Source organism: Muntiacus reevesi, chromosome 1 (assembly GCF_963930625.1).
Source record: "Muntiacus reevesi chromosome 1, mMunRee1.1, whole genome shotgun sequence".
Lineage (NCBI taxonomy): Eukaryota > Metazoa > Chordata > Mammalia > Artiodactyla > Cervidae > Muntiacus > Muntiacus reevesi.
In genome coordinates, this window is record NC_089249.1 from 193,728,990 (window position 1) to 193,865,253 (window position 136,264).

Sequence of the window (136,264 nt, forward strand, 5' to 3'; positions counted from 1 at the left end):
TATGAAGAAAGCTGAGGGCTGAAGAATTGATGCTTTTGAACTGTGGTGTTGGAGAAGACTCTGAGAGTCCCTTGGACTGCAAGGAGATCCAACCAGTCCATCCTAAAGGAAATCAGTCCTGAATATTCATTGGAAGGACTGATGCTGAAGCTGAAACTCCAATACTCTGGCCACTTATGGGGAAGAACTGACTCATTTGAAAAGACCCTGATGCTGGGAAAGATTGAAGGCGGGAGAAGGGGATGACAGAGGATGAGATGGTTGGATGGCATCACTGACTCGATGGACATAAGTTTGAGTAAGCTCCGGGAGTTGGTGATGGACAAGAAAGCCTGGGTGCTGCAGTCCGTGGGGTCACAAAGAGTTGGACATGACTGAGTGACTGAACTGAATTGAACTGAACTGAGTAGATGGAGGAGCCGAGCTCTATTCTGATCAACATCCACACGTCATGAAATTTTGCTTTCCACCCTGGGGCTGTTATGAGGAACTGTGATGTGAGAGTGAACTCGTCGTGGGGAAAAAGGAGGAAGTCTGTGGTCCTGACCAGGAAGTTTGAGGCGGGCTTCTCAGAGGTGGCTCATAAGGAAGCAGACAACTTGCAGCTATCTGTCCTCCCAGTGCACGAATGGTCTTTTGAATTTTATTTATCTATTTATTTACTTATTCATTCTTTTGTTTGTGCTGGGTCTTTGTTGAGGCGAGTGGGCTTCTCTTACTGTGGAGCATGGGCTCTAAAGTTCACAAGCTCAGTAGTTTCAAGGGCTTAGTTGCCCTGAGGTATGTGGGATGTTAGTTCCCTGAGCGAAGATCGAACCTGTGTCCCCTGCATTGGAAGGCAGATTCTTAACCACTGTACCACTAGAGAAGTCCCGTGAATGGTCTTTTTTTTTTTTTAGTTTTTTTGTTTGTTTGTTTAGTTTTGGCCATGTGGGTCTTTAGTACTTTCAGGCTTTCTCTAGTTGCAGCAAGGTGGGCGGGGACACTTCTGTAGTGATGCACGGGCTTCTCACTGTGGTGGCTTCTCTTGTTGCAGAGCAGGGGCTTTAGAGCATGAGTTCAGTATTTGTGCTGCACCGGCTAGTTGCCCCAAGGCATGTGGAGTCTTCCTGGACCGGGGATTAAACCTGTGTCCCCTGCATTGGAAGGTGGATTCTTAATCACTGGACCACCACAGCAGTCCCCATTGGTCTTACTGAAATGTCACTCCCACCCTTTGCAGGATGCATTACCATGCCTTTCTGCAGCTGAGGCCATCAAGCTATCAGGGGACATGGCTTGCTCGAGGTCACAGCTGGGGTCTGTTGCCCTTTGGCCCCATCCCCTCAGCACTTGCTGGTCCCTGCACGTCACAGCCGCACACCACAGCTCCATTTTGGGCTCACCCCTGGACACGTCAGAAGGACTGGGGAACCACAGTGAGATACCACTTCCCACTCTGGTGGCACTGACAGTGAAGAATCTCTCTGCAATGCAGGAGACCTGGGTTCAGTCCCTGCATTATGAAGATCCCCTAGGGAAGGGAATGGCTACCCACTCCAGTATTCTTGCCTGGAGAATTCCATGGACTGAGGAGCCTGGGGGGCTACAGTCCTTTGGGTCACATAGTTGGACACGACTGAGCCACTAATAGGACTTCCATAGTGGCTCAGATGGTAAAGTGTCTGTCTACCATGCAGGAGACCTGGGTTTGATCCCTGGGTCAGGAAGATTCCCTGGAGAAGGAAACAGCAACCCACTCCAGTATTCTTGCCTGGAAAATCCCATGGATGGAGGAGCTGGTCCATGGGGTCGCAAAGATTCGGGCACGACTGAGCCACTAATACACATCCATTATGATGACGATCACCATAAACCTAAAACAAAATATATGTTGGCAAAGATGCGGAGAAATTGGGACCCTGGAATCTTTGTTTGTTGCCGGTGGGAATGTAAAATGGTACAGCTGCCCGGGAAAACAGTCTCACAGTTCCTCAAAACGTTCATCACGGAATTCCCATGTGACTCAACATTTCCACTCCCAGGTAGACACTCAGAAGAAATGAAAAGATGTTCATACAAACACTTGTACAGGAATGCTGATAGCACCATGATTCAGAATAGCCAAAAGGTGGAAACTACCAAAGTCTATCCATGAATGAAAGACAAAACCTGATTTGGCCTTACAATGGAATGTTACTTAGACTAGGGCCTGAACAGTATGGAAGTTCCTCAGAAAATTAAAAATAGAACTATCCAAAACATTATAAGTCAACTCTATTTCAATAAAATAGAACTAATGTGTGCTCCAGCCATTCCACTCCTGGATATTTATCTGAAGGAAACAAAGCTGTTCTTTTGAAAAGATAGCTGAGAATTCCCTGGTAATCCAGTGTTTGGGACTTGGCACCTTCATTTCGGGGGCCGGGTTCAATCCCAGGTTAGGAAACTGAGTTCTTGCAAACTTGCAGCTTTAAAAAAAAAAAGGAAAGAAAGAAAGAGGACTTCCCTGGTGGTCCAGTGGTTAAGAATCCACTGTCCAATGAAGGAGTTGCAGGTTTGATCCCTGGTCAGGGAATTTGCCACAGAGCAATTAAGCCCAAGTGTGGCAACTACTAAGCCTGCTCGCTAATACAAAGAGCCTGGGAGTCAAGAAAGTAAAAAGATGTCTGGACCTTGTGTTCCTAGCCCTGTTACAACCTGGGGGTGAAATCCTCTAGTACCTTTCATAAAAGCAGTGGGAAAGGATTCCTGGGTTGGAAGAACAGTATGTATGGAATGCTGAGAATAAGTGAAATTTATTCATTCAACCAATACTATTGACCATCTGCCTCTAATGACTGAACAGTGATTCAGGTGCTGAGGCTGAGAGGTTCCCTGGCCTTCTGGCACTCACGCAAATGGAGGTGATATAATCAAGTCAGTCAAAAGAATTTCAACCAGTGAATGAGTTTCACCATGAAATTAAAAGACGCTTACTCCTTGGAAGAAAAGTTATGACCAACCTAGATAGCATATTAAAAAGCAGAGACATTACTTTGCCAACAAAGGTCCATTTGGTCAAGGCTATGGTTTTTCCAGTGGTCATGTATGGATGTGAGAGTTGGACTGTGAAGAAAGCTGAGCACCGAAAAATTGATGCTTTTGAACTGTGGTGTTGGAGAAGACTCTTGAGAGTCCCTTGGACTGCAAGGAGATCCAACCAGTCCATCCTAAAGGAGATCAGTCCTGGGTGTTCATTGGAAGGACTGATGCTGAAGCTGAAACTCCAATACTTTGGCCACCTCATGCGAAGAGTTGACTCATTGGAAAAGACCCTGATGCTGGGAGGGATTGGGGGCAGGAGGAGAAGGGGACGACAGAGGATGAGATGGCTAGATGGCATCACTGACTCGATGGGCATGAGTTTGGGTAAACTCTGGGAGTTGGTGATGGACAGGGAGGTCTGGTGTGCTGTGATTCATGGGGTCACAAAGAGTCAGACATGACTGAGCGACTGAAAGAAAGAAGAAAAAGAAAATGAAATCACTAGAGCAAGTGACAGGGAATGATTAGGGTGTGGCCCAGGATGGAAGGGGCCAGCAAGTAAGGGTGTACTGGGAAAGTTTTTTTTATTTTAAATGTTTATGTATGTATGTATTTATTTATGGCTGCGCTGGGTCTTCATTACTGCATGGGCTTTTTTCTAGTTGTGCAAAGCCAGCTTCTCATTGAAGTGGCTCCTCTTGTGGAGCAGAGGCTCTAGGTGCGAAGCCTTCAGTAGTTGCAGCACTCGGGTTCAGTAGTTGTGGGGCATGGGCTTAAATGCTCTGAGGCATGTGGGCTCTTCTGCATCAGGGAAGGAACCATTGTCCTCCGCATTGACAGGCAGATTCTGATCCACTGCACTACTAGGCAAATCCTCAGGAAAGCTTGATAAGAGGAGGCTGAGGCCACAAGAAAAGGTTGGCCCCATCAGGGATGAGAGGAAGGGCATTCCAGGTCAAGGGAACTGCAAGGTGGTCACACCAGAGCAGAGGCTGAGTTCCAAGCAGGCAAAGTGCCCTGGAGTGGGGTTTGGGTACTTCTGCCCTGGTGCACAGCCCCTGGTCTGCAGTGGGAGCGTTCCTACCTTCCTGAGACTGCCTGACACCCTGGAGGAAGCCTGCCCTTCCTGGTGACTGTGGAAAGGGGATGGGGGAGCATCTGCTCCCCTTTCTTTCAAGAAAGCACAAAGAGCGTGTAGACTGGGGGCACAAATTTTTCTGCCAAACTATCCCCCATTATCATCCCATTTTCCATCTCAGGAAATGGCCCTCCACCCCCTTAGGACATCAGAGCAGGACCAAGGAGCTAACCTTGACTCCAGCATGCATCAAGTGCAAGGTCCCTGCTGCCAAAATGAATGCCAGATTGAACCACATCTCTGGTCCTCACTGCCCACTCTAGGCACCATCACTGCTCCCAGTTTCCTAATTCCACCCAGTCCTCCACCCACCCCACCTCTGACTGTAGCTCCTGCTGTCTCAAGAGGGAACCTGTAAACTCCCAAGTCAGGGGTGTCTCCCCTTTGCTCAGAACCCTCCATGGATCTCAGTTCACTCAGAGGAAAAGCCAAAGTTCTCCCCAGCCCTTGCTCTACACCATCCCCTCCATGCCTTCCTCTCCCCTAACTCCCTCCCTTCCTCACTGCACTCCAGCCACACCAGCCTCCTGGCTGTTCTTTAAGGCAGTTCCTACCTCAGGGCCTTTGCACATCCAGTGAGCTCTGCCTGGTACACTCCTTCCCTGATATTGTTAGGACTCCCTCCTCACCTCCCTCCGTTTCTTGATCAGTGTCACCTTCTCAGTCTTTCCCACGTTACTCTATTTATTGCTTTAGGAATCCTGACATTTCCTATTCCCTTCCCTGCTTTATTTTTCTCTTAGAACTGAGCACAAGCTACATCTCCCTATATATATGTATTTTAATGTTTATGTATTTATTTAGCTGTGTCGAGTCTTAGTTGCCACTTGGGTGACCCTCCATCTTCTGCGTCCACTTGGGGAATCTTTAGTTGTGGCATTAGAACTCAGTTATGCCATGTGGGATCTAGTTCCCTGACCAGGGATGGAACCCGGGTCCCAGCATTTGGACAGCAGAATCTTAGCTAATGGACCACCTTTACATATTGAATTTTGTTTCTGTTGCTCCTACTATTAATAAATGATCTCTGCATGATAGCAGGAAATTTGGTCTATTCTGTTCATTACTGTGTCCCCAGCACCTGGTTCACAGTAGGCTCTTTTAAAAAAAAAAAAAAATTTACTTGTTTATTTTTGGCTGTCCTGGATCTTCCCTGCTTCTTGTTGTTGTTCAGTTCCTCAGCCATGTTCTACTTTCTGAGACTGCATGGACTGCAGCACTCCAGGCTTCCCTGTCCTTCACCATCTCCCAGAACTTGCTCAAACTCATGTCCATTGAGATGGTGATGCCATCCAACCATCTCATCCTCTGTTGAACCCTTCTCGTTCTGCCTTCAATCTTTCCCAGCATCAGGGTCTTTTCCAATGAGTTGGCTCTTTGAATCAGGTGCCAAACTTCAGCTTCAGCATCAGTCCTTCCAATGAATATTCAAGACTGATTTCCTTTAGGATTGACTGGTTTGATCTCCTTGCGGCCCAAGGGAGTCTAAAGAACCCAAGGGAGTCTAAAGAGTCTTCTCCAGCACCACAGTTCAAAGGCATCAATTCTCTGACACTCAGCATTTCTTATTATCCAGCTCTCACATCCATACATGACTACTGGAAAAACCATAGCTTTGACTATACCAACCTTTGTAGGCAAAGTAATGTCTCTGCTTTTTAGTAAGCTGTCTAGGTTTGTCATGGCTTTTCTTCCAAGGAGCAAGCATCTCTTAATTTCATGGGTACAGTCACAGTCCACAGTGATTTTGGAGCCCAAGAAAATAAAGCCTGTCACTGTTTCCATCATTTCCCCATCTATTTGCCATGAAGTGATGGGACCAGATGCCATGATCTTCATTTTTTGAATATTGAGTTCTAAGCCAACTTTTTCACTCTCCTCTTTCACCTTCATCACCTTCATCAGTTCCTCTTTGCTTTCTGACATAAAGGTGGTGTCATCTGCATATCTGAGGTTATTGCTATTTCTCCCTGCTATCTTGATTCCAGCTTGTGCTTCATCCAGTCAGGCATTTCGCATGATGTACTCTGCATATCAAAGTTAAATAAGTAGGGTGGCAATATACATCCTTGACAGACTCCTTTCCCAATTTGGAACCAGTCAGTTGTTCCACCTCTGGTTCTAACTGTTGCTTCTTGACCAGCACACAGGTTTCGCAGGAGGCAGGTAAGGTGGTCTGGAATTCCCTTCTCTTGAAGAATTTTCCACGGTTTGTGATGAGCTACACAGACAAAGGCTTTATAAAGCCCTTAGCGCAGTGTAAACGCACAGTCAAGGCCAGGTCAGCTCAGGGACGGGCCCCCTGGGGCCGGGAGTAGTCCTGTCGTTTGTTTTATGGCCTCTGCCGCTAGGCAGATTTCAATTCGGAAATTCCGCTGCTGAGCGCCCAGCGAGGGGGGACAAAGCAGGATCCGGCCAGGCACACTCTCAATCCGGAAAAGCCGGGTCCGGATTCGGGTTCGGGTTCGGGAGGGGAAAGCGCGAGGTTTTGCCAGTGCACCGCCCCCTCCGCCCCCTCGGCCCGCGGTATAAAAGGACCCTTGACGCCCTGGCGCCAGTCTTGGCCGCGCTCCTTGGCACCAGCCCGCTCCTCCGCCTGCGACGGCTCCAGGCGCCGCCGGTGCCGCGCGGCTTGCGCTCCTGGCTGTGCTCTGGACTCTGCTGCCGGGTGAGTTAGGGGCGGGGGCTGCCGTCGAGTCTGGATGCGGGGTGCGTCCTGAAGCCGTGGGAGGGCCAGCCCGCGACCGGCTGGGAATAAAGCCATTCGTACTCAGGTCGCTGTTTCTGGAAAGTTGGGGTTAGATTGAAAGTCAACAGCCGTGGGTTCCCATCCAGACCCTTCATGGCCCGACTGTGAGCTCTCGGACCGCGGATTGCCCCTTCCGAGGATCTGCAGATTTCCCGCTGTAAAGTGGAGAAGTTAGTAGCTGCCGCCTCTCAGCGGTTGGGTCCTGGCCCAGGAGGTGGTCTGCCTGTGAGGAGGGCCACCCCAAGCTTAGGTAGACTGGGGTCCCCACCCCAACACTCCGCCATGCACATTCTGTTCCTCACCCAGTGCCCCCGGGGGAAGCCCTGGACTCTGCTCACGGGGATTCCAGGGCTGACTTGCCCAGGGAGCAGAGGTTGAGAAGTGGGATGCCCCAGCCGCCCTTCCGCATGCTCAGTCAGGAGGGGGGGAGAAGGAGGACAGCTGGTCTCAGATGGTGGTCACCGTCAGAAAGTAAGAGACTGAAACATCCACACCAGCTCAACAAAGAGTTCTAATCGGGATTCCAATCTGGATTCTACCCCTTTCTAGCTGAGTAACCTCCCCTTTTGCATGGGGCTCTTGTCCATGGAATTGCCAGGCAAGAATATTGGAGCAGGTTGCCATTGCCTATTCCAAGGGATCTTCCTGACCCCGGGATCCAACCCACGTCTCCTGCTTTGGAAGGTGGATTCTTTACCATCTGAGCCAGCAGGGAAGCCCCAGCCTCCTTTCAGGTCTCACCATTTCCCTCTGAAATGGGAAGGATCCCAGAAACACCCTTGGAGAACTCAGAGAGCTGCTGTTTCCACACACCTCCATTCTAGATGGAGTAGACCCAAAGCTGAAGACAGAGATCATTTTGAGGGGGACCCAGGGTGGATGGTGGCAGAGGTAGGATGGGTGGGCTCACACAGATATTTTTTCAGTTTGAAAGCACCATGATCTGGGGGAGCTTATCAGAACAGACCCCCTCCTTCTTTCCTGCAGCCACTGGCTACCTGCCCTGTGACTGTATTCACTCACTACAGATAGGGGAAAGTGAGGGCCAGAGAGGGGAAACCACTTGTCCAAGGGAGTGGGGACCAGCCTGATTGGAACTTCTTCACTCTTGACCTCTTGGGAGGGAAACAAACACTGACTTCACGCCTCTCTTTTGCTAACATCCTCTATGGCCACTCAAGGTCCTCAGAATGAAGACCACATCCCTGGCATGGCTTGACACTGCTTACTTGATCCTCCTGACTTCATTTTTCCCCAACTTATCTCCTTACTCTGCTCCAGCCACCCTGCCTCAGGACCTCAGCACTTGCTTTTCCTGGAGGTCATTTCCCTTTTCTCTGGAATGGCCCGCCCCTGCTTTGCATCCTGATCTCTGCTCACACATTCCCTGGTCACCAAGGCACTTTCTGTTCTCCCATCCTGTTTCATCTTTCCCAAAGCCCTTGTCAGCATCAGTTGTTAATTATGTTGTTTACTCATGACTTATTCTGTCTCCCACACTGAAGGCAGAGTTTTGGCTTCTTCAGTGCTGTGTTCCCAGCATGGGCTGGATGCAGTAATATTGATGAGCCCCAGCTGTCATGCCTGACCCCTCCCCCTGCTTTTGATTCCAGGGCCTGGAGGCGCCAGAACATCAATACATCCTTCAAAAGCCATCATACCCCGTGGAGGCTCCCTGAGGGTGAACTGCAGTATCTCCTGTGACCAAAAGGCAACGTTTGGCCTAGAGACTGAATTAACCAAGAAGGTGGTGAGCCATGGGAACAATTGGAAGGTTTTTGAACTGAGTGATGTGCAAGAAGACATCAACCTGTTGTGCTACTCAAACTGCCGCAACGAACAGACAGTAGCTTCGATGAACCTTACCGTATACTGAGTGGCTGGGTCCAGGGCCTGGGCTAGGCAGACTGGGTGGGGGAGGCGGGCAGGGGAGTCCCAGCAGGTTGGAAAGCCTTTGTAACTTGGTGAGTGGAGGCAGGGTCTCATTGAGGGGCAGGAGGCCCATTTTGGAAAGTCTGATGTCATCTGGACTCCCTCCTTGAACTTCCTTGGGGTGCCCTTCGAATATGGACAGGGATTCAGAACGTTCCAGAATGCTGTCTCTCTAGGCCTCTTTAATAAGGTGAGATGGTCCTAGATCTGACTCTTTTTTAAAAAAAAACACTGCCGTGTGTTTCCTGGTAGTATAGAGGCACTGATGTTGCCTGGGTTCAGTACCCGGGTACCCAGTCAGGGGCCCTACAAGCCTTGAGACCAAGATATAGATAAATAAGTAAAAGATGTGAGTTAAAATTAGCCCTGAGATTTTTTTTTCAAACATTGTCAACAATCCAAAAAACTGGTAACAACTGGTCTGACAAGAGTGTGGGGAAGCAGACAGTCTGTGGACATTGCTGACAGAGTGGGGATACCAAGAGTCACAACTTCTGGTGGAGAAGCAGACATCAGTCCTCAAAATGTCACATGTGTGGGTCCTTTGACATAGAAATCCCACTTCTAGAAATTGGGCCTATAGGCATTCCCACTCATGAGGGAACTGAAGCAGGTAGGGGGTTGTTCACTGTGGCTTGATCTGGAAGGGAAATAGTTTGCAAGTCACTCAAATGTAGGGAACTGGGAAGACTTCCCTGGTGGTCCAGTGCTTAAGACTTCACCTTCTGGTGCAGGGGGTGTGGGTTTGATGTCTGGTCCGGAACTGGGATGCCACATGCCACACAGCCAAAAAACCAAAACATAAAACAGAGACAATATTGTAACATATTCAATAAGAGCTTAAAAATGGTCCAAATTTTTAAAAAATCTTTTAAAAAAAATATAGGGGGTTGAGGAGAGAAACAATGGTTCAGTCATCCCATGGAATAGTATTCAACTGTGTAAAAGAATGAGACAGAAAATTTGAGGTATTGTTAAGTTCAAAAGAAGTAACGTCTGCCCAGAATGACTGTCAAGGTACCACAGTGTTAGGGAGACATGGAGGCGGGGAGAGAGAGGTTGTGTTTCTGCGTTAAAGAGCTCTGGACAGAAACACAGCAAAAGTATCTGGCTGTGACAAGAGAAACTGGGGCGGGAGAGGGGGACTCCAAGAGAGGGCAGAGGATGCATTTTCTCCATGTGCCTTTTATTTCCTTTGGACGTTTGAAGTGTGACAGTGAGTTAGCATGACATAAGCGATAAATAGATACACGAAATTCAAACCAAGAGAAAATGAAAAAGGAAGAAAGAGGGATTTCCCTGGTGATCCAGTGGTTATGAACCTGCCTTGCAGTGGAAGGAATGCAAGTTCAATCCCTAGTGGGGGAACCAAGACACGCCTGTGAGCAACTAAGTCCATGTGATGGAGTGATCCTCATGTCGGGGGGTGAGGGGGAACATATGGCTTCCTGATTGATTTTCACTTGACCCCCTTGGAAAGGTCTAATGATGCAGAGGCCTGAGGGACATTCACCTTCACAGTGCCTGAGTAAAAGAAGCTTTGGGGCAAACAGTGGCCTTTATTTCTGGTTTCGGGAATGTTTGAACAGCTGCTGACCAAGTGAGCAAAGTCCCCAAACAATCTCAGTGGCCTCTGAAAACCCCCCTGGAAACCTCCTTGTAGGACCCTCTGCATCTCAGCCTGAGATTGAAATCACTACCCTCCAGGTCTGAGTCCCGGTTCTGCTAAATTTCTCCCTCTTCGGGTGCCAGACTTTGCCTTAGTGTTCACCTCTGTGAAATGGATCACACAGTTTCACCCACTAGCAAAGGATCACCTAGGAGAGACTGTAGCTTGGTCCTACCCCACTGCCAGTATTTAGATGAAGAAGCATCTCTGGGTGACTGAAATTTCTCTAGAAAGAGTTATAATTTTTGCAGGAGAGACCCCTAACCGGAAGCACGCACAGGAGTTGGTAAAGACAAGCATGCTAGACAGAAGGAACAGGGCTTCCCTGGTGGTTCAGTGGTAAAGAATCTGCCTGTCAGTGCAGGAGACACAAGTTCAATCCCTGATCCGAGAAGATCCCACATGGTGCAGAGCAACTAAGCCCGTGGGCCACAACACTGAAGCCTGCTAGCCTTAGAGCCCAGAATCCCCATCAGAGAAGCCACCCCAATAACAAGCCTGCACAACACAACTAGGGCGTACCCCCGTTCACCTCAATAATAGAAAAGCTCACACGGCAAGAAGACTCAGCAGAGCCAAAAATAAAAGAATAATTTTATTTTAAAGGGTAGGCAGAAGGAACAGCCTGGCCAAAAGTTTGGAGTGGGGAAACAAGCTGACATGGGATTGGGGAGGTTAGAGGGACTGAATATCAATGGATTGATGTCACTGGAGCTGAGTTTGGCAGGACTTCGAATACCACACTGAGAAACTGGGACCTCCTTCCGGTGATAGGGAGCCAATGGAGAGTGTGTGAGCAGGCAGGCATCTAGAGCAGAAGGCTGACCTTACAGGAAGCCAGGGAGCAGCTAGCTGTGGACCCAATCCAGGTCACACATGTCATGGGCGGTGGTGTGTACAAGAAGGGAGTAGCAGGAACTTCCTGTGGCCCAGTGGCTAAGACTCCATACTCCCAGGGGGCCAGGTTCCATCCCTGATCAGGGAACTAGACCCTACATGCTACAATTAAAAGATCCTGTGTGAGCAATGAAGACCCAGCACAGCCATATAAATAAATTAAAAAAAATTTTTTTTTCAAGAATGTAGTTCTCACCTTGGAAAAGGAAATGTCAACCCACTCCAGGATTCTTACCTGGAAAATCCCATGGACAGAGGAGCCTGGTGGGCTACAGTCCATGGGGTCGTAAAGAATCAGACACGACTGAGCATGCACACACATTCCTCACCTTAAAAAGTAACGTCATTCCAGTTTACAGTCAACCTCTTAACTTCTGAAGTGGATTAATAATAGTCCGAAAAAAAAACATTATGAGCCTTCCCTGGTGGTACAGCAGTTAAGAATCTGCCTTCCAATGCAGAAGTTCCCGTCCCTGGCTGGTAAACTATGATTTCACATGCCAAAGGGCAACTAAGTCCAAGCACCACATCTACTGAGCACTCTGGATCCCGCCCACCATAACTAGAGAGAAGCATGGTTTGCCACAGGGAAGAGCCTTCTTGCTTCAAGGAAAGATCTGGCATGCTGCAGTGAGATCCCGCACACATAAGGTAATAAATATTTAAAAGTAAATTAATAGTGATAATAACAAGAGCCCTACTCTCATTAGACCCAGATTATAGCTTAGAAAACTCAGGCTTCCTCTTCCTAACCCCAAGGGCAGGGATTATTAGGGTGGCAAGTCACTCCCTCACTGGCCAAAGCAAAGAAGCAGAAAAGCTAGCAATCAACTCCAGCCTCCTGACATTTTAAGATCACTGCTCTTTTTTTTTTTTTTTTTTTTGATGCTGGCAACCTGGGGAGAAGGTGAACTCAGGTCTGAAAACCAACATTGCTGCTATTCAAGTGACACTTCAGGGCCTCTTGAGAAGGGACTAGAAGCGGGCGGCCTCAAGACCCCTCCCTGGGAAGTCCGGGGAGTGTCTCAGTGCTAAGCCACAGTTCACTGGGGCTCTGTTGGCAATTTCCACTGGCAGGAAGATCCAGGCTGGAGTTCTATTACCTCATGCAGAATGGAGACCCCGGACTTTGGATTACCCCACCCACAGATGGTGGCTTCAGGGGAAACTCAGGGCATCATTTTGAGTGACTGTTCTGATATGTTTGAACATTTCAGGGGATCACACAGTTCATTCAGGAACCCTTTAAAGGAAACTCCTGAAAGGCCTCGAATCAGTATGGGTGGCTCTATTTCATTCTTTCTAGAAACACAGAACACCTCCTGGGTGCCAACCGTACATCTGGGGACAAAACAGACAAACATCCCTGCCCTCCTGGGCTGATATCCCGTGGTGGGAAGAGTAGAGAAACCAATGAACTCAGTCGATGATCTTGTATGTCAGAGGTGAGAGTTGCCGTGGAGAAAAATAAGGCCACAAAGAGAAGGAAGAACTTCCTCTTTTTATTTTACAGCAGAGTCTAGAGACTGGGCAGTTTAAGTGTAATGTATTGCTGGGACTCCTGGCAATAGACTTTGAACTTCCTTTCCATTTGTCAGTCTCAGATCCTGCAGTGAATAAAGAATTGTTTTGCCTCCTTCACAACCACTTGGGGAGGTCTCACCAGGTTATCCTGAAGCTCTTAACATTCCGATCTGGCTTAGGTGGTTTGGGGAGTGTTCTGGGGAGAAAATGGTGAAGTTCCTGGAACAGGTGTGTCCAGGGCCCCAACACACCCGCTGTGAGCAGGCAGCCAGCCTGTCCTGTTCACACAACACCCCTTCCCCCTGCAGGGATTCCGGAGCGCATGGAGCTGGCTCCCCTGCCCCTCTGGCAGCCTGTGGGTGAAGAACTCAACCTAAGCTGCCTCGTGTATGGCGGGGCCCCCCGGGACCACCTCTCCATGGTGCTGCTCTGAGGGGAGGAGGAGCTGGTCCGGCAGCCAGTGGGAAAGGGGGAGCCCGCCGAGGTCATGTTCACGGTGCAGCCAAGAAGAGAGGACCATGGCATCAATTTCTCTTGCCGCTGGGAACTGGACCTGTGGTCGCAAGGGCTGAAACTCTTCCAGAACACCTCGGCCCCCAGGAAGCTCCAGACCTATGGTGAGGCACTGGGGAGCCAGCAGAGAAGATGGGGTGAGGGGGGCAGAGAAGATGGGGTGAGGGGGATTTCTTGCTTGGGATGCGGGGTCCCTGGGAAGGAGAGGCCCCTGGCCATGGGGCTGCTGAGAAAGTGGCGACCTTGATTGCAAAGGCTTCTGGGAAGAGCATCTTCTTGGCCACTGGGGTGGAATGTTTTGGGTGGGGTGCCTGCACTGCAGGATGATCTGAGAAGGCTGTGACCCAGGGCAAGTGGTATGTGTGTCCTGAGAAAAGAGTGACTCAGCCAGTTTCCCTGGAAAAGGGCGTTCCAGGCTGGGGGGATGGAAATGGCCCATGAGGGGGTTTTAGGATGTCTGTCTGTCTCCTCTCTGTCTACACCGGCTCTGTCTCGCCAGTCCTGCCATTGACCGACCCACACCTTGAGGCCCCCCGGATTGTGGAAGTAGGCTCACGGTGGCCGGTGAAGTGCACGCTGGATGGACTATTCCCAGCCTCGGACGCTGAGGTCCACCTGGTGCTGGGGGACCAGAGGTTGGAAACCAGCATCACGTACCATGATTACTCCGTCTTGGCTGAGGCCTGGATCGAGGGAAACGAGGAGGAAGAGGGCACCACGTCCTTAAAGTGTTCAGTGAGTCTGGGAAACGAGATCCGGAAGACGGGAGAGAGCGTGATCATCAACAGTAAGTAGAAACCCAAGTGAGCCTTCCGAGGGAGGGTCGGGATAACGCTGGGGCGGGGTTAACGCCAGGGGCGGGGCCCACTGTGTGTGTGCCCGGCCTCCAGGCGTCCCGGCTGTCTCCCAGACGCTGAGCCCACCCGAGATCTCAGAATGGCCTATGGCGACCGTGGAGTGCGAGGCCCGTGCTGCAACTGTGGTGACGCTGAACGGAGACCCGGCTGGGCCTCTGGGCCCGAGGGCCCAGTTGCAGCTCAACGCCAGTGCCATGGACAGTGGGCGCAGTTCCTCCTGCTCTGCTGAACTGGAGGTGGCTGGGCTGGTGGTCCAGAAACACCAGACCCTGGAGCTCCGTGTCCTGTGTGAGTGAGGCCGCTGGACAATGACCCCTAAGCTCCAAGACCCTAAGAGCTCCTGCCCTCCAAGCACCCCCCCAACCCTGGTGAGGCCCTTACTCAAATTCCCACCTAAGTCTTCTTACACATAGACCCAGAAGGTGAGTGGTGTCCAGATCCCTGATCTACCCAATTTCCCCCACTCCCCATTTGCTGTGTTTCTTCAGAAGGCCCCCGACTAGACCAGCGGGTTTGCCTGGGAAACTGGTCGTGGCAGGAAGGCTCGGAGCAGACCCTGAAGTGTGAGGCCCGGGGGAACCCAATCCCCAAGCTGAACTGTAGCCGGAAAGGGGACAGGGCTTCGCTGCCCATCGGGGACCTGAGGCCCATCAAGCGGGAGGTGGCGGGCACCTACCTGTGTCGGGCCACCAGCGCTCGTGGTGAAGTCATCCGTGAAGTGGTCGTGAACGTGCTCTGTGAGTACTGGAGTTTGGGGCCGGGAAAGGACTCAGAGCTTCCACTGCAGGCACAAGGGGTTCAATCCCTGGTCGGGGTGCTGAGATCCCAGATGCTGTATGGTCAGGCAAAAAAAAAAAAAAAGCCAGGCTGTTTGCCTTGCAGTTTCCCAGTTTGATATTGGCTTATGGCATCCCCTTATGTCATTTAACATGTTCCTTTGTCACCAGTCAAATTCAAGAAACGAAAGCTATTAATTCGTTCTAGGTGGTGCTGGAGACACTCACCAGGAGGACAGGATTCTGCGTTTCTCTTTCCATATTTAAGGACTACAACTGATCAAGAGGTTCACATGCCATCCACCTAATCCTACCTTTGTAAACTCTCTGACTGTTCCCTAATGATTTGATCCTCAAGGGACGGTTGCTTGGACCTGTCATTTCATTAGCCATCTTCAAAGGGTTTCTAATCCATCTCTCCATCGTCACACTCTCTACATCTTTCTCATGTATCTACGAAGCACACGTACTTCCTCAAATTCAGACATCCGACATCTACTGCCTTTCCCTAAGCCTCCTGTCCGAGAATAGTTAAATCTGTCATGAATGGCAAATGGAGGTGGGTAGGTGTGATTCATTGTCAGCAGCATTTGTGATGTTTGTTTTAAGAGTGCATATTCTAAAGATAAAAACAAAAACAAACAGATTTGAATCTCAACTCCAACACTTAACACTCCAAGTAGACTTTCACAAATCTGACAAGTCTCCGCGGGTTTCATCGTCTGTAAAATGGTATGTTCATAATCTCAACCTCGAATGCAAAATGGCCCTGCCACTTTGGAAAACAGTTTAGCAGTTTCTCAGAAAAGCAAACCTAAACTTACTATGTGGCCTGGAAATTTGACTCCAGGTATCTACCCAAGAGAAATGAATGGATATGTCCACCCAGAGACTTGTCTGTGCATATGTACAGCAGCGTTTTTCATAATACTCCTAAAGTGAAAACAACTCATCAGCTGATGAGTTGGCTCCATCAGCTAATGGACGGATCAACACAATTTGGTTCATCCATATGATGGAGTATAACTCAGCAAGAAAAAGGAACAAAATGCTGACACATATTAACATGATGGAATTCAAAATAATTATGCTTACTTAGTGAAAGAAGTCAGACACAAAATAATATAAATTGTATGACCAATTCTATTAACAGTCCATAAGAGACAGATCTATAGAGACAGAAAGTAGATTGGTGATTGCCTAGGGTTGAAGGCAAGAATGGGGATTAATTGGAACCAAACATGAGGATTCTTGGAGTGATGTAAGTATTTCAAAAGTGGATAGTGATGCAATCGCACTACTCGGCAAGTTTACTAAGGAAACATTGATTTCTGTTCTTAAAATGGGTGAAAATTTTGTGGCCTCTAAATTTTGCTTTAGTAAGCTTATTTAAAAAAAGAATTCAAACCTCTAAATACATATTGAACACTCTATTTTGTTTCTACCCTCAGAGATCTTACATGGTAGTAAGGGAGACAAGCCATAAAAGCAAATATATAATACAATGTTAGGAAGTAATTTCCATTATTGAAAACAGTGTGGAGGGTCTTCATGGGATTAAATGTAAAACTACCATATGATCCAGCAATCTCACTTCTAGGTATATATCCAAAGGAAATGAAATCACTCTTAAAGAAATATCTGCACCCCCATGTTCTTTGCAGCATTACTCATAGTAGCCAAGATATGGAAAAAACCTCAGCATTTGTCAATGGATGGTTGAATAAAGCAGAAGTGCTACAGGGCCTTCCCTGGTAGTTCAGTGGTTGGGAGTCCATGCTTCCACTGCAAGGGGCGTGGGTTTGATCCCTGGTCAGGGAAGTAAGATGCCACATGCCACTCAGTGCAGCCAAAAAGAAAGAAGAAAGGAATCATCAGACACATACATATACACACAGGAAATATTATTCAGCCATCAAGAAGGAAATCCTACCATTTGCAACACCATGGAGGACATGCCTGGAGGACATCATACTAAATGACATAAGCCAAACATGGAAACATAAATACCATGTTTCATTTACATGTGAAATTAAAAAAAAACACACAGAAGCAGAGGGTAGAAGGGCGGTTGCCTGGGGTTGGGGGCAAATTTGATTGAAGGATTTAAGCTTTCAGTTGTTAGGTGAATAAGTTCTGAAGATTTAATGTACAGCGTGGTGATTATAGCAATAATACTGCATCGTGTAGGTGGATGGTAGTATTCTCACTCTACATACAAAAAATGCTAGCTAAGGACATCCTTGGTGGTTCAGTGGTTGAAACTCTGCGCTTCCAATGCAGGGGGTGCAGGTTCAGTTGCTGGTTGAAGAACTAAGATCCCTCAGTCTGTGTGGTATGGCCAAAAAATGAAAAAGAGAACCAAGTGAGGTGATGAATGCATTAGCTTGATGGTGGTAGTCATTTTACAGTGGGTGTATTATATATATCAAATCATCATGGTGTACACCTTAAATATTTTGTGGCCTCTTTGTCAATTACATCTTAATAGAGCTGGGGAAAATGCTTTTTTAAATTTCCAAGTGGAGAGGTTGTGAAATACAGCTCCCTGGGCTCTACCAGGACCTGCAGAATTTGCCTCCACGGCCCAGGACTCTGCATTTTCACCCTGGCCCCCTCCTGATGTACCCCCCCCCATGACTTATTGTTTTCAAAAGGCTGGTTTGGGGCTGCTTTTAGGCTCTAAGATATTCTAAGACATTGCCCAGAGGAAGTATGACCAGGACAAGACCATTGCTTTGTCACTTTCATGGGGCTGAATCCGTCTTTCTCTTCCCAGGTGATTGCACAGCCCCAGGGGACTTTTGGCAATGTCTGAGACATTTTTGTCCTTCCCCCTGGGGTGGGGCTGCTGCTGGCATCTAGAATCTAAATAGAGGTCAAGAATGTCCCTAATCCCCCAAGTTGTTATTTTTTTTAATAGTCACAACACAGAGTACAAGATAATGTGGTAGCTTCTTTATAGTCAGCCAAAACTGCCGTCTGGTGTGTGGGCCCGGCCATGTGACCACAGTGGCCCATTGACTGAACAGCCCCTCCCTGAAAACATCTCTGGAATGCCTCTCGGGACTGGCTTCAGAGCTCACAACACACTCTTCAAAAGTCCTCCTTAGACATAAATTGTGATCCTTAAAGCATCGTTATTTGACCGAGAGAAAAAGCAAAATCTGACAGTCCAGTGGTTTGAATCCCATGTTTCCAGTGCTGAGGGTGCAGGTTTGATCCCTGGTTGGAGAACTAAGATCTCACATACTTGCTTGCATAGCTGAGTTACTTTGCTGTGCATCTGAAACTGACACATCATTGTAAATCTACTATATTTCCATTAGGAATAATAATACATTTTTTTAATAATGCACTTTTTGATTAAAAAAAAAGTAAAACAATTTGGAGCAAGTAATTAGAAGGGATACAGAGGCTGAGTGGGAAATGCCGAGCTAAACCCAAACCATTTCCAGCCTCTCCCTCTGCCTCTCATCAGTCTCACAGGGAACCAAGGCCCCAAGAAAGACAATTCTATTGCTCTAACAGCTCCCAGCCTAGTCATAGAGATGCTTAATACGGTTCAGCTGTTCATAGCACGGCTGAAAACAGGAAACAGTGTGAAGAAAGAGGTCAGAACTTGCTGCTCCACGCGGCAATTCCTTGACCAGATCAAGGATGAAAAAGACATCAGAAAAAGTGATCCCTGACTTTCCCGGTGGTCCAGTGGTTAAGAATCTGTCTGCCAATGCAGGGGACACAGGTTCAGTCCCTAATCTGGGACAGTTCCACATGTGGCTGGGAAACTAAGCCTGTGACCCACATCTACTGAGCTTGCGGGGCCCAAGCTCCACAGCGAGAGCAGCCACCACAAGGAAGGAAGCCTGCGAACCACAACTAGAGACTAGCCCCTGCTTGCTGCAACTAGAGAAAAACCCCGAGCAGGAATGAAGACCCAAGTAGTCAAAAATAAAGAAATAAATAATTTTCAAAAGGGTTCGGTGTCAGGTATGTGCTAATAATCAGGGCATAATGTGTGAATTCGTTTCCTAGGCTGCCTTAGCAAAGTAGCACAGAGGAGGGCTTCAACAATAGAACTGGGATTTCCATCCCAGTCCAGTGGTTAAGACTGATTGCTTCTACTGCAGGGGGCATGAGTTGGATCCCTGGTGGGGTAAGTTCCACCTGCCACATGGTAAAGTCAGAAAGAAGAAGAAGAAGAAGAAGAAAAAAACTAATAATGTAAAATAAATGTAATAACCTGATTTTTAAAAAACAAATAATAGAACTGTACCATCTTACAGTTCTGGAAGTCAGAAGTCCATGATCAAGATGTCAGCAGGAGACTTCCCTGATGGTCCAGTGGTTAAGAATCTGCCTGCCAATGCAGCAGACATAGGTTCGATCCCTCCTGTGGGAAGATTCCACATGCCATGGAGCAACTGGGCCTGTGTGCCCCAGTTAAACCTGAACACCTAGATCTTGTGCTCTGCAACAAGAGAAGCCACCGCAATGAGAAGCCCATGCACCGCAACTAGAGAGCAGCCGTTGATCTCCGAAACTAGAGAAAGCCTCCACAAAGCAAGGAAGACCCAGCTTAGTAAATAAATAAACACTATTAAGAAAAAAAGATGTCAGCAGGGTTGGAACGTTCCTGGTGTCCAGTGGTTAGGACTCTGTGCTTCCATTTGCTGGAGACATGGGTTCAAGGCCTGGACAAGGAACTAAGATCCTTGCATGCCTGGTGGCCCAGCCAAGAAAAAAATACGTATCGACAGGGCTGATTCCTGTGGAGGCTGTGAGGCAGGCTCTGTCCTATCCCTGTCCTCTATCTTCAGGCAGTTTGTTGGTGTTCTTTGCACTTCTTTGCATATCCAATGGGCTTCACTGGTGGTTCAGACAGTAAAGAATCCACCTGCAATGCAAGAGACCTGGGTTCCATCCTTGGGTTGTGAAGATCCCCTGGAGAAGAGAATGGCTACCCACTCCAGTATTCTTAGCTGAACAAGCCCATGGACATAGGAGACTGGCAGGCTACAGTCCATGGGGTCACAGAGTCAGACATGACCGAGCGACGAACACTCTGCACTTCTTTATTTGGTTGATCACCATGATCTGTGTCCTCATCTTCAAATAACGTAGTCCCTGTGTGTGGGTGTGTGTGTTCAAATTTCCCCTTTTTATAAGAGCACCAGTCATGTTGAGTTGGGCCCATCCAAATGATCTTTTCTGAACTTGAGGATCTGCAAAAACCCTGTTTCTAAATAAGATCACAATCTGAGGGTCAGTACTTTTCCCCCTCTCCCTGGGAACAGAAGTAGTTGAACCCATGACAGGATGGAGCGAGACTGGCCATGAGGATTGTGGAAGTAGGCACATGTGGCTTTATCACATGTCCTCTTCACTGCTGCCTATTTTGAAATTCTCTGCAATTAAAATGTTTTTTTAAAAGAGAGATGGGTGAAGAGATTTCTTCAGGAGAGCTGTTGCTGCATGCAAATCCCTATCACACTGGCACTTCCCTGGTGGTCCAGTGGTTGGGAGTCCATACTTTCACTGGTCCTTGGGATTCGATCCCTCCTCAAGGAACTAAGATCCCACATGCCTTGCAGTGAAGCCAAAAAACAAAAACAAAAAAACGCTATCATACACTTTTAGGACATAGGTTAACCCAGAGCCCAGAGAGAAAGAAGACTTCATAGATTTTGAAATATATCCTGAAGACAGAACACGCAAGACTGAGGCTGACTTTGGCTTAAGAAAGCTCAAGTGAGGTAATGGGGCTGGGATCCAGAGGGCAAGAGGAAGCGGGCTGTGGTGTAGAGTGAAGGTGTCTACTTATTGGTGGTCGGTGTGGAAGCCCACTGGGCTTCCCTGATAGCTCAGATGGTCAAGAATCCGCCTGCAATGCAGAAGACTTGGGTTTGATCCCTGGGTGGGGAAGATCCCCTGGTGAAGGGAATGGATACCCACTCCAGTATTCTTGCCTGAAGAATCCTATGGCCAGAGGAGCCTGGCAGGCTTCAGTCCATGGGGTCACAAAGAGTCAGACAAGACTGAGTGACTAACACACACACACACACCCACACACATACACACCTGGACACCCACTAGGAGAGATGAGAGGGTAGATTGACCCCAAGGGCTGAGAAAAGAGCCACAGCCCATTCCAAAGTTGCCTTCATCTCACACGTCCTTGGTGATCAGGTGGCTAAGACTCTGCTCTCTCAAGGGAGGTGTGTGGGTTCAAAACCTGGTCAGGGAACTAGATCCCACATGCCCCACCAGGCTCCTCTGTCCATGGGATTCTTCAGGCAAACTACTCTGGAGTGGGTTGCTATACCCTCCTCTAGGGGATCTTCCCAACCCAGGGATCAAACCCCAGGCTCTTATGTCTCCTGCATTGATAGGCGAGTTCTTTGCCACTAGCGCCACCTGGGAAGGCCCGGAGGACACAAATAATAATAATAATAAATTTAAGAAAAAAGATGCCTCCATCTAGCAACAACATACCCAGGAAAGAAGAAACCTCAAAATGCTGCTCAGAACACAGGCACACTGCTGGGGAACCTAAGGAAGGGGAAGCTGCCAGCCTAGGAGGAACTGCCCTGCGATGCCTCCTTACACCTCGGTAGGAGAGACCCAAAGGCTGGTGAGAGGAGGCAAGGGGGACAGACACAGGGTCAACAGATGGGGGAGCAGGCCCTTCTGCTCTAGCAGGGCCTCTGGCCGGGAGAAGCCTGACCCGGGCTCCCATCCAACACCAAGTTCAGAGAATTGAACGCGAAGCTGATGTGGACCTGAGTCCCGGGCAGGGTTCACAGCCAGTGGCAGGGCAGAGTCTGCCACAGAATAAACTTTCAGTGAGCTATGGTTTCTCCAGCGGTCATGTGTGGATGTGAGAGCTGGACTATGAAGAAAGCTGAGGGCTGAAGAATTGATGCTTTTGAACTGTGGTGTTGGAAAGACTCTTTAGAGTCCCTTGGACTGCAAGGAGATGTAACCAGTCCATCCTAAAGGAAATCAGTCCTGAATATTCATTGGAAGGACTGATGCTGAAGCTGAACCTCCAATACTCTGGCCACCTGCTGCGAAGTGTCATTGGAAAAGACCCTGATGCTGGGAAAGATCGAAGGCAGGAGGAGAAGGGGACGACAGAGGATGAGATGGTTGGATGGCATCACCCACTCAATGGACATGACTTTGAGTAAGCTCCAGGAGTTCATGATGGACAGGGAAGACTGGCAGGCTGCAGTCCATGGGGTCGCAAAGAGTTGGACATGACTGAGGGACTGAACTGAACTGAGTGGATGGAGGAGCCAAGTTCTGTTCTGATCAACGTCCACACACCACGCAGTTTTGCTTTCCACCCTGGGGCTGTTACGAGGAACTGTGATGCGAGAGTGGACTCATCTGTGGGGAAAAAGGAGGAAGTCTGTGGTCCTGACCAGGAAGTTTGAGGTGGGATTCTCAGACTCCAGTCGTAAGGAAACAGACAACTTGCAACTACTGCTATCAGTTCTCCCAGTACATGAATGGTCTTTTGAATTTTATTTATCTGTTTATTTACTTATTCATTCTTTTGTTTGTGCTGGGTCTTTGTTGGGGCAAGTGGGCTTCTCTTATTGTGGAGCATGGGCTCTAAAGTTCACAAGCTCAGTAGTTTCAAGGGCTTAGTTGCCCTGAGGCATGTGGGATGTTAGTTCCCTGAGCAAAGATTGAACCTGTGTCCCCTGCATTGGAAGGCAGATTCTTAACCACTGTACCACTAGGGAAGTCCCGTGAATGATGTTGGGTTTTTTTTTTTTTTTTTTTTTTTTAGTTTTTATTTATATATTTTTGATTGCGTCGGTCTTTATTTGCAGGGTTTCTCTAGTTGCAAGTGGGGAGGGGATACTATTCTGTAGTTGTGGCATGAGGGCTTCTCATTGCAGTGGCTTCTCTTGTTGCAGAGCAGGGGTTCTAGAGCGTGGGCTCAGAATTTGTGTGCACCAGCTTAGCTGCCCTGAGTCATGTGGAGTCTTCCTGGACCAGGGATTAAACCTGATGGATTCTTAACCACTGGATGACCAGGGACGTCCCTAAGGTCTTACTGAAATCTCACTCCAACCCTCTGCAGATGCATTACCATCCCTTTCTACAGCTGAGGCCATCAAGGTATCACCAGGGGAAGTGGCTTCTCAAGGTCACAGTGCATGTCTGTTGCCCTTTGGCCCCATCCCCTCAGCACTTGCTGGTCCCTGCACATCACAGCCGCACATCACAGCTCTGTCTTGGGTTCACCACTGGACATGTCAGAAGGACTGGGGAACCACAGTGAGATACTACTTTCCACTCTGGTGGCTCTGACAGTAAAGAATCTGCCTGCAGTAGAGGAGACCCAGGTTCACTCCCTGCATTAGGAAGATCTCCTAAAGGAATGGCTACCCACTCCAGTATACTTCTCTGAAGAACCCCTTGGACTGAGGAGCCTGGCAGGCTACAGTCGATTGGGTTGCAAAGAGTCGAACAGGACTGGGCCACTAATACACACCCATTAGGATGACAATCACCATAATAATTAAACAAAATATATGTTGGCAAAGATGCGGACAAATTGGAACCCTGGAATCTTTGTTTGTTGCCGGTGGGAATGTAAAATGGTACAGCTGCCCGGGAAAACAGTCTCACAGTTCCTCAAAACGTTCATCACGGAATTACCATGTGACTCAACATTTCCACTCCCAGGTAGACACTCAGAAGAAATGAAAAGATGTTCACACAAACACTTGTACAGGAATACTGATAGCCCCATGATTCAGAATAGCCAAAAGGTGGAAACTACCAAAGTCTATCCATGAATGAAAGACAAAACCTGATTTGGCCTTACAATGGAATGTTACTCAGACTAGGGCCTGAAAAGTATGGAAGTTCCTCAGAAAATTAACAATAGAACTATCCAAAACATTATAAGTCAACTCTATTTCAATAAAATAGAACTAATGTGTGCTCTAGCCATTCCACTCCTGGATATTTATCTGAAGGAAATAAAGCTGTTCTTTTGAAAAGATAGCTGAGAATTCTCTGGTGATCCAGTGTTTGGGACTTGGCACCTTCATTTCAGGGGCCGGGTTCAATCCCAGGTTAGGAAACTGAGTTCTTGCAAACTTGCAGCTTTAAAAAAAAAAGGAAAGAAAGAAAGAAGACTTCCCTGGTGGTCCAGTGGTTAAGAATCCACTGTCCAATGAAGGAGTTGCAGGTTTGACCCCTGGTCAGGGAACTTGCCACAGAGCAATTAAGCCCGTGTGTGGCAACTACTAAGCCTGCTCGCTAAAACAAAGAGCCTGGGAGTCAAGAAAGTAAAAAGATGTCTGGACCTTGTGTTCCTAGCCCTGTTACAACCTGGGGGTGAAATCCTCTAGTACCTTTCATAAAAGCAGTGGGAAAGGAATCCTGGGTTGGAAGAACAGCATGTACAGAATGATGAGAATAAATGAAGTTCATTCATTCAACCAATACTATTGACCATCTGCCTCTAATGACTGGACACTGATTCAGGTGCTGAGGCTGAGAGGTTCCCTGGCCTGGTACTCATGCAAATGGAGGTGATATAATCAAGTCAGTCAAAAGAATTTCAACCAGTGAATGAGTTTCAGTAATGAAACCATTAGAGCAAGTGACGGAATGATTAGGCTGTGGCCCAGGATGGAAGGGGCCAGAGGAGCACTGGGGAAAGGTGTGGTTTTTTTTTTTTTTTTTAATTACCCTGATTCCGGGAAAGATTGAAGTCAGGAGGAGAAGGGGAAGACAAAGGATGAGATGGTTGGATGGCATCACCGACTCGATGGACATGAGTTTGAGCAAACTCTGGGAGTTGGTGATGGACAGGGAAGCGTAGCATGCTGCAGTCCACGAAGTTGCAAAGAGCTGGACATGACTGAGCGACTGAACTGAATGTATTTATTTATTTATTTATGGTTGCACTGGGTCTTCATTACTGCTTGGACATTTTTCTAGTTGCAGATAGCTGGCTTCTCATTGCAGTGGCTCCTCTTGTTGTGGAGCACAGGTTCTAGGTGTGAGGGCTTCAGTAGCTGCTGCACTTTGGGCTCAGGTGCATGGGCTTAAATGCTTCGAGGCATGTGGGATCTTCCTGGACCAGGGAAGGAACCATTGTCTCCTGCATTGACAGGCAGATTCTGATCCACTGTACCACCAGGGAAGTCCTCAGGAAAGCTTGTAAGTGGGCTCTGAGGCCCCCAAGAAAGGGCTGGCTCCATCAGGGATGAGAGGAAGCGAATTCCAGTTGAAGGTAACAGCAAGGTAGTCACACCTGAGCTCAGGATGAGTTCCGAGCAGGCATAGCTCCCTGGAGTGGGGTTTGGGTACTTCTGCCCTGGTGCACAGCCTCTGGTCTGCACTGGAGCCATTCCGCCTTCCTGAGACTGCCTGGCACCCTGGAGGAAGCCCTGCCCTTCCTGGTGGCTTTGGAAAGGGGATGGGGGAGCATCTGCTTCCCTTTCTTTCAAGAAAGAACAAAGGGAGTGCAGACAGAGAGTGCAAGTGTCTTCTGCCAAACTGTCCCTCATTATCACCCCATCCTTATCTCAGGAAATGGCCCTCCACCCCTTCAGGACTTCAGAGCAGGACCAAGGAGCTGACCTTGACTCTGCTCTGCCCTCAAGTCCCAAAAGTGCAATGTGCCCTGCTGCCAAAATGAATGCCAAATTGGACCACATCTCCAGTCTCCATGGCCCACTCCAGGCTCCCAGTTTCCTGATTCCACCCTGTCCTGCACCCCCCCCCCCCCCGCCCCGCCAACGGGCTACTGTAGCTCCTGCTGTCTCAGCCAAGTCAGGGGTGTCTCCCCTCTGCTCAGAACCCTCCATGGCTCCCACTTCACTCAGAGGAAAAGTCAAAGTTCTCCCCAGCCCATGCTCTACTCATTCCCTCCCTGCCCGCCTCTCCCCCAATTCCCTCCCTCCCTGCCCTTCAGCAACAGCAGCCTCCTGGCTTCTCCTTAAGTCAATTCCAACCTCAGGGCCTTTGCACATCCAGTGCACATCCAGTGCACTTTGCACATTCCTTCCCTGATATAATCAGGACTCACTCCTCACCTCCCTCTATTCCTGGCTCAATATCGCCTTCTCAGTCTTTCCCTCGATACTCTATTTAAGAACCCTCACATTTCCTAGTCCCTTCCCTGCTTTATTTTTTTCTTAGCACTGAGCACAAGCTATGTCTCCATATGTTTTATTTTTTAAACATTTATGCACTTATTTATCTGTGTTGAGTCTTAGTTATTGCTTGGGTGATCCTCCATCTTCTGCTTCCACTTGGGGAATCTTTAGTTTTGCTCCTTGCGGAGCACAGGCTCTAGGGCGCTTGGACTTCTGTAGTTGTAGGACAGGGACTCAGTTGTGGCTCCCAGGCTCTAGATCACAGCCTCAATAGTCGTGGCGCATGGGCTTAGTTGCTCCAAGGCATGTGGGATCTTCTCAAATCAGAGATCTAACCCGTGTCCCCTCCATTGGCAGGCGAATTTCTTATCACTGAGCTACCAGGAAGTCCACACTCTAGTCTGTCAACACTGTTTAAGCCACTGTGGAGCTAGAGAAGGAAGAACCACGGTTTACGTTTTAAAACCGCCGTAAAACTTGGGCCGCGCGGGGGAGCTCTCCGCCCACGCACTAGGGGCTGGGTCCAAAATAAACGGTGATCTGAACTTGCTAAAAACCCGCCGGAAAGTGACCCCAGCGGAGGATTTTCCCAGACCTTCCCAGGGACGTCCCCGGCCCCGACTCGGCACTTTTTCCCAGGCCTTTTGGGGCGGGAATTCAGCACCCTCCACCCTTAAGAAGAAAGATCCCCGTGGAAATTCCTTAGGAACAATCTGGGCTGAGCGAGGAACGCTTTTCTGGCTGGGCAGTGACTCGCAGCCCCTTCCCCGGGGGACGGGTTCGAGCGTCCCTGAGTGATCCTCCCTTCCCCTTCTGCCGCGCGACCTTCTTGGCCCTTCTCTGGTCTCCATGGCGACGCGGCGCGCGCCCCACAACAGGAAGCCTAAGGCGGCGGGGCTCCGCGCTTGGAGACTCCAGGATCCCTAGCCTGGAAGGGGCGGTTGCCGAGTCTGTGGACCACCCGCGCAGGCGTGGCCTGAAGCTGGAGGCACTGGCGTGCGAGCGCTTAAGTGCGCAGCGCGGGACCTCCCAGCATCCCGCGCCCCCTCCCTCCAAATGCAAGTAGAACAAGCCCGGGCGAACACCCGCACAGATTTACTGCTGGCGCCTGGGGTTGGAGTTTCAGAAGCTGCGCGCAGAGGGCGGGGGTTTGAGCGCCCCCTCTCCTCCCCCATTCCGGGGCCTGGGAGCTGCCTCAGTTTCCCTGCAGAGGGCAAGGGTTCGAGCGCCCCCGCTCCCCACCCAGGTCAAGGTCTTTGTCCTCAGTTTCCCGGTGGAGCCTGGGAACAGCAACTCGCTGCGTCAGGACCACGAGGCTTCCTTCTTTTTTTCCCTAAAAGCTGTAAAGACGCCCCCGTGGCCGAGGTCCAGACTGAAAGGGGAAGCGATGAGTGGGGGAGTAGGAGCGCCCATCCGTGGGGGATGCAGCGCCCCGGATGTGATGCGCCTTGAGTCTTCCCCTCCAGGGTTCACAGGCGTCTGGAAGTGCCTGGGCCAGCTGCGGTCGCTTCTCGAGAAATCTCGGTGTCATCTGGGCGGGTACTTGCCCCTCAGAGCAGGGGCACCCGTGATCGAGAGCGCCCCAGGACGATCCTGGGACCCCACCGAAGCGAGGGACGGTCCACTCGATTAGAGACCTGCTTGCGCGGAGTTAGACTTGAGTTCGAATGCCCTCGAAGCTGGAAGCCTCAGTCTACCCCTCCGTTGAAGGGACACGATAACAGTCTCTACTGTCCAGGGTGGTTGGCAGGATCCAGTAAAGCGCTTAGCGCAGTGTACACGCAAAATCAAGGTTAGCCTGGCCCGGGGACAGGAACCCTAGATCCGGGAGCCGTCCCCGGGTTATTTTTTGGTTGCCGCCGCCAGGCAGTCCTCACGACTTGAATTCGGAAATTCCGGTGCTGAGCGGCCAGTGAGGGGGGACAACCCGACTCTGGCCAGGCACCCTCTCAACCCGGAAATGCCAGGGCCCTTGTTCCGGAGGGGAAAGCATGAGGTTTCCGGGAAGCACCGCCCCCTCGGCCCCCCTCGGCCTGCCCATGGTTATAAAAGGACCCGCGAAGCCCTGGGCGCCAGTCTTAGCCGCGAGTCTCCGCCGCAACTTGTCCGCCCCGCCTCTGCCTGCGATGGCTCCCGGCGCCGCCCCTGCCGCGCAGCTTGCGTTCCTGGCCCTGCTCGGGACTCTGCTCCCAGGTGAGTCAGGGTTTGAGGGCTGCCGTCGAGTCAGCTTTCCGAGATGCGCCCTGAAGCCGTGGGAGGACCGGCTCCCGACCGGCTGGGAATAAGGCCATTCCGTACTCAGGTCGCTGTTTCTGGGAAATTGGGGTTAGAGGACCGATTGAAAGTCAACAGCCGTGGGTTCCCATCCAGACCCTTCATGGCCCGACTGTGTGCTCTGGGACCGCGGATTGTCCCTTCCGAGGATCTGCAGGTTTTCCATGTAAAATGGAAACATTAACAGTGGCCAGTTCGTAATGATTGTGTCCTGGCCCCAGGAGGTGGTCTGACAGTGTAGACACACGCCCCAACCTTAGGTGGACTGGACACCCCCCCACCCCGCCATGCACATTCTGTTCCTCACCCTGTGCCCCTGGGGGAAGTCCGGGACTCTGCTCAGGGGAATTCCAGGGCTGACTTGCCCAGGGAGCAGAGGTTGAGAAGTGGGATGCCCCAGCAGCCCTTCCTCACCTCCAGCGAGGAGGAAGGGGAGAAGAGGAACTGTGCTGTGTGTGTGCTAAGTTGCTTCAGTTGTGTCCAACTCTTTGCCACCCCATGGACTGTAGCCCGCCAGGCTCTTCTGTCCATGGAATTCTCCAGGCAAGAATACTGAATCCCCAAGCCAGTCTCCTGAGTTGGGAGACTGGAACCCGTGTCTCCTTGGGCTTCTGCATTGCAGGCAGATTCTTTACTGTTGAGCTACCGGGGAAGCCCAGGAGAATCAGGACAGCTGGTCTCAAATGGTGGTCACTCGAAAAATAGGAGTGTGAAAAACCCACACCGTGGTTACCAGCTCAATGAAGAGTTCTAACCCAGGCTCTAATCTGGAGTCTACCCCTTTCTAGCTGAGTAACCTCCCTTCGTGTGTGGGGCTCACCAGGCTCCTCTGTCCATGGGATTTCCGGGCAAGAATACTGGAGTGGGTTGCCATTTTCTCCTCCAGGGGATCTTCCCAACCCAGGGATCGAACCTGGATCTCTTGCATTGGCAGGCAGATTCTTTACCACTGTGCCACCTGGGAAGCCCCAGCATCCCTTCCAATCTCAAAATTCCCTTCTGAAATGGGAAGGGTTCCAGAATCACCCTTGGAGAATTCAAAGAGCTGCTGTTTCCCTCCATCCCAGATGGAGTAGATCCAAAGTTGAAAGCAGAAATCTTTTTTTTTTTTTTTTTTTTTGGGGGGGGGTGGGTAGCACAGATGGGCTCAGAGAGACATTTTTTCAGCTTTGAAAGTGCCATGGGCTGAGGGAGCTCATCAGAACAGACCTCCTCTTTCTTATCTGCATCCATTGCCTGCCTGCCCTGTACTAGGAGTTACTTGTGTCAGGAAGGTGTGGTGACTGTATTTGCCCACTTTACAGATAGAGGAAAGTGAGGCCCAGAGAGGGGAAACCACTTGTCCAAGGGAGTGGGGACCAGCCTGATTGGAGCCCCTTCACCTCTGAAGGGCTGGCTCCCTCCCCTTGATCTCTTGGGATTGAAACATACACTGACTTCATGCCCCTCTTTTGCTAAAATCCTCCTTGGCTGCTCAGAAGGTCCTCAGAATAAAGACCACATCCCTGGCATGGCTTGACACTGCCTGCATGATCCTCTTGACCCTGTTTCCCCCCGACCTATCCCCTTACTCCACTCCAGCCACCCTGCCTCAGGACCTCTGCACTTGCTTTTCCTGGAGGTCCTTTCCCTTTTCTCTGGAATGGCCCTCCCCTGCTCTGCATCCTGATCTCTGCTCACATATTCCCCAGTCACCAAGGCACTGTCTGTTCTCTCATCCAATTTTGTTTTTGCCAAAACCCTTGTCAGCATCAGTTGTTAATTATGTTGTTTGCTCATGAATTTTTCTGTCTCCCACAATGAAGGCAGAGTTTTGTCTTGTTCAATGCTGTGTTCCCAGCACAGGCTGGATGCAGTAATATTGATGAGCCCCAGCTGTCATGCCTGACCACCCGCCCTTGTGATTCCAGGGCCTGGAGGCGCCAGAACATCAATACATCCTTCAAAAGCCATCATACCCCGTGGGGGATCCCTGAAGGTGAACTGCAGTATCTCCTGTGACCAAAAGGCAACGTTTGGCCTAGAGACTGAATTAACCAAGAAGGTGGTGAGCCATGGGAACAATTGGAAGGTTTTTGAACTGAGTGATGTGCAAGAAGACATCAACCTGTTGTGCTACTCAAACTGCCGCAACGAACAGACAATAGCTACGATGAACCTCACCGTATACTGTGAGTGGCTGGGTCCAGGGCCTGGGCTAGGCAGACTGGGGGCGGGTGGTGGACAGGGAAGTCCCAGCAGGTTGGAACAACCTTTGTGACTTGGTGGGTGAAGTCAGGGTCTCACTGAAGAGCAGGGGTCTGTCTTCGGAAAGTCTCATTGTTGTCTGGTTGTCTGGAACCCTTCCTTGAACTTCCTTGGGCGTGCCTTGGGAGTATGGTCAGAGAATCAGAACATTCAAGAATGCTGGCTCTCTAGGCCTCTTTAAACAGATGAGAAGGTCATAGATCTGACTCTTTAGAAAAAGATGCTGGGGGTTTCCTGGCAGTGGTTAGAATTCCAGGCTTTCACTACCTTGGACTGGGTTCAATCCCTGAGATCTATAATCCTGCAAGCCTCACAGCTTGACCAAAGGGAAAAAAAAAGATGAGAATGAAAATTAGCCCTGAGATGACACCTTTCCCTTATTGGCAACAATCCAGAGAATTGATAACAGCTGTGCTGGCAAGAGTGTGGGGAAGCAGGTAGTCCTGGGACATTGCTGACAGTGTGGGGGTGCAAAAAGCACAACTTCCAGTCGGGGAGGGGGTACCAGTCTTCAAAAATGTCACATAAGGGGGTCCTTTAATAGAGAAAACCCACTCCTGGGAATTGGGCCTATAGATGTTCCTACCCATGAGGGAACTGAAAGGGGGTGGGGTTAATTACTGTGGCTTGATCTGGAAGGGCCAAAGTTTGCAAGCCACTCAAATGTAGGGAACTGGGGAAAGAAAGCAGTTCAATCGTGGAATAGTATGCAACTGTATAAAAGAATGAGACCGCTCTCCCCAACCCCTGGCAATCACTAGTCTGCTTTCTGTCTCTGTGTTTTCCTATTCTGGACATTTTCTTTACATAGATCATGGAGTGTGTGGACCAGTGTATCTGGATTCTTTCACTTATCAAACTGTTTGAGGTTTATCCATGTTGCAGCATGTATTAGTACTTAATTCCTTTTATGGCTAAATAATATTTTATGGTATAAATGTAGAACATTTTATCTACACATCAGTTGATGGCCATTTGGCTTGTTTCCATCTTTTTAGGTGGGGTAGTGGTCACTCTAACGGAGAGAGAGTGCTGGTGGTTGATGGGGGCATTTAGGGGACTTCTGCAGTGACTAAAAAATTCTCCTATCTTGAGTAGTATTTACAAGAGTCATAATCTTAAAGCAGTTATATTAACCTGCACATTTACTTTTTTTATGGTTTTCTGCTTCTTAGTATAACAATTAAAAATGTTTTTTAAAAAAGAATAAGATGAAAACTCCCAGGTGTACTGTCAAGTTCCAAAGAAGTAAGGTCCTATCCAGAATCAGTAGTACTGTACCACAGTGTTAGAGAGCCACAGGGGCTAGGTGAGGAAGACTGTTTCTGCATTAAAGAGCCCTGAAAGGAAACACAGTAAATGACAATAATAGCTGGCTGTGAGCAGAGAAGCTGGAGGGGCTCTGGGAGAGGGCAGGGGGTCTAGTTTTCTCTGTGTACCTTTTGTTTCCTTTGAGCATTTTGAAGTGTGACAGTGAGTTAACATGAATATAAGCGATAAATCAGTTCAGTTCAGTTCAGTCTCTCAGTCATGTCCAACTCTTTGCAACCCCATGGACTACAGCACTCTAGGCTTCCCTGTCCATTACCAATTCCTGGAGCTTGCTCAAACTCATAACCATCGAGTCGGTGATGCCTTCCAACCATCTCATCCTCTGTCTTCCCCTTCTCCTTCTGCCTTCAATCTTTCCCAGCATCAGGGTCTTTTCCAGTGAGTCAGTTCTTCAAATCAGGTGGCCAAAGTATTGGAGTTTCAGCTTCAGCATCAGTCCTTCCAGTTAATATTCAGGACTGATTTCCTTTAGGATTACTGGTTTGATCTCCTGGCAGTCTAGGGGACTGTCAAGAGCCTTCTCCAGTACCACAGCTCAAAAGCATCAATTCTTCAGTGCTCAGCTTTCTTTATGGTACAACTCTCAAGTACACACATGATTACTGGAAAAATGAATCCGCCTCTAATGCAGGAGACCTGGGTTCAATCCCTGGGTTGGGAAGAGCCCCTGGAGAAGGGAAAGGCTACCCACTCCAGTATTCTGGCCTGGAGAATTCCATGGATACTATATTATTCATTTGGGCTTCCCTGATAGCTCAGTTGTTAAAGAAATAGAGACATGAATTTCAGATGAAAACAGAAGAAAATAAAAAAGGAGGAAAGAAAGAGGACTGGCCTACTGGCCTTGGGATTAGACAGCCTTGGGTTCTAGTTCCAGCACGTGTGTGTGTGTGTGTGTGTGTGTGTGTTCAGTTGTGTCCAACTCTTTGTGTCCCCATGGACTGTAGCCTGCCAGGCTTCTCTGTTCATGGGATTCTGTAGGCAAGAATACTGGAGTGGTTGATGCTTCCTATTCTAGGGGATCTTCCTGACCAGGGTTTGAACAAGCATCCACTGTCTCCTACATTGGCAGGTGGATTCTTTACCACTGAGCCACCTGGGAAACCCCAAGTCACAGTAGGGTCCTCACTAACTGGGTGACCCCAATGTGGGGGAGCAAGGGGGGAACCCATGGCTCCTGGCTGATTTTCACTTGAAACCTCCTTCGAAGGATTTAATGATGCAGTGAGGCCTGAAGGACATTCTGCCTTCATAGTACCTGTGTCAAAGAAGCTTTGGGGTAAATATCAGGTTTGTTTCTGGTTTGGAGGATTTTGAGCAGGGACTAGCCAAGTGAGGGAAGTCCCCAAACATTCCCAGTGGCCTCTGAAACCACACCCCCACCCAGAAACCTCCTCGCAGGACTGTCTGCCTCTCAGCCTGAGCATTGGGAGCCCCTCCCTCCAGGTTTGAGTCCTGGCACTACTACATTTCTCCTTCTTTGGGTTCCAGACTTTACCTTAGTTTTCACCTCCGTGAAATGGAACAGATGGGCGTACCCAGTAGCAAGGCGTCACCTAGGAGACACTGTAGCTTGATCTTGCCCCACCACCAGTGGAAAGATAAGGGAGCATCTCTGGGTGGCTGAGCTTTCTCTAGAAGGAGTTGTAATTCCTGCAGGAGAAGCCATAGCTGGACTTCGTAGGACGTGTAGGAGTTGGTAAAGACAGGCATTCTAGTCAGAAGGAGCAAACTGGGCAAAGGTTTGGAGTGGGGAAACAAACAGCCTGGGATTGGGGAAACCAGAGGGATTGACTGTCAGAAGATGAGTGTCACTGGAGCTGAGTTTAGCAGGACCTTGAATGCCAGGCTGTGAAGCTGAGATTTCCCCTTTGAGTAATAGGGAGCCATGGAGGATGTGTAAGCAGGCCAGGGATCAAGAGCAGAGGCCTGAACTTAGAGGAAGCCAGAGAGCAGCTGGCTGTGGACCCAATCCAGGTCACACATCTCATGGGCAGTGGCACATACAAGAAGGGAGTGGTCGACAAACATTTGAAGGGTGGAGTAATCAGGACTTAGTTTGGGACTAAAGATGGGGAGTCAAGGAGAGATACCGGTGGAACAGACCTCCTACCCCAGTCTGGCTTTCAGGGCAGGGAGCTAGGCTTGCAGATCTGAGTCCCATTTGGGGACTGTGGTTTGAGGAGGCCTTCGGCTCTGCAAGCAAGGGTTTGCAACAGATGGTCAGAAGTAAGGGTTGAATGTCTGGGGGTTTTCTCACCCCCTCTTTTTTAACAGCTTTTAATGTACAATGCAATGAGCTTTGGTGTATTTATAGAGGTGTACAACCACAATCTACTTTAAGAATGTATCTGTCATACCCCTCACCTTAAAATTAACCTCCTGCCCATTTAGTCACTCTTGCAACTTCTGAAGTGGATTAATAATAGTCGTAAAAAAAAAAATATTACTCCTACCTTCATTAGCCCCAACTTACAGCTTAGAAAACTGAGGCTTGGTTTCTATAGCCACAAGGGCTGGGACTGTTCAGTGGCAAAGTCACTCCCCCATAACCCATAGCAAAGAAGCAGAAAAGCTAGGAATCAACTCTAGGCTCCTAACATGTTAAGATCTCTGCTTTTTTTTTTTTTTTTTTTTTGGTTGGAAAAGGAAAGTTTGCTTTGTTCAGGAGGTTGGCAACCTGGGGGGAAGGTGAACTCATGTCCCAAAACCAATTCCCAACATCACTGCTGTTTAAGTGACATTTCAGGGCCTCTTGAGAAGGGACTAGGAGTAGGAAGCCTCAAGACCCCTCCTTGGGGAGTCTAGGGTGGAGCAGGGGGGGTCTCAATGCCAAGCCACAGCTCATGCTGGCAATTTCCACTGGCAGGAAGATCCAGGCTTGGAATTCTTACCTCATGCAGAATGGAGACCCTGGCCTGTGAATACCCTGCCCACAGATGGTGGTTTCAGGGGATACTTGGGTTTGTTTGTTTGTTTTTTTGAGCATCTGTGGGTTGTTCTTACATTTTTGACATTTCAGGGGATTGGACAGTTTATTTGGGAACCTTCAAAAGCAGGCTTCCGAAAGGCCTCGAATAGGTGTGGGTAGTCCAACCTCATCCTTTCTACAAACACAGAGCACCTCCTGTGTGCCAACAGTACAACAGGGAACAATACAAAGATTCCTGCCCTCCTGGACCAACATTCCATGTCAGGAATAATAGAGAAACCAATGAACTCAGTCAATGATCTTGTATCTCAGAAGTGAGAGATGCTATGCAGAAAAATATAGCCAAAGAGAGAAAGAAGAAGTTGTTTTTTTTTTTTTTTTACAGCAAAGTCTAGAGACTGGGCAGCTTAAATGTACTGTATTTATTTGCTGGGACTCCTGGCAATAGACTTTGAACTTCCTTTCCCACTTGTGACTCTCAGATGCTGCAGTGAATAAAGAATTGTTTTGCCTCCTTCACAACCACTTGGGGAGGTCTCACCAGGTTATCCTGAAGCTCTTAACATTCCGATCTGGTTTAGGTGGTTTGGGGAGTGTTCTGGGGAGAAAATGGTGAAGTTCCTGGAGCAGGTGTGTCCAGGGCCCCAACACACCCGCTGTGAGCAGGCAGCCAGCCTGTCCTGTTCACACAACACCCCTTCCCCCTGCAGGGATCCCGGAGCGCGTGGAGCTGGCTCCCCTGCCCCTCTGGCAGCCTGTGGGTGAAGAACTCATCCTGAGCTGCCTGGTGTATGGCGGGGCCCCCCGGGACCACCTCTCCGTGGTGCTGCTCCGAGGGGAGGAGGAGCTGGTCCGGCAGCCAGTGGGAAAGGGGGAGCCCGCTGAGGTCATGTTCACGGTGCAGCCAAGAAGAGAGGACCATGGCACCAATTTCTCTTGCCGCTGGGAACTGGACCTGCGGTCGCAAGGGCTGGAACTCTTCCAGAACACCTCGGTCCCCAGGAGGCTCCAGACCTATGGTGAGGCACTGGGGAGCCAGCAGAGAAGATGGGATGAGGGGGATTTTTTGCTTGGGATGCGGGGTCCCTGGGAAGGAGAGGCCCCTGGCCATGGGGCTGCTGAGAAAGTGGCGACCTTGATTGCAAAGGCTTCTGGGAAGAGCATCTTCTTGGCCACTGGGGTGGAATGTTCTAGGCTGGGTGCCTGCACTGTAGAATGATCTGATAAGGCTGTGACCCAGGGCAAGTGGTATGTGTGTCCTGAGAAAAGAGTGACTCGGCCAGTTTCCCTGGAAGAGGGTGTTCCAGGCTGGTGGGATGGAAATGACCCATGAGAGGGTTTTAGGATGTCTGTCTCCCCCTCTCTGTTTACACCGGCTCTGTCTCGCCAGTCCTGCCATCGACCGACCCACACCTTGAGGCCCCCCGGATTGTGGAAGTAGGCTCACGGTGGCCGGTGAAGTGCACGCTGGATGGACTATTCCCAGCCTCGGACGCTGAGGTCCACCTGGTGCTGGGGGACCAGAAACTGGAATCCAATATCATGTACAATGGTGACTCTGTCTTGGCCGAGGCCTGGCTGGAGGAAAATGAGGAGGGCACCCATTCCTTGAAGTGTTCAGTGAATCTGGGAGAGAAGGATCGGAGAACGCGCAGCAACGTGACCATCTACAGTAAGTAGAAGCCCAGGTGAGCCTTCTGAGGGGGTGGGGCTAACGCCAGGGGCGGGGCTCACTGTGTCCCACCTCCAGGCTTCCCGGTCCCCACCCTGACCCTGAGCCCGCCTGAGGTCTCAGAGTGGACTACTGTGGCTGTGGAATGCGTGACCCGGGACGGAGCTGCGGTGACGCTGAACGGAGTCTCAGCTGAGCCTCCGGGTCCGAGGGCCCAGTTGAAGCTGAACGTCAGTGCCGACGACCACGGGAGCAACTTCTCCTGCTCTGCTGCCCTGAAGATAGCTGGGCAGGTGGTCCACAAAAACCAGACCCGGGAGCTCCACGTCCTGTGTGAGTGAGGCCGCTGGACAATGACCCCTAAGTTCCAAGCCCCAACCACCAAGACCCTATGAGCTCCTGCCCTCCAAGGCCTACCCTCACCCCCACTAACCACGCCCCCCCCCATCTTGCTGTGTTTCTTCAGACGGCCCCCGACTAGACCAGCGGGATTGCCTGGGAAATTGGACGTGGCAGGAAGGCTCGGAGCAGACCTTGAAATGCGAGGCCCGGGGGAACCCAATCCCCAAACTGAACTGTAGCCGGAAAGGGGACGGGGCTTCACTCCCCATCGGGGACCTGAGGCCTGTCAAGCGGGAGGTGGCGGGCACCTACCTGTGTCGGGCCACTAGCACTCGTGGTGGAGTCACCCGTGAAGTGGTCCTGAATGTGCTCCGTGAGTTCGAGTTCTGGGATGGGCAGGGCAGGGGCCATTTGGCCAGCTCAACACTCACTGCTGTCTTGTGTCCTCCCCACAGATGGCCAGAATATCCTGGACATTGTCATTCCAGTGGTAGCTGTGGTCCTCATCTTGGGTGCTCTGGGCACTGCTGGTTACATCTACAACTACCAGCGGAAGATCCAGATATACGAGCTGCAAAAGGCCCGGAAGGCCCAAGAAGAGGCTGCGTTGAAACTGCATGCACAATCCACACCACCCTGAACACACTCCAGGACGAGACCTCTTCAGCTCCCCAAGCTGCATCAACCAATGGTGGACATATGCTGTTAAGCTACACCCACCTTTCCTGGATGCCAGAGGACCAAATAGAGGACTCAGTCAGGACAAACAGCATCTGGGGTCATGGCCTCTGCACAGTTATGACCCCCAGACCTCATACCTGACCTGGAGCCACAGGAGTGAGACAAAAGAAGGGGCCAAGACTCAGGGTATGACTGAGGGATGTCACAGTCTGACTTGACCGGAGGCTGTGTGATGGAGACCCTTACCTCCAGCATGGGGACACTCAACTGGGAAACATTGAAACTCACCCCCTGCTGCTTGTGCTGAGGCCCTACAGTCCTAAGAGAGACGTGGCCCTGCTCAGACACACGCAGCACTGAAACACAAATTCCCACACTTCCTCTGATCAGAAACCAGCTCTGGCATTACTGTCCACAGACTGTTCCCAAATCTTGATGATGACATATTTATTCACTGTTTTTTCTACTAGCTATTTATTGAGTGCCTTCTATGGGGGCTAGAATTTGTAAACAAGAACATTGATTCCAGCCCTCAGGGAGCTCTCGGTTGAATCTCATTCAGGGTCATCAGATACAGTTATTCTGGCTGTGCACTGCACACGAGTGCCTGGCAAAAAGATTAAGTGGGGCTAGGATTTCCCACTCCATTGGCCAAGCTGCTTTCCCCCAGAAAGGGATTAGTAATGATGATAGGGTATTGCTGGTCACATGCCCAGAGATGACCCACTGAGCCCTTATACCCCAGAACTAGCACTGACCTCTGTTAAGACACCTCTCCAGCCATATGCATCTCTGCTAATGCTCACAATGACACTTGGTGGTTGTTTAGTCACTAAGTCGTGTCCAACTCTTGCGACCCATGGACTGTAGCCTTCCAGGCTCCTCTGTCCATGGGATTCTGACACTTGGTGGCAGGCCTACATGTCGGTGCTCACTCCTTGATAGCTACACCACAGGGTCGCGTGAAACTCTGCCCAACCCCTGTGTGCCCCTGCCTTGCCCTTCCTGTTTCCATCTCAGTGGGACCACACAGCTCCAAATTCCTGCAGCGATGAGGGTCCTGCAGGCAGTGGGGAGGAGAGGCCTGGGAGTAGCCCCTCCCAGCGTGGGAAGCCTCTCCCTTGTGCTAATAAAGCTGTTTCATCCTCCCAGCCTTGTGTGAGTTGAGAGGAGGTGTCATGTCCAGCTGGAGCCCTTTCTACCAATTTTCCCACTTCCTGTTCCAAGAAAAGGTTGCCGAGTTCAAGGCCCAGCCCTCAGGCTCTAATCCAAATATGAGGCTTATTAGGGCCTTTGGAGATTAGTGAAAAAGAAAAAATCCCTCTCCAGAAAAAAACATGACGTTTGTTTGGTTTGGAATGGCGTCGAGAGTCCATTTTTTAAGCTGCGGGAGTGGGGTGTATCCTGCAAGGCTCCTGGGCCCCTCAGTCCCTGTCTCTCACCCCCCTTTCCCCACTCCCCCCACCGGGTGGGGCCGAGGAGGCGGTGCTAGGAGCCTCCTTATCTCCAGAGCCAGCCGTGGGTCCCTGGCGCCAAGCCCTTCAGTCCGGGCTTTTTGCCATGGGGTCTCTGCTCCTCGTCTTGCTACTGCTTTTGCTGTCGCCCTCCTACCCGCGAGACGGGAGCGCGCGGAGGCGTCGGGGTGCGCGGACGCAAAGCCCGGGGGGCCGCTCTCACCCACCGTTCTGGGTGAGCGTAAGCCCCGACTTCAAGGCAGTGCCGCTGGGGGGCTCACTGTGGCTCAACTGCAGCAGCAGCTGCCCCCTCCCGGAGGGTTTCAGCCTCCGCACCGAGCTGCGGCGGGGTGAGACGCTCAGTGGGCCCCGCTGGGTAGCCTACCAGCTGCTGGATGTGAGGGCCTGGAGTTCCGATGTGCACTGCTTCGTCACCTGCGCGGGAGAAACGCGGGGGACCACCGCCAGGATTACAGCCTACAGTGAGGGACAGGGCTCAAGCCGGTCTGGGGTGAGGGGAGGAGGACGGAGTGGGGGTAGTGGACAGTCGCGCTAGAAGGAGCCCTCCGACCTTGCCCAGCGGCCCCCTCTTGCTTTAGAACAGCCAAGCAGCGTGATCCTGGAGCCTCCGGTCTTAACGGGCAGTGACTACACTCTGCGCTGCCACGTGACGCACGTCTTCCCCGTGCGCTTCTTCGTGGTGACTCTGAGGCGCGGTGGCCGAGTCATCTACTCCGAGAGCCTGGAGCGCTTCACCGGCCTGGATCTGGCCAACGTGACGCTGACTTACCTGTTACCCTCCCGGCCCGGTGACTCTGGGCAGCCCGTTACCTGCCACACCCGCCTCAATCTCGACGGCCTGGTGGTCCTCAGTAGCTCGTCACCCGTGACGCTGCCAGTCCCCGGTGAGGCACCCTTATAATCCTGGGAGGAATGGGGAGGTGTTATGACCCCAAGACGGGGCGCGGGCCAAGCTAGAGCATGTCCATGGGGGTCGTTACACCTCCAAGCGCTGTTTCTAATTCTCCCCTCCTATTCCCAGCTTGGAGTCCTGCGTCCAAAGCCTTGGCCTCTACCTCCATCGCAGGCTGTGTGGGGATCTTTCTTGTCGTGGGGGCCCTCTGTCTGCGAAAGTACCTATCGATGCAGCCTCCAACATAGAGGCATTGGTCCATGCAGGCTGAACTGGAGGAAAAATGAATCTGGGACAATTGGTGGAACCTTGCCTGGATCAATAAAGACTTTCTCAGCAGCTCTGCCCCTGGGCATAAAGTTCCCGCACTAGGGCACCTCCTATGACTGAAGTGGTCTTCTTTTTTGGCCTAGCCTCTTTCATTTTTCTCCAAGTTCCTTGTCTCCCTGAGGGTCCTTGAGGTTTCCTCACTCTGGTCTCCCATACCGGAGCCCCAATCCCTCTGCATTGCCAGCTTGTGTAGTAAAAACCTCTCTCCTGGTCATTATCAGTGAGGAGCAGAAAGGCAAAACATGGGCCCTAGGGGGCTTCAGGATCTGAGAAGGCGGCTTCCTGGTGTGGCTTCTTTTGATTGGCTCCAGCGCTGCCACACAGCAACTCTGATTGGATGCTAAGTTTCCTACCCCGCCCCCTTTAGACCTTGCACTTTACTGGAGGGCAGGGGCGGGGCAAGAAGTAATCCCCGGAGTTCACCGTTAGCTCTAGGAGGGAGGGCACAGGTGGGCGGGGTCATATGTATATTTTGAGGGACTTGGATCTGCAAAAAAGATACCCGGGCGGTGACTGAGGGAAAGGAGCAACCATATGGTGTGTGTGTGGAGGGGGCGGGTGTGTGTCATAGACTCGCAGCCTGGAAATATCCTGATAGTCACCCGGCCAGGTGGGCACATGGAGAGCGTCCAAATCTGGGGCCCAGAGGCAGGGTCAAAAGTATCACAGTTGGCCTCTTGGTCTCGGGTGGACACAGAATCCAGGCCTGCAGCGGATGCCTGGCAAGGCCCGTGTGGTCCAGGACCCCGCCCGCCGCGCAAAAAGCGGATGGGGACGCTCTTAGGCGGCCCAAGCTCACACACGCCGCGCAGACACGTGCCTGCTGCACGCTGGGTAAATACAGACCCAGAGCCGAGCCGACCCTAATTTAGACGCCCGAGAACGCAGCGCGCACGCACACGTGTTCCCAACTCGCTGTCACTTTCGTCCCCGCCCCTTCTGTCGCGTGCGGGGGCGGAGCCAGAGAAAGACTAGAGGCGTGGCTGTAACTCTCAGCTCCCAGGGGTTAAAGGGGGAAGGATCAGTGAGCGAGGCATCTCGAAATTTCTCCTAGAACCTTCCCACCTCCAGCTTCCGCTTCTCAGATCTCTCCTAGCCCCCAGCTCAATCCCCGCCTCAAGGGGCTCTGGTGGGAGGGATTAAATATGGAGATGGAGTTCGGAGTCCAGCTCATTATGGAATCTAAGCAAGTGGTGGGTGGGGGTTTGCGAAGGACAACCCTGCATCCCCCACAACCTTCGCGTCGCTGCCGGGGATGACGCGGGAGGGCGCAGCCGCCCCCAGAAGGCTCCGGGCGATGGGGCCGGCCTCCATGTAGACCCCGGGGGTCGCTAGCTCCTGCCAGCACGCCTTCACCAAGGCCGGTAGCCTGGTGCAAGCTCGCCTTCCCGCCCCCTACCGCCGCCACTGCTGCCGCCCCCTCCTTGGAAACCAAGTTACCAACGTTAAACCAATCCCCGAGCGCAACTCAGCCTCCTCCACACCCCACCCGCCGCGCAGCGCCGTCCTCTAGCCCAGCTCAGCGCTCGCGGTCCCCTCGCCTCCTGCGCTTCCCCCGCGGCGGCGATGCCAGGGCCTTCGCCAGGGCTGCACCGGGCGCTGCTCTGCCTCTGGGCTGCCCTGGGCCTGGGGCTCCTCGGCCTCTCAGGTAAGCCGAATCTGGCTGAGGGTGGACAGGGTGGGGGCGGAGTTCCCGGACCCGAGAAGCGGCCACAAGCCCCTCCCCTCTCCGCCCTCGCCTCGCTCCCACGCTTTTGCTCCCACCTTGAGCCCCGGGGCCTTCTTCTTTAACCCTCTTCCCCTCAACACACACTGAAGACCCAGCTTCCTGACTTCTCGCTCGCTCAGGTCTCTACCCTACCTTCTTCGAGATCCTGGGTGCTCTTTTGCATCCATCCTTGAGCTCTGGAGCCCCCACGTCTCCCTTGACCCCTCACGGGGTACCTCCTTATATTCTACTATGCACCAGAGTCCCTACGGCATCTTCCCTACTCGAAATCAACGAAGACCCGATCTCACAAACTGACGTGACTCAAAGGCGCTGTTTCCGCTCCCCTTGGAGCCCTGGCAACCGAGTCCGTCGGCTGTCGGCTGTTCCCGCGGTTCTTTTCTTGAGCCCAGCCCCAAACCTCTTCCCATACTCTTCACCTCTTCACCGGGGTTTGGAATCCTCGCTTACCCTTGCTTGACTCAGTCTCATCTCTCTTTCGACACCTCCTCCACTTCAACCACAGTCTCCCCCTCTCTTGGGGAGAACAGTGAGAACCAGGTGGTTTCCCTTCCTCCGCCCGGGGTCCCCTCCTCCCACCATTGCTGTGTGCATTGGAGACCCCATATTTCCCCTCATCTCTCCCCTCCCCATATGCTTCCCCATCACTCTGCTGGCACCTTGGACAGCAGGACTCTTCGCTGCCGTGTACCAGAGACACCCTTGAGGTTTGGGTCGCGGGAGCGCGCTTGTAAACCCGAGACCTCGGCAGGATTTGGAACTCCCGGCTGTGGCCTCTGCTCATTCTCTGGGAATCCCTGACTCGGGCAGAGGGGCAGGTAGATCCCAGGGAGGCGGCTCCCAGGCTAAGCTTGCGTTTCTCCGAGCAGCCGTCACTCAGGAACCTTTCTGGGCGGACCTGCAGCCCCGAGTGGCGCTCGTGGAACGCGGGGGATCGCTGTGGTTGAACTGCAGCACCAACTGCCCGCGGCCCGAGCGCGGTGGCCTGGAGACCTCGCTGCGCCGGAATGGGACCCAGAGGGGTCTGCGCTGGCTGGCGCGGCAGCTGGTGGACATTCGCGAGCCGGAGACCCAGCCGGTCTGCTTCTTCCGCTGCGCGCGGCGCACACTGCAGGCGCGTGGGCTCATTCGCACTTTTCGTGAGTTCTCAGCGGCCACGCTCTTACTCCACTACTTTCCCTCCCTTCCAGGTCCCGCTCCCTGGGTCACGGGGTCCTCTCCTCCAGACCCCACCCTCTGAATCCGCACCCCCTCCCCCCTCTTGGTCCCCGGGGTTCCAAGCCAAGTCCTTCTGAGCCTGGCATTTCCAACAGCCTTGGTTCCTCCTTGTAGAACGGCCAGATCGTGTGGAGTTGGTGCCGCTGCCTGCCTGGCAGCCAGTGGGCGAGAACTTCACCCTGAGCTGTAGGGTCCCCGGTGCTGGGCCTCGTGGGAGTCTCATATTGACCCTGTTGCGGGGAACCCAGGAGCTGATCCGCCGCAGCTTCGCGGGGGAGCCACCCCGAGCGCGGGGCGCCGTGCTCACAGCCACGGTCCTGGCGCGCAGGGAGGACCATGGGGCCAATTTCTCGTGCCGTGCGGAGCTGGACCTTCGGCCGCATGGCCTGGGGCTGTTTGAAAACACCTCAGACCCCAGAGAGCTCCGAACCTTCAGTGAGTAGCTAGGAGGAGAAGGGGCCCAAGAGGGGTCGGGCTGGTGTTTAAGAATTTTGAAGGTAGAGAAATCAGAATTCTGATTCTTGCTCCAGCACTCACCAGCTGAAAGTTATTTTCCTCTCTGCCTTGAGGATAATTCCATACTATAGTACATGTGAAGCACTTAGAACATATTGAGCGTTCGGTACAAAAGTTCAAGCTCTGTTCTTCTACCACCAGCCCTGCCTCCGGAACCCCCTCGCCTCACTGCCCCCCGGCTCTTGGAAGTGGGTTCAGAAGGACCCGTGAGCTGCGTCATTGATGGGCTGTTTCCAGTCTCGGAGGCTGGCGTCTACCTGGCGCTGGGGGACCAGAGGCTGAGCCCCGATGTCACCCTCGAAGGAGACGCTCTCGTGGCCACTACCACAGCCACAGCTAGCGCAGAGCAGGAGGGCGCCAGGCAACTGGTCTGCAACGTGACCCTGGGGGGCGAGAGCCGAGAGACCCGGGAGAACGTGACTGTCTACAGTAAGAGTGGGACCTCGGGGGTGGAGCCAAAGGAAGGCGAAGGCGGGGCCAATAGTGGGTGGGGCCGTGGTATCCGAATAGGCGTGGCCCGAGAGTCCCGAAGGGGCGGGGCAGATGTTGGACCTGCTGGATAGTAGCTAGAGAGGTGGAGTCTGAGCTGCCCCAACGGCAAGATCTCAGACCCGAAGAGGATACCTAGATAAGTGGCCTGACCTCCTCGAGGGGGCGGGGCAAGAAGGGAGAGAAGCCTGAACTGCCTACCTGTGGGGTGGGCGTGCCCACAGGGGTCTGGGGCGTGGCGTTTGAGCTGAGTCTTGGAAAGATGGGCGTTCCTGAACCTGCACTGTACGCTCAGTTCGGCTGCAGGGGGTAAGTTTCGGGTTACTGAGTTGCAGCCTTGAGCGGTGGGAGGGGCGTGGTCAGTGGTCTCCCGGCCAATGCCCCCCGCCCCAGGTTTCCCGGAGCCCCTCCTGACCCTGAGCGAGCCCAACGCCCCCGAGGGGACGATGGTGACAGTAACCTGCGCAGCGGAGACCCAAGCCCTAGTCACACTAGACGGAATTCCAGCCGCGGCCCCGGGACAGCCTGTCCAGCTCCAGCTAAACGCCACCGAGAACGACGACAGGCGTGGCTTCTTCTGCGATGCCACCCTCGAAGTTGACGGGGAGACCCTGAGTAAGAACGAGAGCGTAGAGCTGCGCGTCCTATGTGAGTTGGCCTTTAACCTCTCGCCTCCCTCCTCATCATCTCAAGGGCCTGCCTGATCTCTGGCCGTGTCGTGGAAGTGGAGGCTTTTCTCACGTCTAGGCTCCTGTATATATATGCCCCTGCCCTCAGACGCCCCCCGTCTGGACGATTCGGACTGTCCCAGGAGCTGGACGTGGCCGGAGGGACCAGAGCAGACGCTGCGCTGCGAGGCCCGCGGAAACCCACAGCCCTCGGTGCACTGCGCGAGGCCCGACGGCGGGGCGGTGCTGGCCCTGGGCTTGCTGGGTCCGGTCACTCGTGCGCTCGCTGGCACTTACCGCTGCACTGCGACCAACGACCAAGGCCAGGCAGTCAAGGACGTGACCTTGACGGTGGAGTGTGAGTGGGGATGCACGGGGCGCGCCTCTGTCTGGTTCTCAGGTCCTAGGGGTGGCCTGAGTACAGAGGAGGGTGGAAACAGGGTCTGAGGTGTGCTTTTGGGCAGGATTTTGAGAAGGTGGTGAGCGGGATTATGGGAAGATCTTAAGAGAAGGATGGAGAGGAGGAGGTGGGCGTGTCCACGGGGACCTGGGGCGTGGCGTTTGAGCCGAGTCTTGGAAAGGTGGGTGCTCCAAACCAGCTAACAATTTTTAGGTCAAAGTCTGGGGAGGGTCCTGTGAGCACTGTGTAGGAATCAGGAGAAAAAAAAAAAAAAAAGCACACTTCGGGGCTCAGGAAGCCCTAAAACTGATCAGTGCCAAACTCCTTTGCTTCGGTGGCCAGTCCCTGTTCAGAGTGTAGCCTGCCTGCCTAGGATGGGAAAAAAGGGTCCAGGGACTCTAGACTGTCCACTAAACCCAAACTCAACAATACTCCCCTCTCTAGATGCACCAGCGCTGGACAGCGTGGGCTGCCCTGAACGCATTACCTGGCTGGAAGGAACAGAGGTCTCCCTAAGTTGTGTGGCTCATGGAGTCCCACCACCCAATGTGAGCTGTGTGCGCTTTGGGGGAGCCGAGGTCATCGAGGGCCTAATGCGTGTGGCCCGGGAGCACGCGGGCACCTACCGCTGCGAAGCCACTAATGCTCGAGGGTCGGCAGCTAAAAATGTGGCTGTGACAGTGGAATGTGAGTGGGGACAACACGGTTCAAGATTGGGCATGTCAGAATAACCTTGAATAACTGACTTCCAGTTGCTCTGCTCCCCAGATGGCCCCAGGTTTGAGGAGGTGAGCTGCCCCAGCAATTGGACATGGGTAGAAGGATCTGGGCGACTTTTTTCCTGTGAGGTGGCTGGGAAGCCACAGCCAAGCGTGGAGTGTGTTGGCTCCGGAGGCACCAGTGATGGGGTGCTGCTGCCGCTAGCACCCCCAGACCCTGGTTCCAGAGCCCCCCGCATCCCTAGTGAACTGGCACCTGGTACCTACATCTGCAATGCCACCAATCGGCACGGTTCCATGGTCAAGATGGTCACCGTGAGCGCGGAGTGTGAGCGAGGCCCAGGCGGGCGGAGGGTAGGGGGCGCTCCGGGTCTCGGCCCCTCCCTGACCCACTCCCCCCCCCCCCCCCCCCCCCGCAACCCCGTGGCTGTTTTGCAGCGCCACCGCAAATGGATGAATCTACCTGCCCAAGTCACCAGTCTTGGCTGGAAGGCGCGGAGGCTGCTGCGCTGGCCTGCTCTGCCCGGGGTCGCCCCTCCCCTCAAGTGAGCTGCTCCCGGGAAGGCGCGCCCTGGCCGCGGCGGCTGCGCGTGTCCCGAGAGGATGCGGGCACGTACCGCTGCTTGGCCACCAACGCGCACGGCACGGACGCCCGGATCATCACCGTGGGCGTGGAATGTGAGTGGGGCAGCACCAGATAGAGGAGGTGGGATTGCCCAGGGTTGTTCGAGGACACCTCTCCTAGTCCCATTCCCAGGGACAAGGAATCCCAGCCTTAACATGGGGGTGAAGGAAAACTCTAGGGAACAAGATCCGGCTCCCCTCAATTTCTGGGTCTGAAAGGCACTGGCCTGGGTCCCCACCTCCTTCAACTCAGTGAAGCAGGGCTCAATTTAATCCCAACAGGCCAGTGGTACGGGGAGGGGACTTGGATGGAAGGCAGAATCCTTGCCTGTTCATTTCAGGAGGGGCGGTCTCAAAGAGGGGCACTTGGTCAGCAGCTGGCCCCCTTCCCGCTCCTGTCCCCTGTAGATCGCCCAGTGGTGGCCGAGCTGGCTGCTTCACCTCCAGGAGGCGTGCGGCCAGGCGGGAACTTCACGTTGACCTGTCGAGCGGAGGCTTGGCCCCCAGCCCAGATCAGCTGGCGCGCACCCCCGGGGGCGCTCAACATCGGCCTGTCGAGCAATAATAGCACGCTGAGTGTGGCGGGCGCCATGGGCAGCCACGGTGGCGAGTACGAGTGCGCAGCCACCAACGCGCATGGGCGCCACACGCGACGCATCACAGTGCGAGTGGCTGGTAAGTGGCAATGGGAGGAGGCGGGGTGAGGGATCCGAAGGCGGCTGTGACCTGGGCCTTGGTATTATTGATCCCACCCCTGCCTCCCTCTCAACCTCCACAGATGAGACTGATGTGAACCAGCGTAGAAATTAGGGGCGCCCTGATGGGTAGGGCTTTGATGGAGGGTTCGAGGTGGCAAGTGGAGGGACAGGGAACTGACTGGAGTCAAAGTAAGGGAACCTTCGAGGATGTGACTGTTATGAGGAGGGACTTTATATTAACTTTTGAGGGGTGAAGATTGATACAATTCACCCTCCACTGTGTCTCTGTGGAGAAGGGGGTTGAAGAGGGACCGAGAGAAGAGGATCAGGGTGAGGCCCCTAAGATCCCCACTCTCATTTCGTGTATCTCTAGTTGGGGTTGGGGTCTTTTTTTCTTTTAACTTTTTTTTTTTTTTTTTTTTTTTTTTTTTTTTACCACGTGAGATCTTAGTTCCCTGACCAGGGATGGAAACTGCGCCCCCTGCAGTTAAAACGCGGAGTCTCAACCGCTGGGGAAATCCCTAGGGGCTGGGGTCTTTCTGGGGAGCAGGAATGACCAGGTCACCCTCCCCGTCGTTTTGAGGGTGAGGAGAGTTGGTTGACTTGGTATCCCTGGGGTTAGGGGCTTATATCCTCCCTGTGATGGGGTGGTGTGTAAAATGGGTCAAGGGCATCACCCGAGTTGGTGGTGGCCTTACTCGGGTCACTCTTTTCCTCCAAAGCTGAGTTCCCTGATGCTCCCTGCCAGGCGCATGAGGACTGACTGCATGCCTGTGGGGAGGGGACGGAAGTGGCCCGGTCTTGGCGTGTGGACCGAGCCCGGAGTTCGTCATCCTCTTTGAGCGTCTCCACTCCACAGGTCCGTGGCTCTGGGTCGCTGTGGGCGGCGCGGCCGGGGGCGCGGCACTCCTGGCCGCGGGGGCCGGCCTGGCTTTCTACGTGCAGTCCACCGCCTGCAAGAAGGGCGAGTATAATGTGCAGGAGGCCGAGAGCTCAGGCGAGGCCGTGTGTCTCAACGGCGCGGGAGCCGGCGCCGGCAGGGACGCAGGCGCTGAAGGTGGAACAGAGGCTGCGGGTACCTCGGAGGTGCCGGCAGGGGGCGAGGTCTTCGCCATCCAGCTGACGTCAGCGTGAGCCCGCAGCCATCTCCCCGCGGGCCGGGGGACGCCCCCCAGACTCACACGGGGGCTGATTTATTGTTCTATTTATTTATTTATGTATTCAATTCCAGGGGCGTCATCCCGCATTTTCTACCCCCTCTCCCAATAAAATTTTTATAAAGGACTTCGGCTCCTTCTGCTTCAGTCTGCGATGGGGAAGCAATCCAGGGTTCGAATCCCAGCCCTGCCGGTTACTGATTCAAAAAAACCTTTTGGCTTTTGAGGACCTACTACATGTCAGGCATGGTCCAAGCCACCTTTTCACGACCAGACCTGGAATTTGCTCTTCATGCCCTGTTTCCTGCCCTCCCTGGACCCTTGGGCCAGGGTGGGGACCTTGCTCCTTCCTCCCTTTCAGCCGCTTATCTCTTCCGCCCAGCGCTGCCTTCTAATCCGGCTGATGTTTGGGGGTGGGAGTCACATGAGCTTTCCCCCAGTCCCGGTTCCAAGCAGAGCTGAGCCTGCCTTCCTTGGATGCGTGGAGGCCCTTCCCAGGGGTCTAGGCATCGCCCGCCCCGAGGCCCTGAAGGGATGGGTAAACAAGGCTGTGTCTATGAGTGTCAGCCTCTGGGATGTCCCTCCTATTACAAGAGTCCACCCCTGCTCCACCCTCAAGGCTTCCTCCATCCTGTGCCATCCATAATGGAGTTTACCCCTAACCTGTCTTTCAGTATTTTATTTTTTACTTATTGGCTGCACTTGCAACAGGTGGGATCTTAGCTCCCCGACCAGAGATCAAACCCACACCCTCTGCATTGGAAGGCAGAGTCTTAAGCACTGGACCACTGGGATGTCCCCCAACATGCCTTTCATTGACCTAGCCATCATAATTCAGAAGAGACACAGAGGGTATCAGCCGCATGCCCCATGCCCCACAGCACACCACCAGCCATCCCCCTCACCCTCCGCAGCAGAAGGAGAGAACAGCTGTGCCTCCGCCGCCCCCAGTTTCCTCCTCCCTCAAAGGCAGGAACGCAGAGCTGCCAGAAGGAAGCAGGCCTGGACAGCTCCAGCTCCACAGGCTGGCCCCTCCACCCCAACATTTCAGGAGAAAAGGTGAGAGCAGGAAACGGGGGCACCAGAGGCCAAGCCAGTGCAGGGTGCCAGGTACAGAAGGCATCAAGGCCGAAGTGAGCTGCAATCCCTGCTGTTCCCCCACCCCCATTCACCTCTCTCTGCCCTCACCCGAGTCCTCAAGGTTTCTGGAGTCCCACAAAGTCCTCCCTGCCACAGGGCTTTTGCTCGTGCCATTGCCTCTGCCTCACATGTCCTCACCTCAAATAGTCCCTATAGCTGGTTCCTTACCATCAAGTCTCTACACACAAAGGTCACCTGCTCAGACAGGCCTTCCCTGAGAACATGATATCATCCCCAACTCCTCACCTCCTTATGTACTTTATTTTCTTATTCTTTCTTTCTTTCTTTATGGCTGGGCTGGGTCTTGGTTGCTTTGCCCCGGCTTTCTCCAGTTGTGGCGAGCATGGCTACTCTTTGTTGTTGTGTGTGACCTTATTTCGGGGTCTTTCCTTGTGACTCAGTGGTAAAGAATCTGCCTGCAATGCAGGAGCCACAGGAGACACGGGTTCGATCCCTGGGTCTGGTAGATCCCCTCAAGGAGGGCGTGGCAACCCACTTCAGTATTCTTTACCTGGAGAATCCCGTGGACAGAGGCATCTGTCAGGCTATACAGTCCATGGGGTCACAAAGAGTCAGAGACGATTGAAGCGACTTAGCATGCACTCACCTTCCTGTTGCTGAGCACAGGGCAGGCTTCTGTTGCTGCGACTCCTGGACTCTAAAGCACAGGCTCAGTAGTTGTGGCCCATGGGCTTAGTTACTCCACAGCGCGTGAGATCTTCCCAGATCAGGGATTGAACCTGTTTCTCCTTCATTGGCAGGTGAGAATCCTTTACTCCTGAGCCACCAGGGAAGCCCTCTTTTTCTAATTCTTTTTTTTGTTTTTTAATTTGGCTGCGCCAGATCGTAGTTGCAGCATGTGGGATCTAGTTTCCTGATTAAGGATCGAACTCAGGCCCCCTGCATTGGAAGTGCAGAGCCTTAATCACTGGACCACCAGGGAAGTTCCACTTTTTTCTCTGTAGCATGATCACTACTTGACATCCTATTATTCCTCACTGAATATTTGCTTACTATCATTCTAGAATATTGGCTTTGCTAGAGCAGGGATCCTTGTTCTATTCCCAATTGAGTGCCCCATGGGGGCCTGGCAAACAATACTTGCTCAATAAACATTGACTTAGTGGATACCAACAGCCAGGGGTTTGGAGACACACAATCTGAGACCCTTGTGTGCTGTATCTATCCCTCAAGAGTTTCTCCATGCTGGGCACTGGTGGTGGGGTGGGGAACTCATGGTCAAGAACACAGAGGTGGTGCACTTGGGCCTCTGAAGTCATGGTCCAGTAGGGGAGATGAATGTGAATGAAACAACCCTGGACCAGTACCGAAGTGAAACACTTAATTAAAATTTTTAATTATTTTTGGCCATACCACGTGGCTTGGGGGATCTTTGTTCCCCAACCAGGGATTGAACCTGTACCCCCTGCAGTGAAAGCACAGAGTCCTAATCACTGGACTGCCAGGGAAGTCCTGAGATGTGAAAGTCCTGAACGTCTTAGAATCTCCACAGGTTCTAAGAGGAAACGAGTTCTAAGAGGCTGAACGAGAGCCTGATGTGGGGTGGGAGGGCTTTCCCTTTCAGGCTGGATGGTCAAGGAAGGCTTCTCAGAAGATGTGGTGTCCCGGCAGAGCACACTCCCCCCCACCCCGCAAAGAATAAGGTAGCAGCTACAGGAGAAGTTGCGGGAGGGAGTTCTGAGCCGAGGAAGGGCAGGATGGGATGAGCCAGGGATCTGAGGGCTGAGGAATCTGACCCCAGGCCGTCTCCACAGGCTCAGTCAGGAGAGACAAAGGGGGTCTCAGAGGGGCTTCTCTTCCCTCTGAGGCCAAACAGGCCTCACTCACACCCCCGACAGCAGGGACCATCCCGCCCATCCTTGACACTCCCCTCCCCCCATCCCTCCCTCCTTTCTTCCCTCCCTCCTCCTGAGTAGTGGTGGCCTGTATGTCCTAGCAACAGGGGCAGCGCTCAATGCCTCTCCCATGTGGCTTCTGGCTTCAGGTTGCGGACACCCGTTGGTGGGGTCAGAGAGAACATGAAAGGGGAAGGAGGCAGAAGGGGGCATTCTGCAGGCGGGGGGGAGGTGCCAGATGAAGGGCCCGCTTGTGTCCACGTGCCATCTGTGTGTCTTTCATGTGTGTCCTGTGTCTTATCAACACACATGTTCTCTCGGGAGACAAGTGTTGCTCTGTCCTGTGTGTGGTCTGTGTCTGATGATTGACAGCACGCCTGTGTCTCCTGATGTATCTCCTGTGTGTTTTGATGTACCTTTCAGCTTGTGTGTCTGTCTTGGGTCTTTAAAAAAAAATTTTTTTTTAAAGTTTTGGTTGCAATGCATACCATGCAGGATCTTAGTTCCCTGGCCAGGGACTGAACCCTTGCCTCCTGCATGGGAGCACAGAGCTTTAACCACTGGACTGCCAGGGAAGTCCTTGTGTCCGTCTTTCTGAATGTGCTGCCTCTGTGTGTGCTGGCAGTTGCCCTCTATGGGATGTTGTAAAACAAAGGTGACTAATTGATGGGGTAGGAGGCTGGTAGCTGTTTAGATGACTGTGTGTGTCCCTTGGAAAACCCCGTGAAAAAACCCCTCCCCCACATTCCTGGGCCGGGGGAGAGGCAGGTGAGGGCGCGCAAGGTGGGATCCCAAAGTTAGAGTGCCCCTTCTGAACAGATCTATTCTTTATTGTCACTTCTATTAACAATATGAGTGTCAAGTGTTGACAGCACTTCCTGAGGGGGGTGCTTAGCCAAGCCTGACTGAAGCAGGAGCCAGAAAGGGGGCTAGTGACCCCCTGAACCAGGAGCTCTGGGGCCTTGAGGCCTGGGTCTTCCATCTGAGGTCTCTGCACGGACCCCTGAAGACTCAGGCTTTTTCTCCTAGGAGGAATTCAGCCTATTTTCCCCCTGGAGAAGCTGAGGCAGGACAGGCTTGGCTGGGTGAGGAAGGGCTTACCCTTCCTGAGCTGAGGCTGGGTGGGGGCCCAGGGACACCCCACATCTGCCACATAGCTTCTTGGGCTGCACATTTTTCCTGGGCACCAGCCAGCAGCTGGAGCAGCGGGTGCCATATTTCTTGTACCTGGGATGGGGGTGCAAGAAACAGACATTCAGCAGGCAGGGGGAGCCCAGAAACTGCCACGAGGGAGGCACATTCCCAGAGGTGGGTGTTTTCCCAACGCCCCATGCTGGCTAAGCGCGGACTCAAGTGAGGACCCCACCCCCAATCCCTCCGTCCTTTTGAGGACCTGATACCACAAGCGTTGCAGAGAGGGGTACCATCTTCAGCATCTCTCCATAGAGGGGTCCTCTCAGTCCTACAGGAAGCACAGCGGCGGGGTGCTGAAAGGGCAGAAGTCAAAGGGAGGGGGGGTCAGAGGCCAAGAGCCTGAGCTCAGGAGACCTGTGTGGGATGGGCCTTTTGTGCATGTGTGGGTGAGAGGGGGCTCTCTGTGAAGGCGACCCCCCCCAACTCCCAGCCAGCCCCAGATCTAAGACAGAGGGAACGCCAGGAAGGGAGACAGATGGCAAAGCTCAGCAGAGGAGGAAGCCGGGGGTGGGGGTGACTCAGCTTGAGTGGATGGGGGATGCTGGGACTCCTCCTGGATGGGTCTAAATAGGGAAGCAGGATAGGGAGAAAGATAAGGAAGAAAAGAAAATGCTGCCCCCTGCACCCTTCCCCAGTATTTATAGCACTTAAGTCTCCAGGACTCACCCAGGACCTCACTGCCCCCTGGGTTGGCCTCTGGGCCTCTGACAGGGCCTGGAGCAGGAGGCTCTGGAGAACGGCTGCTGCAGGCCAGGCTGGGGAGTAGAGAGGGCATTAGCACAGACGGTTTGGATCCTGCCCCAGACAGCCCCCAATTAAGATTTTTAAGTGATATTTATTTATTTAGTTTTAGGCCACACCATGGCTTGTGGGATCTTAGTCCCCCAACCAGGATAGAACCCACGCCTTCAGCAGTGAAAGTGCGGAGTCTTAGCCACAGGACTGCCAAGGAATTCCCCCAAATGAAGATTTACTATCAAGGCATCTGGTACTGCTCCCCCCACCCCCGGGACCAAGGGGGCATCTGATGTCTGAAAGGCCTGGCCTTGCCCCTCATGAGTAATCATAATCATTTGAGGAGACAGTAAGCCTATGGCCAGCTTTGCCAGGTTGAAAACTCAATTCTCCCGTGTCCTTGCTGTGTGACAAGGGATCTCATCCTCTGTGCCTCAGTTTCTGCATCTGTAAAGTGGGCTTCACAAGGCCTCAGCGAGTCCATACACACCAAGTGCTGTTGCCTCCATGGCTGGTGTCAAGTCTGACAAACAGTAGCTATTATCATTGCAGGAAAAACAAACAGAAGAAGCAGCCTCCCGGTATAGTGAGGCCATTTCACTAGGAGAAGACTCAGGCTCAGTCCTGGATTTGATTGACTCATAGCAGAAAGGACAGGAACTGGCATCAGCCTGAGGTTTTGCTCAGAGATGAGGCTGTTTGGACTTCCCTGGCAGTCCAGTGGTTAAGACTCTGTGCATCCAATGCAGGGGCGAGTGTTCCACCCCTGGTCAGGGAACTAAGATCCCAAATCCCACAGGCCAAAAAAAATTTTTTTTTAATATAAATAAATAATACAAGAAGAAAGGCGGTTACAGAGACGAGGCCATTTGTAATGCAAGGCTGGGGTGGTGGTGTGCCACCTGGAAGCACCTCCCCACCCCCCAACACTATTATTATTGTTCAGTTGCTGATTCGTCTCCAACTCTTCTTGACCCCATGGACTGTAGCCTGCCAGGCTCCTCTATCCATGAAATTTCCCAGGAGAAATACAGGAAATACAAGAATACAGGAGCAGGTTGCTATTTCCTTCTCCAGGGAATCTTCCCCACACAGGGATCAAACCCGCATCTCCTGCATTGGCAGGCGGATTCTTTACCACTGAGCCACCAGGGAAGGCCTATTATTATTACTTGCATAAAGGGTGCCCTTGACCAGGCCAGCTCCTACCTGTAACTGGGTATAATCTGTAGGCTGGAATCCGGCTTTATCTGAAACTTCAGGGTCACCCCCTCGAAGAGAGGGTCCACTTTTTCGGCGCCCCGCTGGGGGTTTGATTGCTTCCGGGGCCTCCTCTGTGGTTGGGCTGGAGAACTCGGGGGAGCCCGTGGGGGCCCCAAGTTGGGGCTCTGCTGGTTGACTGGGGTCAGCATGTTCTTGGCATCCTTGGCTAGAGGTAGGGGTCCCGGGGTCTCCAGGGCCTTCGGCTCCCAGTAGGGCCCTAGGGCCTGGGCGTCCCCGGGGGTCTGGGCTAGCTCCTCTGCTGTCTCTTGGAGGAAGGGTAGGGCGGTGACCGAGTCTTGGTGTGCAGGCCAGAAGGACCTGGGGACAATGGCCAATTTAGTCACCCCCTTCCGTGGGCGGCAACTACAGGGGTCTCAAAGACATGGAGCAAGAACTGCACAGTCTCTGACCCCCATATGACCCCCAATATCCCTGGGGATCAGGATCTCGTCCTTGCAAATACCAGTAACTAACATTTTGACCCCTGAGTAACCCCAGGAACCAGAGATCACGACCCATTGACCACTGGGCCAGGTGGGGGGAAGGGCTGCTCGTGAACGCACCTGCCACTGGGTCTGAGGCATCCTGGGGTCCTTGGTGTCTGCTGGATCGGGGGTTCCGGGGGCGGCTCGGAGTTCAGATAGGGCGGCGCTAGCAGCTCTCGCAGCATGGCGAAGTCCGGGGCTGGCTCAGCCTCCATTGCCTCCTAGCCCAGCCCCCCTTCCCAAATCTCGCCTGGCCCCGCCCACACTGGGCCCACTTGATGAGCCCCACCTGCGTGGGGGGGTCTGCTTCTGGTCGAGGGTGCAAGAGGCTCCACCTGGGGGAGCGGGGGCAGGGCCAATAGGATTGGGCGCCTCTAGCGGGCGATGTTGGCCACGGGCTTTCAAGACTCCACCCTCAGGCCCTCCTGGGTCCCTCGTTCCCTTCCGACTCTGCTCAGACTATCTGATTACCCCTTGTAGTCAAGGGCGGTCTGGGCCCTCCAAATCCTTCCGCGACGGCGGGGCGGGGCCTTGCCAGGCTGATCGTGTGGCTCGCGGCACCTCGCCTTCAGACCTCTCTGCCTCAGTTTCCCGCTGGCCCGTCACCGCTGTGGTAGGGGAAAGCTGGGGAGGTCTGGAAGATGCAGCTGTAGACCCCAGAGCCTGCACCCCACCCCCACCAGCCTCAAGGACGCTCAAGATGCCAGGTTATCTGTGAGACAGTTTTATTATCGCTCCAATTAGATTCCACCCCTATCCACACCGTCATTCTCAGGAGCTTGGTTGAGGCGGCCCCAATGGGGGACCTGGCCCCACCAGAGCTGGGACATGGTATCTCTCTGAAGCCAGGGTTTTGACTTTCTGGGTGCTTCCGCCATCTCGGATCTGTCCGCACTCTGGGCTGGGCTGGCATCTTGGCTATGTTCTTCCAGTCCTGGCCCTGGGGCCGTCAGTGCCTGGGACCGTCCAGCTACCCGTGTCAGTGGGGCTTGGGAACGTGGCCATCCACATAGAAGTTTCTGGTGATCTTGGGCAGGGTGAATTCGGCCCCTTCCAGTTCAGGCGTCAGCACGATCTGGCAGCCCAGCCGGGAGTTCTCTTGGAGGAGGGGGGCCATATCCAGCATGTCGTCCTCCCTGGGGTAAAGGGCGGTAGCAGTTGTTAATGGGTCCAGGGGTAGGGGCCAGAAGGGAAGCTCTCCCACCAGCAGCTCGAGGGGAGAGAAAAGCTGGGGCTGCCCTCTGCTATGGCCTGGGCGGATCCCAGAATGCCAAGGCTCAGCAACCAAGCCTTGCAGCTCAGAGCTGGGAGGGGGCCACCCTGCTCACCTCTCATCAGGAGGAGGCAGAAGGTCCAGGTGGTCCTCACTCACATACACGTGGCAGGTGGAGCACGCCAAGGAAGCTTCACAGGCCCCTGGGGGCGGCAAGTGAGGGACCGTTGGTGAGGGACCATGCTTGGGCAAGCGCCATTCAGAGAAGGACTTAAAAAAAAAAAATCCCTTTGTTTCTTATTTTTTGGGGGGTGGGGTGGGGTGGGGAGCCACACCCTGAGGCTTGTGGGATCTTAGTTCCCGACCAGCGATCAAACCCAGGTCTATGGCAATGAAAACAACTGGCCCACTGAAGAATCCCCCGAATCTCTTGCTTCGCCACGTGACTCTCATTTCTCCCTCTAGGCCTGCACACCCACTGTGTGCATCCTCCACCCTGTCACTGACTTGGCTGACTGTTGCTCATCTGCACACAGGTTTTGCAAACGGACTTCAGGGTTTCCCCCAAACTCTCCAGCAGGCTGACGATCAGGCTGGTACCTGGCACCATTAATGAGCGTGGGCTGGACTTCAGTGTATCTGAGAGGGGACAGGCCAGACAGGTTCCCTGTAGCCTGTGAACCCTTGCTGTGACCCTGCCACTTTGCTGGGCTGCCCTGATGCTCCTGAAGGAGGGACCAACTCACTCAGCATCTAGTGCTGCAGCAGGAGAAGGGGTCAGGAAATAAAGGGGTGAAAGGTACAGAGTTGAGGGTTTCCTGCTTGCCCCTAGACACATTCCCAAGCTTCTGATTGAGCACTGAGCACTGTGCTTCTGAATAATGTCCTCTTCCAAAGGGTTTTCATAGCTAGAAATCCAAACTCCTCACCTCAGTCCTTGAGATTCTCCCACCTACTTCAGCCACCCTGGCCCCTTCGCTCAATTCCTCTGTGCCAAGCTCACCCCCTACCACAGGACCTTTGCACTTGGCGTACTCTTGATCTGGAATGCTCTTCTCTGCAGTCTTTCTAGAGCGAGGTCCTTTTTGTCTTTGGGCACTATTCAGTTGCCCTCCAAGTTCCCATCTCCTATTTCTTGTCCTTCCCCCAACTCTTGTTATCTCTAAAAATTTCTGGACAGCATTTATCACAATCTGAAGTTACCACCATCATTTCTGGGTTTCCCTGTTCTCTGTCAACCTGCCTCTTCTCTCTGCATTCAGCACTGAGCTTGGGAGGTTGTAGATGCCTCGAGAGATACTTGTTCTAGGTAAACAGCACAGAATTCTCCTCTCTCTTCCAGACAGGTTGGACCATGAGGGTGGAGCTGCAAGGCAGCTTTCTGACCCAGCAGACCCTTCCCTGTGGGCTGCAGTGACTAAGCTGCCCACTGCCGGGAGCCGTTGTGAGAGATCCCACCCATGACGAGGTCATGAAGAAAATACCGGGCAGGCAAGGCCGTCCAGTATCCCACCATGACGAGGTCATGAGGAAAAAATCTAACACGCAAGGCCGTTCAGGATATAAGGGACCCTCCAGGTTGGCCTCGGCCTCTACCCCACCCTGTATCCTCCCCCCTTTTCTGCTGTTGTTGTTGTTTGCCCTGCTGCAGATTCTTGTGTTGCCTGCCGAGAGTTCTCCTGCTCCTCTTTCACTGAATAAAGACCAACTTAAAATCCTAATTAATAAATCTCCTAGACGCTAGTACCCTATGAAGGGGCCAGGGATGAAAGAAATGCTTCAATTCAAATCCTTTTGCTGGCATTCTGGCTTGTTTGATAAATGTGTGCTCTCATTGCAAAAAATGCTCATGATTGTTCTAAACATCCTAAGCACAGTACGCTAACAAGAGAAACTATTAAGCATAGGTCCCTCCATGGGGTGAGAAAAGCTACACAAATAAAATAGCCACAAATGTGCCTAATAGAAAATAGTTTAGAGAGAGATTAGCTGGTGACTTCTTGCAGGTAATTAACTTTTAGACTAAGAGCCTGTTTTGTGCCATATCTGCTGTTTTTGCAATCCTTTGCATTTCTGTTCTATAAAAATGTAATCCTATCTAGTTCCCATGGAGATGACACCTAATAGAAAAAAAATAGATTAATCACAAAAAAGACAGGGTCGGCTACTGAAATTGCTTAAAGTTACGCCAGGTGCAAGCCACAAATTGTCAACAGGCCTGAAGGCCAAAAGATATTATACAGAGATTAACCATAAAAAAGGCCCTAATAGGCACAGAGCCCTTTGGGGGGTGAGGAAACCCTATTAGAGAACACAAAAAATAATTGTTTTAAAAGTGGTTATTAGATCAACATTTGATTGATGTTAATGTGCTGAGGTTGTGTAGTGGAAACTCTTGTTAATATAGTTGGAGATCTAGAAAAATAAGAGTTTAGCCCTAGTGTAAAAACAATAAAATAATTGCTAATTTTAACCAGGAGTGCTAAACAGGGGCTGCCTCACCAGAGCCGCAGAGTCTTTGTGTGCTAAACTTTTTAGATAAATTTAGCTGAGAACTTCTGCAAAAAGACTGAGTTTTATGTTAACAGGATTGTATTTCTATTCTGTTGCAACATGCTGTATCATGAGAACTGCCACTTTTCTGTTTTCTGCTAAGCTCAAGGCCAGATGATAATGTACAAAAATATCTATGGGAAAAGACTCTCATAAACAAAAATATACAGAGAACACCTGGTTTTGTGAAGGACAAGCTAATGTAATGTTAAACTAAGTCTGTGTGCTTATCTCCCCCTTAGAAATGTACCAACTTAGGGCATAAAGGCGATGGTGAAAAATAAAGCAACTGCCAGACTCTGCTGCACACTCTGGTCTGGTCTCTTTCTCTCTCTCTCATTCGCCGACGCCATTCATCCTGAGGGTTCCCCTGGATCCTGCTGGGGCTGGACCCCTGCAGCCCACCTTCCCTGTCTGGGGAAGAAACAGTCTGGGCCTCGAAACTCAAGTCATCCACAGGTGTCTCTTTCTCAGCCCTCTTTCCCAGCTAGCTCATTAACATCCTTACCACATGAGATAGAGATAACCTAATACAATCACTCCAACTACTCACTGCACACCAACCACGTGCCAGGTATTACACACCGTACACATGGAATCTGCTTAAACCTCACAGCAACCCGGTGAGATAGGAACTAAATTATCCTATTTTATAGATGAGGAGGCTGAAAGATGCTAAGTAACTTGCTCCTGTTCTAACCTTTGTCATGAACTGCCAGCCACTGGATTCCAGAACAGAACTTAAGGTAGGTCTGCCAGGACTGTCCCCAATTCTCCCCCCTCCCCCAAACACTGTCTAATGATTAAATGAGCTCTATACACCGGGGCTTCTCAGGTGGTGCAGTGGTAAAGAATCCGCCTGCCAATGCAGGAGATGCAAGAGACGTGGGTTTGATCCCTGGGTCAGGAAAATCCTCTGGAGTAGGAAATGGCAACCCACTCCAGTATTCTTGCCTGCAAAATTCCATGGATAGGGGCGCCTGGCAGATCACAGTCCACAGGGTTGCAGAGTCCGACACAGCTGAGCATGCACTCATGCCACACATACAAACATACACCCAACACTATACTTTTTAAAAGACCACTCTCCCAGTTGCCCATGATATAACTACATGTTTATGCATGGGATTATTGTCCCTATTAGGTTGAAACTGGTGTGAAATGACAAGGGTCTTATCTGCTTTTTTACATTACTACCTGGCACACAACATGTGTTCAATATTCACAGAAGAGCAGCACAGATTAGTGGCTAAGACAGGCTGGGTTTGAATCTAGTTTTGCCACTTACTTGACCTTGGACCAGGTCTGCTCAACCTGGGGTTGTTTCCTCACCTATAAAACAGGATAACATTCTCTCCTATTGCATAATGTTGTCATGAAATAGATTCAATCAGTTAAAATGTGGTAAGGGGCTTAAAGTAATGTCTGCTATTATTATCTTTCCTTTAACAAATACTGACTTAATACCTGTTACATCTAAATACCATGACAGGCAACAGATACTTGTGAACAAGGCAAACAGGGTTTCTGATCTCATTTTGGGGAGAAACGACAAAGAAGGAAACAAAACAATGAGAAGTGCTATGCAGACAATACAACACACTGATATGAATACAGTTACTGGGGCATGGGGACTGCAGTTGGGCGGAGAGGGCTAAGATTGTCAGGAAGATGACATTTACATCAAGACCTGAAGGATGAGGAGCCAGAAGGTCTGGTGGGAAAACACTTTTGATGGAACACCAAACCCGAAGGCCCTGAGGCAGGCATGAACTTGGCTATTTGAGGAACAGCAAGCAAGTCAGTGTGGCTAGAAGAGAGGGAGGAAAAAGGAAGAAAATACAAGCTCCTGGCGGGCAGGAGTTTTAGGAACCTCTAGTAAATACTCAATAAATAACTGCTGAATGAATAAAGGTTAAGAGAGCAGAGGATGAGATCCTGGTGAGGAGTCTGAAGTTTAACTATGTTGGGTGGGAAGCCGTGCAAGATTAAACAGTGGAGAATCCTATCTGACTCGTGGGTTTTTTAAACGAATAAATAAAGATATCCCCAGTTCCCTGTGCCCGGCTCCCACCTTCCAGATCCAACCCATGGCGCTGGGCCAGGTGGAGAACATTATCCCCGACTCTGCCGCTCACCGGAATCCGTTGGCCTGACCGGTCCACGAACACCACGTTCACCCTGGGGACAGATGATAGTGCAAATGCCTCAACTGGATGATGGACGCAGGGGCCAGGTGGAATATAGGCTTAGGAACTCATGTTTGGGGTTTGACGAGACATGGAAATAGGGTGATGCAGAATGGGGGGCACAGGGATGAGGTTGTACGGCAATGTGGGGACCGGAGGAACCCCGTGCTAGTAGTAACGGGGGGCTTGGCTCCCACACTCACACGTCCCCGGGCCGCTCGGGGCCGCCGGCTTCTTCCTCCCCCGCCGGGCGCGAGCCTGGAAAACACGGTTGGGTGAGCTGCCATGCCGGGCCCAGCTGGCGTGCGATGGGTTAACGATGCCCACCCGAGGCTCCCCAGGTACCTGTCGCCCGGAATTTCCTGGCTATCGCTGGCGCCGCCGCCTCCCCAGACCCCCAAAAGCCCCCAGGTCGGCTCCACCAGGCACCCCTGGCAGCCCGCAGCAGAAACCCAGCATTCACACCTCCCCAGGCCACGGAGGCGGCCATAACATACATCACGTGACCAGAGACTGAGCATGCGCCTTGACGCCTTTAGAAGCGACGGCCCTGTAATTACCCGAATACAAGCGCCTTTTTTTTTTTCCCCCCTTTTTTTGGCATCGCTGCACGCGAAGGCGGCGAGTCCAGAGGAGGTTGCCAAACTGGAAGGGCAGTGCGCAGGCTCGGATGAGCCAAGACCTGCAGGGCTATCCCAGACCTCCCACCCAGGCACATTGTCCCAAGAACCAGCCGGGTCTGCTTTCTTTAAAACCATTTACTTACAAACTTTAATTCAGCAAAGGTTTGTGTGAGATTGGGGAGGAGACAGCCCCCCGGAGTGGATGTGGACCCCGAGTCAGGGGAGGGGAGCTGGTGGCCCAGCGGGCCAGGGTCACAGCCCAGGGTCACCTTAGGCTAACAGGTCCTGCTGGTGGGAAGGGGACCTTATTTTCCAGCACTGGGCCACAGGGAGGCCAGCTCTGGGAGATCTGGCTTGGGGATAACAAGGCGGGGCTCATCTTCAACATGGGGGAGACGACAGAGGCTCAGTGAGATGCACAATGCCAGACAGACAGTAGGACAGCAGGGGAACCGGGTTAAGCTGGCAGAGAAAGCCCACCCTGCACCTAGGCCTGGGCAGAGAGGGCTGGTGGGACTGGTTTGCCAAGACCAAAACTTTGGCCTTCTACTGTCCCCACAATCGGGGACCTTGGGTAGAGGGGCCCAATTCCCAGGCCAGAGCCATTTGGTCCTGAGTCAAGCTTCCGGAGCTCAGCATCTGAGAGGCTCTGGCCGGCAGGGTCTGGGGCCTGGCTTTTAAGGCATCAGAAGGCGAAGGGGCTGTGGTACGAAGCAGGGGACCTGGAGCTGGGGCACAGGCCAGAGAGGGCAGGCCGGGGCAGGAGACAGCCATGCCTGCAACAAGTGTGGGAGAAAGAAAAAAGGGCTGAGCCATTTCAAACTGGAAAGTGTGGAATGGAGGCCCAGACATGCTGGGCCTTGAAGGAATCAGAGCTGGGGGGGGAGGGGGGGGAACGTCCTGGATTGTTTAAAAATAATAAAAATTAGAAAAGGAAACCGAAGTCAATTATCAAAGTTAGAAAAGGGGGGACAGTCTCTGATCCTCACGGGAGGTCAGGGAAACCTCCAAGGCACTCGAAAGGCCAAGATACAGGAGCGACGCCTAGGCAGGAGGGGACTCCCAGAGAGACGGACACAGGCGGACACGGTGGAGGGGGGGAGGGGAGAGAGAGCAGGCTGGTGCCCCTCCCTCTTAAGGCTGCAGGGTTTCCACACTGGGAGCAGGCCAGAGGTGCACAGTGCTCCCAGATGCCCCCCGCACTCCTTGGGCTCCTGCTGGTTGGTCAGCAAAGTCTTTCAGAGATTTTTCTATTACCCAAAGGAAAAGAAAAGTAACAACAAAACACCAGAAAACCCCAAAGCGATTTGGTGCAGGCCTTTGAGCTTCTCCGGCACTGGCCCTTTAGAAAATCCTCTTGCGCTTCAGGTAGGAATCTGCGTAGTGGCCACCAAGGCCCTGGGAGTGCTGGCCCACATAGCTGCCTTCTGGGCTGGGCTCGGGTGAGGGCAGCAGGTGGGCGAAGCTGCGTTTCTGTCCACCCAGTGGGGTCTGGAGACAGAGGGGAAGGGTTGGTGAGTCAGAGGCCACCCAGGGGCCACCACTCCCCAGCCCTGAGGGCCCCACCCCCTGCCCGTACCTTCAGCAAGTGGCTGTGGCCATTGGGCCCAGGGCCAAGGCCCAGGAGCCCTTCTCCGGAGCCCAGCGGGGAGGAGCCAGCCACCTGGGAGAGATGGGAGATGTGGGATGGGGGAGGAGGCAGCCCCCGGGGCCAAGGCGGGGGTTTCAGCTTCAAATCCTGCCGCTGTCATCCTTCTGGGCCTCAGTTTCTCCATCTGTGGATTAGGGCTATATCACCCACACCCCAGACTGCTGGGGAAGGAAGTGAGAGGCCCAGAAGCCTGGGCAGTACTACATGCAAGACATACAGACTTGAGGAGGACAGCCTGTTTTAGCTCAGCCCTGAGCAAAACTGACCCCTGCCACCACCCTGGCTGTGACACCGAAGGTCACATGGGCCCCATGCATCCTGGTTGTCCCTGGGGCCCCGTTCTCAGTTGGGGAGGCTCCTCACCTTGTTAAGGTGGCTCTGCTTGAGGCCAGCCTGCAGGCCGCTGGTGAAGTAGGAAGTGGGTGAGCCCGAATAGAAGTGGGAGAGGGGCCCACCGCCACCTCCGCCACCCCGTTCGCCAAAGCCACTGGGTGGGGGGGACATCTGCAGAAAGGGGGCTGGCTGAGTAAGACAGATCACTGCAATATCACCCCCTTTTGGAGGTCCCCCAAACAAGTCTGGGCTTTGGCCCCTAGGAGAGTGTTGTGACAATGCCAGCAGAGGGGCCAGCCCTCCCTTCCTCCTCTGGGGAACCTGGGGACCACTACCACATGCATGAGCACAGGTTGGCCAGCTGCAGGATGAGGTCCAAGGGGAGCAGGGAAGTCACTGCAGCTGAGGCTGCATCCCCAGCCTACTGACTGCCAGATGCATGAAGGAAGCCACTGTGAACCCCCAAGACCCAGCTGAATTGCCTGCTGACTGCAAAGAACTGCACCACGCCCCTCCCCCCTCACCCCCCCCCCCACCGCCCCGCAAGGATGAGAATAATAAAGTAGTTCCTGTTCTAAGTCACAAAGTACTGGGACTGCTTCTTATGCAGCATGACCTACTGATACATCCAGGAGGCGGGATGGACAGAGAGGCTCTTACTTTGTGTCGGCTGGGTCCGTGAGGCCCAAGGGTTGGCTCCCGTGGGTGGGAGAAGAGCCGCCGAGGTCCTACATCCTGAATGAGAGTGGGAGAAGCACGTTGAGTGGGGTGGGGTGGGGGGGTGTCTATAACCAACCTCACCCAAATTCAGTTCCACAGCACAGCTGTCATTGGGGAAGTCTGCCTCCTCCAGGAGGGGGCAGACTCTAGTGCCTGGAGCAAACTCAGCAAGCAGGGTGGGGCAGTGACACAGAAGCGGTGCCTGGTCCCAGGGGGGTGGCTGCACCTGGACCCCAGAGGGCTGTGAAAGGTGTGAGGCAGGAGCTTGGAGTCTTTAAGGCAAGCAGGGCACCCAGGTGCGAACTCTTGTGGTTTCTGTATTTTGTCACTGGCTTTTATCTCGGTTATTTTCTAAAAAATCCAGTGTGGGCCAAACACAACACATGTGGCCAGTCTGCAACGTCTTAGAAGTCAGAACCATAGAAGGAACAGTTCTCCAGGGACCGAGATGGGGACTGCAGAGGGGAGCAGTGAGAAGGAGAGACAGACAGAGAGGAGGCTGAGCCCTTGTCTGTTAAGGAGAAGTAGCCGTGTGGCCACAGGCCTCTTGGGACAGAGAGACTGACTGACAGGAAGCAGGGTTTCATGACGCGCAGAGACAAACAGACAAGAGACTTGAGCGTCTGGCATGTTCCCTCCTGTCTCCTGTGCACTCAGCCCAGCCCAGCACAGTCAGAAAGATGTCAAACTGGAGAATGACGTGCTCTCTGGGGACACAGGGCCTTTGGGAGGGCTGCCCCCAGGGTGGCCGCGTATACTTACTGAGGGGTAGTCGAAGCCATAGCTGTCGGACAGCCCTGGTTCGGGGGGCAGGCGGGCGCTGGAGAGGGGGCTGAGCAGGCGGGACTTGAGCTGGAAGGCTTTGCTGCTGCCGCCACCTCCACCACCACCTCCGGGGGCTGGGGGGTGAGGCAGGGGGCCCTCAGCTGGGCGGCGGCTTCTCCCAGCGCCTCCCCAGCCCCGGGCCTCCTTACCCGCCAGGTTGCTGGCTGGCAGCAGGCTGTGTAGGTTCAGATAGGGATTCAGGGGGATCCGGAAGTCCTTGGGGGGCTCTCCCAGCAAAGAGACCTGTGGTGGGAAGGCTAGATTCATGAGGACCCCTAGCAGGGGGGAGCGTGCAGGGCGGGAGGCTGGGGTGATGGCTGGGCACTGAGGGGGGCCTTACCCCAGGGGGCGTTGGCAGAGGCCCGCTGTCTTTCTGGAGGCCTCTGAGGCCCGCGCCTCGGAGCCCCACGGGGGCGGGGGGTGGAGTAAGCTGGGGTGCTGAGGGACCCAGGCCCATGGGTTCCCGGTCACCCCCAGAGGGGCCGAGCAGTGACGGCAGCAGGGGTGGCGGTTTCCCTCGCCGGGGTGGCAGCTCAGGGGGCAGGCCCCCTCCTACAGAGAGAAGAAGGGTGTCAGCAGCCCGACCACATAGGACCCCTTCTTCTGGGGCCTGGGAGCCTCTGCTTGGACCAGGGCCACTACGTTTGGACACTGAGCAGCATTCTCGAAGTCCATCAATTCCCAGGATGTCCGTGGCTCCCCAAGGAGGCAGGCACCATGTGCTCAACTGACAGGTGAGGACTCAGACAGGTTAGGTCACTTGCCCAAAGTTGCAGCGCTGGGAATGTATCACACCCAGGAAGGAAAGGGAAGGGGAAGTGGGATAAAGCCCAGAGAGATGGGGAGAAGAGGGTTGGCATTACCTGCAGACAGCTCCCCGAGGAGGGGGTTGGCCGGCTGGGCCCCAGGCTGGAGAGTGCCCAGAGGAGAGTCTCCCAAGATCCCAGGTTTCTAGAGACAGATGATAATGAGCTGAGATGAGGGGTCACAGGCCCAGCCTACAACCAAACACACAGGGCCTCTCCCAATGTGTGACACCCTGGCCATCACCCACCTGCCACAGTGACCGGGGGCCTCCTGCATGCCAGGGCCTGCCCAGGTGCTGGGGAGACCCCGGGAACACGGGCCAAACTCAGCAGGTCAAAGCCTGTCACCCACAGTCAGTTACTGTCAGCAATTCACAGTGATGTCCACCAGTTCACATCTAGTCCCCTTGCTGATTATCACAGACGCACAGCATCTAACACACACAACCACCCTGACTGGAAGTGCAACGTGTGACAGCCATACGTACATTCAGTCATTCTTACTCACACAACAGCCCACGCCCACAGCCTCACCTGTCAGTTACCATCAGACACACCCGAGCCATGACTTGGCCTCAGTGAATCAAACTGGACCGGGTGGTGTGCGCTTCTGTGTGTGTGCTGTCATTTCAGTCCTGTCTGACTCTGACATTAAGGACTGTAGCCCACCAGGCTCCTCTGACCATGTGGTTCTCCAGGCAAGAATACTGGAGCAGGTTGCCGTGCGCCCCTCCAGGGGCTCTTCCCCACCCAGGGACTGACCCCGGGTCTCTTATGTCTCCTGCACTGGCAGGTGGGTTCTTACCACTAGCGCCACCTGTGTGTGGTGTCAGTTTTTCCGTGTGCGTGTTGAGGGGGTGGGGATGACAGGCCCCCCTATTCCCCTGTGGGGCCTCGGCTTTCACTGAGTCACTTCCTGAGCACCTGCGAACCAGGCCCCAGGGACTCAGTCCAAGGGCCCACAGCCCCACTGATGGTGAGCTCCCTGATGGCAGAAGAAGCCAGCGTTGGAAATGGAACCATGAGGGGCCGCGGAATGTGTGAGGAGGGAGCCTGTGGCCCACAGGCCTGAGGTTACCTTCTGACTCTGGGTCTGGAGGGCAAGCTGCAGCAGCGCCGTGGACAAGGCGGGCCCATTGAGCAGCGGCATGGCTGGGGGGGCGCCCAGGAGGCCTAGGGGAGACCCAGAAAATGAAGTGGTCCAAGGTGGAACCTCCCCCCCCGCCCCAAGGAAACACAGCCCCAAGTCCATTGAGAACAGGAAATGGAAGCTCCATGAGGGCAACTGACATACCCCAAGGAACAGCCTGGGAGATGAGTTCCCCCCTCACCCCCCAGGGAAGGACAGTCCCTCTTCCATGACCCTGCCCCCTTGCAAGGGGCTCAGGGCATCAGCCCCCTTGGGGAGCGCCATCCCAGACCCTGTTTGTGGGTTCATGTCACTCGGAGCTCAGACAGCAGGAGTCCAGGGAGATGCCCGGTTCTGAGAGTGCTGGGCCCCCCTCGTCTTACCCTGCTTGCCACCCGCACCGCCGTGGAGCAGGGGGTTGAGCAGCAGCTGGAGGGAAGCGGAGGGCCCCAGGTTGTTGAGCAGCTGCAGGATGTTGGGCTCTGGAAGCAGCCCTTTGCCCCGATTGAGGGCCTGCAGAGAGGATCAGAGGGGCAGTTCAGAGCCCTGCCTGACTCCTTGGCTCCCCCATGCCCCTCCTCTGGGGCACCCGCCCCCCCAGGCACGCACTCACCGTGGCCTGGGCAGCAATGAGAGCGGCCAGCATGCTGCGGCCAGGGGGCCCGGGGGCGCAGAAGGAGACACGCAGATGGCTGCCTCCCAGGGCCAGGCCATCCGCCCGCTGCTGGGCCTCCTCCGCCATCTCTGCTGTCTCATACTCCAGCACGGCGAAGCCCTTCAGCTGCCCGTCCTGGCCATATGCCAGCTGTGGAGGGGAGAGGCAGTCGTGAGCACCAGAGTGGCAGCGACCACCATCAACTCAAGTGACAGCCGTGACCAGATGAGGATTCTGATGACAATAACCCCCCAGAGGGAGAATGGACTCTGGGCTCTGTGCTGCCCCACACCCGGTTCCTGTGTTAACTCATCGAACCTTCTCAACAGCCCTGGGAGGGTGTATCCTGCCCATTTTTCAGAGGGGACAACGGAGGCTAAGAGACGTCAGCATGATTAAGGTCACACTGCTGGTGGGAGGGCAGAGCCAGGCTTCCCACTGGTCAGAGCCACCAGGCCCTGCGCCAGTGCCTCTTGGGGACGTTGCCTGGGTTTCCAGAGTACACTCTGCAGCGCCTGGTGAGGAGGGGCTGGCGGGAGAAGCAGGTAGCTCTGGAGTTCGCCCCGACTGCACACCTCAGGCTGAGGATGCTACAGCTGCAGCTGGGCAGGGCACACAGTCTGATGGTGAGACAGATGGTCACTGGGCTTGGGTTTAAGGCTGGTAGTGCTGGGCAGGAGGACAGGGTCACACAGCCAGTGTGTGGCAGAAACAGAGATGTGATCACGAGTGAGCCAGAAGCCCCTTCACCTGCCTTAAGAGCAGCCATTTGGTACTTCAGGCCCTCAGCTCTCAATCCTGGGGCAGGATGTGTTCCAGGTCTTTTTTTTTTTTTTTTTAATTTAATTAGCTACGCTGCACAGCATATGGGATCTTAGTCCTAACCAGGGATCAAACCCACACCCCTTGCATTGGAAGCACAGCATCTTAACCACTGGACCACCAAGGAAGTCCCTATGTTCCAGGATTGAGGCTGTTTTGGAGATGAGAGGAAGAAGCCAAACATACCCTATGTTATGTATCAGTCAGCCCCAGGGGGTTCTGGGGCACGCTGGAAATCAAGTTTGCGAATAGCTTGGCAGCAAGGGGCAAAGAGGAAGGCCACAGATGACCCCATGTCAGTTTAGCTCAGATAACAAGACTCTTGGTTTTCATGGTGTTGTGGCTGCTAGACACTTGTCCAGGGCTGTCCCAGGGAGGGCAGATCCTGGGAGAGCATCTGGCTGGGCCCCACACACCCAAGGCCAGGGGCCACAGGTGCTGTTTCACTGCACCCCAGATACAGGTGGTCTCGGCACACCCACTCTGCAGGTGAAGTAACTCCCTGCAATTCGGGAGACTCCAGTTCAACCTCTGAGTTGGGAAGATCCCCTGGAGAAGGGAATGGTTACCCCCCAGTATCCCTGCCTGGAGAATTCCATGAACGGAGGAGGCTAGAGGGCTACAGTCCATGGGGTTGCAAAGAGTTGGACATGACTGAGCAACTAACACTACTACATTGCACTCAAAGTTTTTTAAGCAACTTTGCAACAAAATAAACCAATTAAGATATGTAGGGACTTCCCTGGAAGTTAGGGCTCTGGACTTCCACTACAGGGGGGACAAGGGTTTGATCCCTGGTCAGCAGTGAACTAGGATCATGTCACTAGTTCTGTGCAGCCAAAAAAAAAATTTTTTTTAAATGAATAAATACAAATGACATGTATATTTGTTGTTTAGTTGCTAAATTGTGTCCAACTCTTTTGAGACCCCATGGATTATAACCCGTCAGGCTCCTCTATCCATGGGACTTCCTAGACAAGAATACTGGAGTGAGTTGCCATTTCCTTCTCCAGGGGATCGTCTCCACCCAGGAATGGAACCTGCATCTCCTGCTTGGCATGCAGGTTCTTTACCACTGAGCCACCTTGGAAGCCATATATATATACACACACACACAAATATATAAACACATAAATTGACCTGTTGATAAATGGCAGAGTGAACCAGACTAGGCTGCTACGGGCTTTCCTTCACATTCTCCTCTTGACTGTGTTGGAAACAAAATGCCCCCTGACATGGGCAGCAAACTCCCTTATGGGAGGCGGGGGTGCCCAGTTAAGAGCACGGGCCCCAGGTCAGCTGCCTGATCTTGACTCCCAGGTCCATCTCTTTCTGGCCAGCTTGGGGAGGTCACTGCAAGTGCCCATGCATGACCCCCGGTTTCCTCATCTGTAAGATGAGACCATCAGCTGGATCCACTGGGTAGGGTGGCTGTGGGTGGGGGCCCAGCGCCCACTGGCCCAGGCAGAGCAAATCTGGCCTTCAGCCCACTTCTAGTGAGCACTTCACCTTCGCCGCTGGCCCGGCCCTGCACCAAGGCCTGGATGGGCTGCTTCTCACAATCACATCCATCTCATCCGATGAATACAGAAAGGGGTCAAAGGGTAACCGAGGCCGTGTGGCTCCTAAATAGGGGGATGGAGGCTCAGACTCTGACCTCTTAACTCCCAAGCCCAGGCTCTGTTCAACAAGGATGCTCTGTGTGACTGGGCTCCTTGGAGGCGGTCACCTCCCAGCCGGGGACTCAGGAGATACATAAGAGGGGGAATGAGTGAGCAACCATTCACAATAACCCAGTCACAAAGCAGGACCAGATCCGTTCTGAGATGGGGATAGCCATGCCCAGAGAGAGAACCCGTAACTGGTCATGGCCTTGCCACCTTCAATCTCCAGTCAGTGGCTGCTGACTGTAAGTATACGTTACCTGTGTCCTGAGTCCCACCCAGGGCCTGGGACACAGTAGGCATGCTGCAAAAGCAGCAGCGAGCAAGGAGTGGGGTTCCTACCAACACCAGCTCCCCAGCACCAACACCCACGGCAGCAGAGCTGGGCTCTGAGCCCGTAGCCCAGCCTCCTCTAGGGTGGCCTGGGCTGCCTGGGCTCTGCCCCCCCTGGCTGGCTGTCCTGGGATGTGTCAGCTGATCGCCCTGTTTATCCTCAATGTGTCCCCACCTAAAAACACAGGTGACACCTGCCCCTCTGGGCTGTTACAGGCAGGGTGGAAAGACAGTAGTTAAGCCCAGTGTGTGCTGAAGGAATGTCCACTTTGGGGGCCTGGGGGCTCTCTGCGAGCTGGCCCTGGCCTATTCTCGCCCCACTACACCTGTCACAGGGCTAGGTACCCTTACAGAAGGGCCTGACAAGTGAGACCGGAATGAACCAGGGATTGTTTTCCTAAGCCACCGCATGAAGGCCGAATCTCTACTTACAGGGGTAGGAAGGAAACCAATACTCAGAGAGTGAGTGACCTGTCTGGGGCCACAGGGCAGGGCTGGGATCTGGCTATGTGTGACTTGCGGTGGGCTTGTCCAGTGGCCTCCTTGATGATGGCCCTGGGGTCTGGAGGCATGAGGACAGGGTGGATGTGAATACAGGGTGAGCGGGTCTCAAAGATTTTTTTTTTTTTTAACAAAAGTAGCCTTGCTTGCATTCTTCAGGGGGAGGTAAAGCAAGTCGCCAGAAGGTGCGCAGGGATCTGAACCCCAGCCATCTGGCTCCTAGCTGGGCTGTCACCCACTGTACCACATGGCCTTTCTAACAAGAACATGATTCAAAGTGGCCTCACCGCTGCCTTACTGAAAGGGAACCCAGAAGACTGGAGAGAGCAGGTGGCTCACACGGCCCCTCCAAGGTGCTCTGGGCTTTGCATCTGCTCCCCCAGGTCCCTGCACCAGGCACCAGGCTTACCTGACAAAAGGTGGGGGTGTGGACGGCTGACAGCGCCCGGCGCAGGGCATCCACATCACTGAAGCCGGGTGGCAGGCGGTCAACACAGAGGCAGCGGGAGTGGAGCAGGGCAGGTGTCAGCTGCCCGGCATCTGTCCAGTGCACGTAGAGGGTGCGTGGACCCAGGGGCTTGCCCAGCAGGTCTGACTTGGCGCGGGCGGCCGAGTCCTTCTTCATGTACTCGGCGAAGCCGTAGCCCTTGGAGTGACCGGTGCGCTCGCTGTAGACCAGGAAGCAGCGCTCCAGGCTGCCGAAGGGCCGCACTAGCTCCTCGAACTGCTGCTGCGTGAGGCTGGGGGGCAGGTTGGCCACGCAGAGCAGGGCGTCCGTGGGCTGCAGCTGCACCGAGAGCTCCCGCTCCCGCAGGCGGCTCTGGTGGAAGGCGCTAATGGCGGCCTCCGCCTGCTCCCCGTTCAACAGCGTCACAAAGGCTGCAGCGGGTGGGAGCATGGGGTCAGCGAGGCCCCCCAAGGGCCTGCACCTCTACCCCATGTCTGCCCACACCCACCTCCCTCTAAACCACACGTGACCTCAGGAATACTGAACCACCAGGACATCATGGGCACCAGCGGACTGGCATAGTCACCAGCCGAGAGCAATAATGGCCAGTGCCGCCTGGCTCCTCCAGGCTTGCTCCTTACAATCCACGGTGACGCTCACCCACTGGGGCCTGGTCCCACCCTAAGAACTACTGTGTTGGCCAAAAGTTCATTCAGGTTTTTCCATAAGATATGCCATGAGGGGTAGTAGTGGTTACGCATGTGATCCTTGGAGCCTGGGTTTCAACGCCAGCCCGAGTGGCTCTGAAATCGGTTTCCTCCTCTGCCAAATGGGAATAACTTCCTCCTCACAACCACTATCTTTCCAGCAAGGAAATGGGCACAGGGCAGGGCCCTGTTCAAGTGGAGAAGCCTGGACTTGAAGTCCAGCAGGCCACCTCCCAGGCACCCACAGTTTTTCAGATGTTTTAACACGTTTGGCTTCACAGCCAACTCCAACAGGCCATGTCCACTTTGCTGGTGAGAAAACTGAAGCTCGGGAGGGTAAGTCACTTGCCTGTGTCCAAACAGTGAGGACAGACCAGGACAAAAACCCAGGACTCTTAGCTTCCAGGACCCAAGATCTTAATCACGCCCCCAGTCCACCAGGTGGGTCTCGAGGGGTCACCTGTCATCAGTCCCTTCTCTCCCGTGTTACAGACTGCAGGCAAAGGCCCTGGCAGGTTTAACACCCGGCATGATGCCTGGTGGATACAGATATCCACCGAGAGCCTCCTATGTTGGGGGCTAAGACCAGTCCCTGTTCTCATAGAAATGACCACCCGATGGAGGCAGGTGAGTGGGTCAGTAGTGACAGCCTAGGGTGGTCAGTGCTATGATGGGGTATGAGGTGTGCTTGGGCACTGGGAGGAGTTGCCCTGAGTGGAAGAGACGTTAAAAACAGAGGGAACAGCCTGGAACCTTAGGCACCTGAAGAGATGGTAAGGCTGAGGTACCTCTTTGCAAGGTAATATCAGGAGGAGCTCAGACAGGTTGTGAGGAGACTGAAGAATGATCAGGGTTAGGACCAGGTTTGATCAGATTTACAATCAGATCAGAGCTGGCTGCCTAGGGGAAGGTAGGCAGGGGAGTGAAATCGTGGAGGCAGAAAGGCCAGAGAGAGGCAGACATGTCTCCTAGACCCAGAGCAGGACAGACTGTTGCCCCAGTCTTGGGTGCCCATCGTGGTGCATCCTTGCCATTTCTCTTCTAGGCTACCCAGCAGATACCTGGGCACTGGGGACCCCTTCCCAAACATTCCCTCTGCTGGCCAGTCCCCCAGGTCTGTCTGATCTTCTTCAAGTCCTCCAGAATAACTGGTGCCCTTCCAATCCCTTGGCTCCCATCTGGTTCATGGCCCCTCTCTCTCTGCTGAATGTTGGACCTGAAGTTCAGGAGACACTGGGCCAGGACTCTCCAGCTTCAGGGACTGTCATCACCTGCCACTAGCTCACCCCACACCACCCCAGGGTCCCACAAACCTGTCCCTTTGTACTTGTCCACAAAGCAGTACTTGAGCTCATAGTCGCTGAGCAGGTCGTGCACCTCCTGTGGAGATAAGCCAAAGGACAGGGAATCACGGAGAAATGAAGAGAGTAACCCAGTGGTACGTTCACGTGGACCAGCTATGAAGGCAGGTCAATCACCAGCCCCATTTTACAAGTGAGGACACGGAGTTTCAGAGCAGTTGCTTGCCCAAGGCCAATGTAGCCATACCTGGCAGGGCTGGGAGGCAGAGCTCAGCTGTAGAGCCCATGTTTTGTTTTTTTTAAGAGCCCATGCTTTTAACCAACACAACACGCTCTTATTAGAGAGTCAGGTCGGTCTGAATTCAAGATCCAGCTCTACCCACAGGGGAGCTGTTTAACCCATCTGAACTTCAGTTTGCAAGACTGACTCTTTCCAACAACCCTGCAAATCGAGTATTAATAAGTCCACTTTGTAGATGGGGAACTGAGGCTCAGAGAGGTGAAGGAAATTGTCAAAGGACAAGCAGCTGGTTAGGGCACAGCAGTGGGAATGCCACTCCTGGGTACCTGACTGGTGACCCTGTGTACTTAATAAGCCCACATTGTGTGGCTTCACGTGCCTCCCCATTCCCTCCTACTGACAGCTTCCTGCAAGCCAGCTGCAGAAGCGAGGCTCTGGGGCCTTTTAGTGCCAGACACACTGTGCACCCTGCAGAAGAGAAGGCATGTTTCCGGCTGGGAGATGGTGGGCAGTAGGAGGATGACTGACTCTAGAAACACCTGTCTCAAGTCTGTCCCCAATTCACACCCCTCCCACCACTCCTAGGGTCCCACCACCCACGGGCAGAGAGAGCCAGTGGCAGGTGTGCTGGAGGGGCCAGGGAGCATGGATTCTCCACAGCAGGGACAAAGAACCCATTCCATTGCTGAAGGGCAGGGCAGACTACGTTCAATCTTCCTGGGTCCAAAGAGCACTGGGAAGTCCTGTCCCATTTGGCGCCCAGAGAAGGGCACCCCTGGATTACCAAGGCACCCCAGATCAGCCAAGGAGGGCTACATGGAACAATGCCCCCTCCTTCTCTGCAGGTCTGTGGCATGGGGACAGGAGATGACTCCCTTTTTCCAAATTAATCCTGAGGCTTTTGAGGAAAAAAGACCCCTGGGGCTGCCTTAACTTCCGGATCTACCCCTAAAAGGAATTCAAAAACGCCTGCTATGAAAAGGCACACTCTAGTCAACCATGAAGGTTATGGATATGAGATCCCACCATTCCATGCTAGAGCAGGAAGCAACTGGCGTCCCTGATTCCACAGTCCCAATCTGGCTGTCCATTCACTATCCCCCCAACATGGCCAAAGCTGCCCGCCCCCTTCCATTCCCCGCCCCCTTCAACCACTTGGCTCCTTCCAAGCCTCTGGTCGCCCCTAGCAACGTCCTCCCTCAGTCCAAAGTTGGTTTCTCCCTCCATCTCCGACCCTCTACGTCCCGTTCTTGGTCTCTCCCGATCCCGCGTGGATCCCGCGCTTGGACTCACCCGCCGACGACCACCCCCCCCCCCCCCCGTGCACGCCAGCGTTGGTGTCGCCCGGTTCCCCCCGCGCACGCGCACGGTGGTATTTCCCGCCACGCTCCCACACGGCCCCCCCCCATACCTGGTTGGTCACGTCCCCCGGGAGGCCCCGGATCAGTATCTTGCGGCGGTTACGGAACTGGCGCTCGGTATGTTCCAGGCGTTTCCGGATCTCCTCTGGATCTAGCGGCGGCAGTTCTTCTTCAGGCGCCCGGCGCTCCGCGGCATCACCAGCCTCAACCTCGGCCCCAGCCTCTGGGCTCAGCGGCGGCCGGTGAGTAACGGACACGTCGGCCGCCATCTTGGGAAACCCGGCGCCTTCTGGGACCAGCGAGCCGGGGCGGAGCGGCATAGAGCGGCAACGAGGACTGGCCCGCCGATTGGCCAAGAGAAGCCCCGCCTCCCCTTGACTCCTTCAGCCCATTGGGTGAGGTCCGGCCCGCCTCTCAGTGTTCAAGCCCTGTCTGGGCACTACAGGCTCCGCCCTTTTCCGCTATCGCGATGTCACTCAATGGACTCGCGAAGCTGCGAGATGGAATCAAGCCACAGTGTAAGGGTTTTCAAGCCTTTATTCAGAATTCGAAGATAGATACAGCCAAGCCCCCGTCGTCTTTGCTCAGTATCACTGAGCTCAAGATAACTCCTCTGCCACAGTTACGGGCTGTGTAGACGTGAGGGGCCACCGGGTGCTCCTTGGCCTCAGGTGGTAAATGTCATGTTGCCTCTGCACCCTAAAGACGTACACTGAGGCTGCAGCGAGAGTCACCAGACCCAAGATCGCTAACACTCCCAGGGCGATATTGACTGTGGCGGGGTTCCGACCTGTGCGGAAAGCGAAGAATAAATACGCTCGTTTCGGCCCCCCCTAAGCTTGCCCGTCCAGGATTAACACGCCTTGCCAAGGCTTACCTTGAACGTCCATCATCACTAACATTTTGTCCATGCCCCGTGAACTGGCCGCCTGGCAGCTGTAGGTACCACTGTAGTTTAACAAGACGAGGAATGGAATCCCGACGGGCACCTTAAACTTGGAGCCTTCCCGCAAACACTGTAGCTGGGGGTTCGGGTTACCCCGGGCCTGACACTGCAGGATATGCATAGTCTTTTCTTTCCACATCAAGCGTTGGGGACATTTAGCTCTGTCAATCGTGGGGCCGTCTGTGGGACCGCCAAATGATCAGACACACCCAACACACCCGAGGCACAGTGGGGCAAGGGAGAGACAAGTCTCAAACCAAAGAAGCAAGGGATTAAAGGTCAGCGTGACCTACTCACACAGGACGCGCAACTGGACGCTCCTATTACGGTGCAACGTCACCCCATCCACCTCGAGGGTGGCATTACAGAAGAAGGTGCGCTTGTCGTCCGTCTCGGTGGCCTTTAGCTGAAGCTGGGCAGGCTGTCCTGGTCCCGCGGCTGGAACTCCGTCCAGCATGACCTGGACTCGGGGTCCGGCCGCGCAAGTCACAGTCACCGGGGTCCCCTCGGCGGCGTTAGGCTCACTCAGGTTCAGGTTGGGCCCCTGGAAGCCTAAAGGCGGGGCATTGCCCAGGAGTTTGCTGACCACACACCTCCCTTGGGTGAAGCCCTGCCCCCACCTGCCTCTTTCCCCTCGGGGTATCCAGGCTACCCCTTCATCTACTCTGCAGCCCTCACCCCACCCAGTTTGGGGTACTCAGGCTCCTCTCGGGTTACTTAGGCCCCTCCTGTCTCAGGTTTAGTCTTTGCCTGTGTGCTACGCCCCCTTGGGCTAGAGGCCAGTCACGTTCTCTTGGGTCAGCCCCGCCCCTCGTTTCTTGAGCTATTTTGTCTCCGCCCCCTCTTACTGCTGCTCTTACTATGGGACTTCCCTGATAGCTCAGTTGGTAAAGAATCTGCCTGCAACGCTGGAGACCCCGGTTAGATTCCTGCATCGGGAAGATCTGCCTGGAAAAGGGATAGGCTACCCACTCCAGTATACTTAGGCTTCCCTTGTGGCTCGGCTGGTAGAGAATCTGCCTGCAATGTGGGAGACCTGGGTTCAATCTCTGGGTTGGTAAGATGCCCTGGAGAAGGGAAAGGCTACCCACTCCAGTATTCATTCTGGCCTGGAGAATTCCATGGACTATACAATCCTTGTCACAAAGAGTTGGACACTTTCACTTTTACTATATGCAGTCAAGTTCCCGGGGTCAGTCCCACCCCTCGCCTCCTGAGCAGTTTTGGCTCCGCCCCCTCTTACTGTAGGCAACCAACTTCTCCCGGGTCTCTCGGTTCTCGACCCCCAAGATTACGTTGCAGACAATCTCTTGGGTGCCCTCCTGTTCGATTTTCGCTGTGGCTGAGGCTGTGAGCGTGTCCGCTTGGCTCACGACTGTGGCATTCAACATCTGGTTCCCCAGCGCCAGGTGAATATGGGCCTCCGACGCTGGGAACAGCCCACTCAGGCTGCAGTTAACAGGCCAGGAGGTTTCCATCTCCCAGAACGGAGGGAAAACGAGGCGCGGGGGGGTCTTGGGCATGGCTTGAAAGGAGGATAGAAGTGAGCAGGAGGGGGTCTCACAGCTGTGGAGATCCCCTTTCCCCATGACACTCATCCCCCTAAACCAGGGTCCTTCTTTCCCAGGATACCTTGTGGCCTTCGTCACCACCCCTCCCCCCTTTCCAGGACACACACAGCCTTCTTCAAAAGTCCCAAGACTGTGACCCTCCCATCTGAGGCTACCCTGCCCAATGGCCAAGGACGTGTGTTCCTTAAAGCCCTGAGGACCAGGCCACCCCATTCTCAGGAATTCCGTGGCCAGGGAACGCTTACTCTGGCTCCACTCATCACCCACCGTCTGCAGTTCTTTCCCTCACCGAAGGTTCGGAGCTTCCTGGGGCCTGAGGTGTTCTGGAAGAGTTCCAGTCCTTGGGACCGCAGGTCCAGTTCTGAGCGGCAGGAGAAATTGGTGCCATGATCCTCTCTTCTCGGCTGCACCATGAACGTGACCTTGGCAGGCTCCTCCTTTCCCACGGGCTGCCGGCCCAGCTCTTCCTCCCAGCGGAGAAGCACCACAGTGAGGTGGTCCCGGGGGGCCCCGCCAAACACCAGACAGCTCAGGTTGAGTTGTTCACCTACCGGCTGCCAGAGGGGCAGGGGTGCCAGCTCCACACGCTCTGGGAACCCTGAATGGAGGCGTGTGAAGGGGAGGGTAGAACTTACCAGTCAGCCCAGCAGCCCCCACTGTGGACAGGAGTCCAGGGTTTCCCATTGCAGGACTATGAACTTCAAGTTAATAAACCTGCTGGACTTACAAGTGTGCTAGTATATGTGTTTGCCATTATCATTAACATCATGATTATTATTTCCTGTTTTGTTGGACACCTTGGCAGGCATTGAAATGAATCAGTTTTTCTGTTCACAGTTAATGGGGACAAAAAAAAGGCAAGGAAGAGGACTAAAGTTTATGGCCATTTATGATGTTAATAGTAATCATAAAACCTCCTGTTTATCTTGAGTTTTCCTTCCTCTTTCCAAATGTCATCCACCTTCATTTACACACCAACCAAGTGAAATCTCCTCTATTATTCTTCCCTTTTATGGACAGAGAAACAGGCCCAGTGAGGTGAGGTGATCTGTCCAAAGATGTGCAGCCAGGAAGGGGCAGAGCCAGGCTTAGACAGTGGGTTTCCCAAACTCCAGACCTGTGTGCCCACCTACCTCCATGACATCAGATCTAGGAAGTCCCCTGACCCCTCTTTCAGCCTCTGGCCTGGACTCTGATCTTGGCCTTTCCCAGAGCTTGGTCCAGTCCTCCCCAGTCTGTCCCAGGTGCTCAAGGCCTAGGGCAGCCTCTTGAGGGTGCTCTATACAGTCCTGGGGGTACTCAACAGATCCATGCTGGGTCCAATCCCAGCTGCAGCTGCAGTGGCCCTCAAAGGCACACACATTCCAAACCCAGGGCCTCCCCTGGGGGAGCAGCTCTCAAGCCTGGCTCTGAAGTTGTCACAGGCTTCCATGGAAAAATTTTAACATCTAACCATTTACAGAGCTTCTCTGGTGGCTCAGTGTTAAAGAACCTGCCTGCCAATGCAAGAGATTTGGGTTTGATTCCTGGTCCAGAAAGATCCCCTGGAGAAAGAAATGGCAACCCACTCCAGTATTCTTGCCTGGAGAATCCCCATGGAGAGAGGAGCCTGGTGGGCTACAGTCCACAGGGTCACAAGGAGTCAGCCACAACTTAGCAACTGAACAACAACAAATTTACAATTTTAGAGTATTTAACAAGGAGGCCCCCATATTAACCTCCACTCAAGGGCTAGTGGTATGGTAGCCAATGCTGATTATGCCTGGGCTCTTTATGGTGGATGAGGGAGCCCCCACATGGAGTGTTTGCCAATTTCTGTGGTGTAAATACTCCCACTTTTGGCTGATTTAAAGCCACTCAGTGTGACACAGAGTTGGGAAGAGATGAGCCCATTGGGCTCTCGTGAGCCAGGACAAAAGACTCCTGCCACAGCACTGGACAGAGGCATCTCAGTCACACTGACGGGGATACCCAGATACACACGAGGCAAACGTGCAGAAATACACACAAGGACACATACAGACACATACTGGCCCAGACATCCACACATGCTCAGAAACAGACATACTCACATAGATACACACGCGGGCACAGATACTGACACATACACACATGCAGACACTCAATACACAGAGATCCAAATCCAGGGGCTTCCCTGATGGCTCCGTGGTAAAGAATCCCCCTACCAATACAGGAGACATGGGTTCGATTCCTGATCCGGGAAGATCCCACATGCTAAGGAGCAGCTAAGCCTATGCGCTGCAACTACTGAGTCTGTGCTCCAGAGCCCGCGAGCTACAGCTACTGAAGCCCGCGCACGCTTGAGCCCGGGCTCCGTGAGAAGAGAAGCCATAAGAAGCCCGAGCGCTGCAACAAGAGAGGAGGCCCACTCGCCACAACTAGAGAAAAGCTTTTCAAGCAATGCAGACCCAGCCCAGCCAAAAATAAATAAATAAAATTTTAAAAGCTAATTTTAAAAGGTACAAGTCCAGAGACACACACAGGCACACACAGCGTACAGACAAACACATTTGTAGACATACAAGTATACTCACACAAAGATAAGGACACTCGGATCCACCTGCTCGCAGACATATAGGTACACAACCATGAATACAGACACTGGTGCACGCACAGGAAGAGCATACACACAGCTACAGATGTACACTACACTTTTCTGAGGCCTCACAAAACCGTAGGCACCCTGAGTGATGTACTCAGCCATTTCCTAGTCTGTTGGGTTCTTTGTTTGTTTTTGGCTGTATCACATGGCTTGTGGGATCTTAGTTCCCCGATCAGAGATTGAACCTTGGGCCTTTAGCAGTGAAAGAACTGAGTCCTAACCACTGGACAGCCAGGGAATTCCCTGTCTTCTTTTAAATGCAGAGAAACCGGAAGGATTCATAAGAAACTGGTAACGGGGATATCAGGTCCGGAGAGGAAGACTTCAGCTGTGAAGAGCAGGGATTTGAGACCTGGACTCCAGGCATCTCTGCTCACAGACCCTGGCAAGTGACTTTACCCCTACTGAGCCTCAGTTTCTTCATCTGTGAAATGAGGCTCACAAGTGTACCTCCCAACCCCAGGCTTTCATAAAGGCTTTTGGGTGAGCACCTATGGGTCAGCACTAAAAACAACAGCCATTCACAGCCCACACTAGGTAAATGGAGACTTAACACTGATCCCCCCCTTTTTTAAAAATACTTTTTGATTTGGGAGCCACATGAATTTATTACCTGTCATAAAAATAAAAGCAATAGGGGACTTCCCTGGTGGTCCAGTGGCTAAGACTCCACGCTCCCAATGCACAGGGGTTCGATCCCTGGTCAGGGAACTAGATCCTACCTACCGCCTGCCGCAACTAAGACACAGTGCAGCCAAATAAATAAGTAAATACAAAAAAAGAAAAAATAGGGACTTCCTTGGTAGTCCAGTGGTTAAGAATCTGCCTTGCAATTCAGAGGACACGAGGTCAATCCCTGGTTGGGGAGCTAAAATTCCCAATGCCACAGAGCAACAAAGCCGGAGAGTCACATGTGCTCCAGAGCCTGCATGTCACAACCACTGAAGCTCACGTGCCACAACTGGAGTCTATGCAAAGAAAGATCCCGTGGGCTGCAGCTAAGACCCAACGCAGCCAAACAAAATAAATAAATAACTATATTAAAAGAAAATTTAAAAATTGAGTAAAAGACATGTCCTTTTTTTTGGCCGCACCGAGAGCCTTCCACGGTTTTAATTCCTTGACTAAAGATTGAACCCAGCCCCTTGGCAGTGAAAGCCTGGAGTCCTAACCACTGGACCACCAAGGTATTCCTGAAATACCATTTTTAAAATGCTTACTAAAAAAAAAAAAATAAAATAAAATAAAATAAAATAAAATGCTTACTGGGCTTCCCAGGTGGCACTAGTGGTAAAGAACCCGCCTGCCAATGTAAGAGACTCAACAGCTGCAGGTTGGATCCCTGAGTCAGGAAGATTCCCCCGGAGGGAAAGCACAGCAACCCACTCCATTACTCTTTGTCTTGGAATGCCATGGACAGAGGAGCCTGGCGGGCTACAGTCCATGGGATCACAAAGAGTCAGACACGACTGAGGCAACTTAGCGTGCGTGCACACACAAAAAATGCTTATTGAGAATAAAATAGGTTGATTTCACAGCTGCTGCTTTGGCATGTGGTTAAGATGTACCCCTCTATCTCTGACTCTGTCTCTCTCTCACACACACACACACATGCACACACACCCCCAGGTCTGAGCTCTGACTGAGTGTCCGGGTCCATTTGTGCAAATTCAGGGCCCCAGCCCCACCTCGCTCCCCTGAACCATTGGTCATCTACCCCCACCACTGCCTAAGGCCATCCCACCTCCAGCCACAGCTACTCACCATACACTGTGATGTTAGAGGAACCTACCACTTGCAACTCATTGCAGAGGCCAGAGCAGAGAAGTTCCATGTCACCAGTCACGTTGGTGAGACGGAAGGCCGCCCAGCCCAGGCCACTGCTGTGGGTCTCCTTGGAGAGGGCTGTCTCCAGGAAGATTAATCCAGGGCTGGGGCAATCTAAGCTGCAGTTTACCACGAGGGGCTTTCCAAAAGGCACCACTGGGTCCTTCGGCTCCACTCGTAACTGGTACATCTGTCCCTGGGCACCTGCATGAACAGAGTCTCTGCTGGGGGCTCCAGTGCCCTCCAGCCCACCCAGCTGCAGGCTCCACCCTCCGACACCTCCCCTAGCCAAGATATGAAGGTCTCTGCCTTCGACGGTGCTTCAGTTTAGTGGGAGAGACAGGATCAGGATGGATGGGAAAGACAGGATCAGGGAAAGATGGATCAGGAACCAAGGAGAGCTGAGAAGGAGGCCAGGAGGAAGTGAGTCGGGAAAGGCTTCCTGGAGGGAACCACTATGGTCAGTTTTAAAGGGTCAAGGAGGATTTAGCCAAGTGAAGGGCAAGAGTGATCCTGGCAGACTGAAGAACATAGGCAGAGATCAAGAGTCCGGATGGAGCAGGGAGTGAATGCGTGCAGGCATGAGTGTTTGGGTGGGTGTGTGTCTATGCTGTGAAGGGGGCAGGGAACAAGTGAAAGGCAGGGACCTGGCCTCAGGGAGTCCTGAAGGCTGAGTTAAGGAGCCACCACTTTCCCCCAAGGATACTGGGGAGCTCCCTGAGAAATCTGAGTCAAAGAAGTGTTGCCGCAGCCCTTGGCAGCAGGGTGTGAGGTGCACTGTTCTCCTTCCCGTCCCCAGCAACCCCCCATCTCCAGCCCTCCCCAGCTCTCTGGGCCTTACCTGTGGACAACAGACAGCAGGCAAGAAGCAGAAAGACGACCGAAGTCCAGCAGACCCTGGGCGGTGGCCCTGAGGGCATCATGGTGGCCGGCCTGGAGGAGGAAGTTCCCTTAATGAAGCGCCGGGCACCGGTGAACAGGCAGGACCTCCAGGGGAAGGAAGAACTGTCACTGCAGCTAAGAATGCAGAAGTCCAGGGGCCACATCTTGCCCAAGCTGAGGGAGGGGCAGGGGGATATTTTGTGCCACCCTGTGGGTGTCCACAGTGACAGTCTCAGGGAAATGGAGAGTGCTGGCGAGTCTCCGAGGAGTCTCAAAGAGGGCAGACCTCAGTTACACTCCTTGTCCCCAGATCAACCCACAGGAAGCGCTAGTGCAATCGGCTTCCTTTTTTCTCAGTACTGGAAAGCCTGGAGGGGGGCAGGGGTGAAGGTGGTAAGACATCTCCTTCCTGTTGAACTTAGGTGAAGTAGGCTGTTTTGTTCCCAGAGAGGAAGTTAATGGGGATATCTGGACACCGGCCTTGAAGGAAAAGGGCTGGGATTTCGAGGTGACGTTTCAAGGAGGGAACAATGGGCAGACTTCTGGGCAGAGCTTCAGAGAGTTAGCATGAGATCTCAATGTTCCTGGGAGGCAAATAAAAGATTTGGGGGGTGACAATGAGGGACCCCCTATGATGAGTAAAACTGTGACAATGAACAGAGCCCACATTTACTGGGAACTTGTGCCAGCCTCTATGTTGGCTGGCAGGGTGACTTCTATAGAGCTCCTTATCTTTCCAATAGTCATGTACGGATGTGAGAATTGGACCATAAAGGAGGATGAGTACAGAAGAATTGATGCTTTCGAATTGTGGTGTTGGAGAAGACTCTTGAGAGTCCCGTGGACTGCAAGGAGATCAAACTAGTCTATCTAAAGGAAATCAACCCTGAATATTCATTGGATGGAATCATGCTAAAACACCAATACTTTGGCCACCTGATGTGAAGAGCCAACTCATTGGAAAAGACCTTGATGCTGGGCAAGATTGAAGGCGGGAGAAGGGGGCGGTGGAGGATGAGATAGTCAGGTAGCATCACCAACTCAATGAACATGAATTTGAGCAAACTCTGGGAGACAGCGAAGGACAGAGGAGCCTGGCGTGCTGCAGTCCAAGGAGTCAGAGTCAGGCACGACTGAGTGACTGAACAACAACCAATCGTTGACGATCTCGAGGTGGTCTCCCATTGCCTGCGTGCAGTGCTAAGGTGGAGTATTTGAGGGACAGCTAAATCCTGAGCCACCGTCTGCCAAGGGTGATACTTGTAACTGAGTTCTTATCCCTGTCTTCATCCCTCTTGCCCTTCTCTTCCAGGTAGCTGGTCTCCTTATCCCAAGAGAAAGGACATGTGTGTGTGTGTGTGTGTGTGTGTGTGTGAGAGAGAGAGGGGGGTGGGGGTGGGCACCCCTACTCCATCAGCTCCATCCCTGAGGCCTTTGACCCGCCTCCCGTGCCTCTGATCTGAGCTTCAGAGAGGGACCTTCTTGAGGACCTTGATGGCGCTCAGGGTTCATCCACTCGCCCCATCCTTGAGGCCATGCCCCCTTCTGACTTGGAGTTCCTGCCCCAGTTAAATCTCTCCTCACTTGCCCCACCTCTGCAAAAGTTCATTTTCCACATGGTGCCAAGAGAGAAACTAAAACCCAAATCAAAAGTACTTGCAACTCATATGTCTGATAAGGGATTAATATCTAGATTGTAAGAAATTCCTACAACTCAACCACGACAAACTCAATTAAAAAATGGGCAAAGGGGACTTACCTGGTGGTCCTGTAGTTGAGACTCCACGCTCCCAATGCAGGGGCCCAGGTTCTATCCGTGGTCAGGGAACTAGATCCCACATGCTGCAATGAAAAGACCCTGTATGTCACAGCTAAAATCCGGTGCAACCAAATAAATAAATATTTTTTAAAAAATAAAAAACGGGCAAAGGACTCAAGTAGATCTCCAAAGAAGTTATAGCCAATAGACACACAAAAAGATGCTTGACATCACGAGCCACTAGGGAAATGCAAATCAACTTCACAGTGAGATAGCTCTTTCACTTGTCACGATGACAACTCTCAAAACCACAAAACAAAACAGAAAGTAGCAAGTGTTGGTGATGATGTGGAGAAACAGAGCCATCGTATTCTGTTGGCAGGAATATAAAATGGTGCGACCACTGTAGGAAAGAGTTTGATGGTTTCTCAAAAAGTTAAGCATAGAATTAAATGATTTTGCACTTCCACTCCTAGATATATAGACTTTCAAAGAATTGAAAGGGTTTCTCTTATAGCTCTGTCGGTAAAGAATCTGCCTGCAATGCAGGATACTCAGGTTTGATTCCTGGGTCAGGAAGATGCCCTGGAGAAGGTAATGGCAACCCACTCCAATCATCTTGTCTGGAGAATCCCATAACAGAGGAACCTAGAGGGTTACAGTCCATGAGGTTGCAAGAGTTTGACACTACTTAGTGACTAAACCACCATCAACAATGAGTTGAAAAGGAGGATTCTAACAGATACTTGCCCACCAATGTTCAGAGCAGCATGATTCAGACTAACCAATAGGGGGAAGCAACCCAAATTCTGCCCATCGACAGAAGAATGGACAAATAAAGCATTTATAAATGGATAAATGAAGCATAGCCACACACTAGAATATTACTCAGCCTTAAAAACAAGTGAAATTCTGACACATGCTACATGGATGAACCTCAAAAACATTATGTTAAGTGAAACAAATCAGACACAAAAGAAGAAATATTCCACTTATACGAGGTCCCTAGAATAGGTAAATTCATAGAGAAATTAGAAGGGTGAGTACCAGGGGCTAGAGGGAGAAGGAAATGGGGAGTTAATATTTAATGAGGGCAGTTTGTTTTGGGGGAGGATGAAAAAGTGCTGTAAACAGATTTTGATGGTGACTGTAGAATATCATGAATGTATTTAATGCCACAGAATTATATACTGAAACCATTTGTGCCTGCTTAGTTGCTGAGTCACATCCAACTCTTTGTGACCCCATGGACTGTAGCCCACCAGGGTCCTCTGTCCGTGGGATTCTCCAGGCAAGAATAGTGGAGTGGGTTGCCAGTCCCTTCTCCAGGGGATCTTCCCAACCCATGGATCAAACCCCCTTCTCCTGTGTCTCCTATTTTGCAGGCGCATTCTTTACCCACTGAGCCATCAGGGAAGCCTCTTAAATCATTTTAAAGTGGTTAAAATGATAACATCCATATTCATAACATTTGTAATAAAAAAAAGTGACATCCACCTATTTTGATTTGTGTCCAAAACATGAGATGGATTGACAGATGAATGGATAGATAGATGGAGAGACACAGTATGATAAAGAAAATGTAGGACCATGGTAATTGTGGAACCTATGGACCTTCCTGGTGGCTGAGTTGGTAAAAAATCAGCCTGCAATGCGGGAGACCTGGGTTCAATCCCTGGCCTGGGAAGATCTCCTGGAGGAGGGCATGGTGACCTACTTTAGTATTCTTGCCTGGAGAATCCCCATGGACAGAGGAGCCTGGCGGGCTACAGGCCATGGGGTCACAAAGAGTGGGACACAACGGAGCAACTAAGCATAGCACATGAATATTCACTGTACCCTTCTTCCAACTTCTCTGAATGTTTGTAACTGTTCAGATAAAATGTTGGAAAAGAAAACCTGCCTCTTGATTGATCAGGTGTCGGCTTGTGTCACAAAAGGAGGGACAAACATCCCCTGAGTGTCACCTGCTGAGAGGACTCACAGCCCTCCGTGAGAGAGGGCCCCAAAACTGGACAGTTTGCCCCAAAACTGGACACGGAACCTGACGCTTGGTCGGTCAAACTGAGAACAGCGGAATGTGTTAAACTACACAAGGACACCAGCAGACTGGTGAAGTCTACAGTACAAACAGCTTCGTTTCTTCAACAGAGATGTTGCAAGGGGGGAAAAGGAAGAAGAGGAACCCAAAACTTAACAGGAATTTGCCTCCAACCAGAAGCAGTGCATGAACCTTGTTTGAATTGTTAATAAACATTTATTTATTGATTTTACTTACCTATTGGCTGTGCCGGGACTTAGTCATGACATGTTGGCTCTAGTTCCCTGACCAGGGTTAGAATGTGAGGTCCCCTGCTTTGGGAGCACAGAGTCTTAGCCACTGAACCACCAGGGAAGTCGCCTGTTTGGATTCTTATTTCAATGAACTGTAAACAACCATTCATCAAATATTGAAGAGACAATTGGGAAAATCTAAACACTCTAAACTATATAATGATATTGAGGGATGACTGTTTAAACTTCTCAATTGTGACAATGACATTGTTAGTTATTGCTTGTGGTGACATTTCTCAAGATATATACCAGTATTAACAGATGAAATGCCATGATTTCTGGGATTTGCTTCCAAATGATCCAGTGGCATGGGTCAAGTTGAAACAAAACTGGCCATGGGGAGACTTCCCTGGTGGTCCAGTGGCCAAGACTCTGGGCTCCCAATGCAGGGGGCCCAGGTTTGATCCCGGGTCAGGGAACTAGATCTCACATGCTGCAAAGAAGCTCCCAAGTGCTACAACTAAGACCCAGTACAGCCAAAAAAAAAAAAAAAGATGGGCCATGAGTATTAGAAGATGTCGATGCTGGCTGCTGGTTAAGTGTGCGTGTGTGCTAAGTCACTTCAGTCCTGTCCTACTCTTTGCAACCCTACGGATCATAGCCCTCCAAGGACTGAACCCACATCTCTTGGGTCTCTTGGATTGGCAGGTGGGTTCTTTACCACTAGCGCCACCTGGGAAGCCCTTCTTGGTTAAGCGTAGGTTCATTATATTATTCTCCCTGGTTTTGAATATGCTTTAAGTTGTCCATAATAAAAGTTTAAAAAAGGTAGCTGCCCGAAGCAAACTACTATATATAGAATGGATAAGCAACAAAGTCCTGAGATCAGATCAAGGAGCTCACCTCCTCCCACACATACATCAAAAATACACAACCTAGAAGGGTGGGATGGAGTGGGAGATGCGAGTGAGGTTCAACAGGGAGGGGACACATGTATACTTATGGCTGATTCACACTGATGTATGGCAGACACCAACACAATATTGAAAAGCAATTATCCTTCAATTAAATACAAATAAAGAAAAAATAACATCTACAGGGAATTCCCTGGCAGTCCAGTGGTTAGGACTCTGCGTTTCCACAGCAGGAGACATGGGTTTAATCCCTGTGTTTAGTCGCTCAGTCGTGTCTGACTCTTTGCAATCACTATGGACTGTAGCCCACCAGGCTCCTCTGTCCATGGAGATTCTCCAGGCAAGAATACTGGAGTGGGTTGCCATGCCCTCCTCAATCCTTGGGGGAACTAAAATCTCACCTGCTGCCTTGCTGGAAAAAAAAAAGTCTACAGAACACTGGAAGATGTCAGACTTCTAAAAGGGCAAGAAAATCTCCACGTAACTGGGTAGGACAAAAGGAATAAAAAGAGAGAGAAACAACAAAGTCCTACTGTATAGCACGGGGAACTCTACCCAACATCCTGTGATAAACCATAAGGGAAAGTAATTTTTTTTAAAAAAAGAATGCAATAAAAAAAAAAAAGCTGCCCAAGAAAAAGCCAAGATAATTTTGAAAAAAGAATGAGCAGAGACCTGCCTTACCAACCATCGAAATATTTTCTGGTGGCAACGACTTTCTAAATTACTGGGTTAGATTGTGCAGCTGTTCCCACTGGGAATCTATCTTGCAGATGCCCTTGAACGTGGGAGAAGCCATGTGAGCACACAGTCACTCACTGTAACGGCAGCACATGTGCGGCAAAAGATTAGGAATGACTACATGAACCTTGGCAGGGAACAAACGCTGGTAATTTTTTTTTTCTTAAGTGCTTTCTTTTTTAAGATTTATTCATTTTTGCCTGCACTGGGTCTTTGTTGCAGCTCAGGGCTTTTCTCCAGTTGTGAGCGGGGGGCTGCTCTTAGCTGTGGTGCCTGGGCTTCTCATCGTTGCAGAGCCCGGGCTCGGCAGTTTCAGTTCCCAGGCTCTAGAACACAGGCTCAGTAGTTGTGGCACATCAGCTTAGCTGTTTCGTAGCATGTGGAATCTTCCCGGGCCAGGGATCGAACCCACGTCGCCTGCACTGGCAGGCAGATTCTGTATCACTGAGCCACTAGGAAAGCCCACTGATGCCTTTTGAATGATGAGTTACAACACAACCATAAAATAGAAAGCTTGCCTCCAAGACCTGTTATGTGGGGGCTGGGGGTGGGGAGGAATAGGTTAGAGCTCTAGATAGCAGTGCCTATTATTTTTTGTGAATGATGGGAAAACATGTGTACAGATTGCCTTATGTCTGGATAAGATGTGTCTGGAAGTCAGAACAGGAAGCCAGATGACATTAGTTGTCTCCCAGGGAGGTGACAATGGTGGCTGAAGGACAGAGAAGGGAAACATTTCAGTACTTATGTCAATATTACCCATCCAAAAAAAAAGAGTGGGGGAGGATTTAGAATTATACTGAATATTTTATTTAATTATTTTAAAATTAACCTAATCAACCTTTTACTTTTTATGTATTTATTTAAAAAATATTTACTTGGCTGCAGCAGGTCTTAGTTGCCAGCTCGTGGGAGCTTCGATCTTCGTTGCAGCACATGAGATCTCTAGTTGCTGCCTGTGAACTCTTAGTGTGGCATGTAGGATCTAGTTTCCAGACCAGGGAATTGAACCTAGGCCACCCTGCACTGGGATTGTGGAGGATTAGCCATTGAACCACCAGGGAATTCCCTGATTATTTAATTTTAAAAGCCATTGGACCAAATTCCCTGGCTGCCCAGTGGTTAGGACTCTGTGGTTTCACCACTGTGGGCCTGGGTTTAATCCCTGCTTGGAGATCTAAGGTCCTGCAAGTTGCATGTATGGCCAGAAAAAAAGAAAAGAAAAAACCGTTATAAAAAGAAAATAACACTAGATTCGTGTGAAGTTGTCCAGTCAAGAAAGCTGCAATGCAGAAGGTCTTAAGAAATCCCTGGGGAAAGAAATTTAACTGTCTTCCACAATGTAGCTTCCCTGGCAGCTCAGCTGGTAAAGGATCTGCCTGCAGTGCAGGGGCCACTGGCTTGATTCCTGGGTCGGGAAGATCTGCTGGAGAAGCAACTGGTTACCCACTCCAGTATTCTTGGGCTTCCCCAGTGGCTCAACTGGTGGAATCCACCTGCAGTGTGGGAGACGTGGGTTCAATCCCTGGGTTGGGAAGATCCCCTGGAGAAGGGAAAGGCTACTCATTCCAGTATTCTGGCCTGGAGAATTCCATGGACTATATAGTTCACAGGGTCAAAGAGTCAGACATGACTGAGACACTTTCATTTCACAATGTAGCTGACCCACCTCAAGAACACCCATTAAATAGAAACAAGTTGGCAAACACTAGATTAATAATAATATCAAATGTTTATTAAGCACTTGTTTGCATATCTCTCTGGTAAGCATTTGATGACCTTACTAGCTCTTTACATTAGTCCTACAAGGCAGCATGATCTCCATGCTGTCCAAGGGACCCTCAAGAGTCTTCTCTAGCACAGTTTGAAAGCATCAGTTCTTCGGCATTCAGCCTTTTTTATGGTCCAGCTCTCACATGGACATCATGCTCCTTAAAGGAAATCAACCCTGAATATTCATTGGAAGGACTGATGCTCAAGCTCCAATACTTTGGTCACCTGATGCGAAGAACTGGCTCACTGGAAAAGACCCTGATGCTGGGGAAGATTGAAGGCAGGAGAAGGGGGTGACGGAGGATGAGATGGTTGGATGGCATCACCGACTCAATGGACATGAGTTTGAGCAAACTCTGGGATATGGTAAAGGACAGGGAAGCCTGGCGTGCTGCAGTCCATGGGGTTGCAAAGAGTCGAACTGAACAACAGTAACTGAACAACAATGAGGCAGCAAGCAGGAACATCCCAAGTTCATAGTTGAGAGCTCAGGCTCAAAGAGGGGAAGCCATGTGCCTGAGGTCACACAGTAAGAAAAGGAGGAAACTGGCAATGTTATCTACATGGCATGTGGTCCCCCAATCCTTCGTTGATATATTTGACATATATCTTGAGGGCCTACTGTGTTCTAGGCACTGGTCTATATTGCTGGTGGTTATTTAGCGGTGAGCAAAGGCTGAAGACTTGAATCCTGCTTCTTCTGCTGTGAGTGTCTGGCCCTAGGTGCAGTCTTCAGGGGAGCAGATCCTTGCTGAAAAAGGGCCCAGGGACCACACCTCTAGCAGAGGAAATACCAATTTATATCCTGTCAGGGGAGATAGTGGGCTCAAAGAGCAGGAAATAGGGGAGGGCAAAAAGATCAGATTCGGGACTTCCATGGTGGTCCAGTGGTTAAGACTCCACACTTCCACTGCAGGAGACATGGGTTTGATCCCTGGTTGAGGAACTAAAGTCCCACATGCTTTGAGTGGCGTGGCCAAAGAAAAAAAAAAAATAATCAAATTCAAGGGCCTGGTTAGCTCCTTGTTTGTCCTGGGTCCCTCAGGAGTCTATGTCAAGCTCATGACTTTGGAAGGGTCCATGATTTGAATGTTGTGTCCCTTTAAAATTCCTATGTGGAAATCCTAAATTCCAAAAATGGGGCTTCCCAGGTGGCTCAGTGGTAAAGAATCCGCCTGCCAATGCAGGAGACACAGGAGATGCAGGTTCGATTCCTGGGTCAAGAAGATACCATGGCATAGGAAATGGCAACCCATTCAGGATTCTAGCCTGGAAAATTCCATTGACAGAAAAGCCTGGTGGGCTACAGCCTATAGGACTGCAGAGAGTTGGACATGACTGAGCAGACACATGTATGCATGCATGCACATGTGCATGCATGCACACATACACAAAGTGATGGTATTAGGAGGTGCATAGGTCATGAGGGTGGTGCTTTCCTAAATGTGATTAGTGCCCTTATAAAAGAGGCTCCAGAAAGATGCCTTGCCCCCTTCCACCTTGTGAGGACACAGTGAGAAGGCATAGGCTATGAACCAGGAAGAGGGCTTTTACCAAAATTCAACCATGTTGGTGCCTTGATCTTGGACTTCCTAGCCTCCAGAACCATGAGAAATGAATTTCTGTTGTTTATAAACCACTCGGTCTGCAGTATTTTGTTATAGCAGTCCAAACAGAGTAAGTCTAGGAAAGTCAATTCCCCGGGGTGGGGTCTCCGGATACTGGTAAGGCACAGGGAGTCGGTGAGGCTGGCCTCCCACCTTGAGCTCCTCTTACGTTAAGGACCAGGAGTTGCTCTCAGTGGTACTGTCTGCTCCAATCCTCTCAAACAGAGCTGCTGGTGGGCTTCAGCAGACACTGAACACTGAGGGGGCCTGGCCTTGGTATTTCTCGTGGTATGATCTGAGGATGGGTACGAGGTTCTGGAAGGTCGGGCGGAATGAGGCCTCTGCCTTCCAGCAGTCCTTCATGAGGGAATAGATCTGGGGAAAGGAAAAAGTTTGTTATAGCAGTGCAAACGGGGTAAGTCTAGGAAAGTCAGTTCACTGGGGCGGAGTCTCGGGATAGCGGTAAGGCACTGGGAGTCAGGGAGGCTGGCTTCACCAGGTTGGGAACTCCACTCTCTCCCTGGTCTGATGGTGGGGAAGGGTGGAAGGGAGGATCTCACCTCAGAGGGGCATCTCTCTGGCTGTGGCAGCCTCTCTCCTCGTTCCAGCAGCTCCGTGAGCCTCAGCACGGTCATCTGTCCCTGGGTGAAGCCTATGAGCTCGATGAATTTCTACAGAAGAAACAAGAGAAGCTGTTTTTTAAGAGGTAAAGCTGCCTCAATAAAGATCAGGAGCCGGGAGCCGGATGGCAGGGATTCTAAGGGACCCTTGGGGGCCAATAGAGGATGAGATGGTTGGATGGCATCACCAATTCAATGGACATGAACTTGGGCAAACTTCAGGAGATGTGAAGGACAGGGAAGCTTGGCGTGCTTCAGTTCATGGAGTTGCAAGAAGTCAGACATAATTTGGCAACTGAACAACAACCATTTCTCAGCTGCATAACTTTAGACTTATGACTTCACCTCTCTGGGCCTTGGTTCTCTCATCTGTAAAACGGGTGATAAAAACTACCACCTGGGGTTATTGTGAAGTTGGAGAAAACTTCTTTTTTTTTTTTTTTTTTCTTTTTTGGCCACACCATGTGGCATCTGGGATCTTACTTCCCCCACCAGGGATTGAACCTGCACCCCCTGCATTAGAAGCAAGGAGTCTTAACTATTGGGCCACCAGGGAAGTCCCTAGATAAACTAATATTCATAATGTAAGTCTGGATTTGATGTTTGGTGTTATTATTAAGTCTCCCAGCTAGTTGTTTTTGCCTGTTGAGAATCTTATTTTCTCTTCTCCTATATACGCACTCTGATTGGCTTTGGGCATAAAGCCCTCGCATACTCCAGGCTCCTCCTCTCGGTCCAGAACTACACAGTGACTGGCTTCCTTGAGGGCACGTGAACCAAACTGGACCAGTCAGAGAGTCCTGAATCATGCTGGAAAGAGAAAGATCCTCCTCCTCTCAGCTAGGTCCACTGTGGCCAAAGCAGAGGGTGGGCTTGCTTTGCCTTTTTTTTTTTTTAAAGGGAAGGTCCACTTGAGAAACGCTGTGCTGTGCGTAGTCACCCAGTCGTTTCTGACTCTTTGCGACCCCGTAGGCTGTAGCCTGCCAGACTCCTCTGTCCATGGGATTCTCCAGGTAAGAATACTGGAGTGGGTTGCCAAGCTCTCCTCCAGGGGATCTTCCCAACCCAGGGATCAAACCCAGGTCTGCCACATTGCAGGCAGATTCTTTGCCATCTGAGCCACCATGGAAGTCCATGAATACTCGAGTGGGTAGCCTATTTCCAGGAATTGAACTGGAGTCTCCTGCATTGCAGGCAGATTCTTTACCGGCTGAGCTACCTGGAAAGCCCCAAGAAATGCTAACAGTGGTTAAGACTCCACATCCCACTGCATGGGGCACAGGTTCAACCCCTGTCACGGATCTAAGATCCCTCATGCTGAGTGGTGTGGCGGGAAAAAAAAAAAAGCTACCACAGAGAACAGCAGAGTCAAGAGATGGAGAAAACTGGGTTCCTAATGGCATCTGACGATCTAGATCAAGCCATGTTTCCACTGTCCCCCCTGGGGTTTGCAAATGGCAGAATTAGCTGTTCCTATTTAAGTGAGTTTCTGTCACAGTCAAAGCCCTTTGCAGTGTAAGTGGCCAACTTTACAGAATAGGACTGTGAGGCACACCCATGGGGTTGGTGTGCGGGCCTGGCTCTCACCGAGGGGGGGCTCTGGCTGGAATCACAGTAGGTCAGCAGCTCATACATGAGGACCCCAAAGGACCAGACATCCGATGCATAGTAGAACTTACACTCCTTCAGGCACTCCGGGGCATACCTGGGGAGAAAGGGCACTCAAGTCATGGGCCAGGCCAGATTGGAGTCCTTATCTGAGGCTCAGGAGCCGTGTGGCCCCAGTTACGGCCCCACCCTTAAGAGTGGAGGGGCACGGTCACTGAACCCAGGCCCTGTCATCTGGGACCCCAGCATCCATCTACTCCACCCTGTCTGCTCCAGGTGACCATGGGGCCACCCACCCACCCCTTCCGCTGGGTCCCGCCTGGTTACCAGAACACAGGACTGTCCCCATCCTCGCGCACGCAGTAGTACTCGTGGCCCTCGGGCACCGCCTTGGTGAGGCCGAAGTCCCCGATCTTGACCAGCCTGTTGTTGTCCAACAGCACGTTGCGCGCGGCCAGGTCTCGATGCACGTAGTGCTGTGTGTGCAGGTAGGCCATACCCTGGAGGCGGGGCGAGTCTGGCTCAGGGGGGCAGGGCCTGGCCGAGGAGGCGTGACCAGGATGGCACGGACCAGGCGTGAGAAGTGGGCAGGATGGCAGATGGGGCGGGGTGGGGGGGATGGGCAGAGCCAGACGGCAGAGGAGGGGCCGCAAGGGGGCGCTCGCGGGCAGGGGGGCGAGAGAATCAGGAGGAGCCAGGCGCGGGGCGGGACCACGTCAGAGGTGGGGATGACATGGGTTGGGGGGTCTGGGCCGGCGCGGGTGTGGCCCGATGATGGATGATTGGTTGGATGAACAAGGATGGAAGAGAGCCCACCCAGGGACTGCGGGTCAAGGCCAGCAGAGGGGATCGGAAGCTCAGGCCAGGCCAAAGAGGGGTCAGGTTCTGGGAGTAGGGGCGGGCTGGCCCACCTCGCAGATCTGCAGGGAGAAGAGCAGCAGCTGAACCAGCCCAACATTGTGCCGGGGCAAGTAGTCTCGGAGACTGCCCAGGGGCATGTATTCCATGACTAGCTGTACCGACTTCTCGCCTGACACCAGAGAGGGGCAGCCCATAAGGGTGGTGGAGGTTAGGATAGCGGGCTGTCCATCCTGCACCCCCTAATCCTAAAGTGGGGAGGAAGAGCCAAGACCCATCCACACTAGGACCGGTCCTCAGCGGGGACCATCAAATCACCCATCCTGACCTCAGAAAAGTATCTCAGAATGGCAAGGAGGCAGCCTGGCCTCACCCACCTTGGTGTCCACAAAGTGCATCCTCCGCCTAAGACTGAGAGGCGGAGGTCATGGCCAGGTCATGTTGGCCCCGCCCCCAAAGCCCCACCCAAGCTCTAGTCCCGCCTCGTTACATTTCTGGGCCCCGCCTACCTTGGTCCTCGCAGCAGCCCTTGTACTTGACGATGTGCTTGTGGTAGAGGGTGCGTAGGATGTCGATTTCTCGCCTCCAGCTCGACCGGAGCTGGGGACCGCAGTCTGCCTTGAGGGCCTTCACGGCTACCATCTCACCAGTGCCGTCGTTGTTCGGGTCGTAGCAATACAGGCTGACCTTTCCGAAGTGACCCTGGCCGGAGTGTGCAGGAGGGTCAGCCCCACCCCAGCTCCCCAAGCCCACTTTCTAGGCAGGTCTATTTGGAAAATCCTAGGCCCCACCTGCTCCTTGTTGATGGGGGCCTCTGGAAGCCGAGGCCGCCCTTTCAATTCCCCAGCCACCGCCCCCCCCCCCAACCTTGAAGCTGAGGGTCTCTAAGACCAGAGATTTCTTACAGCCGAGGCCCTGCCGCCGGTCTTCCAGGCCCCACCCTGGGCATCCAGGTCCCGTCCCCAGCCCTCAAGGCCCTGCCCTCACCTCACCCAGATCACGGATCTTTTTCAAATATCGCTTGTTGAAAACCGTGGGATCTGAAGCAAGTGAATCCGGGCTCACAGACAAGACATCAGCGAGATCTGGAAGAGCCACAGTGGGTGAGTCCAGACAACCACCCTCTCCCCCGATGAGCCCACACTTGGGGGCACAGAAAACCGATGACTGCTACCCCCCACCCCCAGCTCTGATCCTCCAGACAAGGAAACTTTTTTTTGCAAGGGCTGAAAAATTCCATTTGTCTAAAATGCATAGTTGACTGCACCAAAACCGACACCTGGGATGTTTTGAGATTGAGTTAAGGGCACAAACTTTTCATTAACAACCAAAACATTTGCCAGAGTCTAATGCATCCAAAGAAGTTGTGGCTCTCCCCAAGCAAAACACTGAGAGCTGCGGGCGGGAGGGGGAGGGGCTTCCCTGGTGGTCCAGAGGTTAAGAATCTGCCTTGCAATGTAAGGGACACTGGCTTGATCCCTGGTCCAGGAAGATCTCATGTGCCGCGGGGCAGTTAAGCCCCTTGTGCCGCAACTACTGAGGCCACACGCTGCAATTACTGAAGCCCATGCACCTAGAATCAGTGTTCTGCAACGAGAAGCCATCGCAATGAGAAGCCCAAGCACCACATCTAGAGAATAGCCCCTGTTCACCACAACTAGAGAAAGCTCGCACATGCAGCAACGAAAACCCACCACAGTAAAAAATTAAAAAAAAAAATCTTGTTTTTTAAACAGAGAGCTTGGGTATCCCCTCCCCTCTGCTTAAGTAAATTAGAAACCTACACATACTCTACCACCATACAGAGACAGGGGAACCATGCCTGTGTCAGCAGGGATCCCATCCCTCCCTTCCTCCTCCAGGGTCCCCGCCCTGGCGCGGTGCTCACTCTGAGGCTGTAGCTGAGTGAAGTCACGCAGGATGGTTCGGAAGGATGGCCGCTGGGCTGGCTCGTAGGTCAGGCACTGGCTGGTGAGTGTGGCCAGCTCTGGGCACGAAGGCTCAGGCAGTTTGTGCTGCTTCTGGTAGAAGCGCTCTTTCTGGTGGGGAGGAGACTAGGAGTCAGTGTACGCCCTCAGTCTTGGTCCCACAGAAGGCAGAGTCAAGTCCTCAGAGGGACAGGGTGGACCAGTCGGCTCCTTGTTCTTATCATTCCCATTTTACAGATGAGGCCACTGAGTCTCTGCAAAGGGATGCAGAGCTGGCCATCACTGCAGAGTCTGGACTGGAACACAAGTCCAGCCGACTGTGCTGTGCTGGAGCATCTCAACCTTGGCCTTTCCTGCTTGGATTTCCACCTGCCTCTGAGGATGGAAAGGAGGCAGCCAGGCCTCGCCCACCTTGGTGTCTACAAACAGCATCCTCCACCTGGGACTGAGAGCCTCTAAATGTCCAGGTCCTGCTGGCCCCACCCACCAATTCCCAGGAAGTTCCTATGGTCTTCAGCTCCCTGAATGCACTAAAGCCCCCCAACCTTTGCACAGGCTGTGTCCGGCACCTAGGCTGCCCTTCCCAGTCTGGGACATTGTGGTACTTCTGCACTTGGATTAAAACCTCCTCTGGGAAGTCTTGTCCCACCCCTCAGCTGGGTCAGGGGCATCCTCCGGGAACCCCTCCTCTTTACAGCCTGTGCTTCCTCCTCGATGGCCTGGACACACTGCCTAAAACAAAAGCATGTGACCTGGGACGTCCCTGGTGATCCAGTGGTTAAGAATCTGCCTTCCAGTGCAGGGTATGTGGGTTCAATCCCTGGGCGGGGAACTAAAGATGCCACACGCCATTGGGCAACTAAGCCCGTGTGCCGCAACCAGAGAAGCCTGTGTGCTGCAACTACTGAGCCTGTGTACTCTAGAGCTCAAACATCACAACCAGAGAGCTGGCACATGGCAGCGAAGACCCAGAGCACCCCAAAATTTAAAAAACAACAAATAATACATTAAAAACTATCACTTTATAAAAATAAATAAAGTATGTGACTATCTTCCATGACCATGACCTTATGCGGCTTCCCAGGTGGCGTTAGTGGTAAAGAACCAGCCTGCCGACGCAGAAGATGTAAGAGTCGTGGGTTCGATCCCTGGATCGGGAAGATCCCCTGGAGGAGAGCATGGCAACCCACTCCAGTATTCTTGCCTGGAGAATCCCATGGAGAGAAGAGCCTGGCAGGCTACAGTCTATGTAGCACTGCATGTGACCTGGGACGTCACATGCAGAGTCACACAGAGTCACATACAACTGAAGCGACTGAACACGCACAACCTTATGAGGTCGGGACTGCATTTCACTGCAACTGACAGATGAAACTGATGGAGCCCTGGCAAGATGAGGCTGCACGGCCAGAGGGGAGGCAGCTCTGAACCCTGAAACGTGCCCTCTGGATTCCTTGGGGGGTGCCAGCCCTCTTTGTGGGAAGGGCCCAGGGGTGCTCCGGCCATACCTCAGAGGGACTGCGGCCCTGCAGGGGGGCCTCGCCGTCGAAGCAGATCTCCAGGAGGGTGGCACCAAAGCCCCACTTGTCGGCTGCGGTGCTCAGGCTGTGGGCTCCACCAGATAGGCACTCGGGGGCTGTCCAGGGGATCCGCTCCACCCGCTCTGGGGGCCGGGGTCAGAGGTCAGCAAGGTAAAAGGAGTGGGGCAGCCCGTCCCTGTGCCCAGCACCTCCTGGGTCCTCACCCTCCCTGGAGAGGGCACTCAGGCCCACGCCGGGGTCGCTCAGCTTGATGAAGGGGCTGGTGCCCTCCGCCAGCCCCAGCCGTGCCAGCAGGATGTTCCGGCCACACACGTTGCCATGAACCAGGCTTTTGTCTTCCTGGAGTGGGGTGGAAAGGGGGGCGTGGCCACTGGGAGCTATAGATCCTACCCCTACCCATCCCACATGGCCCATGTGAAAAAGACAATTGTGGTTATTATGGATATGGCAGTACATTGTCATAATGACAAGGCAGCCCAAGGTCCCCAGTGAGTCCTTCTTGTTTTCCCAGCACTGGAGGCCAAGGCTCTCAGACAGGGACAAAAGGCCAGAGGACCCCACTGTTGTCCTCAGCCAGTGTCAGGTACGCTCCTGCCCCAGGGCCTTTGCATTGTCTGTTCCTGCTGCCTGGAATGCACTGCCCATAGATGTCCTCATACCCCCCACCCCTGCCCCACGTCATCTCCATGTCCCCTTGGTGAGACTTTCCCCAACCCACCTAATTTAAGGCTTCACCTCTTCCCCAAACTGCAGCAAATCCTCATCTCCACCTCTGCTTTTCCCCCCACAGTTCTTGCTACTTTCTGACACATCATGTAATATACTTAATTATTACTGGGCTGGGCAAAAAGTCCATTCAGGTTTTTCCGTAAGATACTATAGAAAAGCCAGAACAGACTTTTTTTTTTCAGACTTTTTGACCAACCCAATATTTCTTGTTTAATCCCCCCCAAGTAAAATGCTAGCTTCCCCCAAGAAGGGAGACTTCTGCCTATTTTATTCTCTCCTGGGTCCCCAGGGCCTAGGACAGAGCCTGGCACACAGAGGGTGTTCTGGAAATGGGTGACTGGACCAAAGGGGGCTGGGGATGAATGGCAAGAAAGAGCAAACAGAAGCAACTTCCTTAGGGTCTTGGATATCAAGCTGGGGAGTCAGGGGGACATGGAAGCCACAGGGGTGGGTGAGCAGAGGAGGTTCATGGAAAGATCTTATGGGTAGAGGGGTGCGTTCAGGCCTCCATACCCAATGCAGGGGCTTCCCAGGTGGCACTAGTGGTAAAGAACCCGCCTTTCAATACAAGAGACATTACGGATGTGGGTTCAATCCCTGGGTGGGGAAGATCCCCTGGAGGAGGGCATGGCAACCCACTCCAGTATTCTTGCCTAGAAAATCTCATGGACAGAGAAGCCTGGCAGGTTACAGTCCACGGGGTTGCAAAGAGCCAGACATGACTGAAGTGACTTAGCAAGCATGCTCTCCTGAATGCGGTGGCTGCCCTGGCCCTCACCACCCACCCAGGCCCGGCCTGCAGGCCACGCACCAGGTAGCTGAGGGCGCTGGCCAGCTGCTGGGCCACTGCCAACTTCCAGGCCAGGGGCACGCGGCCCCTCTCCCGCCGCAGCCACACGTCCAGGGGCCCGTGCTCCACGTACTCGGTGACCATGATGTCTGCAAAGGCCCGGTCACTCTAGGTGCTGCACGCCCGCACACCCTCCAGAGTGCCGGGGGCAGAACCCAGGGGCTGCGGTTCCCCTGGGGCAGGGAACCAGGCGAGACTTGGCAGTGACTTTGGGGAGAACAGAAACGTGGGGTGCAGTGCAGGCTGAGGTGGGGGCAGGATGAGGCCAAGGTGCAAGGTGGCATTGGGGTCCAGGGTAGGGCTGCTGGCAGAGAGGAAGCTGAGGGTAAGTGATGGAGGTCAGGAGGGGCCTGGGGAGCCGGGGGAGGGGCAGACGATTGGAGGGAGAGGAGCTGGAGGTTGGAGCCTGAGTGACACTTGGATCCCCCAGGGCTGGGGTGCCTGTGCACTGGGAAGGGTGCGGGGTCAGCACGCGGGCCAATATCAGGGAGAAAGCAGGAGAGATGAACCTTTGGGTCTGGAGGCTACCCATGGCCACCCTATACAATGAAGTACATGCAGAGGAGGCGGGGTGGAGGATCAGGGGCTGAGGTCTGGGAAGACAGGGGGGCCAGCAAGGCTGGGGTCTGCATGGGGCCACAGCATAGAAGGGGTCAGAAGGTACACAAGGGTGGGACTGCAGAGGTGTCTGGTGGTGAAGGGAGTTTGGGATGCAGTCTGGAGTCAGAGTGGAGGTGGAGGGTTGGGGGGTAGCCAGGGATCAGAGTGCAGGTAAGGGTTAAAGTACAGACAGGGTTCAGGGTGTAGGTGAGAGTTGAACAGGCACAGGTTGGGGGGTGGTCAGGGCTCGGCATGTAGGTCAGGGGGTCAGGGTACAGTCAGGGATAAGGATGAAGGTCAGGAGTATAAGTGGGGCCGGGCTGTCAACGGGGCAGGGATGTTGGGAGTCCGTGTGTCGGGAGGAGGGGACAGGCCACTCACTCTCGGAGCCGTGCACAAAGACGCCGTGAACGAAGACCAGGTGCACGTGGGAGACCTGGCTCATGAGGCTGGCTGTCTCGTAGAAGGCCTGCGGGGACGGGGCAGGTCAGGGGGCCACAGACCCCTTCATCCTGCCCCCAGCCCCCCGGCCCCCTGGCCGCGCTCACTCACCAGTGCGATGTCGTGATGACTGGGGTCTAGCACCTTGAGTACCACACGCAGCTTCTGCCCATGATCCCCAGCAGGCACGGGGGGTTCCTCGCCATCCACCTTGTCTTCCTCGGGGCCTCTGCCCCCCACTCGCAAGAGGCCCTCATACACGTTGGTCCTTGTGCCCTGGCCCAAGTGGGATAGCTGGGGGAAGGTGGAGGGGAAGATCTCCATGACAATGGCTTAAGGCTGCCTCTCTGGTGCCCCATACCTTCAGGGTTCCTTCCCCCCCCCCATCCCACCCCCCATCCCCTATCCCAGTCTCACCCCCCCCCCCAGCCAGCTCCCCCCATGCCCCCCACCCCCCACCCCTGCCACGCACCTGGGTGATGTCTTCCTGGCGGATCCGGTAGAAGCTGAGATGACTGAGATTGAGCGGTCTGCTGCTGGCCTGAGGCCCACGTGTGACGATGAGGTTGGAGATCTCTGGGGGTGGGAGTGGTCCCTAAGGGCTGTCACAGATGGGCGAGGCCTTCCCCCACCCCAATTCCCTCGAGGCGCCCCCATCTCATACCTCCCGGCCGGGGCAGGCAGCAGCGACGCAGGGAAAAGCAGTCGTCGCCAGCCCTCAGCGAACAGTCCTGCAGAGCGGCCCGCAGGTCCCTCACGCTGGGGAAAGATCGGCCCCAGCCCTCCAGCATGACTGTCCCGGCCCGGAGCTCAATGGGGAACTTCCGCAGACGCAAGCCCTTGTTGCCGGGAGCCTGAAGCTGGCGGCGACAGGGTTGGCGGCGGTGAGCAGGGGTCCAGGCAGGGAGCACGCCCAGCCCCGGCCCAGGACCCCCGCCCCACGCCCACCTGGTCGCGCTGGGCCACTGTGAGGATGAGGCGGTGGAGGTGGCTGGTGCTCCAGTGAATAAGGTAGAGGCCAGCCTCGGGCTTCAGCTTGGCCAGCACGAATGGCTCCCTAGAGGGGTGGTGGGCAGGGAGCGGGGGACCATTAGGGCAGCTGGGGGCACTGCTGGACCCACACCTGGCAACAAAGACACATAAAGCCTGCCCAGCAGGGCACACTCCCAGCTGGGAGAAATGTCAGACACTGTGTCTGAACACACACATGAAATGTCACACCGTCCCACGCATGAAAACTCACACACAGCCACGGAACAGGCACACACTCATCCATAATAACTGTCAGACACCATGGCAAACAAGGCCACACACACACACACACAGGAAACAGCTGTCAGATGGCAGATGGACACACGCCCAGCCACAGACTCCACCACTAGCAGTTCAGTTCAGTTCAATCGCTCAGTCGTGTCCAACTCTTTGCGACCCCATGGACTGCAACACACCAGGCCTCCCTGTCCATCACCAACTCCCAGAGTTTACCCAAACTCACATCCATGGAGTCAGTGATGCCATCCAACCATCTCATCCTCTGTCATCCCCTTCTCCTCCCGCCTTCAATCTTTTCCAGCATCAGGGACTTTTCAAATGAGTCAGTTCTTTGCATCAGGTGGCCAAAGTATTGGATCATCAGTCCAATGAATATTCAGCAATATTCCAATGAATATTCAGGACTGATTTCCTTTAGGATGGACTGGTTGGCTCTCCTTGCAGTCCAAGGGACTCTCAAGAGTCTTCTCCAACACCATAGTTCAAAAGCATCAATTCTTCAGCACTCAGCTTTCTTTATGGTCCAACTCTCACATCCATTCATGACTACTGGAAAAACCATAGCTTTGACTAGATGGATGTTTGTTGGCAAAGTAATGTCTCTGCTTTTTAATATGTTGTCTAGGTTGGTCATAACTTTTCTTCCAAGGAGTAAGAGTCTTTTAATTTCATGGCTACAGTCACCATCTGCAGTGACTTTGGAGCCCCCAAAAATAAAGTCTGTCACTATTTCCACTGTTTCCCCATCTATTTGACATGAAGTGATGGGACCGGATGCCATGATCTTAGTTTTCTGAATGTTGAGTTTTAAGCCAATTTTTTCACTCTCCTCTTTCACTTTCATCAAGAGGCTTTTTAGTTCATCTTCACTTTCTGCCATAAGGGTGGTGTCATCTGCATATCTGAGGTTATTGATATTTCTCCCAGAAGTCTTGATTCCAGCTTGAGCTTCATCTGGCCCAGCGTTTCCCATGATGTACTCTGCGTATAAGTTAAATAAGTAGGGTGACAATATACAGCCTTGACGTACTCCTTTTCCTATTTGGAGCCAATCTGTTGTTCCATGTCCAGTTCTAACTGTTGCTTCCTGACCTGCATACAGGTTTCTCAAGAGGCAGGTCAGGTGGTCCAGTATTCCCACCTCTTTAAGAATTTTCCAGTTTGTGGTAATCCACACAATCAAAGGCTTTGGCATAGTCAATAAAGCAGAAATAGATGTTTTCCTGGAACTCTCTTGCTTTTTCGATGGTCCAACGGATGTCGGCAATTTGATCTCTGGTTCCTCTGCCTTTTCTAAATCCAGCTTGAACATCTGGAAGTTCACTCGGTTCATGTACTGTTGAAGCCTCACTTGGAGAATTTTGAGCATTACTTTACTAGTGTGTGAGATGAGAGCGATTGTATGGTAGTTTGAGCATTCTTTGGCATTGCCTTTCTTTGGTATTGGAAGGAAAACTGACCTTTTCCAGTCCTGTGGCCACTGCTGAGTTTTCCAGATTTGCTGGTGTATTGAGTGCAGCCAGCACTTTCATAGCATCATCTAGGATTTGAAATAGCTCAACTGGAATTCCATCACTTCCTTTGTTCTTAGTGATGCTTCTTAAGGCCCACTTGACTTGGCATTCCAGGATGTCTGGCTCTAGGTGAGTGATCATACCATCGTGATTATCTGGGTCATGAAGATCTTTTTTGTACAGTTCTTCTGTGTATTCTTGCCACCTCTTCTGCTTCTGTTAGGTCCATACCATTTCTGTCCTTTATTGAGCCCATCTTTGCATGAAGTCTTTCCTTGGTATCTCTAATTTTCTTGAAGAGAATTCTCGTCTTTCCAATTCTATTGTTTTCCTTATTTCTTTGCATTGATCGCTGAGGAAGGCTTTTTTTTTTTTAATTAGTTGGAGGCCAATTGCTTTACAATATTGTAGTGGTTTTTGCCATACATTGACATGAATCAGCCATGGATTTACATGTGTTCCCCATTCCGATCCCCCCTCCCACCTCCCTCCCCATCCCATCCCTCTGGGTATTCCCAGTGCGCCAGCCCTGAGCACTTGTCTCATGCATCCAACCTGGGCTGGTGATCTGTTTCACCCTTGATAATATACTTGTTTCAATGCTGTTCTCTCAGAACATCCCACCCTAGGCTTCTCCCACAGAGTCCCAAAGTCTGTTCTGTACATCTGTGTCTCTTTTTCTGTTTTGCATATTGGGTTATCGTTACCATCTTTTTAAATTCCATATATATGCGTTAGTATACTGTATTGGTCTTTATCTTTCTGGCTTACTTCATTCTGTATAATGGGCTCCAGTTTCATCCATCTCATTAGAACTGATTCAAATGAATTCTCTTTAATGGCTGACTAATATTCCATTGTGTATGTGTACCATAGCTTCCTTATCCATTCGTCTGCTGATGGGCATCTAGGTTGCTTTGAGGAAGGCTTTCTTATCTCTCCTTGCTATTCTTTGGAACTCTGCATTCAAATGGATATATCTTTCCTTTTCTCCTTTGCTTTTCGCTTCTCTTCTTTTCACAGCTATTTGTAAGGCCTCCTCAGACAGCCATTTTGCTTTTTTGCATTTCTTTTTCCTGGGGATGGTCTTGATCCCTGTTCCCTGTACAATGTCTTGAGCCTCCATCCATAGTTCATCAGGCACTCTATCAGATCTAATCCCTTGAATCTATTTCTCACTTCCACTGTATAACTGTACAGGATTTGATTTAGGTCATACCTGAATGGCCAAGTGGTTTTCCCTACTTTCTTCAATTTAAGTATGAATTTGGCAATAAGGAGATCATGATCTGAGCCACAGTCAGCTCCTGGTCTTGTTTTTGCTGACTGTATAGAGCTTCTCCATCTTTAGCTGCAAAGAATATAATCAATCTGATTTTGGTGTTGATCATCTGGTGATGTCCATGTGTACAGAGTCTTCTCTTGTGTTGTTGGAAGAGGGTGTGTGCTATGATCAGTGCGTTCTCTTAGAAAACTCTATCAGCCTTTGCCCTGCTTCATTCTGTACTCCAAGGCTAAATTCACCTGTTCCTCCAGGTGTTTCCTGACTTCCTGCTTTGACTTCCTACTTCCTACTCATGTCGCCACTCCCAGGGTGACACACAACACAGGCTAGCACACACACGAAGGTCAGAGATCACAGACACGGCTGCTCCCGCAGTATAGCCTGACAGCCCCAGGGGCTGGCCTCCCAGACCCAGAGATGAGCATGGTCACAAACACAAACAGGGCCACAAGGTGACGTAGCCCCACGGGCCCCGCCAGCCACACAGACTGAATATTTGCATCCCCCTAAAATCGTGTTGGACTTCCCTGGTGGCTCAGCAGATAAGGATCCACCTGCCAACACAGAGGACACAGGTTTGATCCCTGCTCGGGGAGAATTCCACATGCTGTGGAGCAGCTAAGTCCACAGGCCCCAAGTACTGAACCCTGCTAGCCCTAGAGCCTGTGCTCCACAACAAGAGAAGCCCCGGCAATGAGAAGCCCGCACACCACAGCTAGGGAGTAACCCCTGCTCGCTGCAACTAGAGAAGAGCCTGGGTAAATCAACGGACCCCCAGCACAGCCAAAACTAACTAACTAAATAAAAGTTTAAAAAAGAACACAATCAGTTCCTGTGCTGAAGCTCTAAACCCCAAGGTGATGGCATTAGGAGGTGGGCCTGGGGGGACGTGATGAATCATGAGGGTAGAGCCCTCATGAATGGGATTAGTGACTTATAAAAAATGGACCCCAGAGATCTCACTCACCCCTTCCACCATATGAGGATACCAGCCAGAAGACTGAACTTGTGGTTATGAAACAGGAAGTGGGGCTCTCACAGACATCGGATCTGTTAACACCTTGCACTTGGTCTTCAGAACTTGAGAAGTGTCTGTGGTTTCTAAGCCACTCAGCCATTGGTATTCCGTTTGAATGGACTAAGACAACGCTGACATGGCCCACAGACTGTCATGAGGCCACAGCCCCTTGAGAGGTGAGGAGGCCTCACCCTCCTCTGGGGTACAGACTAGGCTAGGAGGGGTGAGACCTCTTATGATGCACCCCTGCCCCCCGGCGGCTAGTCCCAGTGTCACAGGTAGGACAAGGGAAACCCTCTGGATACGCAGAGGAGCTGACAGTCACAAACCCCAACCAGGCAGCAAACGGGAGGGCCATACACACACCAATGACCTTACAAGCCCTGACTCTCAACCGTCTCAGCCACACACGTCCAGGCAGGCACGCTCAGTGAGTCACAGGGGTGAGTCACATTACAACCCCAGGGCTGGGAACACCCACATGCATATCTCAGTGGCCACCAGCATCTGAGAAACACACAGCCGTGCAAAAGTCACCAGTCAGGTGTGAAAATGGGCATTGACAAGTTAAAACGCAGTTGGGGGACTTCCCTGGCGGTCCAGTGGTTAAACTCTGTGCTTCCATTGCAGGGCGCACGGGTTCAACGTACAGTCCCTGGTCGGGGGGACTGAGATCCCACAACCTCATGGCAATGTCAAAAACCACAACAAGAAAAACAGAACAAAATCACATGCAGTCCCCAGAGCAGGGACACAGCTGTTGAACATCCAGACATGCACGGGGACCCAGTCCCAAAGCCAGGCACTCTCAGAATGGCACACCAACCCACACCATCACAGGTGCCCTCTCTCCCTGCATAACCTCTGCTTGCACACATGCACCCCCGTGAGCACTCACTGATGTGAACGCGTGTCCAACGCGGTGTCAGTGAATCCTTGCACAGTACACGCACACATGTACGCACGAGACACGGATGCTCGCACACACATGCATGTAGACACAGGACACACACACACACTGATACGTACTCACTGAGACTTGAAAGTCTGCACACCAGTGTGCACGCATACAGGTGGTGGACACACAGGCCTTCCCACCCTAAGACGCACAGGCGCACATAAGACATCAATGTGCACACACGTGCTTTAAACTCCACAGTCCCTAGAGCTCACTGTCCAGCTGGCGGCTGCCCTTCCTGGCCTGCCCCCACCCCACCCCACCCCCGCCCCCAGGCACTCACAGCAGGGGTCCGTGGATGCCATCCTGGATGCTCATCACCAGCCGTGGAGGAGCCACGTCGTGGCAGAGGTAGTGGTTGGAGTCGGCGGTCAGGCGGAAGTAACCATCCACCAGCGACACCAAGGACAAGGCCGCAGCCCGGGAAGGCAGGGTCAGCTCCTGCAGGCCGGGGGCGGGGGTGGGGGGTCATCAGGCACGCATCACAGGCCGGAGGCATCTGCCCCCCTCAGCCCGGCTCCACAGCCCCAGGCCCCACCAGGCACTTGTTGTCCTGACAATGGATGCTGACGTGGCGTTCCTTCAGCACCATGTGGGTGATGTCCTGGAAGTTGCAAAAGTAGGACCAGGGGGTCTCCCGAGGCCTGTCCACTGGCTCGCTGCCCGCCTTCTGGGCCTTCATTTTCTTCCCAGATGGGCCAGCATCAGGCATCCTGCTGCCGCCACCACCACCACCATCACCAGGCCCCTGGAAGCCAGCATGTGGGGCAGGTGAATAGAGCAGGGCTGTGCCTGTTCAGTCCTCCTGCCCTTCCCTCCCTGCGGAGAGGCAGAGCCGGAAGGAACAGGTTACCTATTCGGGCATCTACCTATGAGTGCAGTGTCACAGGCTGGACGGGGGACCCATCCAGAGAGATACAGTCACCAGAAGATGGAACTTTGGGGAGGGCAGAAAGGGGGCTCCTAGCCCTCTTGGTCCCAGAGGTCAAGGTGTTCTCCAGAAGCAGAGACCCTAGCCATCAGCTCCCCGGGGGTGGGGGGTGGGGGGCAGGCAGAGGATTTATCACCATGGGGGTTGAAACAGCTGCTATCCCTCTATTGAAGGCCAAGCTGAAGGAAATGGGCTTGGCCTGGAGCTGATCCAGGCTGACCAGGTAACCAAGTATGTGGCCTAGACTTTTAATTCCATGGCAGATTAGAAGAATGTCATATTATTGGAAGGGATCTGGAACCAACATGCATTGGAAATGCTTAGGCAGAACATTAAGACTGAACTTAATTCTTGATTGCAGGTCTTATTAGAGCCTTTAAGACACTATCCAAGAAACAGACCCCCAGCACAGACAAACATATCCCAGAGCCACGTAGGGAAAACCACCTTTGCCATAGCCAGCTTCCGAGGCCAAAGTCAAGGCTGAGCAGGAGCCCACACCCTCCACTGTTAGATAGTAGAGGCACCCCACTCACCTCCGCCCGTACCAGCCGCCACCGGATGCCTTCTGTACCTGACACCAGCACCTCATGGGTGGGGGGTCCGGCAGCAGACTCAGACCCGGGGTCGGGAGGGGCCTGCCCACCGTCCCGGATGTAGCAGGGCTCCCCCTCGGCCTGGGACAGCAGCTCCAGGTGGCACACGGGCACACGCTCTGTGCCAAAGCGGGGTGCCAGTCGCTCGAGCGTGGCCAGGTACTTCACCATGACGACCTGCTGGGAGAGGCAGCCCGGCTGGAAGGCCCGTAGGAACTTGCGGAAGATGCTTCGTTGGCGCAGCCGTGTCAGAGCATTGTGCTGCCGGATCTGTCGCCGGAAGGAGCGTGGGATACAATCCTTGAAGCTGTGGGGATGACCAAGAGGGGCAGTTCAGGGGCCCCGGCTGGGCGATGATGGGAAAGTGGTTTAACCTCTCTGAACCTCAGCTGCCTCGTCTAGAAAACAGGCAACCTAAATGCTATCGACAGATGAGCAGATAAAGATGTGGTGTACATATATAATGGAATGCTATGCAGCCATGAAAAAGAATGAAATCATGTCAGCGGCAGCAACATGGATGCAACTAGAAATTGTCATACTGAGTGAAGTAAGTCAGAAGGAGAGAGACAAATACCATACGATACCACTTATATGTGGAATCTAAAACAGGGACTTTCCTGTTGGTACAGATGATAAGACTCTGTATTCCCAATGCAGGGGGCCTGAGTTTGATCCCTGGTTGGAGAACTAAGATCCCATATACCACAACTAAGCTTGTTGCTACAACTACTGAGCCCCATGCATTCTAGTGACTATGTACCACAACTAGAAAAGCCTGCACAACACAATGAAGAAAACAGTGCAGCCAGAAATTTTAAAAATTAATAATTAAAAACAAAATATGACACAAATGAGCTTCTCCACCAAACAGAAGCAGAATTATGGACATAGAGAACAGACTGGTGATGGCCAAGGGGGAGGGAGTTGGGGGAGGGGTGGAGTGGGAGGTTGGGGTTAGTAGATGTAAGCTTCAGTATGGATAGACAACAAGATCCTACTGTACTGCACAGAGAACCATATTCAATATCCTGTGATAATCTATAACTGAAAAGAATATTTAAATATATATACATATATATATAACTGAATCACCTTGCCGTACAGCAGAAATTAACACGTTATAAATCAACTGTACTTCAATCAAAATATATTAAGCTAAAAAATATTAAAATTGAATAAAAGTACAAACAATAAAAAAAAAAAGCAGGCAGGCTGTCATGAAGGTGGAAAGAGAATGTGATAAAGGGCGAGCATAGCAAGGCCAAATGGTGTCAGGACCAGGGCCCAGGGCTCTGGAGGGGACTACGTGGCTCAAATTCCAGATATTGGGTGAATTCCTTAAGCTCTAAAGAGCTCCGTCTTTTCGTCTGTAAAAGGGGATCAAACAGTACCCACATCTAGGGCTGACGAGAGAATTAGGACTATTGATTGGCACAAAATAAAGACTATGTGAGTGTTGGCTATTATTATTACTAGAGAAGTCACTATTGTTTTGATCATTAATATGATTATCAATAAAAGGACAGCTCTGGGAAGCCCCTCTGCTCCTCACAAAGCTGTACTCTTCACCTCTTCTCCTGCCTGAACCGCCCACCGCAGAGCCCATTTATTTTATTATGTATGTATGGTTTTTTTTTTTTGGTTGGGCTCGGGGAGCACAGGCTCTAGAGAGAAGGCTCAGAAGTTCTGGCACAGGGGTGGCACGTGGGATCTTCCCAAACCAGAGATCAAACCGAAGTCCCCTGCATTGGCAGCTGGATTCCTAGACTAGCAAAGTCCCCAGCACAGCCCATTCAGATTACAGGTTTCTACACCCCATCCTGGGTTTCCCCAGTGGCTCACTGTGGTAAAGAATCCCCCTGCCAATGCAGGAGACGCAAATTCGATCCTGGGTTAGGAAGATTCCCCTGGAGAAAATGGCAACCCACTTCAGTATTGCTGCCTAGGAAATCCCATGGACAGAAGAGCCTGGGGGACTATAGTCCATGAACTCGCAAAGAGTCGGACATGACTGAGCAAGTAAACACACACACACACTCACACACACACACGCTCACACACACACAAGCCTTATCTTCCATGTCCCAGGCCATTTTTTCCATCCCTTGAACAGAGGGATCCTAAAGCTCAAGGTTCTAGCTGTCTTCTGCCCCGACTCCCAATGTTTCCAGGGCTCCCTAAAGACCGTGAGGGGAAAAGACCCCCGATTAGTGCCTGGCTGACTCCAGCACTTGGGCAATTGCATTCCAAGTTCAGTTCCCCTGGAAACAGGCCTTTGCCGCCTGCTGCCTCTGGGCCTCTGTACATGTTGTTCCCACTGCCTCCAATGCTTTGCCAAAGCAGTCCATGTCTGGATAAAGCCAACTTAACCTTCAGGTCTTAGCAGAAATGTCACCCCAGGAGCATCCTCTGATCTCCAGGCTAGGTAGAGTGTTTCCTCTGGGCTCCCCAGCATCCTGGCTTCATGGTCACAGCCCTGGTCCTCCAGAGTGATAACACGACAGGGATTGAAAAATATGTGCTTTAAGAATTGCCGAGACATGGGTATATACCTGTGGCCGATTTGTAAAACATTGTAAAGCAATTATCCTCCAATTAAAAATAAATTAATTAAAAAAAAAAATTGCAGTCCTAGGATGTCCCGGGTGGTTTAGTGGTAAAGAATCCACCTGCCAACGCAGGGGGCAGGGGTTCAATCCCTGATCTGGGACGATCCCACATGCTGCAAAGCAGCTAAGCCCATGCGCCACAACTACTGAGTCTGTGCTCTAGAACCTGTGCTTGGCAACAAATCACTGCAGTGAGAAGCCTGTGCACTGCAACTAGAGAGTGGCCTCTGCTCGCCACAACTAGAGAAAGCCTACGCCGCAACAAAGACCCAGCGTAACCAAAAATAAATAAACAATTTCAAAAAGAATTGCAGGTCCTAGGACTTCCCTGGTGTTCTAGTCATTATGAATATGCCTTTCAATGCAGGGGACGCAGGCTCGATCCTCGGTCAGGGAACTGAGACCCCACATGACTTAAGGCAACTTAGCCCACACGCTGCAACTAGAGAGAAGACCATGAAGATTCCATATACCTCAACTAAGACTTGATGCAGCCAAAAATAAAATAAATGATTTTTGTTTTTTTTAAAATGCAGGTCCTGGGACATTACCTGGCGGTTTTCAGTAGTTAGGATTTGGCGCTTTCACTGCTGGAACCTTGGTTTCAAACCCTGATGGGGGAACTAAGATCCCACAAGCTGCATAGCACAACCAAAAAAGAAAAACAAAAAACTGCAGGGTTGCCTCCTCCAGGCAGTGTGCCCTGATTGCTCCAATCCTCACCTCAGTGGAGGTGAGTAACTTCCCCAGACTCCTGCCTTCTCCCTTCCCTTGAATTCTAGGGAGTCACCCAAGCTCACTCTACTCCAACCATACTTTCTCCAACACATCTGGCACAGCCCAGGCTCAGGGCTTTTGTACTGGCTGATACCTCTGGAAAATTCTCTTCTCACAAATACCCACCTGGCTCCCTCCTTTACTTCCTTCAAATCTCTGAAAGTGAATGTCACCTTTTCAGTGAGAAACTGATGACCCAGTTTTAAACTGTACGCCCCTCATTCTCTAATACCCCCTTCCTCTTTTCCAGTTTAATTTTTCCCCATTGCATTCGTCACCATCAGAAACACTATACATTTTACTTTTGTATTTTGCTTATTGCCTGTCTTCTCCATCAAATATGAGCTCCAGGGACTTCCCTGGTGGTCTAGTGTCTAAGACTCTGTGTTCCCAATGCAGGGGGCCCTGGGCTTGATCCCTGGTCAGGGAACTAGAAGCCATGTGCCACAACTAAGAGTTTGCACGCCACAACTAAAGATCCTGCATGCTGCAACTAAGACAAAGCACAGCCAAAATAAATACACAATTTTTTTTTTAAGTGAGCTCTAGGAAGTCACAGATTTTGTCTGCCTGGCTTACTGTTGTGTTTTCAACACCCAAAACTAGTGCCAGCACACAGCAGGTGCTTGATAAATGTTTGTTGAGTGAATGAAGGCATGGCAGTATATAAAGTTTACCCTGGCCTTCAGATACCCGGGCATGTCCACCTACCTATGCAATGTCCCTGCCCCATTCCCAGATACCTGGTCTTCTTGGCCACCTTCTCAAGGGGGACACCATGGCGGAGAGCAAGGTGGCAGAGGTGCAAAAGGGCCATGCCCAAGCTCTCATTCTGAAAGTGGTGGATCTCCTCCTCGCTAGACAGCTCCGATAGTGATGCCACGTCATTTACAAACTCATGCTTGCCCTGGGGATGGGGAACCAGGCAGAAAGGGAGGTGTGAGAACCTGTTCACTCCCCAGCTTCCAATTACTTTCAGGAAGGGAGGGACTCCATATGTATGCCTCATCTGCCCAATCCTATGCCTGTGGCAGATATCACTAATCAACCACAGTACTCTTACCCCTGCAACCCTGAGAGTCCAAAACCCTTTTGTTCAGGCAACCAAAGGATCCCAGATGGCATCAGTGAAACCCACTAGCAAATTGGGAGGGAAGTGGCGGCTCCTCAATCACCCAAGGTCCCTCACAAATAGTCACACCTCCCCAGCCCTGCTCACACCTGCTCAAAGAGGTACTCAAAGGAGGCAGGGTCCAGGAGTTGCACCCCCTGCTCTGCCTGTTCTGAGGAAGTCTCAGACCCTGGGGGCCCGCAGCGGTACACAGCCGGCTCCTGAGGATTCGTGCCATGCCAGTTTCGGAAATAAAACCTGCAGCAAAGGAGAGGGTGCAGTCAGGGTTTAGCATGGATTCAGGCCAAGTCTTGGCAGGTGGGGACAAGGGAGGGAGGGGAGAGGACAAAAGCCTTCTAAGGGGACTTTGCCCACCTCATGCGGAAGTGCAGCGTCAGGCTGGAGTCCCTGGAGGTATCCAGGATGTGATTTGGAGGCAGCCAGACCTGGGCCTGGGCATCGAAGAGGGCAAAAAGATTGAAGCAGGGTGGAGTGATGCCTGCACAGGAGAGAAATGAGTCAGGAAGTTGATGTCTGCTGCCATTAGCCTCGTGGACTCCTAGACCTGTTGTCTCCCTTCACAACCTCTCCCTGGCCTCCTCCCCTGCCAAAAGAAGACAATGCAATATGTAGACCATGCTGGCCACACAGAAAAACTACATTTCCCAGTCTCCCTTCCAGCTAGGATGAGGGCATTGGACAGGTTTTTTTGCCAATGGGATGTGGACAGAAGGAATATATGTTTTCCAGGTCTAGAAATAAACTCTCTTGTCCTCTTCCCTACTGGGGGAATGTTGGAGACCCCTCATGGGTAGTGGTGAAATGACAAGATAGAGGGGAACCATTTGACCAGCATTCAACGCTAGGGCATCAGCATTAAATGCTTACATCTGTTGGCTCAGATGGTAAAGACTTTGACTGCAATGTGGAAGACCCAGGTTCGATCCCTGGCTCAGGAAGATGCCCTGGAGAAGGGAATGGCTACCCACTACAGTACTCTTGCCTGGAGACTTCCATGGGCAGAGGGCCCTGGTGGACTACAGTCCATGGGGTCGCAAAGAGTCAGACATGTTTAAGCAACTAACACTTTCACTATAAGACTTAAGGTAAATTTTCACCGTCTTGACCCAGGAGAATTTGGAGGATGCTGCTTTTGACTACAGCAAGCCTAGCACAGACTTACTAACACAGCTCTTCAGACTGCTGGCACTTTGCCTGTCTTTCTTGGAACTCCAGCCCCAGAGAAATAGCCAACTACCCTTGGCTGTCATCCTGTGTAGATATCTCTGGCCCCTTGAGATGTGCTTTGTTACAGACAGATCTCATCTGAGGTCCCCAAACCTGCCCCCTCTCAGCTTAGTTCTCTAAGCCAGGATTTCATCTTTGTCCCTAACTCATCTCACCCCCTCAAAATCAGATTGGTCACAAGTCCTGTTCTTTCTGCACCCTTCATTCTCTCTAGGATCCACCCACTTCCTTCAAATACAAAACGCAGTCCCTGTTCAGCCTCCAGATTTGTTGTCATTACCCATACTGGCCACCCAAGCATCTTTTTTAATACATACATCACTTAAAAACTGTATCTAAAATAGTTCTCTTGGAATAATTTATAATCACCCAAGTACCAGCCTGGAGAAGGCAAGGGCACCCCACTCCAGTACTCTTGCCTGGAAAATCCCATGGACAGAGGAGCCTGGAAGGTTTCAGTCCACGGGGTCGCTGAGAGTCGGACATGATTGAGCGACTTTGCTTTCACTTTTCACTTTCGTGCATTGGAGAAGGAAATGGCAACCCACTCCAGTGTTCTTGCCTGGAGAATCCCAGGGACGGGGGAGCCTGGTGGGCTGCTGTCTATGGGGTCGCACAGAGCCAGACACGACTGAAGCGACTTAGCAGCAGCAGCAGCAAGTACCAGCCACTAAAGAAATAAAACTTGGCAAGTCCAAATGAAACCCTCACCTACATACATCCACCTCCTCTCTGCTATCACAAAGAGGTAACCATACTCCTGAACTAGAGTTTATCATTTTCATATTTTCTATGACCTAGTTTTAAATGCTATAAACTTGAATGTGGTATTATATCATAGGTGTCCTTAAGCAATTTGTTTTTTCAGACTATGATAGCTTTTAAGCTTCACACGTGATACATGTAACTTTGGTTGAGTTTCTTTTTCCTGGCTGCATACTATTCCAGCGTTCAACCACACTGCAACTGATCTGTGCATTCTCCTCTACACAGACTTTGAGATGGCCTCTTATTTCTCAGTGAGATAAATGAGGCTGCTCTGAACATTCTCGTGTGTGTCTCCTGGAACACATGAGCTGAGTGTTTGTAGAGTGCGTATCTAGGAGCAGAACTGTGTGCCCTCAGGGAATGTATTCAGGTTATAGGATGCCAAATTGCTCTACAAAAATCACTGCATCCAGGAATTCCCCAGAAGTCCAATGGTTAGGACTTGGTGCTTTCAGTGATGAGGACCCAGATTCAACCCGTGGTTGGGGAACTAAGATCCCATAAGCCACATGGCACAACCAAAAAAAAAAAATCATTACATCCAAGTGTACTGCACCCCAAAGAAGGAGCACACCTCCCTGTGAGACAGCTTCCTAAAGAACCAATCTGTGGGCCTTCCCTGGTGGTCCAGTGGTTAAGAATCCATTTTCCAATGCAGAGGATGCAGATTCAATCTCTGGTCTGGGAACTATGGTCCCACATGCTACAGGGCAACTAAGCCCATAAGCCACAAGTGAGGAGCTCCTACACCACAGCAAAGATCTGATGCAGCCAATAAATAAATATTTAAAATAAAAACAAAAGACAAATGTTAGAGGAAGACATTCTTTGGAAAAAAAGAACCAATCTATTTCACTCTCTGGCTTAAAACTTCCATGCCCCACCCTTGGCCCCATAAGAAAGCTCAACCCTCTCAGCAATGAACCACCATGACCTGGACCCAGACAGTCATGCTCTGCTTTGAATTTCTAGTTTCCCTTCTAAATTCTTGAAACTGATGCTCCAGTCACTCTTAAGATCTTTTGCTTCCTCAAACAGATCAGGTTCTCTGGGACCTTCACCAGGCATGATTCACACACCTAGCAAACCTGTCCGACTTCTTTACGGTCAGAGACTTCCCTGGTGGTCCAGTGGCTAAGACTCTGTGCTCCCAATGCAAGGGGCCCAGGTTCTATCCCTGGTCAGAGAACTAGATCGAACATGTTGCAACTAAAGATCTCAAGTGCCGCAACTAAGACCTGGTGCAGTCAATAATTTATTTATTTATTATTGGAAAATAAAGTATTGCCATCAGTGGAAAAGTACAAAGTGTTATAGAAATCTACCAGAAAGCCCCCATTCAGTTGTGGGGCAGGGGGGTTGAGACGATGTCCTGGAGGAAGGGGTAGGTAAGTGAAGATGCCCTCTCCTCCTCTGGCAGAAGACATTAGACTTCTGAGCACATCCACTGCAAGCTCTCATGACCATTCCATGTTACCCTACTGCTCCTGGGAAAAAGTCTAAACTCTAGACTCTCCCTCTGGGGTTTAAGGCCCTTAAGCTTTAAGGTTTAAGACCTCTCGCCCATCATCTCCCTTCCTGGAGTTCCTTGCTCTTAACCTCACCCACCACACTCTGCTCCCGCCACAACAGCCAGAGCATCTTTGACCCTTGAGTCCAACCATGTTCCTCCTTTGCTCACAGTCCTCCATGGCTCCCACCTCACTTGCAGTAAAATTCGAAGTCTTCCTTGAGGCCCAAAAGGCTCTGCACAACCTGCACCATCACCTGTTCACCCTCACCTATCCCTGTCTCCCCTTCAGTCACTTGGCTACAGCCACATTGGCCTCCTCACAGTTACCAGCAAGTTCCCACCTCAGGGCCTTTGCACTTGCTGTTCTCACTGCCAGATGTACCTGTGGCTTGCTCCCTTATCTCCTCAAGTTTTAAATCTTTTTTTTTTGGCTGCACCATGAGACTTGTGGCATCTTCGTTCCCAGTCAGGGATCAAACCCTGGCTCCCATCCCCACAGTGGAAGTTCAGAGTATTAACCTCTGGACCACGAGGCAAGTCCCCAAGTGTTAAATCTTTTACCGTCATCTCTGGCCTTCTATTCAGCTTCCTTATTTATTGCATTTCTTGATGAGCCCTATAAGAATTCAGCTGCAATGCAAGAGACCTAGGTTCGATTCCTGGGTTGGGGTGATCCCCTGGAGAAGGGAATGGCAACCCACTGACGTATTCTTGCCTGGGAAATCCCATGGACAGAGGAGCCCGGCAGGCTACAGTCCATGGGGCTGCAAAGAGTTGGACACAACGGAGCAACTAACACTTTCGCTTTCATTAGAATGTCAGCTTTTTACAAAGCTGATTGCAAATTACAGAGACAGTAATTGGGGACTGGCACACAGAAGGTGCTCACCCAATGCGGGCTGCGTGAATGGGCAGAAACTGGATGAACAGGGCCCAGTGGCTGCTGGCACCTCCACCCCCTATGGAGCCGATGGCTGGGACTCACCGACTTTGTGTGCGATGTGGATGCAGACGTCCTCCGCGGTCAGTGTGGCCTCAGTGAAGGTGACCCAGGGCTCCCCACCACTGGGGCCAGCCCAGTGCAGAAGCACTTTCAGGCCTCCTCTGGTGGCCATGGGCTGAGCACCGTCCCCACTGGGCTTCCTGCCCCTGGTGGCGGCCCTCCATTGGCACAGAGGCATGTTCTTGACAGCTGGCCTGCCTGTGAAGGAACACCCTATCAAGCCCCAGGCCTCAGCGTTGAGGGCCCTTTTTAGTACCTCAACCTTCCCACCTTCCAGACTGAAGGGAAAGATTTGGGACTTCACCCTCCCCCCACACGGCATCAGTCATGGACAGCACCACCACCAACCCCTTTACTGGACAAATTCACCAATACAAGTCTGCCCTGAACCCACCTTTCCAAAATAACCTGGGTGGTCAGACAGACCTGGGGGTGAATCCTGTGTCAGCTCAGGTGCAAGTCACTTCGTCATGTTGGGCCTCAGTCTCCCCATCTGGAAAATAGACATGCTGAGAATGTTGCCATGAAGAGACGGTTGTGATGTTTCTACATTCCTTTTAAAGAAACTTTTAAACTAGAGTTGTAAGGGAATGATGCACTACTGTACCATATTGTGAGCAGGTGAGGACTTACTATTGCCATTTTGTTGTTTTCTGGTTGCTTCGTAGACAGGTTCTTCCTTGTTTCTTATCCTGCTGTCTGTCTTTGTGTTTGGATGAAATTACTACAGGATTTTTCCCTTGTGGTTACCCTAAGTTTAATAAGTTTAAGACGTGTCATGAGACTTACAAAACATACCTCACACTGACAATATCCTCTTTTAAGTTAACAGCTTCCCTTTAGTAGAATTTGTAAACTTTACATTTTTAATTCTCCACCTCACATTTTGATTACTACTGTTACACTTCATATTTCTTATATCGTGTAACTAAATCGGATGATTGTAGTTATGGTTATTTTTTTCTATATTTTTTTAAAACGAGTTATAAATCAATTAGGTTGTGATGTTTCAACACAGTTCTGCATGTTACACATTAAGAATCTTGATACAGGCATGACCAAATAACAAATATGATAAAGCCAAGAATGAAGTCATTATCATTAATTTTATAATCATAGTCGTTTCTCCCTTTAAGCCAATATTCCTGCCTCCCACATCTACCCCTACTAGTGACAAGGGTCCCTGCTAGCTCCCTGAGCGGCAGAGGGGTTCTGTTCAGCTCTTTTCCCAACAATCTGGAACTTTTTGAGAGACAGACCCAGGGCCCAGGCTTCCTGAGGTCTCCAAGTATTTCCAGAGAAGGACTGTTAGCAATTAGTGACGTTACTCATTTAAGACCGTGATGAGGGAAAAACAGAATATCACAATTGCATAAGGCCGGATTTCTCAGGAATCAACTTCTCTCGGAGCCTGTTTCCTCATTTAGAAAATAGGCATAAAACAGTCTCTCTCTCTCAAAGGGTTGCTGGGAGGATTCAATGAGCTTGAAGCAGAGAAAGGGCTCCGCGAGGGGCCTGGCAAACGCTCGGTAAGTGTTCGCAAAGTCAGACACGACTGACTTTGAACAACAACAAATGTTTATCTTTGAGATAAGACCCCAGGGATCGGGCTTTTGTAGTGGCCATCTCCTCCTTCCTCATCCCCACTGGGCACAGATCTAGCTTTGAAGATGAGGTCTAAGCGAGGTCCGCAGCCCCCAACCCCCTAAGCACCCCCACCTCCCCGCCAGAAACCTCCAAACCCTGCTGGCAGGAACCGCGCTGTGTACCCACCCGGCATCGATCAGTCACAAGGCAGTGTGGGGGCTTCTAACCACCTCCTGCAAAGGGCAGTTCCGCCGGCTGCATCCTTGCCGATGATCTCCCGGGCGCAGTCCCTCGCGCCCCCTTCCAGACTCACCCTTTCCCCGGAACTCGCTACAACCCTGGACCCCGCCCCACCACCCCGGGGAGCGGCCTCTTGATCGCCGCTGGAACAGCACCTCCCATTGGTCGCCTGAAACGGGCACATTCATTGGTCGCTGTCCTGCTCCGCCCCTTCACTACTACGACGGCTCCCCTATTGGTTCAGGCTTCAAGTTTCGCTCAACCCCGGGGCGGGAGAGGGAGGACTGCGGCGCCGAGACTTCAGTTACCCACGCAGGTGTGGATCCAAGCAAGTCAGGCTTCCAGCCCTTACCCTGGTGCAAGGCCAGATCGTCATCTCGGCGATCAAGGTCGCAGCTGGCTGCCATTCAATCCTCCAACCCCGCTGCCGTGTGGCCCTACATTCCGTCTCCTCCCTGTCTGCGTGGCCAGCCCTGATTCTCAGAGCTAAGACACCCCACCAACCACCAACCACCCCCATCCCCACCCCCGCCTTCTGGAGGAGGCATTCAGGGCCCACCAGCTCACATTCCTTTTCTGATCATCCATACCCTGGCGCTGGGAATTGAGGAAAAGAGGAGAAGGGGGCGACAGGATGAGATGGTCGATGGCATCACTGACTCAATAGACATGAGTTTGAGCAAACACTGCGAGATAGTTAAGGACAGGGAAGCCTGGGGTGGCAGAGTGACTGAAGAACAACAACAAAATCCTGTTCTCTGAGGCCTCTTTGCTCAAGGTAGCAGCTTGGGCGCCCCACCTGATCCAAGTTCTGATCCCTGCAAAACAAGTCGCTGCTATTTATATTTGCAGAGAAGGCTGTGCACTCAGCGTTTCGTACGCATTATTTCATTTTGTTGCAGGAAGAGGGACCCCGAGAGTGGGCTCTTGTCTAACACTTGGAAATGAATTACCAAGGAGACACAAGTACTGACAAAGCAAAAGACATTATTGGAAAGGGGCGCCCGGGGGAAAAGAGAGCAGCGGAGTTAAGGGAACACAGGAGAACTGCTCTGCTGCATGGCTCTCAGTCTGGGGTTTTATGGTGATGGGGTTAGTTTCTGGGTTGTCTCTGGCCAGTCATTCTGACTCAGTCCTTCCTGGTGGTGCATTCATGGATCAGCCTAGATGAATTCCAGCAAGGATTCTGGGAGGTGGTCCGAGTATGTATTGGCATCTTCTCTCTCCTTTTGACCTTTCCCGATTTCTTTCTGGTTGGTAGTAGTTTGTTAGTTCTGCATTTTACCAGAATTTTGGTAGTTTGTTAGTTCTGCATTCCTCCTGTTGTAAGATAACTCACTGAAGTAGCTACTATAAAGCCTGGCCAGGGCAGTAGGTTTCAGTCAGTGGGTTCCCCTAACAATCTGATGTTAGCAGTAGTCCTCTGGCATCTCATATCCCCATTTCTCAGAGAAAGAAACCGAGGTACACAGAGGTGGCAAAGACTCTTTCCTTGCCCAAACTTTAGTTCTCTGAGCCTTCTTCTGTTTTTTAAAATAATTTTATTTATTTTTATTTTTGGCTGTCCTAAGTCTTCGTTGCTGCATGGGCTTTTCCCTAGTTGCGGAGGGCAGGGGCTACTCTCTAGCTGTGGTGTGTGGGCTTCTCATTGCTGTGGCTTCTCTTGTTGTGGCTCTAGAGTGCTTGGGCTTCAGTAGTTGCGGCTCCCGGCCTCTAGAGCACCGGCTCAATGGTTGTGCTGCTTGGGCTTGGTTGCTCTGTGACAAGTGGGATCTTCCCAGACCAGGGATCAAACCTTAATCTCCTACCTTGGTAGGTGGATTCTTTACCCCTAAGCCACCAGGGAAGCCCTGAGCCTTCTTCTTGACTACCCCTCAGCCTTGGCCCCAGTCCTGTCTTTGTCCTGCACAGTCATCCCCTGACCCCTAATATCTGATCAGGTTTCTCAGTCTCCACCATTGATGGATAAATATTCGTCCTCTCTTTAGCAAGAATCCTGTGAGGTCAGTTTAGCAAGAATCCCCCTACCCCTATCTTTTTTTAAGATTTATTTATTCATTTATTTATTTTCTTTTTGGGATCGGCTAAGGGTTGCCCTTGCTGCTCGGGCTTCTCACAGTGGTGGCTCCTCTTATTGGGGAGCACTCGCTCTAGGAGCTCAGACTTCAGTAGTCACAGCACGTGGGCTTCAGTAGTTGAGGCTCTTGGGCTGTAAGCACTGACTTAGCAGTTGTGGCACACTGGCTTAGTTGCTCTGCGCCATTTGGGATCTTCCCGGACCGAGGATCGAACCCGTGTCCCTTGCATTCCAAGGTGGATTCCACTGGACCACCAGGGAATCTCCCCTCCCACCCTCCCCCTGTCACACCCTCATTCTGCTCTTTGCCTGGCAATCCCCAGATGTCTTTGCTGCATTCAGAGTTGAGCCCAGTGCTCTCCCCTTTTGCAGTCCCCCATTGCAGTTGTCCTGAAGAGTCTCCCTTACTGTTTTGTGAGTCAAAAATATTGCCTGCCATATCAGTAAACAAAGGATATTGCAGTCATCCAGCCATCACATTGAGTAGGAGCTAGATGGGCCTCAGGGTAAACAACTGGTTTCTCCCCTGTGGACGGATACTCCAAATTAGCAGGAGACAGAAGAGCTAAGCTTTGCCCAGGTAAAAGACAGAGACCACATATTTCTCATTCTCCAAGTCATGGATGGTGACTGCAGCCATGAAATTAAAAGACGCTCCTCGGAAGAAAAGCTATGGCAAACCTAGAGAGCGAATTAAAAATCAGAGACACCACCTTGCAGACAAAGGTCTGTATAGTCAAAGCTATGGTTTTTCCAGTAGTCATGTATGGATGTGAGAGTTGGACCATAAAGAAGGCTGAGCACTGAAGAACTGATGCTTTTGAACTGTGGTGCTGGAGAAGCCTCTTGAGAGTCCCTGCGACAGCAAGGAGATCAAACCAGTCCATCCTAAAGGAAATCAGTCCTGAATATTCATCGGAAGAACTGATGCTGAAGCTGAAGCTCCAATACTTTGGCCACCTGATGTGAAGAGACGATTCATTGGAAAAGCCCCTCCTGCTGGGAAAGACTGAGGGCAAGAGGAGAAGGGGATGACAGAGGATGAGATGGTTGGATGGCATCACCGACTCGAAGGACATGAATTTGAGCAAACTCTTAGAGAGAGTGAAGGACAGGGAAGCCTGGTGAGCTGCAGTCCATGGAGTCGCAGAGAGTCAGACACAACCTGGTGACTGAACAACAAGTCAAGAGACCCCGACTATACATGCACAGAAAGGCTCCTTGGAGGTCAAAAAGGAGGGGGCGTCTCCTTATAGTAAGTGACGTCAGCCTACCCATAGGCCTCTTCACTGGACTCCATCTTGGCTAAGTGATGCGTGCACACATGGGAGATCACTGAGATAAACCAAATACATACTCAGAACCAGGCCAAGCAAGATGATTGGCCAAAGGAGACCAGAAGAGTGATTCAAACTACCATAAGGGCATGACTCCGTCTCTGAGCCTGCCTATGTGTCTATCCACACATTCTCTTTTTCCTACTTAATAATCACTACTTGTTTCACTACTTCCTGTCTCTATGTGGACATTCATTTCTACACAGCTGACAGGCCAGGGCCTGATGGTCTTAGTGGTGAGAATTCAGCGTTCTCACTGCCTCAGGCTGACTTCAATCTCTGGCAGGGGAACTGAAACCCTGCTTCAAACCGCTGCAGGTCAAGGCTACCAAGATCAGTGTTACAGCCGCACAGATGGTGAGCCCTGAGGGAACTCAGGATAGAAACAGGATGCCCACCATCCACCCGTCTGTCACTGCTAAGTCACTTCAATTATGTCCAGCTCTTTGCGACCCTGAAGACTGTAGCCCACCTGGCTCCTCTGTCCGTGGGTTTCCCCAGGCGGGAATACTGGAATGGGTTACCATGCCCTCCTCTGGGGGATCTTCCTGACCCAGGGATCAAACCCAAACCTCTTACGTCTCCTGCACAGGCAGGTGGGTTCTTTTCCATGAAGCCCACCTAGGAAGTCACTGCAGCCACCCTTGCAGAGATGCACCATGAAGAGACTCAGGATGAGAAAGCACAGGTCAGCCGAGGTGCCTGTCAAAGGAATGATTTCATTGAGCTCACACTCTTGCATCTTCCCATACATAGAAAAGCACTAAACTCTTTAACTTGAGATATCTGATTTTCTTCAATTAACAATAACCTTGTCGTAAAAGCTTGAATATATCCTGGCTCCCCCCTTGCCTCTTCATAGCAATCTCAGAGTTATCTGAGATGCTGTGTCCCAGACTTCAGTCCTCAGTTTTGTCTGCCGAATAAAATATAACTCTCAACTGTTAGTTTGTGCTTTTTTTTTTTCGCAGTTGACAGTTTGTTTTTAATTGGGGCAGAGTTGCTTGACAGTGTTAAGTTTCTGCTGTACAGAAAGTGAATGTTGTGCAGATACATATATTCCCCCTGTTTTAGATTTCCTCCCCATTTAGGTCACCACAGAGCATTGACTAGAGTTGTCTGAGCTCTACAGTAGGTTCTTATTAATTATCTATCAATGACTAATCCCAATTTCCCAATTCATCCTACCCCCTTTACCCCTTTGGTATTTATAAGTTTATTTTCTATATCTGTGTCTCTATTTCTGCTTTGAAAATAAGTTCATCTGTACCATTTATGATAAGGGCAGAGTAAAGGGACCAAGTAGGTGATTAAATAGTTAATCCAACTAGGGGATTGTAAGTAGGAAAAATATGGGAGACCCCAGTAAGTTAATGGTCACTTAAGAAAACAGGTTTACCTGGAGAAGGAAATGGCAACCCACTCCAGCATTCTTACCTGAAAAATCCCATGGACACAGGAGCCTGGCAGGCTACTGTCCATGGGGTCAGAAGAATTGTGCACAACTTAATGACTAAAACCACCACTACCAAGATCACATCACTTGGGAACAGAAATAATTTTACTTCTTCCTTTCCAATTTGGACACTTTTTGTTTCTTTCTCTTGCCTAATTGCTCCAACTAGAACTTCCAATGCTATGTTGAATAGAAGTGGTGAAAGCAGGCATCCTTGTTTTTGCTCTTGTCTTAGAGGGAATGCTTTCAGTCTTGTACCTCCGAGTATGATGTTGGCTGTGGTTTTTTCATATATGGTCTATATCTTGGAAAAGCTCCCTTTTATACCGAGTTAAAAGATTTTTTTTTTCTTTAAATGATGAAATGGCGCTGAATTTTGTCAAAAGTTTTTTTTGTATCAGTGGAGATGATAATGTAGTTTTCCCCTTCATTTTATTCCTGTGATATAGTAAATTGCTTGATTTTCATAAATTGAACTGTCTTTTGCATTCTAAGAATAAATCTCACTTGTTCATGGTGTATAAAAGAAAAAAAAGAAAACAGGTTTGCTTAACCACAAAACCAAGCAGGCTTGCTTAACAGCAAAGCATGCAGTACAAACATGAGGCAAGTTCCAAAACAATAAAACAATGGCAGTGTGAGACCCACATCCTTCCCAGGGAGCTCAGCAAGTTCTAGGACATGCTTTCTGCACACATGAAAACAATAATTTATGGGAAAGTGACATTTCAAAGTAAATATCCTCATTGTACTGAAACCTGAAATAATTTTTCCGTTATGTGATGACTTTCAGCTTAACCATGTGGGGACAAGAAACCATCCCTACCCAATCTGGAGGAGGAGCTGATGATCAAAGCACAACATCTACTCAAGAATGAGGAAGTGGGACTTTGCTGGTGGTCCAGTAGGTAAGACTCTGCACTCCCAGTGCATTGGGCCCAGGTTCGATCCCTGGTTGGGGAACTAGATCTTGGGTGCTGCAACTAAAAGGGCCTGTGTATGGCAACTATGAGCAGGCGCAGTTGAATAAATACATAAATTAAAAATAATAATAATAACAAATATATGATTTTAAAAAAGAATGAGGAAGAAAGTGGTCTTTCCCCTCTCCCCACTTTTCCTTTGATTATAAAACTGTAGCCACTAAGATGAGGGGCTCAGCACCCTCTCACCTGCCCACTGGTACGCCTTGTAAGGATGCTTGTAAGCATCCTATTCTAATAAATCACTTGGTATCCATCACTCCGACTTTCACTGAATTCTTTTCTGCCCTGAGACATAAAGGAGGACTAGAGCTCTGCGGAACCCACCCCACCCGCCGAAATGCCACCTAAAAGTTTCGTTTAGTTAACAACTTTTAACAAGTGTCAGTATAATTTTTTCTTTAACAGAGGCTGAGGAACTTTTCCAGGTCCCAAAGCACCAAAGGGCAGAAGTGAAATGAAGTCACTCAGTTGTGTCCAACTCTTTGCTACCCCATGGAGCCTACAGGGCTCCTCTGTCCACGGCATTTTCCAGGCAAGAGTACTGGAGTGGGTTAGCCATTTCCTTCTCCAGGGGATCTTCCCAACCCAGGGATCGAACCCAGGTCTCCCACATTGCAGGCAGACACTTTACCGTCTGAGCCACCGGGGAAGCCCTACCAAAGGGCAGAGCCAGGTTTAATTCTGAAGTTGGAGCCATAACAGCTGTGGCCAAGAGTACGTGACTACTCGTCTCAGTCTGAGAAAACAGGGGGGAAAACAGACCCTTCTTCACAGGGCAGCTATGGAGATTCAATGTGAAGTTGTAGACAGAAACTTAGCCTGGAGGATAGTGATTGCTGGGAACTTGGGGACTGGGGAATCAACAGTGATTCACCCTGACAAGGCAATCATTTGCAGCTGGGAAAAAAAAAAAAGCAGAATTCTGTACTGATAATGGTGACATCTCCAGAGTGTCTGTATATTTCATAATAGAGAATGAAATATATAGAACATATAGAATAGGACTTTCCTGGTGATCCAGTGGTTAAACCTGCCTCCACAGGTTCTGGTTTGATCACTAGTCAGGGAACTAAGATCCCACATGCCGAGTGGCATGGCCAGAAAGAAAGAAAAAATATATATAGAATAAAAAGAATGTATTATATTTTCTTGTGTTTGCTCAGCCCATCTATGGAAGGACTCAAGAGAAATATAGAAAAATTGGTTAGTTCAAGGAAAAAAATTTCAGAAAATCTCAGGAAGGACTTCCCTGGGGGTCCGGTGGTTAGGACTCTGTGTTTCCACTGCTGGGCATGCAGGTTCAATCCCTGTGGAGAACTAGGATCCTACATGACCCGAGGTGCAGCAAAAACAAAACCAAAAAGCCAACAACAAAAAACAAAATGCAGAAAAGAAATCTCACATTTCTCTCACACCCATCTTTGGTTCATGAGCAAAATCTCACCCCTGCTGGTCCAGTCCCACCATCACTCACCCGGACCAATGAAGTCGCTTCTATCCTGGCCTGAGGCTCCTCCCCTTGCCCCGCCCACCCCACCTCAGTCAGTCCTCCCTGCATGGCCCACAGCATTTGTGAAGCATCTGAGCACAATCTCTTATCCTTTATGGACATGACTGATCAGGCTCAGAGCCTGATTGTGTGGGTTACAGAATTGTAATACCATTTAAATGCTAACCTGGCAGCTAAGATGGTAAAGAATCTGCCTGTCATGCAGGAAACCTGGGTTTGATCCCTGGGTCGGGAAGATCCCCTGGAGAAGGGGATGGCTACCCACTCCAGTATTCTGGCCTGGAAAATCCTGTGGACAGAGGAGCCTGGCAGGCTACAGTTCATGGGGTCGAAAAGAGTCGGACGTGACCGAGCGACTTTACTTTCACTTTAAATGCCAAGGATCTCTTATGCTAAGGTGAGAGCACTGTCTGGAAAGGAAGGGGTCCCAGAGGTTTGGAATGAGAATATTGGGCAGACACAGATGCGCCTGAGAAGGGAACTTCCCTGGCGGTCCAGTGGTTAAAACCTCGAACTCCCAGTGCATATGGCAAAGGTTCAGTCTGGTTGGGGAACTGAGATCCTGCATGCTGCACAAGGCAGCCAAAAAATTAAAATAAAATAAAATAAAAAATAAAAGATGAGCCTGAGAACTTTGACCCATCAATACCCTTGTCTGAGGGAGCTGGCCCTTCCATGTGTGATATGGTGATATAAGAAGAAATATATATTGATCTTCATCCCTAATTCCTGACAGAGAACTTCGACAACTCTTGAAACTTCCTGAGTGAAAGAGGTGATAGCATCCTGTTTCATTGTAGCATTTGGCTTTAGTCCCTGGACCCTGGCTCAGAGCTCCTAACCTTTCGAATATCCTGACTGAAAGAGGTGAAAAGAATATCTTTTGTGTTTCATAATAAACCTGTGCGACCATACCTGAGTTTATGCTAATGAGGTGACATAGATAAATCTGGAGATTTTCATACTCAGTGAAGTAAGTCTGATAGAAAAGGACAGATATGTGATATCCCTTATATGCGTGCTGTGCTTAGCCATTCAGTCGTGTCCAACTCTTTGTGACCCCTATGGGCTGTAGCCTGCTAGGTTCCTCTACCCATGGGGATTCTCCAGGCAAGACTACTGGAGTAGGTTGCCCTGCTCTCCTCCAGGGGATCTTCCCAACCCAGGGGTCGAACCTAGGTCTCCCTCATTGCAGGCATATTCTTTACCATCCGAGCCACCAGGGAAACCCTTATATCCCTTGGAATATATGTGGAACATAGTTGGAATCTTAAAAAAAAGAAGATACAACCGAACATATTTACAAAACAGAAACAAATTCATTGACTTAAGAGAAAGAATTTATGGTTCTAAGGGGAAGTGTTGAGGGGAGGGATAGGCTGGGTGTTTGGAAATGACATGTACACACTGCTATATTGAAAACAGCACAGGCTCAGTAGTTGTGGCTCATGGATTTAGTTGCACTGTGGCACGTGGAATCTTCCCCGCCAGGGATTGAACCCGTGTCCCCTGCATTGGCAGGGGGGTTCTTAACCCCTGGGCCACCAGGTAAATCCTAAAATAAAAATTTTTTTTTTAAAAAGAAAACTTTGGGACCTCCATGGTGGTCTAGTGGCTAAGACTCTACGCTCCCAAATGCACAGGCCACAGTTAAAGATTTCACATGCTGTGACAAAGATCCTGCATGCAGCAACTAAGATCTGGCACAACCAAGAAAATAAATATTTTACAAAAGAAGAAGAAGAAAGAAAATTTTCTTGAGCTTCAGTATAGGCCCTGGGGAAGGAAATGGCAACCCACTCCAGTATTCTTGCCTGGGAAATCCCATGGACAGAGGAGCTTGGTGGCTACAGTCCACGGGGTCGCAAAGAGTCAGACACGACTGAGTGACTATCACACACTGTAGGCCCAGTGTTTAAATGAGAACAACAATAAAACAAACCAAATACCCAGGCCCAGAAATGAACCCTCAACCCTCCCAGAAGCTCCTCATTCTGAATCTGCAAGTCTGTTTTCCTAGTCCCTTCACCAGCTACATTTTGCTTAGCAGCCTTTGTGATCATCTACTGGAACTTTCTCTGAGCCCTGATTTTTAAGGCCTGACTTCCATTCTAGAATGTCAGCTCCCCAAAAGAGCTGCGGGGTTCCCCACGGTGTCCTCAGGGTGCCTGGCAACCTTAGGTACCAAGAAGCTGGTGGAGTGAATGATCTCCAGAAACATCTATGCTCCGGGCAACTGTCCTGCCCTGCTCGGGAAGAGCTGGCCATGGCCTTTCAGCCTCGGCTTCCTCTTTGCCACTAGCACCGCGCTATAGCAGGAAATGGAGTGCCCCAGATTCTTCAACAGCCAGCCCTGGTGAGATGAGATGGGGCGGCCTCTGCTGGACCCAGAGGCCAGACCAACAGGAATTGTCAGGTGGGGTGATTAATAACATCAATCAAAGTGAAAGTGAAAGTGTTGGCTCTCCAGTCCTGTCTGACTTAGCGACCCCATGGACTGTAGCCCGCCAGGCTCCACTGTCCCTGGGATTTCCCAGGCAAGAATGCTGGTGTGGGTTGCCATTTCCTTTTCCAGGGGATCTTCCTGACCCAAGGGTTGAACCTGGATCTCCTGCATTGCAAGCAGACTCTTTACTATCTGAGCCGCCAGGGAAGCCCAATAACAATAATAGTAATAAAGCCAGTCATAACAATAACCTCTAATAATAGTTTGCATTTCCCCAGCCTGGATGCCAGTTGGGCCCAGACCTGGGTGCTAAGAATCCTTTGAGCTCTCTCAGATTTTTTAAATGTTTATTTATTTAATTTAATTAATTTATTTGGCTGTACCCAGTCTTAGGTGCCTCATGTGGTACCTAGTTCTTGAAAGTGTTAGTTACTCAATTGTGTCCCACTCTTTGCGACGCTGTGGATGGTAGCCTGCCAGGCTACACTGTCCATGGGTTTCCCAGGCAAGAATACCGGAGTGGGTTGCCATTACCTTCTCCAGGGGATCATCCCAGGCAGGCAGACTCTTTAGTCTGAGCCACTAGGGAAACTCTGTGACCAGGGACCAAACACAGGCCCCCTGCATTGGGAGTTTGCAGTCTTAGCCACTGGGCTGCCAGGGAAGTCCCTCGTTTCTTTTGAAGTGGGACCAGTACACCACTTCAGAGCTGCAGAGAAGAGAGGCTCAGACGCCACTGGCAAAGCTCACGGGCAGCCCGTCACGCCTGTGACCTCTCTGCTGAACTCCTACATCACAGTGGGGGTCCAGCCCCAGCACAGAAGCTCTGGGTTACCCCACCAACTATGGGGGTTTGCCTAGAAGTGAGGGGGAGTTCCCAGACCAGGGACTTTCCAGGCTAAACTTGAGACAACTAGTCACCCTGCCCTAGTGGGTTTTTTTTTCAGGAGGAAGCTAGAGTGAGGGGATTCCCTAGACTCAGCGGTCTTCTGGGACCTTCCTAGAGCTCCCACCAAGCCTGGGAAAAGTCAAGGGCTGATAAATTAAAAACAAAAATCCCTTTGTATCTTTTTGAACAGGAGGTTCAGGGAGCAGGTCAGCCCTCTCCCCCAAATAGCCTTGAGATGGGTTTAGAATCCCTCTAAGGAAATTCCACACCCTTCTCTGTTTGTGTGTGAATACATGGCCTCTTAAACTTTCTCATGAGGAGCCACAGGCAGGTTCGTTTTGTGCTGGTTTGTGGAGGAAATGGGGACTTCCCTGGGGGCTTCCCTGGGGGCTCAGTGATAAAGAATCCACCTGCCAATGCAGGAGATGTGGGAACCATGGGTCGGGAAGATCCCCTGGAGGGGGAAATGGCAATCCACTCCAGTTTTCTTGCCTGGGAAAATCCCAGGGGCAAAGGAGCCTGGTGGGCTACTGTCCATGGGGTCACAAAGAGTCAGACAGGACTGAGCATGCACCCAAACAAGCAAAGAATTTAAAACAGAGCCAGGTGCAGAACAAGTGCTAGTATCTTCTTTATTGCACAATATTTCTTAGAGATCTTTCTTTTGTACTATGTGTAGATCTATTTGATGGATTTTTACCTCCGTGCCATTAGCTTGTGGGATCTTAGTTGTGCATCATTGTTGTCACTTAGTCACTGAGTCATGTCTGACTTTTTTTTCGACCCCATGGACTATAGCACACCAGGCTCCTCTGTCCATGGAATTTCCCAGGCAAGAATACTGGAGTGCGTTCCCATTGATCAGGAATCACACCTGGCCCATGGCAGTGAAGGCACTTCCTAAACTTTGGACCACCATGGAATTTCCCAAAATTATTTTAGTATTAAATATTTCAGGCATCCAAAAGATGTGGAGATAAATAAAAACATCATCTAGGCACCAGATAGAAACAAACCCAGCATCCATCAACAGATGAATGAACAAACAAAATGTAATACAGCCATATAAGGGAATACATGCGACCCTTTGTATCTCCTGGCTCTGAATCCCAGATTCAACCAACCATAGATGGAGAATAATCAAAAGAAAAGGAAAGGGCTTCCCAGGGGGTTCAGTGGTAAAGAATCCACCTGCCAATGCAAGAGATTCAGGCTAGAACTCCTGTCCAGGAAGATCCCACATGCTACTGAGCAACAAAGCCCATGTGCCACATCTATTGAGCCTATGCCCTAGAGCCTGGGAACCTCAACCACTGGCCCATGTGCTGCAATTATCGAAGATCTCGTGCCTAAAGCCCGTTCTTTCCAACAGGAGAAGCCACCACAATGAGAAGTAAGTGCACCACAACTAGAGAAAAGCCCAAACAGCAATGAAGACTCGGCACAACCAAAATTAAATAAAAAAGAAGTAGGTGAAATGTTTTTCAAGTTTAAAAAAAGAAAAGGAAAGGAAATTCCTGGGACTTCCCTAGTGGTCTAGTGGCTAAGACTCCACACTCCTAATGCGGGGGGCCCTCGTTCAATCCGGGTCAGGGAACTAGGTCTCCCATGCTGCCATTACAAATCCCACATGCCACAACCAAGACCAGACACAGACAAATAAAGAAATAAATATTTTTTTTAAATCAGCAAGAAATGGTGTTGGTGAAATGGACAAAGGTGGTCAAAAGGTAAAAGCTTCTAGTTATAAAATAAATAAGTCCTGAGGATGGACTGTACAGCATGTTGATTAATAACACTGTATTATATATTTGAAAGTTGCTACCCTGAATATTCATTGGAAGGACTAATGCTGAAGCTGAAACTCCAATACTTTGGTCACCTGATGTGAACAGCTGACTCACTGGAAAAGACCCTGATGCTGGGAAAGATTGAGGGCAAGAGGAGAAGGGGGCAACAGAGAATGAGATGGTTGGATGGCATCACTGACTCAATGGACATGAATCTGAGCAAACTCCGAGAGATGGTGAAAGACAGGGAAGCCTGGTGTACTGCAATCCATGGGGTCGAAAAGAATCAGACAGGACTGAGCTACCGAACAGCAACAAGAAGAAGATGGAATAGCTTAAAGGATCTCATCACAAGAAAAAAAATGTGTATCTCTGTATGGTGACGGATGTGAACTGGATTTATAGTGGTGATCACTTCACAAGGTATACAGACATCAAATCCTTATGTTGTTCCTGAAACTAACACAATGTTCTGTATCACTTATATCTCAGTTTTCTAAAACTTAAAAAAAATTGTATTCCATACACTCAGGTCAAAAAACAAAACAGCATAAAGACCATGGGGGATCTCAGAGTTCCACTCTCCACTTTCATTCCTGGAGGGAAGTGGATGTTTCCCCTTCCACCCTCTATAAAGCAATGAGGAAGGGTTGCTTTTCATTTCATCAGCACATATCTCTTGAGCACCTATTGTATGCTCTGCCCAGCTCTAGGTCCTGGGAACAGAGTAGAGAGTAGATAAAATTCCCTGCACTTTTAGGTGGGACAACAGCCAAGAATGAGGATAAACAAGTAAAAAATATATAGTGTAGCAGGTGATGGCATGGTATAGAAAAAGCAAAGCAAGGAAGGAGATGGTGTCATTGGAGATCTGGGGGTCCTAGAACCATCTTTCTGATCTGTGGGAGCTGAAGTGGAGCCACATGGATGTCAGGGCAGGGTGTACTAGACAGGGGAAAGAGCTGAGGCCAAGGTCTGGAGGAGATGCTGTCCTTGAACTTGATGTAATTCCTATCTATCTGTTGGGCCCCCTAACTTGCTTGTTCATTGGAGTTCCTGTTCATGAATTTCATCTACCTAGGTGTGACTCACTCTCTGGTTTCACTGCTCTTTCGTTCAACGTTGTATACATTGTGTGTGTGTGTGTGCATGCCCTCGGTCATGTCCAGCTCTTTTGCAACCCCATGAACTGTAGCCCACTAGGCTCCTTTGTCCATGGAATTTTCCAGGCCAGAATACTGGAGTGGGTTGCCATTTCCTCCTCCAGGGGATGTTCCCGACCCAGGGATCCAACCTACAATCCCCCCTACATTGGCAGGGGGATTCTTTACCACTGAGCCACCAGGGAAGCCCCATTATACACTTTAATATGCCATGGATAGTTGTGTGAGTTCCAATTTTGTGTTTTCAATGGCTCCAGGAAACAAGCTTATCCTGCTCTTCTTTTCCTTTCAATGTTTTTTAAAAATTATTTTAGATAATTACTTATTTTTAAATAAATAATTCATTCACAAGATTCTCAATCAAAAAGGCACAAAATGATTTTGAGGACAAGTCCCCACTCTGCTTCTAGGCTCCTGACATCTAACTCATTACTGAATTCAAAACTTGCTTATGGTTTAGTGGTTCCTCAAAATGATTAACATGTGACTCAGCAATTGCACTTCTGGGTGTATATTCCAAGAAAGCAGGAACTCAGAGAGACATTTGAACATCCATGTTTTTTAAAAAAAATATTAAAAAAAAATATTTGTTTGACTGTGTCGGGGTCTCAGTTGTGGCATGGGGGACCTAGTTCCCTGACCAGGCCTTGAACCCAGGTCCCCTGTATTGGGAACTCAGAGTCTCAGTCCCTGGACCACCAGGGAAGTCCCTGCATGTCCAGAGTTCACAGCAGCATTATTCACAGTAGCCAAGAGGTGGAAGCAACCCAAGTGTTCATCAGTGGATGAATGGATGGACATACTGTGATGTATTCTACAATGGAATATTAGAAAGCCTTTAAAAAGAGAGAGAGAGAAAAAGAGACCTTGTGACACACACTCTTCCATGGATGAATCTTGATAACTCTATGCTGAGTGAAATGAGCCACGCACGAAATTACAGAAATTTCAGGGACGGGGAGTTAAATGTTTAATGGGTATGGAATTTCTCATACTTAACACCACTGAACTGTACCCCCTCAAAGTAGTTAAAATGAAGATTTCCCTGGTGGTCCAGTGGTTGAGACTCTTTGCTCCCACTGCAGGGGCTGTGGGTTCCATCCCTGACTGGGAAACTAAGATATTGCATGCCGTGTGGTGTGGCCAAAAAAAAAGATTAGCAAGCTCGCTTCAGCAGCATGTATACTAAAATTGGAAAGATAGAGAGAAGATTAGCCTGGCCCCTGCACCAAGATGATATGCAAATGCCTGAATCATTCCATGTTAAAAAAAAAAAAAAAAAAGAAAGATAGGGAGATGATCCTAGTGGATTCAAGGTAATCACAGAAGTCTTTAGGGACTGCCTGTGGCTTAGTGGCAAATAACCTGCCTGCCAATGCTGGAGACATGGGTTCAATCCCTGATCCAGGGTGATTCCCACATACCATGGAGCAACTATGCCCATGCACGACAATTACTGAGCTTGTACTCTAGAGCCCAGAGCCACAACTACTGACCCTATGTGCTGCAGCTACTGAAACCTGTGCAGCTAGAGCCTGTGCTCCACAAAGATGCCCAGGCACCACAACTAGAGGGTAGCCCCCACTTGCCACAACTAGAAAAAAGTCTCACAGCAATGAAGACCCAGCACAACCAGAAATAAATCAGTAAATAAAAATAAAAAGCGTACATACTTTTTTTTTTTTTTTTTAAAAAAAGGTCTTACAAGTGAAAGAGGAAAGCAGAAAAAGAAGTCAGAGTGACATGATTGATGTCGTCTTTGTCATTTTTGGGGGGGGGGGGAGGTTAGGAATTTGTTTACTTGGTTGCACTGGGTCTTTGTTGCAGCCTATGAGATCTTTACTTGTGGCATGTGGGATCTAGTTCCCTGACCAGGAATCGAACCTGAGTCCCTCTGCATTGGCAGCTCGGAGCCTTAGCCACTGGACAGCCAGGGAAGTCCCCATCTTTGCCATCTTTGAAGATGGAAGGAGGTGGCCACGAGCCAAGGAACGGAGGCAGCCCCGAGAAGTTGGAAACAGAGGAAATGGATCCTACCCAGAACATCCAGAAGGATCACAGCCTTGCCAGTGCCTAGATTTCAGCACAAAGAGACCCATGTCAAACTTCTGACCTGTGCAAGTGTAAGGTAATCTGTTTGTGTTGAAGCCACTAAATGTGGTGATTTGTTACAGCAGCTCCAGAAAATGAATCCACTCTGTTGGTCCTCCTATCCCACTCACATCATTACACTTTAAAATATATATATATTTATTTTTGGTTGCATTGGGTTTTTGTTGCTGCGTGTGGTCTTTCCCTATCTGTGGCGATCCAGGGCTACTCTTCCATTGCAGCGGGGGAGCTTCTCATTGCAGTGGCTTCTCCTGTTGCAGAGCACGGGCTCTAGGTGCAAGGGCTCAGTAGTTGTGGCACACAGGGTTAGTTGCTCCTCGGCTTGTGGGATATTCCTGCATCAGGGATTGAACTGGTGACCCCTGCTTTGGCAAGCAGATTCTTATCCACTGTTGTTGTTTAGTCACTAAGTCATGCCCGATTCTTTGTGACTCCATGGAATGTAGCCTGCCAGGCTCCTCTGTCCATGTGATTTCCCAGGCAAGAATACTGGAGTGGGTTGCCATTTCTTTCTCCAGGGGATCTTTCTGACCCAGGGATTGAACCCAGGTCTTCTGCTTGGCAGGCGAATTCTTTACCACTGAGCCACCTGGGAAGACTTCTTATCTGCTGTACCCCCAGGGAAGTC

At 51.6% G+C, this 136,264-nt stretch overlaps 9 protein-coding genes and 1 non-coding gene across 19 annotated transcripts; 5 read left to right on the forward strand and 5 right to left on the reverse strand.

Annotated features, from left to right (window-relative positions):
* The first annotated feature begins 12,013 nt into the window (after positions 1-12,013).
* On the forward strand, positions 12,014-17,733 carry LOC136166450 (intercellular adhesion molecule 1-like). Its single transcript, XM_065932662.1, is given in 5 exon segments — positions 12,014-12,042; positions 13,224-13,532; positions 13,928-14,215; positions 14,319-14,573; positions 14,777-17,733. Coding segments are annotated over 4 exon segments (1,242 nt in total). The 5' UTR covers positions 12,014-12,042; positions 13,224-13,237; the 3' UTR covers positions 15,181-17,733.
* A 10,445-nt stretch (positions 17,734-28,178) lies between these two features.
* On the forward strand, positions 28,179-38,833 carry LOC136155719 (intercellular adhesion molecule 1). The gene is made up of 7 exons (XM_065917741.1): positions 28,179-28,395; positions 30,387-30,647; positions 35,698-36,006; positions 36,378-36,659; positions 36,738-36,992; positions 37,126-37,374; positions 37,457-38,833. Exons 1-7 carry the CDS (start codon positions 28,194-28,196, stop codon positions 37,639-37,641), a joined length of 1,743 nt encoding a protein of 580 aa, XP_065773813.1. The 5' UTR covers positions 28,179-28,193; the 3' UTR covers positions 37,642-38,833.
* A 142-nt stretch (positions 38,834-38,975) lies between these two features.
* On the forward strand, positions 38,976-40,310 carry ICAM4 (intercellular adhesion molecule 4 (Landsteiner-Wiener blood group)). The gene is made up of 3 exons (XM_065917742.1): positions 38,976-39,618; positions 39,736-40,041; positions 40,179-40,310. The coding sequence occupies exons 1-3, from the start codon at positions 39,243-39,245 to the stop codon at positions 40,295-40,297; spliced, it is 801 nt and encodes a 266-aa protein (XP_065773814.1). The 5' UTR covers positions 38,976-39,242; the 3' UTR covers positions 40,298-40,310.
* Positions 40,311-41,945: 1,635 nt separating this feature from the next.
* ICAM5 (intercellular adhesion molecule 5) lies at positions 41,946-48,622 on the forward strand. Its single transcript, XM_065932677.1, has 11 exons — positions 41,946-42,027; positions 42,978-43,247; positions 43,441-43,761; positions 43,984-44,271; positions 44,725-44,979; positions 45,109-45,357; positions 45,844-46,086; positions 46,168-46,446; positions 46,557-46,796; positions 47,151-47,417; positions 48,300-48,622. The coding sequence occupies exons 1-11, from the start codon at positions 41,946-41,948 to the stop codon at positions 48,572-48,574; spliced, it is 2,769 nt and encodes a 922-aa protein (XP_065788749.1). The 3' UTR covers positions 48,575-48,622.
* Positions 48,623-52,690: 4,068 nt separating this feature from the next.
* On the reverse strand, positions 52,691-55,485 carry ZGLP1 (zinc finger GATA like protein 1). The gene is made up of 5 exons (XM_065919106.1): positions 55,349-55,485; positions 54,732-55,103; positions 53,454-53,542; positions 52,987-53,080; positions 52,691-52,820 (listed from the first exon to the last, which is right to left on the reverse strand). The coding sequence occupies exons 1-5, from the start codon at positions 55,483-55,485 to the stop codon at positions 52,691-52,693; spliced, it is 822 nt and encodes a 273-aa protein (XP_065775178.1).
* A 499-nt stretch (positions 55,486-55,984) lies between these two features.
* FDX2 (ferredoxin 2) lies at positions 55,985-61,735 on the reverse strand. Of its 2 annotated transcripts, none has more exons than XM_065917754.1 (5): positions 61,571-61,735; positions 61,429-61,483; positions 61,175-61,217; positions 56,599-56,753; positions 55,985-56,406 (listed from the first exon to the last, which is right to left on the reverse strand). In XM_065917754.1, the coding sequence occupies exons 1-5, from the start codon at positions 61,722-61,724 to the stop codon at positions 56,250-56,252; spliced, it is 564 nt and encodes a 187-aa protein (XP_065773826.1). In that variant the 5' UTR covers positions 61,725-61,735; the 3' UTR covers positions 55,985-56,249. The 2 variants fall into 2 exon arrangements, with proteins under 2 accessions (XP_065773826.1, XP_065773827.1); XM_065917755.1 differs by having other exon boundaries at positions 56,599-56,686; positions 61,111-61,217; positions 61,571-61,731.
* A 233-nt stretch (positions 61,736-61,968) lies between these two features.
* On the reverse strand, positions 61,969-75,809 carry RAVER1 (ribonucleoprotein, PTB binding 1). 2 transcript variants are annotated; one of them, XM_065917748.1, is made up of 14 exons: positions 75,396-75,809; positions 73,756-73,822; positions 71,697-72,166; positions 67,926-68,117; positions 67,696-67,825; positions 67,262-67,356; positions 66,241-66,328; positions 65,718-65,929; positions 65,527-65,620; positions 65,315-65,451; positions 64,493-64,567; positions 63,863-64,003; positions 63,428-63,511; positions 61,969-63,339 (listed from the first exon to the last, which is right to left on the reverse strand). In XM_065917748.1, the coding sequence occupies exons 1-14, from the start codon at positions 75,663-75,665 to the stop codon at positions 63,193-63,195; spliced, it is 2,202 nt and encodes a 733-aa protein (XP_065773820.1). In that variant the 5' UTR covers positions 75,666-75,809; the 3' UTR covers positions 61,969-63,192. The 2 variants fall into 2 exon arrangements, with proteins under 2 accessions (XP_065773820.1, XP_065773819.1); XM_065917747.1 differs by having other exon boundaries at positions 65,315-65,620.
* A 7-nt stretch (positions 75,810-75,816) lies between these two features.
* Positions 75,817-85,032, reverse strand: ICAM3 (intercellular adhesion molecule 3). Of its 5 annotated transcripts, XM_065917750.1 has the most exons (8): positions 84,954-85,032; positions 83,154-83,245; positions 82,250-82,516; positions 78,152-78,460; positions 77,535-77,816; positions 76,589-76,843; positions 76,223-76,471; positions 75,817-76,135 (listed from the first exon to the last, which is right to left on the reverse strand). In XM_065917750.1, exons 2-8 carry the CDS (start codon positions 83,233-83,235, stop codon positions 75,945-75,947), a joined length of 1,635 nt encoding a protein of 544 aa, XP_065773822.1. In that variant the 5' UTR covers positions 83,236-83,245; positions 84,954-85,032; the 3' UTR covers positions 75,817-75,944. The 5 variants fall into 5 exon arrangements, with proteins under 5 accessions (XP_065773822.1, XP_065773821.1, XP_065773823.1 ...); XM_065917749.1 differs by lacking the exon at positions 84,954-85,032 and having other exon boundaries at positions 83,154-83,528; XM_065917752.1 differs by lacking the exon at positions 84,954-85,032 and having other exon boundaries at positions 75,997-76,135; positions 76,223-76,293; positions 83,154-83,529.
* Positions 84,953-119,984, reverse strand: TYK2 (tyrosine kinase 2). 4 transcript variants are annotated; one of them, XR_010660858.1, is made up of 27 exons: positions 119,817-119,984; positions 118,677-118,794; positions 118,438-118,536; positions 118,026-118,241; positions 113,887-114,010; positions 113,622-113,769; positions 113,144-113,307; positions 108,952-109,318; positions 108,023-108,232; positions 107,768-107,925; positions 102,386-102,494; positions 102,102-102,297; positions 101,910-102,013; positions 101,549-101,731; positions 101,378-101,465; positions 100,358-100,485; positions 99,021-99,156; positions 98,785-98,939; positions 97,237-97,387; positions 96,336-96,433; positions 95,858-96,050; positions 95,402-95,520; positions 94,818-94,990; positions 94,470-94,587; positions 92,823-92,933; positions 92,432-92,637; positions 84,953-85,036 (listed from the first exon to the last, which is right to left on the reverse strand). XR_010660858.1 is itself a non-coding variant. In XM_065917744.1 (26 exons), the coding sequence occupies exons 4-26, from the start codon at positions 118,219-118,221 to the stop codon at positions 92,503-92,505; spliced, it is 3,564 nt and encodes a 1,187-aa protein (XP_065773816.1). In that variant the 5' UTR covers positions 118,222-118,241; positions 118,470-118,536; positions 118,677-118,794; positions 119,817-119,984; the 3' UTR covers positions 90,596-92,502. The 4 variants fall into 4 exon arrangements, 3 of the variants coding, with proteins under 3 accessions (XP_065773816.1, XP_065773817.1, XP_065773815.1); XM_065917744.1 differs by lacking the exon at positions 84,953-85,036 and having other exon boundaries at positions 90,596-92,637; positions 118,470-118,536; XM_065917745.1 differs by lacking the exon at positions 84,953-85,036 and having other exon boundaries at positions 90,596-92,637; positions 118,026-118,237.
* Positions 119,985-134,685: 14,701 nt separating this feature from the next.
* On the forward strand, positions 134,686-134,792 carry LOC136156768 (U6 spliceosomal RNA). The gene has a single exon (XR_010661249.1). It is a non-coding gene; the product is annotated as a U6 spliceosomal RNA (small nuclear RNA).
* Positions 134,793-136,264: the final 1,472 nt, after the last annotated feature.

What these genes read in the sequence shown, in the direction of transcription:
- LOC136155719 (XM_065917741.1), top strand. Translation starts at nt 28,194, where the DNA reads ATGAGGTTTCCGGGAAGCACCGCCCCCTCGGCCCCCCTCGGCCTGCCC. An exon ending in GCTCGGGACTCTGCTCCCAG is followed by an intron (nt 28,396 to 30,386) that starts GTGAGTCAGGGT and finishes TTGTGATTCCAG; the next exon opens with GGCCTGGAGGCGCCAGAACA. An exon ending in CAGGAGGCTCCAGACCTATG is followed by an intron (nt 36,007 to 36,377) that starts GTGAGGCACTGG and finishes CTGTCTCGCCAG; the next exon opens with TCCTGCCATCGACCGACCCA.
- ICAM4 (XM_065917742.1), top strand. Translation starts at nt 39,243, where the DNA reads ATGGGGTCTCTGCTCCTCGTCTTGCTACTGCTTTTGCTGTCGCCCTCC. An exon ending in CGCCAGGATTACAGCCTACA is followed by an intron (nt 39,619 to 39,735) that starts GTGAGGGACAGG and finishes CTCTTGCTTTAG; the next exon opens with AACAGCCAAGCAGCGTGATC. An exon ending in CGTGACGCTGCCAGTCCCCG is followed by an intron (nt 40,042 to 40,178) that starts GTGAGGCACCCT and finishes TCCTATTCCCAG; the next exon opens with CTTGGAGTCCTGCGTCCAAA.
- ICAM5 (XM_065932677.1), top strand. Translation starts at nt 41,946, where the DNA reads ATGCCAGGGCCTTCGCCAGGGCTGCACCGGGCGCTGCTCTGCCTCTGG. An exon ending in TGGGCTCATTCGCACTTTTC is followed by an intron (nt 43,248 to 43,440) that starts GTGAGTTCTCAG and finishes TCCTCCTTGTAG; the next exon opens with AACGGCCAGATCGTGTGGAG. An exon ending in CATCACAGTGCGAGTGGCTG is followed by an intron (nt 47,418 to 48,299) that starts GTAAGTGGCAAT and finishes TCCACTCCACAG; the next exon opens with GTCCGTGGCTCTGGGTCGCT.
- ZGLP1 (XM_065919106.1), bottom strand. Translation starts at nt 55,485, where the DNA reads ATGGAGGCTGAGCCAGCCCCGGACTTCGCCATGCTGCGAGAGCTGCTA. An exon ending in CAGATTATACCCAGTTACAG is followed by an intron (nt 53,543 to 54,731) that starts GTAGGAGCTGGC and finishes TCTACTCCCCAG; the next exon opens with CCTGGCCTGCAGCAGCCGTT. An exon ending in TGCAACGCTTGTGGTATCAG is followed by an intron (nt 52,821 to 52,986) that starts GTCCTCAAAAGG and finishes CCCCCATCCCAG; the next exon opens with GTACAAGAAATATGGCACCC.
- FDX2 (XM_065917754.1), bottom strand. Translation starts at nt 61,724, where the DNA reads ATGTATGTTATGGCCGCCTCCGTGGCCTGGGGAGGTGTGAATGCTGGG. An exon ending in CCCGAGCGGCCCGGGGACGT is followed by an intron (nt 61,218 to 61,428) that starts GTGAGTGTGGGA and finishes ATCTGTCCCCAG; the next exon opens with GGTGAACGTGGTGTTCGTGG. An exon ending in CTGCCTCCTCCTGATGAGAG is followed by an intron (nt 56,407 to 56,598) that starts GTGAGCAGGGTG and finishes CCTTTACCCCAG; the next exon opens with GGAGGACGACATGCTGGATA.
- RAVER1 (XM_065917747.1), bottom strand. Translation starts at nt 75,665, where the DNA reads ATGCCGCTCCGCCCCGGCTCGCTGGTCCCAGAAGGCGCCGGGTTTCCC. An exon ending in TCATTGCTGCCCAGGCCACG is followed by an intron (nt 67,826 to 67,925) that starts GTGAGTGCGTGC and finishes TCCTCTCTGCAG; the next exon opens with GCCCTCAATCGGGGCAAAGG. An exon ending in ATGGCTTCGACTACCCCTCA is followed by an intron (nt 64,568 to 65,314) that starts GTAAGTATACGC and finishes ACTCTCATTCAG; the next exon opens with GATGTAGGACCTCGGCGGCT.
- ICAM3 (XM_065917749.1), bottom strand. Translation starts at nt 83,358, where the DNA reads ATGTGGCCCCTGGACTTCTGCATTCTTAGCTGCAGTGACAGTTCTTCC. An exon ending in CTGCTGTCTGTTGTCCACAG is followed by an intron (nt 82,517 to 83,153) that starts GTAAGGCCCAGA and finishes CTGTTCATGCAG; the next exon opens with GTGCCCAGGGACAGATGTAC. An exon ending in CAGGAAGCTCCGAACCTTCG is followed by an intron (nt 77,817 to 78,151) that starts GTGAGGGAAAGA and finishes CCTCCTTTCAAG; the next exon opens with CCATGCCCAAGACCCCCCCG.
- TYK2 (XM_065917744.1), bottom strand. Translation starts at nt 118,221, where the DNA reads ATGCCTCTGTGCCAATGGAGGGCCGCCACCAGGGGCAGGAAGCCCAGT. An exon ending in CCACATCGCACACAAAGTCG is followed by an intron (nt 114,011 to 118,025) that starts GTGAGTCCCAGC and finishes TCTCCTGTGCAG; the next exon opens with GCATCACTCCACCCTGCTTC. An exon ending in GTCATCACGACATCGCACTG is followed by an intron (nt 101,466 to 101,548) that starts GTGAGTGAGCGC and finishes CCGTCCCCGCAG; the next exon opens with GCCTTCTACGAGACAGCCAG.